A 136860-nucleotide genomic window follows, 5' to 3' on the forward strand; every position below is an offset into this window, starting at 1 on the left:
TCAGGAGCTTCCAGAGGGTTAGACCAGGACCAGACAAGGATGGCTTTGGAATGGAGAGGAGGCGTTTGCACTGGGGCCCTGGACTGGGACCCTGGGAATGGGTGCTGGGGCAGGAGCCACCTGTCAACGTCACCCACTTGGTAAACCATAGCAGCCGATGTGACCCTTCTGAGCTGCCAGTCGGTCCACTCCGCTGCTCACGAAAGGCAACCACGACTCCCAGATCCCTCCCCAGGTCAGAAGCCCCAGATCCCTACACCCTGCCTGCCATGGCCCCTCCTCCCTTGGGCTCTGTGGTCCCTTTCTATCTTTCTGTCCTAGGAATGCTACTTCTCTCCCCGACTCCCCCCGCCCCCCACTCCATCTTGCAGAGCTGCTTTCTTCCCTGGAGACCACCCAGTCAAAAGAAGGATTTCCTTTCCCCCAGCAATCTACCTATTTCTTTCTGTCTCTGGCAACCGCGTCATTGTTTTGTTTGCCATTGCTTTCCCCATTGAATTAGAGCCCAGGAGAAACTTCCCCAGCCTCAAGGGCAGGCCAGACCCACCGTGGGCCCCAGGAAACATCTGTGGGATGCAGACGAGACTGCCGCCAGGCCAGACTGGGCTGGACATCTCCAGCACTCAAAAGGTGACAGTGCCCTGCAATGTAATTCAAAATGAAAGCAGCATCAAACACGAAGATAAGCTTAGCCCTGTTTCCCAATATGCCTCTTTGCAATAACAAACACAATTTTAACAAGTTGCTCTCATTTTTTTCTGAGCCCTACATTGCTGGTGCTTGGCTCACTGTTGGGTAATCTGGAAGAGCATGACATCACCAGCCATGGTGACATCACCCTATCTGGCTTGTGTCATCATCCACCTTCACCCTGAGACATCACCTCTGATTATGTGGAGACATCACCAACCTGACCAGTGACATCCTTACATTCTGTTCCATGACGTTATTCCTGCCTGACCGATGCCAGCACTCTGCCTGCCCTGTGGCGTCACCTTCCTTGGTCCTATGCCATCGTTTAATCGTCCTGTGATGCCACCCTTCCTACCTTGGTCAGCTGACCTTTCTCCTGCCACCAGCTTGTGTTCCACGTCCACGGGCCTGTGTAAGTGCTGCAGACGGTGGGGGTCAGATTCAGAGACTATGCAGAGGCCCTAGGCCCCTGGCGGGGTCCGAGGATGGCGGAGGGGGAAGCGGAGTGGGAAGCGGAGGCATGTGTGCAGAGGCTCGCCAGCTCCTGGGAGGCGCCTCACCCGGCTCCCCTCTCGAATATTCCTTTCAGATTGCCGGCGCCGCCCCACCCTCACCCCGCCCTGCTCGGCCCGAAGGTGAGCCCCGCCCCTCCGCCCTCCCGGAGGGCCACCCGCCTGGCTCACCGCTTTGGAACTCAGGAGCGGGCACGGCGATTTTCCCGTCTCGGCCCAGCGTTGCCGGAGGCGGGCCCAGGCAGGGTGCCCCAGCGCGCCTTTGTCGCCCGCGGGGTTGGTGGGCTGGGAGCGGACGCGTGACTGACAGTTGGCAGGGACGGCGGCCGGGGGCGGTCTGCCCCGCTCGGGGTGGGGGGAGTGAGGAAGGAGCGCAGCGGCTCATTGGCTGGCCCGAGTGTGGGAAAGAATGCCGAGCGGGGTTCACACATCCCGTGGCGGCCCTGCCTTAAATAGCCGGGTGGCTGGCGACGCGCGTTCGGTCCAGGAGCCTAGGATCCTCTAGAGAAGGACTTGGGAAGCCTCGTCTTAGCTCGCGATCGGCCCCTGGCGGCGCGCTTCGCCGGTAACCGGGAGGCGCGTGGGCGCACCATGCCCGCAGACATCCCGGGGAAGTCCAGAGCCTCGCCGCTGGCGGGAGCTCCGGCCAGCGCCTACCGAACCCCAAACAAGCCCCGGAGCGCGGCCGAGCACCGAAAGGTGGGGACCTGGCCGGGCGTGGGTTGGCAGAAGTGGGAGCGGGGAGAGGGAGACTGACGGACGCGGGACTCAGCCACTGCCGGACCCGCAGTCCTCCAAGCCGGTCATGGAGAAGCGGCGGCGAGCGCGCATCAACGAGAGCCTCGCTCAGCTCAAGACTCTCATCCTGGACGCCCTCAGGAAAGATGTGAGTCGGGGGCGGGGGGTGAGATCGCGGGGCTGAGGCGCGGAGCCTGGAATCAGGGCACTCCTGGGCGGCAAGCCGCCCACACCGGCCCTGCCCCCAGAGCTCTCGCCACTCGAAGCTGGAGAAGGCAGACATCCTGGAGATGACCGTGAGGCACCTGCAGAGCCTGCGGCGCGTGCAGATGACAGGTGAGGCTCAGGCGGCAGTGGCGAGGGTTAGCGGGCGCGGGACCACCGCCACGAGCACTGACCGCCTGTCCCCTGCCACCTCCGCAGCTGCCCTCAGCGCCGACCCCGCCGTCTTGGGCAAGTACCGAGCCGGCTTTAGCGAGTGTCTGGCTGAGGTGAATCGCTTCCTGGCCGGCTGCGAGGGCGTCCCGACCGACGTGCGTTCTCGCCTGCTCGGCCATCTGGCGGCCTGCCTGGGCCAGCTCGGGCCCTCGCGCCTCTCGGTTCCACCGTCCTCCGCTCTAGAAGCCCCGGCGCCCGAGGTCCACGCAGGCCGCCCGCCGCTGCCGGCGTTCGACAGCCCCTTTCCCCTGCTGCGCCCCGAGGCTGCCTTCGCACTGCCGTTGCGGCGGGGCCGGACTGGGGCGCCCCTCGCGGGCCCCGGGGCCGGGCCGCAGCGCCAGAGCGCCCCCTGGAGACCGTGGCTACGGTGAGGCCCCAGTCCTGGACTGTAGCGGCGGCCCCTGCTGAGACTGTACCAGGAAAATATTTATTTCCAGGGACCGCGTCGAGAGTTTTGTTTTGTTGTCTCTGGTGAAGGATCCGGAGGCCCAGCGGCCGGGGTCAGCTGTTGTCTTTGCGCTGGTGGGGAGGGCTGCCCTTCCCCATGCGGCACCCCCGCGCTCCGCTCTTCTGCTCCCACCTGTGCCTGGCAGGCATGCGGCGGCGTCGCGGTTCGTCCAGGCGTTGCGTTTGCCTGTATCTGTCCTTGCTGGAGCAGCGACCCGCCTGGAAGTGGGGAGCTGGGTGTGTGTGAGAGGTCCTTCGCGGGGGCTCAGGCAGGAAGGTGACAGTCATCACTTTTCCCAGAATGTCTGCCAGTGTTTGGAAGTAGTCGCGCATCGTAACTGGGCTTTTTTTTGTTGTTGTCCCTTTTTTAAAGTAGCTTTCCCCACTCCCACTCCTGGGGACTCTGGAAGGTGGAGACATATATCTGCCCACTGTTGTCTCAGTGCTGACCTGTGGTGAGGGATGGGACTGTGCCTGAAGCTTCGGCGCTGGCCTGGTCCACCTCCTGCCATCGCGTGCTTGAGTTCAGAGTTGTCTGTGCCCACCCGTGGATTGGGCCTGCCCCAGGCCAGTGTCTGCCCAGGAGAGGGCATCTGAGTCCCAGGGGCAGGGAACTGGGGCCAGCATGACAAAGGGTACTTAGTGCTAGGGCTCCTCTCCCGCCAAAGTCCAGTCCTGCTGTGTGCCCTGTTCTGCCCTGGGAGAGGAGGTCCTCCTACGCGCAGGAAGGGACGGGGGTGTTGTCCTGCTATGCATCCGTCCTGAGCACCAGCTGTATGTTGGCCCTACAATGCAATGATACTAGGCCACGTTGGACAGTGGCCCGGGAGTCACTGTCCTATGGCCTAAGGTCTCCCTAGGATCCTGCTGGGGGCTGTGCTCCAGGTGTGATGAGGGAGTGGTCCGAGTCACACAGCTGAGACGGCAGTGTCTCATCCTGAGCCCTCCTGAGGCTGAGGCAAGATCTGTTTTCCAACCACAGCCAAGTTCATCAGGTGTTTGCTTGCCGCTTGCCTGGCCAGGGATCATCAAGGAGGAACAGGGTGAGTCACGGCCAGAGGCTGGTCTGCCCCTCTTCCAGTGGCTCCAGAAGCTCCCAGGTTTGTGTCTTGGGCAAGTTTCACCTGCTTTCCTGGACTCAGCCATGCACATCTGGCAGGGCCCTCCAAGGCTCCACCAAGCTGGTCACCCCCTGCTCTCTGCCTGCCTGGCCCATCTTCCTGAGTGTCCAGGGCCTGAACCAGTGGTCCTGGACAGTGGCAGCTATGTGGGTCATATGTTGCACCCTTGGACATACACTGACTCAGCAGTCCAGGCCCTTGGGAGGCTCAGAGAAAGAGCGAGGTCACCAGTAGAACTGTGAGGGAGTTGCTGCAAACCTGCCCCAGAGGCCCTCTCCAGCTGGAGACTTGCAGGGGGTCCGTTTCAGAAGCTGGGATCTCGGCTTATTTAGGGGAGGGAGCTGCTCAGGGGGTATCTCAGTGCAGGAGGGGAAGGCCTGGGGCTTTGAGATATGAAGGCAGGTGGGTTTGCGGGGTGGGGTGGGATGGTCTGGACAAGCCCAGAGCTGGACTCCACGCCTCCTGCTGGAGTAAGAGGGAATGCCCCTGCTGTGCGGCCAGAGAGAGAAGGGCTGCTTGGGAAGATCACCTGGAAGCTGGGTCTCCACACCACCTCCTCCAGGCAGAGGGCGGTGCCAGCTCTAGACCCGACCCCAGTCCTGGTGCTGGGCCCCCTTGGCTTCCTGTACTTCCTGTTCCTGGTACTCTATTCTCAAGAGGCTGTTGCCAAGAGGATCATTGCTCTGAGGACCCTGTCAGCCTCCCAGGGCCTTCTCAGGCTCTGAGGGAACCACTCTTTTCCTGACAGGGAGGCTCCTCCCCGTCTCTTCCTGTGTAAGCAGACCCCTGGGATTCTCTCCCCCCTTTCCCGCCTGAGGCAGCCACCCCAGGGTCTGAGAGCTCAGGAGGCCAGGGCCATGTCTGTCACTCACTCCCGGCTGGTACTTGCTTGGAATGAAGCTCAGGCCTTACAGACCTAGTTAATTAGCTTGGATGAAAGAGGAGCCAGCTGGTTTGAAGACGGTGTGGTCCTTGACAGGACTCAGGAGGTGGGAGGAGGCCCAGCCCAGGCTGAGGCTGGGCCCCTGGGGTGAGGGCAGAGGGCAGGACAGGGAGGCGCCAGAGGGGCTGTCTTGGGCCCCCTCCCTAGGCTGCTCCCCCAGCTGCGGAAGGAGCCATGCCCTCCACACTCAGCCTAGACACCTGCCCAGTCCTAGGAGAAGGGGACTCTTCCTCCCTCCCACCCTCCCCATCTTCCACCCATTTTCTGCTCCCTCCTCTTCCGCAGGGGGTACTGGGTAATTCCTCTGAACACTACCCACCCCCCACCAGCTATTTTTGTCTTGGCTTTTGTCTTGCAGACCTTTCCCCCTGAATAATAAGGAGGCACCTTCTCCTGGCCAACGTGTGGAGGGGGAGGAGTCAGGACTTCCCCCTCCTAGGGCGAGGGTGAGAAGGCCATTTCCCTTCTGGGGGCAGGCAGAGCCTCATTCATCTGTGGCCTCCTTCCAGCCCAGTTCCTGGCGGGGGACCAAGGATCAATAAATGTTTGCTGAATTCATATGCACGGTCAGGTGATCTGCCTGCCCCTGTGGGTGGCTCAGCCATTTGGAGCCCTGTGAGTCTGGGTTCCTCTGTCTTGCCTGTGGGGTCAGGGTCTGGGGACCAGACAATGACAGCAAATCATACGGGCTTGAAATCTGGAGAAAGAATTGTCCCCATGGTGACAGAAGTCAGTCTGGCCAGGCCTGTGAAACTCCAGCCACTTGGGAATTTGGGTTGGGGGAGGGGCTGAGGCTGCCTGAAGCCCTGGCTTGTGAGAGGTGAGGCCTTAGCTCCCCCAGCAGAGCTCCTGTGTTCTCCTGATTATCTCCAGGCCCCAGCAGCCTCTCCCCTCCCTGGGCCCGCCCTGGCACGCCCTGGCTTCAGGACCTGCTCCAGTTCCCTGGGGAGGAAGCTAAGCCCAAAGGGTTCTGCAGCTGTACCTGGGCGCTCTCTGCTCCGTGGCGTCCTGCGGAATGTACCCATCTTGGGATGCACCCACGGGCAAGGAAGCAGGCCCCAAGATTGACAGCCTCCCGGAAGGCTCCCAAGACCCCCCTTCTGGTGCTCAGCCTTGTGAACGCATGTATGGAGGCTGGCCCGTGACCAGTAGGGTCCTGCAGAAAATGAGGCTGCAGGGACATCCTGGTCTGGCCCTCTCTGCCGGTCACATCTGTCACTCTAGGGGAGGCCAGCTGTCCTCTGCTGTGGAGAGGCCAGCAGAGTGTGGAGCTGAGAAGCAGGTCCTCCAGCCCCGTTGAGCCTTCAGGTGAGGCCCCAGCTTGCTGCCAACATCTCGACTGCAACCTCGTGAGAGGCCCTGAGCTAGAACCACCCAGCTGAGCAGCTCCTGGACTCCTAGCCCTCAGAAACTGCATGAGATAATAAATGTTTGTTGTTTTAAACTGCTAAATCTTAGGTTAATTTGTTGTGCAGCTATAAATAAGTTTTATGTAAAAGTTAAAATAAATATTAGTAACAATAGCAATAAACAAACAATTCATGTGCCCATCACCTAGGACCACCACCATGTGACGAGGCTGTGAGAGCCATGGTGATGAGCACAGTGGGTTGGCCTAACTTCCTGGAAGCAGTTTCCCAGTGGGCCCCAGCTGGGGGTGCAGGGACAGGAGGGGCTGACCAGCCACAGCCCAGGCCTACCCCTGTGGCTCCTGGGGATGGCTGGGGCCATTTCTGTTTCGGTAACTGACAGGGCACCCTGGATCACAGCATGGGGTTGGGATTCACAGGCCCCAGACTTCAAACAAGGACAGATGTGGGAGATGCTCCTTGCTGAGACCCCCAGTGCCCACTGCCCAGGGTGGCCTGGCCTCAGCTGGCCCTGCCATCCACAGCAACTGATGGCTATTGCCTTAAAAGTGTCTCTTCCTGGTGGCCTGCCTGACCTGGACACCCACCTGGTGGCTTTAGGCTCTCCTCCTGGGCTCCCACTGCAAGCCAGGAACCCCCAGGTCTGTGTAGGGAGGCGGGGCTCAGTGAAAGGTAGGTCAGGGCTGGAAGTTTGAAGCCCTAAGCTTGGCCCTCATCAATCCCCAACCTCACCCACAGCAAGGGAGCTGCCCTCATCTGAGGACCCTCCCACTTCCTGCCTCCTCATCTTTACCCATGAGTGGGCCCCCAGCTGCACCCCTCCCCTCACCCAGGGTTCCCCCAGTACTCCTTGCCCCGTCCAGCACAGTGGGGTAGGGCTCAGCAGCCCCGGGTATGGGGAGGCAACACTGTCCTCTTCTGGCCCTCGTGTCCACCCCTCAACATATGAGCTGGCCATGGTCTGGGCTGAACAGGCACATCTAGGGGCCAGGGGCTGGCCGGGCTCCAGGTGCAGCACCCCCAGCTCCTGACCCTCCCTTCTCATGGCCTCTCAAGGCCCCAGGCCCTGTGGGACCCTGGTCTTGGGCTTTCCTTGCCAGCCTAGGGTCAGGAGTGTTCGGCAAGACCTGGCCAAGCTTCTTCCTCTCCCTGCATCAGGAGGCTGGCTCTGGATGAAATGCCAGGTGGGACAGGGCTTCATCTGGCTTCATGTGCAGGGGATTTCCTTGTCTCTGTATCCCTAGGAACTGGCTTTGTTGAATTAAGAGGTGAGGGTAACATCCCAGGACTGAGCTAACCAATCTGTCTACTTGGAGCCCCAAATCTTTGGTTGGACTTTTCCAGAGCAGAGACCAGGTCCTCTGGACGGAATGTTTCTGTCCTACCACTGACCCCCCCCACCCCTACCCTCACCCCGCTCCCAATTCATATGTTGAAACCTACACCCTAAAGTGGTGGCATTAGCAGGTGGGACCTCGGGAGGGGATGAGGCCGTGGAATGGGATTAGTGCCCTTATAGAGGGACAAGAGGGGAGAGCTTGTGCTCACTCTGTCTGCCACATGAGGACCCAGAAGGGAGCCTTTTCTCCTGGAGGAGGTCCTCAACAGGAGCCCCCAACCCTGTGCTGGCACCCAGCCTCCAGGTCCATGAGGAGTACGTTTCTATCTGTGAAATGTCCTGTCAGAGCAGCCTGGCTGACTAGGACACCTGGCCCTGATGTTTCCAAGCAGGATGGAGGCTGGAGGCTGCTAGCCACTGACATTCCAGAAATCACTAGGACAAAGGTCTGCCCTCCTGGGGACAGAACTGAAGTCTCGGGTGTCTGGGCTGACGCTCCTTGTCCATGGGGTCCTCCCTGCCGCATAGGCACACACAGCTGGGTCCCTCCAGGCCAGGGAGAGGACCACCCAGAAGGATCAGACAGCAGTCCCTGAGTGTACACAGGGTCAGACACTGTTCCAGTCTCCACTAGCCAGACTGGAAGACCCCACAGCTCACAGGGCAGAGTGCTCAGAGGGTCTCGTCCAACGGTGGGGAATGATCAGCTGTCGGTTAAGCACTGCTCTAGGCCTGCCTGACAAAGTTCATAAACAAGACCTAAAAGGATCAAAGTGCTTCCAAGTAACTCACCTGCACCAGAACAGAGCTCAAGAGTATTCACAGAAGCACAAAAACATCCAGCACCCAACACATTAGGATTCATAGCGCTTGGCATCCAGTAAAAACCAGGCATACAGAGAAGTGGGAAGACATGACCCATAATAAGGAGAAAGGTCAGTCAACTGAAAGCAACCCGGAAGTGTCACAGATGACAGAATTCATAGGCAAGGACAATGAAACAGTCTTTATAGCTGCACTTTACATGTTCAAGGAGCTTGAGGAAAGACTGAATGTGTTGGAGCTACTAAAGATACAAAAAATTCCAGAAATAGAACCGCCCATGACTATATGGTCAGTTGACTTTCAGCAAAGGTGCTAAGACAATTCAGTGGAGAGAATCTTTTCAACAAATGGTACGTGCACAATTAGATATCCATAGGCAAATAAAATAAACTAGAACCATATCTTGACCCACATACACAAAGTAACTCAAAAATGGGTTGTAGACCTAAATGCAAAACACAAAACTATAAAACTATTTTGGAGAAAACTTAGAAAATCTTTGTGACCTTTGGTTAGGCAAAGATTTCTTGGATACAACCAAAACAATCCACGAAACAAAAATGGGTAAATTGGAATTCATCAAAATTAAGAACTGCTCTTCAAAAGACATTGATAAGAAAATGAAAGGATGAGCCAGACTAGGAGAAAATAGTTTCATATCATGTGTCTGATGAACAACCTATATACAGAACACATGAAGAACTCTTAAGACTCAGCAGTAAGAAAGCAGATACCCGAATTAAGAAAATGGGCAAAAGATATGATCAGTCATTTCATGAAAGAAGATATATGGATGCATTTAAACACACGAAAAGATGCTCAACATTAGTTTTTGAGGAAATTCAAATTAAACCCACAAGGAGACACCACTAACCATCCACTAGAATGGTAAAGTCAAAAAGCCTGACCAGATCTAGTCCTGGTGAGGATGTGGAGCGACTGGAACTCTCATGTGCTCCCGGTGGGGATGAAAAGTGGTTACCACACTGGAAAACAGTTTGGCTGTTTTTTAAAAGGTTAAACACATGCCTATCATATGGCTTAGCCATTCCACCGGAAGTATTTACCCAAGAGAAATGCAAGCATAGGTCCACACAAAGACTTAAACACAAATGTTCATAGCAGCTTTATATGCAATACCCCAAATCTCCATCAACAGGTGAACCGATAAACCTCGACATATCCAACAGTGCAACACTCCTTATTAGCGATAAAAAGGACTATTGGTATACACAACAGCAGGCATGAATCTCAAAATAATTACGTTCAGGGACCCAAGCCAGACACACCGCACTTATCTGTACCCCACCGAGGAGTGTGTACTGCCTGACCCCATTTACGTGAAGTCCTGGACGGCGCCGCCTGTGACAGCCGCGCGGGGGCTGGGGCGGGGGGGAGAGAGGGAAGCGTCTCCAAGGGCGCAGACACCCTTAGGGCGGCGGGCACGTTCACTCTCGGGAGGGTTGCGATGGCTTCCCGGGTGTGCACACGTGGCAATACTTTACGCTCTAAATACGCGCAGTTTATTCTCTGGTCTCCGCCGCAGAAGCAGAAGCTCATCGCTTCCCTTCCTCATCGCCATGCTGCCCGTGTGGCTCTGAGGCCTCCCACCTTCAGAAGTCGACCAGTGGCAAACGTGGTTACCCTGCCAAGCGAAGGTCAAGGGCTCCTAGTGGGCTACAGGGCGGCAGCAGGGAGCCTGGCGTCCCCCAAAGCGCCGCCCAGACCAGGGCCGGGGCGCCGCCCGCTCTGCCGACTTCTGGTGGAGCCCGCGCGCCCTCCGGTGGCGCTCAGAGGTGCTTCAGGCCGCCTGCCCAGCGACCCCACTCTCCCGCGACTCCTCTGCCCATCCATCCATCCCCACCGCTCGCGGGTCGCGGAGCTGGGTCAGAAACGCGCCAGGTGCCCGTGCGCTCTAGAGCCCTCCCACAAGGAGGCCCATGATTAGGGTGGGAATGGAGGGACGGGCCGCCTCGGGTAACCTCAGTGACAGCTGGTCTTCCGAAGAAACCAGATCCACCAGTGCCCTCCACACAGCCTCCCCACCGACCCTGTACCCCCTTCTCCCAGGGCACCCATGGCAACTGTTGCAAAGCCCCTGTCCCAAACCATCCAAACCGCCTCTTGTGAGGAGTCCATGGGGGAGCTCCGCAGCTGCGTCCATGTAGACAGACACACATGCGGACCACCTGAGCCAACTGGGCCACATGGAAACAGAAAAGTGTGTCAGGACCCTCATCCCCCACCATCCATGAAAATCAGTACCATGTGGGTTGCAGTCCCAGTGAGAAAATTAAAATGAAGCTTTAAAGACATGCAAGGATATCGTGAAACCTTCATGACTTTGGGGCAGGCAAAGAGCTCTGTAAAAGGAGAGAACCAGTGATAAAGAGAAAAGAAATGGCTGACAACTTGGACTATGTTGGAATTTAAAACTTTTGTTCATCAGATGGCACTGTTAAGAGAGTGGAAAGGCGAGATGAACGGGGGGAGGTATTCAGAATACAAACATTCAAAAAAATTCTTACCCATAATGGGTAACAAACCCCTAAAAATCAATAAGAAAAAGGCATAGAAAAGTGGCAGAAGCACTGAAGAGACATAGATCTTCACAAAAGAAGGTGCCAGAGGCCAATAACTTCAGCATTAAGGAAACTGAATTGCAACTACAGTGCAGCGCCACTGGGTGACAGTCGAGGGTGTGGCCGTGGACACGGAGCACACAGAATGACCAACTGTGTCCTGCACTTGGGGCCAGTGACAGCCATTCTGGAAAACCTCTGGGCAGTGTCCTCCAGAGCTGGACAAAGCACCACGACTCTCCAAAACCACGAAAAGAAATGTTCCAGGTTGTTCATAGCATCACTCTTTGTAATAGCTGCAGTAGGGAAACCACTCAAATCTCCACCCACTGGAAAATGATGCAGTGGGTGCCCAGGGACACATGGACCACCCTCAGCGGAAGCTGACCAGCGAGACCCCAGCCGCTGACGCCAGAGCCTGATGGTGGGGGTGGGGGGCAGACTGTGAGACGACTAGGGGACAGCATCTGCACTGGTCTCTGCCCTGGGTCCTGGCACAGAGCTCCTAGCTCCCCAGGAATTTCCTCCTGGCGAGGGGCCTCTTCCCCCTCTTCCGCTCTGATGAGGCTCCTGGGGAGGGGCTGGTCGCCAGAAAGACCAAGTCTGATCAGACTTGGAATTTTCAGCCCCACCCCCATGCCATTGAGAGGGGAGAGGGGCTGAAAATGGGGTTAATAATTGATCCTGCCTGTGTGAGGAAGCCTCCAAGAAATCCCACTTGGTGCTCGTGTGGTGGTGCCGGTGAGGGTGTCCCTCATTGTACCCTTTCCTAATAAACTGGTAAATGTTTCCCTGAGTTCTGGGAGCTGCTCTAGCAAAGTAATTTAATTCCAGGGGCAGGGGGTCATGGGGACCTCCAGTTTGTAGCCAAGTCAGACAGAAGCCAAGTGGGTGACCTGGGGACCTGCTACTTGCGACTGGCATCTGTAGTGGGGGGCAGTCTGTGGGACTGAGCCCCCAACCTGTGGGATCTGACACCATCTCCAGACAGTGTCAGAACGGAGTTAACCTGTGGGACACCCAGCTGTCACCCAATTGCCTGCTGTGGGAATGCCCCACCCCCCACATTGGGTGATCAGGGTGCAGTTTTGTGTGAATAGTAAAGGAGGCTCACAGGAGGGACACAGGAAGGAACCTGGGTTTTCTGCCATTTATGTGAAGCTCCCTCCCTGGCCAGGCTCACCACCTGGGGTGTCCAGGGCAGCTAAGGCGGCCTCCTAACCTCGCTCCCCTTCCCCGCGAGGCCTTGGCCCTCATGGTCCCCAGCCCACCCAGTCTCGTCCCGCAGACTCCCTCAGAGGTCACCCTCCTCCCTTCTCTACGTCCTGTGCTGCTGTCAGAAGTGACCTTATTTACCTGCTAGTTTAGATGTTTGTTGTCTGACTCCCCTACTCCCTCCTTTATCCCCCAGCGGGAGGCCAGACCCCAGCCCCAAAAGTAGGATGGCTCAGAGCAGGGGCTTTGGGGCCCAACTCTGCCACTTTCTAGCTGTGTGGCTGTGCACAAGTCACTCACCCTCTCTGTGCCTTACCAAGCTCAACTGTGAAACTGGGTCCTCCTGGCATCCATCTCAGGATGGACTTGTTTTGGAAAAGTGCTCAGGGGGACTGCAAGGGGCTGTTGTTCTCAGAGGCCATGTCTCCTGCATGTTTTCTCCTGGTGACCTGGGGTGGCAGCAGCAGACCCCGTTTCCTGGAGGGACAGGCTGTATTGCCACCCCTACCTTGGGCTCCATCAGCAGGAGCCTAGGTCAGGAGAGATGCTGGCAGGAGTGACCTGACGCCTCTCAACCCTTCCCAGAGGCCCGCACCCATGTGAGTGTCCTCCCCGGAGAGCCCTCAAGGCCCCCACTTGTCTCCCAAGCCCCACTGGCAGGTTCAACAGTGCTGCCAGGGGGAGGGGCCGGACCAGGGAAGCGCAAGCCCTGACCCAGGTCAGCAGTGGCCACATCCATGACCTCTAGGGACATTCCAGAACCAGTCATTTCCCAGCTCATCACTCTGTAGCTGTCTCTGTTCCCCACAGGTGTCGGGGTAAAGCCCTAAGACCCCGAGGGGCCTGGCCTGGTCTCGGGGGCGCTGCTGGCAGGAGAGGTGATGGGAGGAGTCGGAGTCTGAGTTTTCACAGTGAGCAGGATCACTTTAAGAGAAAAGGGCAGGCTGCTGCCAAGATGGATGGCAGAGCAGCCTTCAGCTTGGGAAAGGGAGGCGCCTGCGGTCCCGACTGCTGGTCAGCATTCTCTGACTGGCACCTGACCTGCCCGGGAAGGTGTCCCTCACGTAGCTGGAAGCTCCTCAAATGCCATCTATTTGTGGCCTGGACCCTGACTCCTGGCAGGACACATGTGACCACAGGGCTGGAGTATTTTTGGCAATGGGGGTGGGGCCTGTGTGGTGAAGCCAGCACCATGCCGCTCTGGGACAGGCAGCTTGGACGCCCAGCTCCGCTACCCCAGCTGGCTGTGGGGTCCCAGGTATGGTACGGCCAGCCCCTCATTCCCACACTAAGGGTTCCCAAAGCGGACAGCACCCATAGGGAAGTCCCCTAGAACCAGAGAGGAGAACAAAGTTCAACAAGTCAGGAAGCCCCTGTGCCCTGGTCTCGAGGCTTCTCCATCTCAGGACTAGCCTGGCCAGAGCAATCTCCCACCTCCCTGGGTCCAGTGGCAGCTGACCAAAGGCCAAAGGGCATAGGGGCTGAGAGGTTAGGGGCTCTTAGCCAGGTAGGGTTGCCTTGGTTCCCTGAGACCAAGGGAAGGGGGGCTTTGCCAGCTGGGCAGGGCTGGGTCAGGGGCACAGACCCTGAGGACGGCCCTAAGGGGCCGGGGGGAGTCAGGGGGCCCATTTCTGTCCTGGGACCTGTTGCCTGGGCCTGGGAAGAGCCAGGCTCTCCCCGATGACCCTCGAGTTGGCCCCGGCCAGCACCAGCACGACCTTGGTCAGCTCAGAGGAAGCTCAGCAGCCTGTCCCAGCCAAGGCTGGTGGAAGGTCACCACCAAAGTCTGGTCACCTGCTGAACACTGTAGCCTGCCCCCCATGGCCGGGGGTATGTTGGGACAGTCCAGGGATGGCCATCCCCCAGCTGAACTGACTTCTGGGGGGTGGTTCTTGAAACGGGCTTTGCTGGACTAGGTTGGCCTTGGAACCGATGGCTCTGGAGGGAAGTTGGAGGATGTGAGGCTGCCCCAGCTGAACAGAAAGTGCACAAAGTTGGGGAAGAAAAGCTCCTCCTGGGGAAGACAGCTCAGACGTGAGGAACCCTATTTCTCAGCAGACTTCACTAATCTAAAGCCGTATTTGGTTGCAGGACTGCAGCAATATGTCATTGTGACGTTAGCATTTGCAGTCAGTTTGGGAACAGGGAAAGTGGGAGTCGCCGACGTTCTGACTCGAGGAAGCAATCAGGTTTGAGATCAGCCCAGCTTCCCTCTGGATTCCTGGTTTGTTCTGCTTTCTTTCAGGATGGAGATGGAGTGCTGGCCCCCGAGCCAGGCAGTGGGGGGACACCCCATGGGGTGAGCAGGGTGGTGGCAGCGTGTGCCGGCTGGGGCCCCGGGCCTGGGTCTGTGAAGACCCTAGTTCTGTGGCTTATGTGCCTCTGCTGACCCGAAATGGAGAACTTCCAGTACAGTGTCCAGCTGAGTGACCAGGACTGGGCTGAGTTTTCGGCCGCTGCCGAAGAGTGTGGCCTCCTGCATGCCGGCCTGGCCTCTGGGGATGAGCTCTTGTCCAGTGACACTGACCAACAGGATAGCAGTGGCAGCAGTCCCCCTGGGCCCCCGCCCCTTGTTGAGGGGCAGCTGGCTCCCAGGGGCAGTGGCTGGCCCGGCTTGGAGGAGGAGGACAAGGCAGCCACCCGGCAGCTGGTCAGCAGGTCTTGGCATGAGCCTGTCCTGGCCCTGGCGGCCGGTGAGCAGACACCCAGCACGTCCACACGGTCAGAAGCCTGGCTGCCCCTTGGCTCTGGTGCTGCCCCTCCCGTCCAGAGCTCCTCCCTCCCAGTGTCTTCCAGAGACGAGACGCAGAGGCTCATGCAGGAGCCAGCCCCCCGGGGCACTGCCCCAACTTCCACTGTTGAGCCTCCTCGGAGCTCAGAGTCCCCTGGCCTCAGTACTGTCCCCCAGAGGCCCCATGGCAGCCCTGGAGCCGCGCCACGGAGCCCCAGCCGGAAGAAGAGGCGTGCTGCAGGCGGCAAGGGCAGTGGGCCCTCGAGCTCCCCAGGCTCTACTCTCCCTCCGCTGGGTGGCCCACTGCTCACTGAGGCCAGGCCCGAGGAGGGCCTCAGCCCGGCTGGGACCAGGGGGAAGGGTCTCCCGGCTGGGATGGTAGAGCAGACAGCAGGAGCCAGGCAGATCAAGCTGAGGCCAGAGTCTGCAGGAGCCCCTGAGCAGGTGGGCAGGCAAGGTCCAGGTGTGGACCTGTCTACACCTGTCCTTGCCACTGAGCCAGGTGCAAACCTACTCAAAATGACCCCCAGAGCTGAGCCATACACTGTGTCACTGCGTGACCTCAAGGCTCCTCTAGACGTCTCAGTGGCTAAGTCAGACGTGGCTCTGTCCACACCTGCCTCCCAGCCTCAACCGGACTTGCCTCTGTCCACACCTGCCTCCCAGCCTCAACCGGACTTGCCTCTGTCCACACCTGCCTCCCAGCCTCAACCGGACTTGCCTCTGTCCACACCTGCCTCCCAGCCTCAACCGGACTTGCCTCTGTCCACACCTGCCTCCCAGCCTCAACCGGACTTGCCTCTGTCCACACCTGCCTCCCAGCCTCAACCGGACTTGCCTCTGTCCACACCTGCCTCCCAGCCTCAACCGGACTTGCCTCTGTCTACACCCGCATCCAAGCCTAGACTGGATGTGGACCTGCTTATGCCAGACCCAGAGGTCAGGCTGGAGGTGGACTCATCTTCATCTGTCTCAAAGACTATACCATGTACAGCTCTGCCTCACCTTGTTTCTGAGGCTGGGTCTGATGTGGGGGTGTCCACACCTGCTCCCATTCCCCAGGCTGGGCCTGACATGGTGGAGGCGGAAGTTGCCCCAGTGGCCCAGCTGGTTTTGAACCCTGTTCAGTCTCCAAGGGAGCACCAAGAGAAGCTTGGAGAGGAGCCCTCAGCAGGTGCCCCTGGACACCACACAGGGGAGACCCACCTAGGCCCTGTCCAAGCCCCCAAGAAGAAGAAAGTGAGATTCTCCATGGCTGGGCCCAGCCCTGAGGAACCAGGGCCAGGAGAAGCCGCGAGCCCACCCTCTCCAGCCACAGCCCCCAGGACAGCAGCTGGGGGCCGCAGGGGGTCTGGAGCCTGGGATGCTGTGGCAGTTGGGCCCCGGTCCCCCCAGCCTCGAATCCTGAAGCACCTGCCTCCCCCTGCCCCCTCTGCCTCAGGGGGACCTGGGCCCAGGAGTTGCTTCGCGGTGACCCTCCCAGAGGCCTATGAGTTCTTTCTCTGTGACACGATCCACGAGGAGGATGAAGATGCCGAGGGGGCAGCAGAGGCTTGCCCGGCCCCGGCTGATGTCCAGTGGCCAGAGGTGTGCGAGTTCTTCTTCCAGGACTGCAGAGCCCAGAGGTCAGGTCGGTGGGAGGGCCACTCCCTGGCCCCACCCCTACAAGCTGAGCCTGTGCCAGTCCCTCCACCTGGAGACCCCATGCCCATCTCCATCCCTGAGGCCTATGAACACTTCCTCGGGGAGGACAGGTCAGGGGGCGTGCTGGGGCCTGCTGCCCTTCTCCAGATGCAGGCCATGGAGGCCCCCAGGTCAGTCTCCTGGGGAGTGGGGACTGGCACCCCACCAGAGTTTAACCCAGCCACGGCAGAGCAGCTCAACCTGGCCATCAGGCAAGCAGGTGTGTGTTGCAGGGGCCCCACGGCCTGTCCAGGACCTGGGAACACACTGTCCAGGGAGTTCAGCCAAGAGGACCCTGGGCGGGGGCAGGGCAGGCCAGGACCCCGGGTCATGAGCTGGTGGGGGGCCTCTGGGATGATCTGGGAAAGAAGGACCAGCTCCTGGCCATCCCAGGACACAGTCTAGGTGGGGAAGCCCAGGCCAGGCAGGGCTTTGGCTCCTCACTGACCATCACCCCCAGACAACAGCAGCATCTGCCCTCAGCCTGTAGCAGGGCAGGAGCTGGGACGCCTCCAGCTCAGGCACGCAATACAGTCCATTTCACATTCCCTCTGGAAGACATTTTTCAAACCAGGAAGTAGTGCCCAAGTTGGCCTGACTCAACTAGGCCACACATTAACTACCCTGTGACTTGGGACAGAGGCACCATGGGGAGGATGTGACTCAGGACAGACGTGGCCAGGACAGCTGTGTCCCAGGGTGGGTGTGTCCAAGTAGGGCAGCAGGGGCTCATGACGTGCTTCTCTTTTAGAGGAACCCCGGAGTCCCCTCACCTCATTTACCTTCAGCCAGAATGACATGTGCCTGGTGTTTGTGGCCTTTGCTACCTGGGCTGTGAGAACATCAGATCTGCAGGCCCCAGATGCCTGGAAAACAGGTTTGCGGGCCCTGGGGGAGTGGGCGGTGTCCAGAAGCCAAAATGGAGGGGCAGTGGTGTCCAGTCCCACCTGCTGGGCCCACAGGGGTGCAGGGGATCTGGGGAGGCACAGGTTTCTCCCCTGACCTTTCTCCTGTGTTGTGGACCCACCCCCGCCCCACCACCCCCCTCCCATCCTTCGAGGGCCAGGCCACGCAGGTGGGAGGTGGTGGCCAGGATGGGACGGAGCCTGCACTAGGCCTTGTGCTTCCCTTGCAGTCCTGCTGGCCAACATCGGCACCATCTCTGCCATCCGATACTTCCGCCGGCAGGCGGGGCGAGAGCGCCCCAGCCCCAGCCCCAGCCCCAGCTCCTAGGACCCAGACTTGGCACAGAAGACACAGAACAAGGAAACGTGCACGGGTGCTAAGGATGAGGTGCTGCCCTCAGGCCTTGTCCTTTGACCTTTGGGTTCTGTGGCATCTAGGAAGGAGCCAGTGTCCTGGGTCCTGGCCCCCCTGGACGCCACCTGAGAGTCCGGCCAGTGGCCCAGGCCAAGGCTGTGCTCCATACCTAGGAGTGGGGAGATTTTGGAAGGCTGGGTGGGTAGGGGCCAAGCAAGGAGCTGGTTAGTAAGGTGGCCAGATTAGCAGATAAAAACACAGGGCATCCAGTGAAACTGGAATCCCAGACATGCAGTATTTGAGACGTGTTTATGCTAAGAAGTTGTTTGTGGCTTATCTGAAACCAAAGTTAACTGGTGTCCTGACCCTACATTGCTCTCCTGTTGGTGGCGGGGCACGATGGGGCGCTGGAGCTCAGAGGGCTTCAGAGCAGCGGCAAGGCCCCAGCTGGACGTCTGAGCAGGGGGTGAGGGCAGGGAGGCTACGTGGCCTCAAGGCTGGGGGTGGGCACTGTCCCAGGGACGCTCTGCCTTGTGTACAAGTGGGCTGGGCTGGCAGAGGCCTCTGAGGCCTCTTTGACCTCTGAACCCCAGGGGTCTATGGTCAAGGCCTCCTTGAGACGGTGAGCAGGTACCTACCGAGGCCCAGCAGGGTGGGGGTCCATAGGGCGAGTCTGGAGCCCCTCCTCTGGGTAGCCCTGGATGAGGTGCTGAGGCAGAAGGCAAGGGTATCAGGGGAGGGACTGGAACCTGGGATTGTCCCAGGTCTGAGAGGAGCCAGAGGTGGGACAGGAAGGTGGGAGGGGCACTGGTGGTGGTAGAGTAGTGGGGACTGCCCGGCAGGGGCTCAGTGGGCGTCCAGCCCTGAGGCAGCGTGTACAGGTCCCCAGGATGCAGGAGATGCCTGGCTGCTGAGGACAGAACATGTGGATACACAGCCCCAATAAAATCTCCTCTTTCTTTCTTGTTTAGTCTCTTGCCAGTTTCTCCAGACCAGCCCCACCCCCACTCACATGCACCCAGGCGATCCTCCTTCCTCTGCTTGTAAATGTCTCAGATCTTGCTGATCTCCGACACTTGTGCCCTCTGACCTCACATACTCTGACCCTCACTAACCTGACTTTCTCAGCCCTCTGACCTTTACACTTGTGCCATCCTCCCTCTCCCAGGAGAAGCCCCAGCCCAAGTCCCCTCCCTCCTTCCTTCCCTGGGAGGCAGGTCGAGGTTCGGCCCCGCTGGACATCCAGTCACCTTGGCCAAGGCGTCCTCAGGGTGAGACCCTCCTGGTCCCTCCAGAGCCCAGGGCCACTCAGGGTCCTGGAGACTCCCTCTACCCTGCTGGGGTCAGACCCTGACTCGGTATTAGATGCCTGTGGCTCCACAAAGAGAGACCCCGGCCCTGTGGCAGACCCTCCTCTAGGGTCGGTGCTGGCAGGTGGTCCCGAGAAGCAGCCTCCTGGGTGCCGTCAGATCCACTGGACCACCCCCTCTCCAGCCTGAGGTGCTCCTCGAGACCACTGCTGGTGGGAAGGGGACAGAGCCTTGTCCCAAATGCTGTCGTAGCTCCTGGGGGGACGACCATCTGGTGGGGAGGACAGAGATGCATGTGCCTTTTTGGAACCAACACCCGGAGTTCTCCCAGAAAGAGGCAGGGGCCTCCACTCACCTGGGGGAGGTGGCAGGGGGTCGGGTGAAACTTCCGTTGCAGGGGAGACCTGGGGACCCAAACCACAAGCCTGAGAGGTGGGCCCTGGGAAAGGGGCTTGGAGACCAGCCCAAAAACCTGCCAGGCCCCACCCCCACCTTTTCCTCATGGCCCTCCCTCTTCCCCACTGCCCTCTTCCTGCCCCTGCAACTTGGTCTCTGCCCACCCTTTCCTCCTGTTTCCATCTTTCCTGCTCCCTCAGGGTCCCGGGACAACCTGCACCATTTCCTCTACCCCACAGAATGCCTTGCCCAGGGTGGGGCTGCTACTCACAAGCTGAGGGGAGTCTGGGGGGCGGGACCCCTGGCCCCTGATGGAGCTGCGATGCCGCTGAGAGGCTCGGGACTGCAGGGCTCCCTTCTCGGAGAGCAAGTGGGGGCCAGAGACTCCCGAGCGGACGTCCAAGACAGGCACAGACACAGGGACGGAGAGGAATGGGCTTGAGGGCTCAGGTCCAAGTGAGCTCTGCATCGCACTGAGGAACTGCCGGGGAGCACTGGTGACTGAGGCCCCAGGCCGGGCCCTTCGTGTAGCTGAGGGGCCCCTGTCCCCAAAACCCCCTAAGCCTCCTGTCATGGCCTGAGCAGACCTCAGGCTTTGGGCATCCTTTCAACCTCAGGCTGTGGGCACATCAGCTTTTCCTGTCACCCAGCAGGGACTGACCTCATCTAGGCCCCGGACGTCTGTGATCTTGTGGTGGGAAGTGGCAGGCGGTGTGTAAGGATCAGCGTAGAGGGGGGAGTGTGGTTTCTCCAGAGAGTGGTCTGGGGCCTCAGGGCTTTCCCCCAGGCTCAGCTACAGGCAAAACGCAGAAGAGACAGGTTTCCTGGAGCTGGAAGTGGCCCAGCCCTCCCTTCTCTGTGCAAGAGGCCTCTGGGAGGCTCCAGGACCAAGAGAGGCCGGGGAGGTGGGGGGCAGGAGGGGATCCAGGCCTGGAGCCGGGGTCAGCGCCCTGGGCTCACCTTGGTCAGGTCCAGATGCAGCGGGACGGCAGGGCTGGGCCCCTTGCCCCGGGCCTTGCTCCTGGGTGATCGGCTGCCACTGTTCCGTCTCAGCTTTGCCCTCTGCCCGCTGGCGCTGGTGCAGCCTGAGTTGGCTTGCTCCTGTGGGGACCAAGGACCTTCCAGGATGTTCCCCGGGGCCCTCTCCCACAAAACCCTCTGAGGCTCCATGGAGCCCCGTCTAGTCTCCCCTGAGGAACTAGGGTCCTACTTGGGATGGGCCCCAACATAAAGTTACCTCATGGTCCCTTACCCTCTTTCTCTGCCCATTGCTCCCAGACACTCACCGGTGCAGGCTGGGCAGGGCAGCCTTCAGTGGACGGCACTGACCCAGGGAGGGCGTGGCTGGCATGAGTGGAGGGGGCTGCCAGGCACCCCGAGTCCCAGCTGGCCTGCCCATCGGAGGAGAGTGAGCCTCGGTCACTGCCCACAACCTGGGCAGCAGGGTAGGGTAGGGATGAGCCAGACGGCAGGCCCTCTCTCCCCACCTACCCAAGCCTAGACCCACCCTCCTGTTTTCACCACCCCCACCTGACCCCTCACCTGTGCAGGCACCCGCAGGCCTGGGGCGGTCCCACCCCTGCGGCAGACCGTCTGCAGGCAGAGCAGCCAGCGGCTGTAATCCTCGTAGCTGGCGCAGACCACACGGATGGCGTTGATGAGACGGCCTGGTGCACAGACGCCGTCAGGGGCCTGGCGGGCAGGGCCTCCTGCAAGGCCCCAGTGCACAACCAGGCACCCAGCAGGCTCTCACCCTCCCTCACGGCCTGGCCCCCACCTTCGATCAGGAAAGAGCGGATCTGCTTCCCCCTCTCCTCCAGGTTGACGTGGATGGCACTGAGCGGGAGCTCCCCCTGCGGGGCATGGAGCAGGGACTGGGCCTTAGCCAGGGAAGCAACCCCTGGGGCTCTGCCTGTGCCCACTGCACCGTCTTGCTTTCCAGACGCCAGGCAGAGAACAAGGCAAGACCAAGGCTGACATCCTGAGGGAGGCTGGGCACTCCCTGTCTGTCCTGGGGGGTATCTTCACCCCCAGTCGCCACCAACAGCTGACAGACACAGATGCTTACGGGGACTGGTCCCCTGGGTCATATACGAAGATAGGGGTGGGTGGGAAGGGACCACGAGGAAGCCCCCATATGTGTTTCTCAGTGACTGAAGGCTACAATCACCCCCGGGCTAGGAGGTACCGTGATGCACGTGACAGAAACTCCAGCCCCAAAGGACGCTCACACCATGCCCACGCACACGCATGCCCCTCAGGCACCAGAAAGACGCCTGCTCAGAGGTACAGGCCCCTTTTAGGGGCACTGGAGGCCCCCATGCCACCCACCCCAGGTGACGGGTCCGCTGGTGGCTGAGGACCCTCTAGGATGTTATGGGGTGCCAAGGCAGGGGCCCCGACTTGCTCACATCAGGCTGAGACCAGATTGACCAGGGCAGCGGGCTGGATGGGTGGGGCCGGTGCTCTCTGTCCCAACAGGCCCCGAAATACAGGTTCCTCCTGAGCCGCGGCCCCCTCCCACCCCCACGCGCAGTGCACCTCCCCGGGGCGGGTCCACAGTGGGAGAGACCCACCTTAAAGCAAAGCACATCTGCTTCCTCAGAGAAAATGGCCAGGGAGGTCGGGTACAGGACCAGGAGCCGGTCCCACTGCTCCTGTGAGGAGGTCAAACGGCAGGGTAGGGTCTCCCCCAGCGCGCGCCCCTCCCCCATCGCCTCCCATCTCTGTGCCCCCACTCACTTGTGAGGGCAGATGCTGCAGCTTGACCCTCGAGGCACAGACGGCACTGCCCACTGCCTGGTGCCCAGACGCAGCCCGCAGCTGGGTCAACCTGCGCTGCAGAGCCCAGGGGGGCTCGTCCTCCGGGGGGCCCTGGCAGAAGGAGGTGTGGGGCAGGTGGAGGAGGGTGGGGTAGGAAGGGGTAGTGGGGCTCCCAGCACTGACCTGTGGCACTGGCTGGCAGCGTGGCAGCCCTCCCACGAGAGCGATCTGCTTCTCCAGGTGGTAGAGCCAGCGGCCCAGCTCGGCCTGGCTGGGGCAGAGCACATGAAGGGGGGCAGGCAGGGGGCCTGTGGGGAGAGGCAGAGGGGGCTGGGCCAGCAGCCCACAGGAAAGGCCCCTCAAGGGTTAGGAGGGGCCCCTGAAGACCTCATGCACAGCTCTGGAGGCCCCGCACCCGCTGCTCGCCCCCAGCCCAGCAATGCATGTGTGCCTATCTGAGGAAACGCCGGGGTCCTTCAACATGCTTAGAGTCCCACCAAGGTCCTGGGGCCTGGTCAATGGCCAGGTTCACTGAGCAGCCTTAGAGCTCCCGCCCCCCAGGGGCCGGGCAGCACAGGCAGCACCACTCTGCGCACCTGTGATCTGAAAGGCATGCTCTCTGGACCCCTCCAGCGGGCAGACACTCAGCTCCATCAGTGGTAGCAGCCCCTGTCAGAGCACAGCGGGAGGGAAGGGCTAGGGGCCCCCAGCAGGACCGGGCCACCTGCCTCTCCCCAGCTCCTCCCTCCGCCCACTTCCCCTCACCTGGAAAGTGAGTCCCTCGGAACCATGGGCCTGGAAGTAGAGGTGGGAGGGGAACAGCTCCAGGTAGCAGTCGCTGATGTCCTAGGGGAGAGCAGGGCCAGGGTGTGAGGGTGGGTGGGGGCAGGCCCCAGGTTGGTTCCCAAGCATGCCCCTCCTGGCCCGGCCCCCACCTGGCTGTGCTGGAAACGCAGCTGGACCTTGGCGTAGTGCACAACCTTGCCCAGGCTCCTTATGGCTGCCCTCCGTCGCCCCGCCTTGAACACACTCAGGAACGGCTGTTCCAGGTTTTCTCTCTGGCTCTCCAAGCCCGGGATGTTCTGGGGTTGGGGCAGAACTCAGGGGAGGAGGCCTGACCTGGGGCCAGCCGCCCCAGTCCAGTCACACAACACATAGGTCAAGAACACACACACACCATCACATGTATGTACAAAACCCTGTACATGCACATGTTTCTTCATGTGAAAAGAGTGCAAAAGACACACACACCCACGCAGAGCCTCCTGCTAGTCACAGAATCACAGAATTACATTCCATGATCTAGTGGTGGAGTCAGTGAAGTTTGGACTCAACGGAGATTTGTCAGCCTCACTACTTCCTAAGCTGTGTTCCCTTATTTTGCTTTTTCAGCCTTCCGAGACTTACTAGTCAGAGGGGGATTCGGGTGTCCGGGTGAGATGACTCTCGAAACCCTTCCACACCTCCAGCATCGCTGGCAAAGGTTTAAAACTCAGTTCTACCAGAAATGGGGGCTGATGTGTAGTGTTTGCCGACTTCCCTGGTGTGAGGACTCGCGTCACTGCCCGTTTCCAGTGCACGACCAGCACTACTGCGTGGCTCCAGTCGCCTACAGTCTCCCCGGCAGTGGAGGCGGGTGAAGGTCCCGGCACTGGCCGAGGGGGCCTCTTCCCTCACGTCAGGCACATGCCGGTGTCTGGCTTCACACTTGCTGCCCCCTCTGCCTGGGCCACTCAGCCTAGCAGCTTTTTACCCCGGCCAGCACTGGGCTCAGACTCACCTTCTCTGTGAGGTCCTGTCGGCGCCCTTCTAACAGTCCAGCCTTCACTGACCCCCGCCCACTGCTCCTCCTTTGCACTTCTCCTCAGCACCAGCTACAATCTGACTCACTGTGTGTTTCATTTATTTGCTCTGTCACGGGGTGGGGGCGATTCAACAACAGGACCCGTGTCCGTCTTGCCCACCACTGTATTCCCAGGGGTCAGGGCAGGCCTGGGATGTGCTGGAGGTTCAGTGCCCGCCTGCTGAAGGGAAAGAGGGTCAGTGCTCACCACCAGCTGATCCCGGCACACAGAGAATCCTCTATAAACAGGGGCTGGATCATCAGAACAGGAGTCAGACAGGGACGGGTGCCGAACTGGGGCTGGAGGGGCCGAGGTCTGGGGCTCAGGGGGAACTGGGGAGCTGGCAGGGGCTACTGTGCCCTGGCCAAGCTGGGCCACCCTCTGGGCAAGCCTAGGAATGTGAACAGACAGACTCAGCTTCCCGGCCTCCCTGCCTCTGGGTGGGGCCTCCTGCACCCACACCCAGTTTGGGGAACCATGCTGGGGAAGACCCGTGAAAATAGGCCGTGGAGCAGGAAGGGCCACACAGCTGGGCTCAGCCTTGGGCCTGTGGCAAGGCTGGCTCACGTGTGGCTGCAGAACCCACCAAGGGGCCAGGTTCGAGGGGAGCTGGCTCCTCCCCCAGCCCCGCCTCCCGGGGTTCATCATGCCCGGTCCCCTCTGCAGCCACCAAGTCCTGGCAAGGGAGGACCAGCAGCACCACACAATGTGTCCTGGGCCTGGACAGAGGGAGTTGAGGTCTGAGATGCGGCCATGTGAGGGGCCTGGGCCAGGCCTTGACAGAAGTACCCTGGTCACTTCTCTGAGGCAACCTGGTTTCTGAAGGCAGCACTTGGCCGCAGGGACCCCTGGGACCTCAGGAAGTGGAGGAACGGGCAGGCCCCAGCTTCCCAGCCTGATGGGAACCTTTGGAAAGGTAGCCCTGGAGCCCGCAGCAGCTGCTGTGAGGACCAGGGAGTGCAGGGCAGTGCTCCTGGTACAGTCACAGACATTGTTCCTGGGGTGGGAAACCGGGCGATTATCTCCCTCACACCCCACGTATAGCAGAGCCTCCCCCAACCCTTGTCAGCTGTGCTGGGTTAAAGGCAGGATGTCTCTCCCCTGGGCTAGCCGTCTGCCCCACAGGAGCTGGGCAGGTGGGTGGGGGTGTTGTTCCACTCAGAGGTGTCCAGCATGTGCTCGGGAGCCATGTCCTTGCTGTGTGGCACAGGGGCTGCCATGGGATGAGGCAGCGATGGACACTGAGGAGCCACCCCCTTGGAGAAACTGGCGCCAAAAGTTGGTGAGAAGCTGGCTCACTGTCCACCGGAGGCCCCTTACCCTCTGAGTGACAGCGCGGCATTTCCAGCCACGTCGTCACCAGCACCACCGGTCCCCACGCAGCCGCAATACGGATACACGTGCTGGCCAGCCCCAGTGTGCCCGGACTCGCGGTCCCACACCAGGCCCCGGGCGGGGGCGGGCACCAGGGCCCACAGGCAGGGCTCTGCACGGTGGCCCCGCCCCGACTGGCCGGCACTCATCCCACTGACTCAGTCCCAGGTCTCAGTTTCAGTCTGCTCAGACTTTCGGCCGATGAGCTCCCCAGGGCGGGGCTGTCCCTACTCCCTCGCCGTGCACTGGACTGACTTCTGGGGCCAACAGGGAAGACCCCGTGCAGAGCTAACAGGACACACACACACACACACACACACAGAGTTATACACAGACCACCACTGCCACACCCCCTGAGCCGGGCACGCGGCCCCGCCCCGCCGCTCACCGTCCCAGGGATGTAGCAGAAGATCTTGTCGGTGGTGGTGTCCCCGTCGGGGCTGGCCTCGGTGCCAAACAGGCCAGCCAGCTTCCGCACACCATCCTCTCTGGGGACAAGGGAAGTGGGGGCTCACAGCCTGGTCCCTGAGGCAGGTTGAGGGAGACCCTGTGACCGAGTGGCCATGGCTGGACCCTACCCCCCTCACCTATTTCTCTTCAGCGAGGGCTTTCTGGAAAAGGAGGCCCGGAGCCTCCTAGGGGCCTGAGGGATGCAGTGGCTGTTCCCCATGGGCAGCAGTGGTGACTAGCCTGAGTAGGGCAGGTCGACAGGTCTGGGTCCCTCGGTCCCAAGTCTCCTGCCCCACCTCCCGGGGCGGGGCTCCAGGCTGGCTTGCCCTGCACCCAAGGGCTGGGGAGGGCGGAGCCTTTCTGGGAGGGATCTAGCCCCTTCCTGAGTCTGAGCCTTTCAGTTCTCTGCCCAGGGTCCTCCACATCTGCCAGCCAGCCTGGACGGTGGAGGGGGGAGAGGAAAGGCCCCGTGAAGGGCCCCCAGTCTGTACAGGAGAGGCTCAAAGGCATGGTTTGTAGCTGCATCAGGCTGAGTATCCCTACAGCTGGAGCCCTGTGAGCCCAGGGACTCCCCTTTCAGACACCCCCTCACGTGAGCACACATCCTGTTTCCACCTAAATGCCAGTCTCTGAGTCACCAGTGACTGGAAGGGGACGTATGCTTGCTCTCAGCTGCCCAAGTAGGAGTTTGCAACACGGGAAGGAGAAGTCAGGACCCTCCTGCAGCTTTTCCTGCCTCAGCCCAACCCTCACCCCCAGGTCAAGGTCAGGGTCCCTGAGGCTTAACCAGAATCCAGAAAGGAGGCCATGGCCCTCCCAGGTGTACCTGGGACCACCATGGTTAGGTCAAGGGGATGCTGTGCACAGTCTGAGGTGACACAGGCCATGGGGCCTCTCAGGATCAGGCTGACAGCACACCACACTCACAGTCGGGTGCTCGTCTGGGACACGCCGCCCTGCCCCACTGGATGGGGTGGTGCCGTCTCAAAGCCCCCTGGTGCCAACACAGTGCCTCAGCCCAGCTGCACAGCTGCCCCGGGCCCTCCCGGTCACGCCAGACAGGACACTGAAGGGCAGAGATGGACGTTCAGCCACAGGCCCACAGAGCCCAAGAAACATGTTTATTGTACAAGTGGCTCATATTGCTGTGTGGGGTCTGCGGCGGTGGCCGTGTGCCCAGCTCAGTGCAGGATGGAGAAAAGACACCACGGCCCGGGGAAGGAAGCCCAATTCGTGCCCTCCCTGGGAACGTGCCTGGCCGGGTGAGGCGGAGGTGGTCTGCAGAGCACAGGCTAGGGGGTCCGCACCTGCCCAGAAAGCTCCCCCAGTTACTGCTCTGCATCACCCCTCTGTCCTTCCAGGTCTGCAGAGTCCAAGTTGGCCCCTTACTGACGGGCACTGCCAGTGTCCACCCTGTTGCTCCCTAGTGCTCCCAGCAGGTGGGACACTTGGGAGGGTAGCTTGGTCCCAGAGAGAGAACACTTCAAGAGGAAACGTATAAACTGGTAGCTACAGCCTGCTCACCATCAATCAATAAATAAACGAGTAAATAAATAAACCGCACACACAAACACTGAGGAAGGAACAGAGACACGGGAGGCCTCGACGCAGAGCCTGGACAGCCTGCGTGGGATGTGAGGTGCCTCTCCTGGGGGCCGAGCCCCTTCCCACACGCAGGGGAGAGAGGCACTGGGCCCTGAGGGGGTAGGGGGTGCTTAAGGCACGTGGGAGGCTGTGGTCGGACCTCTGTGCAGCAGCGCCTCGGGTCAGAGGCTGGTGGACGACACAGACAGCGTGGGTGAAGAGGGCGGCGGGAAGTTGAGTAGCTCGAGCACCGCCACGCCCACGCTGCTGCGCCGCGTGAACATGCAGGACGCGGCCACCCACTTATTGGTCCTCGGGTTGTACTTCTCGATGGAGTTGAGGCTGGAACTACCGTCGTTGCCCCCCACGGCGTAAAGCCAGCCGTCCATGGCCACCAGGTCGTGCGTGCTCCTGGGGGCAGGGCAGACGGGGTGGGGTTGGGGGTGAGGCTGGGGGAGAGGGAGGGGGCGGGGCGCTGGAGGGGGAGACATGGAAGGAGGTGGGGGCACGCTGTGCAGGGGTCTGTGGGCCACATCTGTCAGTGTGGGCCATGCACATCGCTGTGGTGGTGACGCACCTTCGGATGTTCATGGGGGCCACACTCTCCCAGGCGCCCGCCTTGGGGCTGTATCTCTCCACAGAGTTGAGGCAGCTGGTGCCGTCATTGCCGCCAGCCACGTAGAGGGCCCCCTCCAGCACCGCCACGCCGGCAGAGCTGCGCCGGCTCAGCATGGAGGCTACCGGTGTCCATGAGTTCACCTGCGGGGAGGGACACGGGCTGGAGACAGACTCACCACCAGCCTCCCTCCACATCCACGTGCAGACCTCTACTCTAGGGCGGGATGTCTGTGGGACAGAGTGGACACAGGACAGAGTGTGACCAACTGGGGGGTGGGCGTGGCCAGAGAGTGATGACCTCAAGCAGCTCTAGGGAACGGGGATATGTGACTGAGGCGTTTCACACCTGGGGCTCATATTTCTCCACGGTAGCCAGGTGTGAAGAGCTGTCGTAACCGCCCACTGCATACAGGTTCCCATCTGCAAGGAGCCAACGCACCCATGGTGCACCTGCACTGTGTGCGGGGCCCCTGGGCTGGCGCTACGCGAAGCAGTCACCCACCAAGCATGGCCACGCGCACATATCGCCTCCGGGTGCTCATGGCGGCAATGGAAGTCCATGTTCCCGTCAGGGGGTCGTAGCGCTCGGCACTGCAGACACCAGGACCGCCGCTGACCTTGAGCAGTGGCAGAAAGGCTGTCCTGGCCCCAAGACCTGCCCTCCCCTGAGGAACAACTAAAATTCTGTGCTAGGCTGTTAGTGAGACCAACCCCAGAGTCCCACTGGAGCAGGAAGCGGTGCCTGCTGGGTAGGCATGAGCCATGGGCTGCCTGCATGATGTTGGACAAGGGTTCCCCCGGGCCCAGCCCCTGCCCTGCTGGGAGGGACCCAAGAGGAAAGGGGCCGCTGGGGTGGCACAGGTGAAGAGGCATAGGGGACCTTGGTGACTTGACTGAGGCAGGGTCCCTCTCGGCTCCCCTCAGGCAGGACCTCTGCAGTCCTGATGCAGCCACACCTGCTGAGCCAACCCTGAAAGTCCACCCAGCCCTGACCCCGGCTACTACCTGTTGAGGCAAGAGGCCCCATCGTAGCCACCTGCTGCATATAGGAGTCCGTGCAGGGAAGCCACACCCAGGCAGCTGCGCCTCGTGCCCATGGACACCTCAGGCTGCCAAGTGTTGGTCACAGGGTCGTAGGACTCTACGGTGGCCAGGTCTGAAGTCCCATCGTAACTAGGGGAAGGGTCCACTGCTGGTCAGGGCTGGCCCAGTGGGCCCACACCAAGCCCCTGACCCGAGACCAGCCTCCACTCTTACCCGCCCACGGCATACAGCCGGTTCCCGACTGCGGCCACACCCACCCGGGCCCGGCGTGTCGACATGGAGGCCACCACATGCCACCGGTCTGTGCGCGTGTCGTATGCTTCACAGTCCCCGTGGATGGCGAATAGGCTCCCACCACCTAGGGATGGGCGTGTGACGGGGCAGGACGAGGGCCCATGGAGGCCGTGGGCTAGGGGGCACTAGCACACCTTGAGGTCAAGGGTCTGGGGGCTCCAAGGGTAGGTGAGGACGGGGATTGGTGAGTGGGTCATACCACAGGGAACGGTGTGAGTGCAGAATGTAACCGGCACAAGGTGGGGTGGGCTTGTGCGGGGCTCCTGGGTAGAGAACGTGCGGCAGGGATAGGGGGGACGGTGAGACAGGACAGGACAGGACAGGTGGGCGTACCCACGGCAAATAGCACAGGGCCGGCACCCTCACAGCGCCGGGGCCGGGTGCGGCTGGTGCCCAGGACGCCCCTCTGCTCGGGCAACAGGTGGAACTTGAGAGCCTCGATGAGCAAGTCCTTGCAGTCCGGGTGGTGCCGCACCAGGCTCTCGGCGTCCACGTGGCCCAGCAGGAAGTCCCGGCTCAGCAGGGGCAGGCGTACACACTTCATCAGCTGGGGTGCGGACGCAACAGTCAGGCAGCAGGCTCCAGCCCTAGACCCCCTCAGACCCCCTAGATCTTCCTCGGGACACGTGCTTGCAACACCCCTGCGGTGTCTCTGGATACAGAAGAGGCCAGGCACCGCGCTCCCTCCCAAGCACCATTGGGCCCTCCAGGGCCTGGCCTCACCCGAGGGACGTGCTGCCTCCGGGCATCCACATCGTGCTTGACCCAGCTCAGGACGGCACGGTAGACATCCTCCTCTGAAGGCACGTTCAGACTGTCGCTAGAGACCAGTTCCAGCACCTGGGGGTGGGGACCCTCAGACCTGAGATCTGGGGAGGGTCTTGGGGGCCCATGGAGCCCTGAAGGTGCCTGGGAGGGAGAGTCCAACGGGGGCCCAGTGTTCCTATGAGGAGGGGCCAAACAGGGTCAGGAGCCACAGATTCAGTTCTTGGAGGCCTAGTCCCAAGGCAATCCTAGGGACATGGAACCAGGCAGTGGGGGTTGTAGACAGGCATATGATCAGGACAGGATGAAGTCAGGGAAGAAAGTGAAGGCTTGAGTGAGGTTAGAAAATGGGCATGGGGTGGGGAGGGGTGCACAGGGGATGGGTGGTGGGGCTGGAACTTATATCAGAGTCTGGGGATAAAGGTTGAAGGGCAAAGGACTAGGTCTTAAGGGCCCAGGTGATAGGGGCCAGGCGACCAGGGCTGGTTCTGGGGTCCAGAGATTGGGTCAGGGTCCAGGCTGTGCCCCAGCCGGTACGTTACCTGCTTCAGCGGCAACAGCATGAACTCCTCAGTCTTGGCCACGTCCACGAAGTGCTGCAGCACGTACCTGTGCGCCGCCTTGAGCAGGTCGCTGCATGAGTGTGTGTCGGCGAAGCCCCGGATGCCCAGACAGTTGGAAGGGTCGAGCTGACTCAGCAGGAACTTGCAGCAGGCGTCACGGACGCCATTCAGCTGCAGGAGGCTGGCGGCTGGAAGCAGAGTCTGTGCGACAAGGTGAGAGAGAGGGCCAGGGAGCAGGGATAGAGAAACGGGATGTGAGGGAGTGAAGGGATGCTGGGGGTGTGGGGAGAGCAGAGGCACAAGGTATGGTGGAGGTGTGAGACGTGAGTTGGGGGTAGCCTCACCTGCACATTGCCTTCGCCCACCACGATCTCAGCCGTGTAAGCAAACTGCACCAGCTGGTCCAAGGCCTGAGGGTCGATGTCATGCAGTGTCACGTGCGTCTGTCGGCTCTCACTCATCTCATCTGTGGGGACAGCAGGTCAGGCTGGTCCCCACCCCGGAAAAGTGCAGAGTCCCCCAGATGCCCAGACCTGGTGGGGCGGTACTTGCTTGTGAACATGGCGTGGAAGTAAGGGCTGCAGGAGGCCAGCACCACCTTGTGTGCCCGGATCTCCTTGGCGGCCACGTGCAGGACGATGTCACACAGGAGGCCCCGCTGCCGCATGCGGCTCATGGCCACGAAGGCATCGTGGTAGTGCCGCTTGGAGTTGTGGGATACAGTGTGGCCCTCGCGGCTCAGCAGCTGCATCGCACCCTCCATGGGGGCTGTGGGCCGGGGCTGCCGGGGACGGGCACGCTCTGCCTCGGGGCTGTAGACGGGCAGTGCCAGGTCAGGGTGTACTCCGCAGGGAGCTGCTCACTCACCCCTGAGACCCTGGGCAGGGCCAGGCACCCTTCCACCCAGCAGCCCATACCAGGCTTCCGTCAAGGACCAGTGAGTGCCCTTGCTGGACCTCCCCTACTGCAGGCTCCACCCGGCTCTGCTCCCTCAGGTCCAGGGAACTTCCTCGGAGTCCAACGAGACTTTGCTCCCCACCTGCTCCCCGCGTGAGGTCGGATCCCACACAGGATCCGACTGTTGAATCTGTACAGCTTCCTCTGCCACGACCCCTCCTCAGGAACCACACTCCCCTCTGCCCAGGCGCCTCAGTAAGAAACAGCCTCTCTAGGCCCCGCTCGGGACTGGGCTGTCTGTCCATCGCTAGCCACCCTTCCCGTGCTCCCCCGCTGTCCGCTGTCCTCGACACGGGCTGGCATACGTACAGCAAGTGAACGAAGTGAAACTGGTCCATACTGTCCGGTGGCTCTGAGGCGGACCGCCACACCGACAGCAGGTGTGACCTCTCTTGACTTCCCCGCCCCATCATGCAGAAAAGCCGCCCAGGTCTTTGAGCGGCGCAGCCGTAATTCAAGGGCGGCGGGAGAGGACGGAGCCTCCGGGAATAGCCACCTCGGGACGCCCTGCCCCGCGCCCGCTGTGTGCACGGACACGGAGGTGGGCTGGACCCTCCGCGGGCAGGCCGAGCCTGAGGGGCGCCAGGTCGCCCCCTCCGGGTAGCCCGCCAGGGTCGGCGCCCCGCCCCCTCCCTCCCCCCGGGCCCCGGTCAGTCACGGCCCTCAGCACCCCCGGCCCACTCACGCTGGCGGCTGCGGCGGCGGTGGCGGCGGCGGCGCCTCAGGCGCGGGCCCCGGACTGCCGTGCTCCGGACTCTGGGTCCTGCCGGCTGGGCGCTCGCTGCGCGGCTGCATGGGCTCGGCCGCCGGCCCGCCGCCGATCCGCGGAGGACGCACAGAGGAACAGAAGCCGGACGGCTGGAGGGCTGCTCGGCGGTGGCGGCCGGCTCAGAGTCCCTCTCTCCCGCCGCTAGCCCGCAGCCGCTGTTTCTCGGCGCCGCCCGTCTCGCCTCCCGCGCTCCCCTGCGGCTTCGGGGACGCTGCGTAGCGCAGGAATCCTTCCAACGTTTCTGGGCGCTTCGTCCGCCTCCTCCTCCAGGAAGTCCCCCGGGGCCCACCCGCCGTCTATCTTCAAGAAGCCTCCCGGACCTTCCACCCACGTCAACTCCTGCCAGATGTCTCCCCTCCCCTCCCCTTGGGTCCCGCATCTCCTGGAGGCCGAAAGGCCCCAAGTGATGCGGTGGGGCCTGAGCTAGCCCCGGGCCCGTCTGCCGGCCTCCCTGTGATCCCACGCAGGCCCCTTTGCCCCTCTGGCCTTGATCTGGACGCTGGCTGTGGAGCGGGAGTGGGTGGGGCGCACGCCCTGAGAGCTATGGGACCCTCTGTCTTGGGATCTGGCCGACCCGGGCCAGTAGGCGAGAAGGGGGAGGGGAGGGCATGGGTTGGCGTCCCCATTTCCTTGCTTCCCCAAGGCAACCTTCCAGCCTCTGGGCCTTTACACCTGCCCTTTGTTCCACAGACAGGGCAGAGAAAAAGTGGCTGTCCCTGTCCCTGGGCCTGCCTGGGGACTTAGGCAGAGGTGTTCGTAGATGAGTTCCCAGCTCAGGACTCGCTGGACTTAAGTATCTATCAAGCGTCCTCTTTCAGGGAGATTTGGCCAAACTGGCTTCAGGAACAGTGCTGCCAGCGCAGGTGCTATGGGACTGTCCAGTGAAATGGAAGCAGCTCTCAGCATCTGATTCTTAACAGAATGTCATTTATCTGCCCGTCTATAGCATCGCTACTTCTGTTTTCGTTTGCTTTTTCTACTAGATCATTGGGTTTTTATTATTGATTTGTAAGAGCTCTTTGTATAGGAGATCCTATTTTCCCCTCATGCATTCTTTCCGTGGTTGACGCATTGATATCCTCACAGGCACGTGTCCACAGAGCCCTGGGGCCCCCAGCCCCGCCTTCCCCCAGGCTGGTGTCGTTGTTATTGTCTTTTTTTGGAGACGGTCACAGATTTGTGAGCAGCACAGCAGAATTCCGCCCTACCCAGTCCTGCCATATTCTCGAGCTCTGCAGCCTGTCCTTCAGCGGAAGCGTGCGGGACCCGTGACTGAACCAGGCCCGTTCCAGGGGCTCGCATCCCGCGTGCCACCCTGGGAGCCCCGGCGCCTCTCGCTTAACGAGAGCTTTGAACGCGCCCTCCCGCCTGGATGCCGCCGCAGCTATGATGGAAGAACCATAAAGCCACCCGGCGGGGCGCGGCGGGGCGGGGCCAGGGGCGGGACCGGCCTGCAGGAAGTGCGCCTAGCGCACTGCCTGATGGGGCCGGAAGTGGAGCGCACGCTGCGGTCCGGCAGTCATGGCGGCGGCGCGGGGCCGCAAACGGTGAGTTGGGCGCGATCCGATCTGGCCTCCGGGCGGACGCTTGCATCCAAAGGGGCTCCCCTTGCGCCTCTCTGTGTTCCTGGGGCGGCAGGGCTAGGGCACATCGGGCTGGCTGGGAGGAGTGACCCTGACGGCATGGCCCGCAGACGCCTGGCGGAGCTGACGGTGGACGAGTTCCTGGCCTCGGGCTTTGATTCTGAATCCGAATCCGAGCCCGAAGGAGCCCCAGAAGCGGAGACGCGGGTGGCGCGCGGAGACGTGCGGAGCTTGGGTGGGCCAGGCGGGACCCCTTTTGCTAGGTAAGTGGAGCGTGTGTAAGCAGAGTCCCCATAATCGTCCTGGCCCTTTACACCCCAGGGCTGCTGACCACTCACTCCTGGGGCCTCTGGACTGAGGTTTATGGACTTCTGACCCCATCCCCAGACCCTTTGGCTTATTTATTCTTCCATCCGGTGCTTACGGAGTGCCTGCTCTGTGCCAGGTCATTCAGGTGTAGGACAAACGTTGGGGTACGGTATTCCTTTTTGGTCTAGGAGAGCTTACCTAGTGTTGGGTAAATCACAGTATGTAGTATGGTAGAACACGTAACTGCTGCAGACAGGACGGGAAAGCAGAAAGAGCCAGAGGAACAGGGAGCACAGCTGGGAGTGTCTGCTGCAGCGTTAAGTAGAGTAAGACCATTCAAGGAGGTGATGATTGAGCAAAACCTGAGGGAGCAAACTGTGTAACGGTAGGGGAAGAATGTCTCTATGTTTCTGGCAGCAGGGGTAAAGGTCCTGAGGTGAGAGTGAGCCTTCCACAGAGGTGAGCATGGCTGTGGCAGGAATGAGGGGGAGAGTAGGAAGAGGTGAATCTGAAGGAGTAATGATGGGGCGGGATCTTGTAGACTATTTAATGCTATCCTAGTGCAATGGGAAGTTATCCCAGGGCTTTGAGTAGTGAGGTAATGTCACGTGATCCATAGTGTTCTGCAAGGGTCCCCTGGGTTGGTGTGCTGAGAACAGGTTGTAAGCAGCAGGGGATGACGAGGGAACTGAGAGAGGCTGCTGATTTGAGAGGAGTCATGAGAGGTTTTGAAAGTACTGATGATGAGATCTCGTGACACATGGCATGCTGGGTGTGAGAGACAAAGAGAAGTTCATCTTTCCTCTGAAAGGTGGAGTTAGCAACAGCTGAGATAGAGCAGGGTGTGGGTAGAGCAAGGTTGGGGGAAACTGCAAGTTCTGCGTTGTCTGTGTTGGGTTTGAAACGTGCGCTTCGAAACATATGTATAGAGAGGCTGTTGGATGTGTAGTAGTCTGCATTTTGGAGGAGAGAGAGATCTGCAGAAAACTTAGTCTCTGGAAAACCCCCTGCCTTGGTTATTGGGAGCTGTTGCGAAGGGAGGGGACTAACCCTCACAGGTTCTCCGACGAGGACGGTGAGCTGATAGCGAGGAGGACAGGAAGCCTCACCCCTCAGCCTCCTTTCTTGACTCTGCCTGCCACTCAGACTTGATCACCCCCACTTCCTCAGCCAGCGTAAGGGCCGTGCGTCTGAGCACAAGGACCAGCTTTCTCGGCTGAAGGACAAAGACCCCGAGTTCTACAAGTTCTTGCAGGAAAATGACCAGAGCCTGCTGAACTTTAATGATTCAGACAGCTCTGAGGATGAAGAGGAGCGACTCCACTCTCTGCCAGACACACTGGAGGTGAGATCTTGTGCACAGTTGGGTCGGGGGCAGGGGCATATTTGTGGCCTCTACATCCTGTCCAGCCTGGCCCTCTGCATCTGGTGCAGGAAGCAAGTGAGGAGGAGGAAGATGAGGAGGAGGACGACAGGGTCCCCAGAGGACCTATGGGGAAGAGGAGGGATTCTGTCCCTGTGACCCTTGCCATGGTTGAGAGATGGAAGCAGGCAGCAAAGGTGAGAATTGGCGTGGGGTGGGCAGCTGACCCCGCCCCTCACCCTCAGGAGCCTGCCCTTACCTCATTTCAGTGACCTGGGGCTGTGCGGATGAGAGGACCCCTTCTCTGAGCCCTGGCCCTGGTGTCCCATTCAGCTCAGAAGCATCTCACAGGTTTCCCTGCGTGCTAGGAGGGTTCAGAACTGCATTCTCTCTTTCACTCAGAAACTAGGGGCTCCACCTGCTTCCTTCCACTCAGTTTTTCTCCAGGGATCCTGTCATCCACGGTGGGCATACTCTCTATGCCTTTGTTAGTTGGGGGAGCCAGGGCCCTTCTTCTGCAGGCCTTGCAGTGGTTTCTGCAGGGAAAAGAAAGGACAGAAAGGGAGAACTCCAGATACCACTTGGAGCTGGCTTTCTCAGCGCCCCCTCCATGGCCCTTCCAGGAGGATTCTGGACTCTTTTTGTTCCCTGCACACGGCTCAGTAACACTGCCCCCGTCTCTGTTCTTTGTCTGGGGATATGGGCAAGGGAGCCTTTCTCTCATGGAGCAGGTTCCTAGGTAGGGCCCCAGCTTGCTGCTCTCGCTTTCCCCAGCACAGCCTACTGCTCCCCCAGCGTTCTGGGTCCTCTTGCCCCTTTAGCAGCACCTGACTCCAAAGCTGCTCCATGAAGTTGTGCAGGCGTTCCGAGCAGCTGTGGCCACCACCCAAGGAGACCAGGAAGGTGCTGAGGGCAGCAAATTCCAGGTCACAGACAGCGCTGGTGAGCTAGGGTGAGGGGACCCCAGATGCGGGCTCTCTGTTTCATCTTCTGTCCTGTGAGTGGCATCTCTGGTCCCCTCATTGCAGTGTTCAATGCTCTGGTCACCTTCTGCATCAGAGATCTCTTTGGCTGTCTCCAGAAGCTGCTGTTTGGAAAAGCCCCAAAGGACAGCAGCAGGTAAGAGGGAAGAGGGTAGAATGGGGAGACATGGTCAGGGTCCTGCACAGGGGAAGGCAGATGCCTTGGGACCTGGTGGCCCCCTCCAGACCCACCTGGTACAGAGGGATGTTGAGGACAGAGCCAGGCTCTTTGTGGGGCTCTTGGGAGAGGCTGGGCACTCGGAGCCCCATCCCTCCTTTCTTCCTTTCTACTCTGCTCAGAATCCCTCAGGGGCCATAGAGTGTGTGCTTGTAGGCTCTCTTCCCCTACCTTCCCAGTTCAGGGTTCTCTTCGTTCCTCTCTGGACAAGTAAGTCTCATCTACTCTTCTTGCTCTCTGCTCTGTGGCTGGCGTGTGTGTTGTGTCTGGCAGGGGCCTGGTACTTGCGGGGTTTGAGAACCCTGACTGCTATGTTAGAAGTAGATTGAGCTGAGAAGGCTGTGGAAGGTCTTCAGAGGAGAGGGAGGAGCAGCAGACATTTTGTGACTTGGGGACTACATTGGGGTCAGAGGAGCTTACAGCCACATGACCTGGAAGCAGTAAGGGCCCAGAGGATCAAACTCACCCCAGACGACCTTTCAAAAGGGAAAAGAAGGCTCCAGGGTGAGGTTCTGCTGTGGCCACCTGAAGGGGAGGCTGAGAAGGCAGTGGACTTGAAGATGGGAGTACCTGGGCCTGGTGGGCATGGTCAGGGCTGGACTGACGGGTCAGGAAGGTGTGGCCACGTGGAGGTGGCTCTGTGTGAAGGGAATGGGGAAGCTGAGGGACTGGCCAATGGAGGGGACAGGCAGTGCGTATGGTGCTGGCGTTGCCTGGGAGTGGGCTCCCTTGGGGGCGGCTGCACTGGGAAGGGTGGTCACCATGAAGGACGGTGGGCTTGGGGAAGAAACAGCGCTGCTTCCTGGGTCGCAGCCCTGGGTGCTCAGCAGCTGGTGCCAGCCGATGAAGGACTTCCAGGGGCCCTTGCCCTTTGTTCTTCACACATCAGCAGATTTAATGAGCACTGCTATGTGCTGAGTTCCATGAATGTTGAGGGGTGACGCCTTTGAGAAACTTCGAGGAGCATTAGCCATTATTGCTGAAACGTAGATGTCTTTTAAGGCACTTGTGGGCCAAGGGATGCCAGGGTTAGACCCAAGACTGCAGAGTGTAGGTGCCTGAGTGGTGGAGGGAGCTGGAGGCCACAGGACCCTCTCTGGCTCTGGGGCCAACTAGGGGGACAGTCAGCCCTCTGGCTGGGTGGGGTATCCTGTAGGGGGGCTTGGGACTTGGTGGTACCCCTCCTCAGGCACAGGTGTGGGCCACCCTTCAGAGAGTCCTGGTGCATCTCCCTTGTCGGTTCACTGGAAGGGCCTCTGGCCTTTTTGTGGGAAAGATGGGTGGTCTTACCACATGTGCCCTGGAACTATGTCTTGGAAGGGACGTGGCTTGGGGCTTACCCCTGCCTCCCGGCAGCCTAGGGTCTGAGCTGTGGTGCTCACTTGGATGGGTTGGGTGTGTTCTCTCTGCAGGGTGCTGTCGCCGTCCAGCAGCCCACTGTGGGGGAAGCTCCGGCTGGACATCAAAGCTTACCTGAGCTCTGTCGTACAGGTGCAGCTCTTGGGTGGGGGGGGCAGGGCCTGCTGGGTCATGCGGGTGCCTGGCTGGGTCCACTGGTCCAGGCCTCTCTTGTGTCTGGGCCTCGCTGACCTCTTCTGCTTCCTCAGCTGGTGGCCTGTGTGGCAGAGGTGACAGTCGCAGCGGCTGTCCTCCAGCACATCAGCAGTTCCGTGCTCTACTACCTGACCTTCCCCAAGCAGTGCCGCATGCTGCTCAAGGTACACCGTCCAGAGTTGGCCCTGCTGCCAGCCAGCGTGCAGATGGCCTCCCCTCCCGGGCTGTCTCGGCAGCATCCTCAGGGCAGCACAGCCCAGTCGCATGAGGACCAGCTCCTCTGGTGGTGTGTGTGTGTGAGAGCTTTCTGACGCGCGTGTGTATACGTGTGCCTGGTAGAGGTCAGTTTTCCCCATGAGGCCTTTAGGAGGGGCAATGTGCTGTTTCCTGTTTTTGCTTCTCCCGGATTGAGCTCTAACTTGTGGGTCTCCCTGGGGCACTTTGGGGCGCTGTCTTCAAGTGTGGTGGGGCTTGGGGAGGTGGGGACAGGCACTGACGCCTAGTCTCTGCAGAGGATGGTGGTCCTGTGGAGCACGGGTGAGGAGACGCTGCGAGTGCTGGCCTTCCTGGTCCTCATCAAGGTCTGCCGGCACAAGAAAGACGCCTTCCTGAGCCCTGTCCTCAAGGTAGTGGTGCTCCTGAGGCTGTCCATCGGGGTCTGGGTTAAGTCTCATCTTAGGGCTGGGCAGGCTGCCCTGCGGTTTGTGTTCCTTGTAGGCACTATGACCCTGGACAGACCTAGGCCCTCGCCATGGTTTCCCCCCAGAAGTGGGGGGTGGGACGGGAGCCCTTGGTCCCCCTGCGGCTCCACGTGGACTGCTCCGCACAGCTCTCCCCTCAGTGGACAAGGACATGGGGCATAGAGAAGGACAGGGATCCTGCTGCCTGGCTTTAAGCTGGGGTGGCCTGCCCCACATCCCTGGAAGCTTCCTGTGTCGCCTGGCACATGGCAGGGGCTTCTCTGTCCCCTTCCCTCCTGGTCCTTGCCTATTCCCACAGTTATTCATGCTGCAGCTTGCTGCCCCTTGGGTACCTGGCCCCCCTGTGAGACCCTTCTCTGTGCCCGAGGCTGGTGGGTGCACACGTGGAGACTGAGCAGCAGTCGGGGGCCCCAGCATCAGGTGCTGTTTAGGGGAGGGGTCTGTAGCAGACATGGCTGGGCTGTTATTCATGCTGAGGCCAGCTCTGTGGGAAAGGCCCAGGTGTCTGGTGGTGGCGTGGAGCTGGGCAGCGGGGCACAGGGCCCTGGGAGCTCAGAGGTGGCTCTCACCGTGGGTGTCTCGGCAGCAAATGTACATCATGTACGTGAGGAACTGCAAGTTCACCTCCCCCAGTGCCCTGCCACTCATCAGCTTCATGCAGCGGACCTTGGCGGAGCTGCTGGCCCTGGACACTGGCATCACCTACCAGCACGCCTTCCTCTACATCCGCCAGCTTGCCGTCCACCTGCGCAACGCTATGACCATGCGCAGGAAGGTGTGCAGCGGGGCTTGTGGGGTGGGGAGCCCGAGAGCTGACCCACTGTGGGCCTGGGGACTCCTGGGAGAGGCAACTCAGCGCCTTGGTGGGGGCTGTGGGAGTGGGAGGAGGGGACCGGTGGGTGGCTGACCCAGAGGTCCACTTCACTCTGCGCAGGAGACGTACCAGTCAGTATACAACTGGCAGTTTGTGCACTGCCTCTACCTGTGGTGCCGCACGCTCAGCACCATCTGCCCAAGTGAAGCTCTCCGGCCGTTGATCTACCCCCTTTCCCAGGTTGTCATTGGCTGCATCAAGTGAGTCAGGGCCCCCGAGGGCTGAAAGAGGTCCGAAAGAGGTTGAGGCCAGGGTTACACAGGGCTGTCTGGGGACAAGGTTGCAGGAGGCTGTCCTAGAGATCACAGAAGGGTCAGAGTTTTACAAGGAGGCATCCTGGAGGGCCAGGATGGTCTGGCCAGTATTCCTGGTGGCTGGGGCCTCCAGGAAGTGGGGTCTGACTTGAAAGAACCTTAGAAGGGCTGGGAGTGAGGCTGCATGACCCTAACCCTGTGCCCAGCATGTGAGAATGTCCCAGAATCATAGTCAGCTGCGTTTCTCAGTTGCCTGTGATGTGAACGCCTCCTAGTGCCCTAGTCTGGGATGCAGACACTCGTGCATTCCCGTGACTCTGTGCAGTTTGAAGGGAGTTTGAGTTTACCTGCATGGGTGTCCGGGATGGAGCAGGTCTGGTGTGAACATTCAGCATCCGTCTCTGGGGGCAGAGACTGGAGGAGCCACCTGTGGCCAGGAGAGGGCGTTCCTGTCCTCCTGAAGGGAAGAAAGAAAGGCTTGAATCAGTGACTCTGCCACCTGCTGCCTCGCTGCCTCGTGCACTGAAATGAAATTGAGTTAATAGCCAGGCAGGGTGTCCCCCACCCCAATCACTGAGCAAGGAGGCAGGTCCTTAAAGCTGGGACTGCAGTTGAGGCCTCTTGTCCTGCCCTTTTCTGTCGGATGGGCAGGGGTGTCTGCTGACCCTCATGGGGAGGAGGCTGGAGCCCCATGGGTTGGGAGGGGTCGGGGCAGCTGGGCCAAGAGGGTGAGGCTAGTTTGTGGGTCTGTCAGGCCGGGGCCTCTTCACTCCCACCTCCCACGTTCCCAGGCTGGTCCCCACCGCCCGCTTCTACCCGCTGCGCATGCACTGTGTGCGTGCCCTGACACTGCTCTCGGAGAGCACGGGCACCTTCATCCCGGTGCTGCCCTTCATCCTCGAGGTGAGTGGGTTCAGTGGGTCGGGCAGGGACGGGGGTGCTTCCTGCTGCACGTGGCCCTGCCGCCCTCCGCAGCGCAGCTCTCCTGAGGGCACCTTCTCCAGAGCGCTCGCCTGTAGCAGGCAGTTTCGAGAGGGTGTTGCTGTGCACCGCGCCTGCCCAGGCTGGTGGTGTGTGTTGTAGGCAAGGGTGGCACCATAGATGAGGTCAGCTGCTCTTTGGGGCTGGCCCGAGGGTGTTGATTTTAGGGCACAGACTTGAGTTGATCCGGTGTTTGCCCAAGATCAGCGTGAGCCAGAGAGCTGGGCCAAAGCCCTGTCTGATTGCAAAGCTGTATTCTCTTCTCATGCCTCTGCCTGGGTGCCTCTGTGTGTATACGTGTGCACATGTGTGTCTGCGTAGCTTAGGTGAGAAAGGCTGCAGTCTGAGCGCCAGAGATCCACTGGGGGTTGGGCCCCAGTGCAGCGCACACTTGGGAACTCACAGCCTCTCTCATTAGGCCTCTGCCCCACCTCTGGACAGCTCAGAGCGGTGCTCATCACGGCTAGGGTGGGGGTCTACCCCCTCACCAGGTGGAGAGAGAGGGGAGCCCCCTGGGACAAGACATGAAATCTTCATGCTCTTAAGAATGTTTTTTGGACACATCTGTTCCCCTCAGATGACCACTGAGTTGGCCCCGGGGCCCTTGGCTTGGTGTCCCTGCTCTAGACCTCTCCCTGCTGGCCAGCTCTTGGCCTCTGTCTGTCCATGATCTCCCACAGTCATTTTTTTTTCTTCCATCTTTACTAATGTGTGTGCTTGTACCTCCTCAGCTTGCAGCTGCCCCCCATACGTTCTTCTCGCAGCCAGGGCTGCAGGCCTCTCCTCTCGGAGAAAACAAACCACACAGGCTCTGAAGGGCCCCTGCTGTCTGTCCCTGGGGCGAGAGCAGCCCTATGTGGGAATTCAGCTTCCCCCCTCAGGCTGTGCCAGAGCTTGAGAAAGGCAGTGCCTTCCCAGGGAACCATTTGTCATAGTGTCACAGCTGCAGTGAGCTGAGCTCAGCTGTGAAGCATCTTCCCCTCCCTGCTCCATGGTGTCTCCTGTTGGGGGCCTTTTTCAGTTAGGTCTCCCCAGCATCTGCCACCCACTTCCTCAGGGACGCACCCTGGATCACCCCAAGTGAAAGTGATGGGGAGGGGTCCCCTGGTGAAAGGCTTGGCACAGCTCCCACCCTGCTCCCCTTGGGTAGGACATGGGATGGGAGCTGCCCAGGCCCCTGCCTGAGAACTTCTGTCCCTTGGTGAATTCCTCCTGGGGAGTTAGCCCTGGAGCCAGGACCAGGCCTTGGGGAGTTGATCGTGGGTGAGGACACTGCAGTGACGGTGGCCCCATGTGGGAGGGACTGTTCTTCGTCTCCAGGTGCTGGTTCTCACGGCCTCCTGGCCCAGTTTAGAAGGGCAGCAGCAGTGTGTGTGTGTGTGTGTGCGTGCAGGTGCGTGCGTGTGCGCCCGCGCTCTCCTGGTCCTACATCTTTGGCCACGGCCCCCTCTAGGACAGAGAGACTCTTCTGGGGCTGGAGCTCTGGAAGGCAAGCAGACTGTTGACAGGGGCATCTGGGGCCATGGGGCTGGCACTGCATCTGGCCACTTGTCCCTGGTCTCAGGTTGGGTCTCCAGAGACCCAGAGTATGGGGTGGGCTGACAGGGTCCTTGGGGCAGGTTTTCCAGCAGGTCGACTTCAACAGGAGGCCAGGGCGCATGAGCTCCAGGCCCATCAACTTTGCTGTGATCCTGAAGCTGTCCAAGGTTAACTTGCAGGAGAAGGCGTACCGGGTGAGGCCAGTCTCTAGGATGGGTCCAAGGAGTACACTGGGTGGGTGTTGGATGGGCTCTGGGGTCAGCCCGCAGGGTGGAGGCAGATGAGTGTGGACAGGAGGAGGCTCACTGCCCTCTGGAGTTGAACCTTGTGGGTCTCCTGGGGTTGGGGGAGCAGGTGCTCCTGGGCCCCCACCCTGGGGAACCTGAGTGTGGCCCAGGGAGGCTATGGGGTCAGGTCCTCTGGGTCCCCAGACTAGGGGGCAAGCTGGCACACCAGCCTGTGAGCCGTCGCCTGCCCTGACGCTGTCCTCTCCCTCACTTCTCAGGATGGTCTGGTCGAGCAGCTGTATGACCTCACCCTGGAGTACCTGCACAGTCAGGCCCACAGCATCGCATTCCCTGAGCTGGCGCTGCCTGCTGTCCTGCAGGTGTGTGCCCGCTGCCCCACCCTGCCCCGATCCCTCAGCAGACCAGACTGTCTCCTAGGGGGCTAGCTCCCCTTACACAGCTGTGTCACAGTCACAGGGCCAGTGGCAGAGCCTGGCCAGCTTGAGGTCTCTGCTGACACTACCTGGCAGCTGGATCCCTGGAGCTGTGGTATCGGGGTCTGAGCACAGGGGGTGTGGAGCCTGTGGGGTGGGGCTGACCGATGCATCAAGCGGCCCCTCCCCAGCCGGCCACATCCCAGGGGCCAGACTAGCTGTAAGGTCTCCTGGGGGGTGTTGGGACTGAGCGGGCTGGACCTGGCCCCCCAGTTTTGGGTTGGGCTGGTCTGAGTACATGCTTCCCCAGGTGGTCCTGGGCATGGGTGAGGAGGTAGGATAGTCTCAGGGCAGCAGGAAGCTCTGGCCACCCACCTCAGCTTTTCTTCATGTAATACTTGGGGAGTGGGGTGGGGTCCTCCCTCTCAGAAGCTCCTCTCGGCCCTTTGGAGGGGTCTTAACTTTCAGCCTAGGTGTCTCCCATCTCAGGGAGGCCTGGGCCTGTTTGGCCCTGGTGGGCAGAACCAGCCCCCCAGTCGCAGGCTGCGGGTGAGTAGGGCAGGGCTGCTCAGAGGCCCAGACACAGGTGTGTGCAAGGCTCTGTTTGTGAGTCTCAGAGATCGTGGTCTGGAAGGGGGTTCAGTAAATGGTTTTGGTAAAAAGTCAAATGTAAATGTTTTAGGCTTTGCAGTCACATGGTTTCTTACAACTGTTTGACTCTCCTGAGGGCGGGCAAAAAACAGTCATAGAAACTCAGGAACGAGCGTGCTGTGTGTGAGGACAGCTTTACTTACAGACAGAGTCAGTGGGGATGTGGCCTGGAGGTCGACCCAAGCTACGCCCCGCCAGTGCTCTGCCCTCCACCTGGCCTCTGCAGCCCTCAGCCTCCACAGGCTCCCTGAGGGCTGGGCCAAGAGCTCACGCAGGCCCCTCCCCCAGCACGCTCACCAGGGCCCTAAGACACAGGAACTCGTGATCCCCTTGCCTGCCTGTGATCACCATGTGTGGGGTGCAGGGCAGCCCTGTGCCTGGAGCTAGGCTGAGCTCCCCTTTCTTCTGCAGCTGAAATCTTTCCTCCGAGAGTGCAAGGTGGCCAATTACTGCCGTCAGGTGCGCCAGCTACTGGAGAAGGTGCAGGAGAATGCAGAGCACATCCGCAGCCTCCGCCAGAGGGTCCCGTTCGGCGTGTCCGACCAGCACGCGGTGGTCAGCTGGGGGCTGGCGCCTGGGCCCTGGGGGCACCGGTCAGTGTGTATCTGGGGTTCAGGAGCTTGCTGGGGTGGGACATGACCCTGAACCTCTCCCCACAGGACGCCTGGGAGAAGCGGACCCGAGAGGAGGGGACCCCGCTCACCAAGTACTACAGCCAGTGGCGTAAGCTGAGGGATCGAGAGATCCAGCTGGAGATCAGCGGCAAAGAGCGGGTAGGGGGGCAGGGGCGGGGGCATGGGCACAGCTTGAGGGACGTCAGCGTGGGTGTAGGGGCTGTCCCGGCCACCCCCAGGTGCAGCCTGTCCGGGTGCTCTGGCTGCTCTGACAGGGTAGGTGGTGAGCTGAACTGGGCAGAGTCTGAATCCTCTCATGGCTCCTAGGAGGAGAGGCTGCTCCCTTGCCTCAGGCCTGATGGGCTGGGGATTTTGGGGGAGCGAATGCTGAACTGACCTTGTCACCCAGGCCAGCCTGTGGACACCAAGAGGTCCAGCAGAGAGGGGCTAGGATCTGGGCCTAGCCATTGGGTATGGGATGGTGTGACTTAAGGAGACAGCTTTGTGCCAGGTGGCACTACCGTCTGCATCCCTGCATCTCTGTCCTGGTATCAGTATGGGTTTACCATCTGTCTTGAGAGTGAAGGCTGAAAATCTGGGAACAGGAAGGTGGGGGCCTGCAGCTTTGGTGGCATTTAGTGGCCTCCCGGTGGGGCAGCCGTCAGGGAACCCCACCCCGTGATACTAAGCAGGAATCCCAGGAGTTGGCTAGCAAAAGCAGCCAGGCAGGGTCCTTGCGAGGGGGTGGGCTGGAGGCCTGAAGGGGGTGCTGAAGGTGGGGAAGCAGGACCGCGGGTCTGGGTAAAGCCTGTCTGTGGGAATGTGAGTCGGGGTTCTTGCTGTGTGACGTGGCCAGGCCGTGGCTCTGGGGGTCGGGTGGAGTGGGCCCACCCTCAACTGCTGCTCTGGGCTCCTGTCCTCCCAGCTAGAAGACCTGAACTTCCCAGAGGTAAAGCGGCGCAAGGTGGGGGACAGGAAGGATGAGGACAGGGCAGAATTCAAGGACCTCTTTGACCTGGACAGTGATGAGGACGACGATGCCCAGGACTTCCCAGAGAGAGGTCGGGGGTCCACGTCTCTGCTCTTGCTGGGGCGGGGGTTGGGGGAGGAGGAGCAGGTGGGCCTGGCAGGATTCCCACCTGGTGGAGCCAGAAGTGCCCCAGCTCTCATGTTGCTGAGTGCTTGCCACCACTCCCTCGCCTCTTCTCCCACCACTTGGATAGCTTTGAGGTGGGAGCCCTCCTGGAATTGGAACACATGCCTCTAGGCCTCGTCCCCCTCCCCAGCTCCCTCCACCCTGCCCCACAACCCCATCACTTTTCAGGGTTAGTTCTGAATCTTCTCCACTTGCACAAAGGGGGCCTGAGGGAAGGCTGGATGCAGGACTGTGCACCTAGCCCACCCTCCCACCTTAGCTGCCTGCTCTGTGCATTTTCCGGTGGGCCTACTACCATGGGCTCTTGTCCTTGGTCTTCAGGGACATCTGGGTCCCCGAGAGCTTGGCAGAGGGAGGAGGAGGAGGAAGGCAGCAGCAGCAGCAGCAGCAACAGCAGCAGCAGGGAGGAAGGCATCAAGTCAGAAGGTAAGTGGTTCCAGAGAGTGAGGGGTCCTGTGGTCTTTGAACCCATCTGTCTGGAGCCCAAGGCTGTCATGGGATTTGGTGGGTGTGCAGGGCTGTCGGCTGGAAGCTGGGCCCACGCCCCTCCCTAGGGATGTCGGGCCAGCTGCTCCACTCCCGCTTGCTCTGGCAGCCAGCAGCAGTAGCACTGATAAATTAATTAGTGCTGTGATTAATTAGTGATGAGTAACCTCCAAGTCTGGCTTCTTCCTGATAAAGTAGAATTTATGTAGCCGTGCTTTCTCTCTGCAGATGGAAGCCCAGACACAGAGGCGGGGCTAGGTCCCCAGGAGCTGTGGTGGCTGGCCCAGGGACCAGAGGACGAGCTGCAGGATCTACAGCTCTCCGAGGATGACTGAGGGGTTGCAGGGGCTGCTGCAGTCTTCACACCTCATCACTCAGGCATGCTGCCTCCTGGCTGGTGCGGAGCCTGGAGGCCCTGAGGTCAGCACCCGTGCGGGGCGAAAGGGCAGTAGATGCTGGACAAGGCTTTATTTTTACAACATAAAACACCAGAAAGTACCAAGTGCTGTTCCAGTCCCTGGAGTGGCGGCCATGGGGATGTAAACCAGCACCAGGGAACCTGCCTACCGCTGCACCCATGGTGGCAGGTGAGACACACCTACCCCATGAGGGAAGCTTATCTGGAGCACGGCTCTGCCTTAAGTCAGGATGCCAAGCAGTCGTGGCTCCCCCCGGAGCCAGCGGGCATGGCGTGATGTCTTTGGTTTGTCTGCAGCTGCCCAGGATGCAGAGCCCCCACCCCCTGGCCCGGGTTCAAGTGCCCAAGCTGTCTGCACTCAGGTCGATAGTCATCCCCAGAGAGTCCTTGGAAACTTATTCCTTTCCTCTTTAAGTTATGTGTTTTCAATTGTGTTTTTTGCATCCACAACCAAAAGGAGAATAAGCTGTTGAAGGGCAGGGGCGGGGAAATCTGCATCAGAGCAGCTGGCACTGAAGGACTAGAGGTTTGACACCAGCTCAACACAGAGGCTGGGAGGGGTCTGCAGGCCCTGGGAGTAGAGCCATGGTTCCGTTCTCTTGCTTGGGTGAGGCTCGGCCAGCAGGGGGGTGTGCCCCCCCAAACGGGGAAGGGGCCATTGTTGGGGACAGGGGCTGCTCCCCCGAGGTGAGCTCCCGCTCGGAAGCCCGCAGCGTTGGTGGCTGCAGTGGCAGAGCCACAGGGAAGCTGGCCATGTAGAAGACGCGGCCCAGACGCTTGGCCACCTGTGGAGAGACGGGCCTGGGTAGAGGCCTGCAGACGGCTGATCTGCAGCCACACACGGAGCTGTGGTGCTGCCCTTCCACTGTCTGGAGACCACTGGCCCCAGTAGGTGCTCACCTGGGCCCGGATCTTGAGAGCAGGCCCCAGCTTCAGCCCCATGGTGGTCAGGAGATGTTCCTCTGTCAGCAGGGGCAGGGTCTCCCCGTCAATCCCCTGTTCTCTGAAAACCTGGGAGGGGGTGCGGTGTCAGGGCCTGAGCGCAAGGGCTGAGTGTCCTGGAGTGGCTCAAGGCTCTCCAAAGGGAGCAGAGCAGAGAAGCCGTTGGTGCAGCTTGCGGGAACAATTGTCAAATAGAACATCTCCTTTGTGTTGGGTACACACCTGAGTTGGAGGCAGAAGCACTGCCATGGCAGAGGAGATGGAGGAGCATGCAGTAGGATCCCCCCCCCCACGGTGTCTTTGAGGAGGGGAGTTGTGGGGTGGCAAGCACCGCTGGGGAGGGGAGAACTCAGAACCATCTTGGGCAGGTGTCCCCCTCTCACCGGTGCATATTCTCCACAGCCAGACAGGCCTCCCACAAAGCTGCAGACATCCTCCACTGTCCACTTGCTGACATCCTCGGGGGCTGTGGCCTCTTCCCCATCCATGAAGAGGCCCCCCATGGCGCCTGGGTTGGGGAGGAGGGTGTTACTAGGCCTCTGGCCAGCTCTTTCCTCTGTTCCCGCCCCTGTCTGCTGACCTCTGTTTGCCCTTATTGTTAGGAGATGTTGGATTGATGAGAGAGATTTTTTTCCCCCCCGCGGTGGCCCTCCCTAAGACCCTGGGTGTGTGTGGGGGGCTAGCTCTCCTTCCACCCCATGGAGGGATCTAAAGCCTGGAGAAGGGTGCCCACCTGTGTGGAAGTAGGGGCTGACAGCGTAGGGTAAGCCCAGGGGCAGTGGAGGGGGCAGCATGGACCCTGAGAGAAGCCCCTTCCCCTCAGAGCTGGCCCCTCCGGCTGGGGCTTGGCCTGGGGTGGGGCCCTGGCCTCCAGCAGCCGCCATCTCGGGGTCCTCGCCGTCTGAGTCCTTGGGGGGCTCATCTTCAGAGCCGTCTTGTGCCCAGAGTCCAGACCCCGTGGTTTCCTTGGACTCACTGGGCCGGGCTGAGGCAGGGCTGGGGCCCCCCTTCCGAGAGGCTCGGTGGGTAGGCTCCCGGGGCGGGGTGGGGGGGCCAGGGCCCGGGGGCCCCTGGGGAGGCAGGGCCAGCAGCGGCGCGGAGCTGTGTCTCAGCACCAGCATGGCCCCACGCCGCTGCAGCTCCTCAGCACCATCCGGCTGGCGCAGGGCGGCTTCTGGCGCCAGCAGCTGCGGCCGGTGCGCGCTCTCCAGCTCCTTCTGGCGCAGCAGTTCTGCTGACATCTCCAGCCTGGCCGTGAGGAGCAGACCAGAGAGGGTCAGCTGGCTTGGCAGTGCCTCCTCCCTCCCCTACCCCAACCCCGGTCCCGACTGCAACACTTACCGGGCCAGGTTTTGCTTCCGCAGGAGCTCCTGCTGCCGGGCGAGTATCTCCGCCTGAGCAGGAGGCAGGAAACCGTATCCTGGTGGGAAGGGGACAGACCACGAGGCCAGGTGGCTGAGCCGTCCATGGCAACCCAAGCCCGCCCTGGTCTGTCCTTGGCTTCAACAGGCACAGGGACCGGGCCAACGGGTGCACCGAGGGCCACAGGGTCTATCAGTCGAACCCAGATGGCCCCGCACCAGTGGCCCCCCAGGAGACAGTCGCACACGCCTACTCACCTGGGGTCTGGCACAGGGCCGAGGACACCCCCAAAAAGGGGGGCCTGAGGTGGGGGCCCAGGGCGATATGGGGGGCATTCTGGGGTGACAGCAAAGGGGGTGGCTGCGACAGCTCCCTGTAGACGACAGGGCGGTGAGCGGCGCGCGTCCCCTCCTCGTAACTCTCGCTCCCACCCCCGCGGTACCCGCTCCCGCCGCCTCTGCTAATTGCCGGCCCCTCGGGCGGTCGATGTGCGCTCGCCGCTTCTCCGGCCGCCCCCGCCCCCGCTGGCGGCGCCAATTAATCTCGGCGGCGGCGCGGAGGCGCTGGCCCGGCGGGCGGCGGCGACTGCGGCGGTAATTACCGCTCGGCTCCCCCTTCCGCGGACCCAGCCCCCGCCCGCACCCCCGCGCAGACCCGACGCAGCGCAATTAGCCGCGGTCCGGGAGGCGGCGGCGGCGGCGGCGGCGGCTGCAAACAGCACGCAGGCGCGGGACGGGACGGGGAGGGTTGCGAGTTGGCCTCCCAGCGGGAGAGGCGGGGAGCAGCGGCTTCCCGCCCCCCACCCTACTCCTGGGGTCTCCAGGCCCCCACAAGCCCAGAAGGCGGGAACTCTGGTGTCTGAATCGGTGCTTTTGGGGGGCTCTCCCCGCTCCCAGCTTTCCTCCGACTTCGAGGTTTAGAGATCTCGAGCTGCTCCCCCTCATCTGCCTCAAGCCCCACCCACCCACCTACTGAGGGAGCATAGCCCTCAGGGGCACCTGGATTCAGCGGGTTCCAGTTGGAGATGAGAGTGGCCCTCAATACCCCGTCCAGAGGGGTGGTCACCCCCACACATTCTACCCCAGGGATGTTTACGAATCTAGGCCTCAGCAGTGTCTAACACGATCAGCACTCGGCGGCCTGCAGCTGGGCTGCGGAAGGCTGTGTACACCGGTGACCACAAGGTGGGGGGTGGGGTGCAGGCTGTGGACATGACCCGCAGAAACCAGGTGATAGACCTGTCAACCGTAGCTATGTACCCCAGAAACAACACAGGGAAAGCAGAGGACTCTGAAATGCAGGCACCCCAATACCTCTCTGAGAAGGACGGGGTGCCAGCCGGGGCGGTGCCCTCTCGGTGCTGAGTCAGGCCCTGCTTCCGACGCTGCCCTGCTGTGGTTGAGGGCAGGTGGACTTCCAGGCCACTGGGGCTCCTCACAGCTGCTGCTGCCACCTCCTGCCGGACCCTCAGGAGATCTGGGGATGGGTGGGGTGGGGGTCAACAGCAGTGACCCAGGGACCAGCCCCCCAGGCTCTTAAGCTCCCCCCAACCCTGTTGAGCATAGGACACTGGCCAGGGACACGGAGACGGGGAGCACATTCTCCCATGGACCTTGCTGGTTGGTCACTCGGACAAAGAGATGAGCAGAAGGCCATTGGGCAGGGCAGACACAAGTCATTACAGTGCAACGCGTGCTAGAGGCACCCACCAGTCCTGGGGAGTGGGGGCAGGTGAACGTTTGTAAGGGATATGAGGATGTTAGGCACCAAAAAGTGGTTGGGCTGGAGGGAAAGGCCCGAGTCAGGGGAATCTGGTGCTGCTCGAATGTTGACATTGACGAGTTCAGATTGCGGAGAGCAAGGCTGCAGGGGCCTTGAGGGGAGGGGTTTTGCAAAGGCTCAAAAGTGAGCGCAGTGGGACCAGAGTCCAGGAGTGGCAGTCAAGTCTCCAAACCTCTCCTAGGTAACCCCCGGGCACACTGTGCGGTCTACACACTCTGCTGCCTCCCCCCTCCCCCGCCTCCTCTCCGGCGCAGGACCCGGCCTCAGAGTACCCGCCTCCCGCAGCTCCCCGACTGTGCAGGCTCCGCTGCCACCGCCTGTTTATAAATTAATTACCCGAAAAGCGGAGGTGGGTCCTGCCCCGGGCCGGGTGCCAGCCCGCAGAGCCCAGCCGGCGCGGCCGCCCGCATCGATCCCGGCAGGGCCCCGCGCCCCCACCCGCCCGCGGCCTCCGTTATTTACCGTCGGCCTCCGCCGGGGGCGGCGGGCAGGGGCCTGATTGACAGCCCGGCTCCGCGCTGCTCCCCGCGGCCGGCGCCCCTCCCCCGCGCAGGCCAGCGAAGCCGGCCCCAGGCAGGGCAGGCAAAGCAATTAAAAAGGAAGATTTTTAAATTATTAACATTTGGTGAATTATTCAGGCTCTCGGTGCCTGACTGCCCTGGGGGACAGTGCGTGTATAAGGAGAGGAAATCCGGCCTCGTTTCCCAGCATCCCCTCACCCGCCTCCTGCCAGAAAAGGCAAGTCCCCCGCTCCCTCCCCCACCCCCTGGGCTGGAGTCTGCAAGGTCAAGGTGCAGCTGGACAGGGTGCCAGAATGTGCCCTTGAGATGGTAGGGAGACTTCCAAGTGTCTGTGGGAGAAGGGATGGATAGATGGATGGAAGCTGTCTGGGAGCTGGGTGGGATAGGGACGGTGTCTCCAGCTGGGGCTTCTCCTGAGCACCAGTGAAATCCTGGTGACCAAATTCCAACTGTTGCCCATCCTGCTTCTGGACGGACGTTCACAGTGGATATTCTGGGGCTGACTGCTCCCCTCCTCTTGGCCTCTCCAATTCCCCCAATCTCCCTCCTAGAGGACGTGCCTGCACTCGCTCAGCCACTGGTGCCCTGACTGCGTCTGGAGTAGGAAGGACCACAGAGTACAGACCATGCTGTCCAGACCGGGGATCCACAAAAACCTGCATGTGCTGGAGGCAGGGAAATGGGCCTGGTGAAACCCCCACCTATGCTTGGGCTCCCCAGAGATTCAGCTTCCTTATCTGTGAAATCTCAGTACTCACGAGAGGCCCTGCTGGGAGAGTCTGTGGAAGATGGTGGGGATGGGGGGGGTGCACAGGGGATCTGTTGGTGCATCCCCCCAGCCCCCTGATCTACCCAAACAAGTAGCTGCATCTGGGAGAAGGAGGCAGGCCTCACTGCCCACCTACAAGGGCTTTGAGGCTTTAGGGTCTGAAAGACCCGCATCCGATCCCAGCCTTGGTATCAGCTGCCAAAGACCCTGGGGCCTCTTTTCAGGGTAAGCGGAGACCTCCAGCGACAGGGAGAGCCCAGGACACGTGGGTGGACACTCACGCTGTAGGGAGAAGGCACATACCATGGCCGGGGAGTCCCAGGTGGTAGAGACGCTGGGGGTCCTCAAAGGTGCTGGCTTCACTCAGGGCAGACACCAGTCGGCGGTAATGATCCTCGGGGGCCATGCTGGGCCCTAGTTCCGGCAGCAACAGAGTCTCTGCTTTGGGCAAGCACAGGTGGGGTGCTTCCCCTTCAGATACTGCCAAGGGGGGAGAGGCAGGGCCTCCCCTCTTAGAACCTGCTGCTGGGCTGACCCTGCCCTGCAGAGGGTCCAGGTTGTTCCCCTCCCTCTCCACTGCCTCCCCACCACCCCCGGGGGGTTGGGCTCCCACCTTGTGGGGACTTGCTTCGGGCCTTCTTCTCCAAGGGGCAGTCACTGCTGACGTGGGGGGAGTGGCCCAGCCTCTTGCCCAGCAGGTCACCTGGGGGAGGGCGGAGTGAGCCCCAATCTGTGTCTCGAGGCCCACCCCAATACTGGCCTCAGGCCCAGCCTGGCTCCAGCTCAGCCCAGAACCACATCCGTCATTGCTCTGGGTGCCCATGAATCCTGGCTTGCCCAGCCCAGGGTCCCAGAACTGCAGCTCTAGAACAGCATGAGGGATTGGGACAGGGCGAGGGCATGGGACAGTCTGGACCCTGGGCTCTGGGCTGTGTGCAAGTAGATGTGGTAGGAGATTCAGTGTGACAGCCTCAGGGAGTAACTGAGGACCCCACAGGCCCCCCATCCAGCCAGGCCAGTCTCCTGTCCAGATTAAGGAGCCCTCCTCAGCATCTGGATTTGACTGGAAACCACCTTCTTCTCCCATGACAGGGGTGAGGACCAACAGTGCAGGTCCCATGCCAGGGTCCCCCACCCTCTTCCTAGAGGCTGCAGGCCCCTCGCCACATCCACTCCCCCTGGGCCCCTCCCCACAGGCTACACCCCTCATTGCCCCCAGAAGGGCCCTGTCACACGCTTGCCCTCCTGCCCAGCTGGGCTGAGTTCCCAAAGGCACCCCAAGCAGCTTCACCTGCTGTGTACAGCCCCACACGCAGCCCAGGCCCCACTCCAACCCTCTCCTGAAGTCCTCTCTCAGGTCCCACCTCCAAACCATACTCATCCATCTCCCCGAGCCAGCCTCTCTCCAACTCAGCCCCTGGCACCTTGATGCCAAGTTCCCTCCTCAGCCCAGGGCCTGGGAGGTCTCCGCTGAATAGCTCAGCAATTGTGCTGGTCTCCTGGACCCACCACAGTGCTAGCCTCCAGTCCAGACCCCGTGCTCCTGGCCCCTTCTCCATCCTCACCAGTCTGTCTGGGTGGGTAGGATGAGAGGGTCACCCCCTCTGTGACCCAGGCCCGCCATGACACCTCGGCAAGGGGAGCTCCCAAGAAGCCCTGCTGTCAGCTCCAGAGCCTAATTCCTTTTTCTTATTCCCTTAATCTGTCATTTTTATCAGGCAGGGAAGTGCGGCAGCAGCGGAGTGCCGATCAATCTCCACTTTACAGCTGACAGAATGGTGCTAATAACTTATTGATCTTGGCCATCTCCTGCAACTGGCCTAAGCCCAGAAGTCTAGCCCCAGGCCCTGCCCTGAGAGGGACAAGGACGAGGTCCTCGGTCCTCACTGCCCAGACGAAGGGTCCTGCCTCAGTGAGCTGGCAGGATGGGTCAAAGACAACCCCCAACAGCTTTGGGCCAGCAGGGCTGCAGCACCCAGCTGTGCCTGGGAGGCGGGTCTGGGCTGGGTCCACACCTGCTGCCGCACCCTGCCCGGCACACACCCCTCCAGGACTTCGCAAACAACACAAGGCTCTCACTTCCCTGCGATCTGTTTGTCATTTTCCACAGTGGGAATTCCTCCTTTCTTTTGGGGGCTGGGGGCTCCTCTCTGCCCGAGAGAGGGGCTCTGGGGATGGAAGGGGGACCCATGGTAAGACGCAGGCCCGTGACTGTGGTGAGACCCTGCCATGGGGGCCTGGGGGCTCACCATTCCCTGATGAAGTCCACATCTACTCACAGACACGCCTGGGGCAGCCAGAAGCAGACACACACGGTCTCAAGATGCCTGGCAGGGACCCCTTCCTGAGCCTGTCACAGTCCTCCCTGACCCTTCCTGCCCGGAATGAAAGCAGGTTGACATGTGTTCCTGGGGAAGAGGAGGTGACGACAGGTGACTGTCTCCACCCAAGGGCTGACAGGAACAAGTGGGAGACAATGACAGTCCCAAGGAGAGGGCAGGACCTTGACAAAACCTGGACACAGCACACACACGTGACACTTCGCCAGGCCATGCTTGACACCTGAGGTGCTCATGTGCACGTCCCACACCTCAGCATGAAGACAGCCAGGACACCCTGACCCGGCTGTGTCCCACGGGTGTAAATGGACGCCCGGGCCTCTGGCTGAGACCAAGGCACACAGGCCTGCTTCCGCACATCCACACTCATGCCAGGAACTATGTGGAGGTCTCCGTGTGTGCAGGCAGCAGGGAGGGCCTGCCGGCTTAGAATATCTCAATCATCACAGGGCTCCGGAGGCTCACCCGATCGATGGGACAATTAGATTTTATCAGCCGCCTGCTCAGTGCCTCCAACATGGCTCCAGAAGCAGCTCCCCTGCCAAAGGTCTTCCCAGGCACAGGCACACCTGGAGGCCCTGATGGGGGTCCCAGGGTAGTGGACCATCCTCTGCCCAGCCTTCCTGAGAGCAGCAGCCGCTGCTAGAAACCTCCCTGCCATGGTCCATAGGGCAGCAAGGGACCCCTGCCAGCTGCTCTCACCCCTGCCCTGTCGGCTGTGCCCTACTCTCTGCAGCAGTGCCTCATGGGTCCCCAAGCTGCCCCTCCCTCTGGGCTCCTGCTGCCTCCAGGAACCGCCCTCTGCAGGGACACAGCTCCTGGGCAAGCATCCTCCCGCAGAGGTCCAGGCTCTAGCCCTGCTTTCTCAGGGGTGGACACCTTCCCTCCTCGGGCCCTGTGCTGCATGGGGCTGGTGGGTACTCCTGTGCATGCAGAGTGCGTCCCTGCCCTCAAGTCAGCCATTCCCAGGTGCGCATCTCTGAGCCTCTGGGAAGACCACACTCCCTGACCGCCCTGCCTCCATTTGCCCCTGGGAGGAGGCTGCAGCAGTGGCCTCGGCCACTCCAAGCCCACCCCAGCAGCAGCCATGGTGGAGCCACCGCCTCCGCCTCCTGTCTGCCCGGCTGGCTGGGATTAACACAATTACCATCACATGGAGCCCCCGGGGGACAGCCGGCCTCGCCACCTCCCGCCTCCTCTGTTGGCCTCCCTGGCTGCCTGCCAAAGCTGCTGGGGGTGGCGGCATCAGAGCCGCTGAGCAGAGACACGGGGAGAACTGTGGGGCGGGCTGTCCTCAGGCTGGGCTGCCGTGGCCCTGGCAGCCCTGTCCTCACCTCCCAGCACACCCCTGGCTCCTCACCTGCGGATCCTAGGCCAATCTCCACGCTGCCTCTCTGGAATTCACAGCGGCTCTGGTGCTCGGGCATAACGAGGTGGCGGCTTCGATGCACGCTGGATATGAGGGTGGGAAGGTCGCTGTCCTGGCTGCAGCGAGGCAAGACGGGAAAGGTGAGACCCTGTGGGCTCCTGACTGAGCCTGAGTGTGAGCATGCATGGCCTAGGGGACAGGCCTACGTGTGACAATGCCTCGTGTACACCTCTGCGGTGGCTCATGACATCATTTGTGTGAGCTTGTCCATAGCAGGTCCTAAGCAAAGCATCTCCTAGTGGCTGTGCTGTCTCACCGTGCTATATCCAGGCCCCACCTGGAACCACCAGGACCTGCCACGTATCTGCTGGACATGAAGGCCTTGCATTCAGACCCCATTGCCGTTCCCAGGGAGGGTCTGTGTGGAGCACAGGGCCTGCCCAGTCCTGCCACACTCTCTCTGGAGCGACCAGCATCTGTGTCCCTGCTTCCTGCCTTGGGGGACTGCCTTGGAGGGCAGCCAGGCCCCGGCCAGGGTGGGGTGCCTGCTCCTGGGGCACAGGCTGCTAGTGAGAACATGTGGGCCTGGCACTTACTACTGTGCCCACACCATTTCAACTAAGACTCGCAACCACCCACAGATTCTTGATTTCTTCAAATAAGGAAACCAAGGTTGAGACCAAAGTCTGCAGCCAGTGAGGTGTGTGCACGTCAAGGGACACATATGGCTACACGCACACTCTCATGGGGCCTGCAGACACACACAGACACTGACGCGTACTGTGGCCGCCTGTGTGCTCATGCCAAGACACTCTGCTCTCCCCTGCGCTCCCCACCAGGAACCTTGGAACGAACATGAATTTAACTCTCTGTTCCCTCGTTTCTCTTCCTGCTAAATCAGCTCAATTCCTGTATCTCGGAACTCCAGAGGAAAGAGGGATTGAGAAATCCCAGTGTGACTGTGTGAGTGGTCCCCCTCCCCATTTGCTTTGGGGGTTCTGAGAGCATCTCTCTTAGCACAGAGGAGGGCCACTGGCCACCTTGCAGATGCAGCCTGGAGTGGCAGGCAGTCAGGACAGGACAGATGAGGAGCAGGGAGGGACCCCAGCCCACCCTGTGGCAACCCAGCACTCCCTCCCCAGCACCCTCGCAACCTGGCCCACCTGTAACGGAGCAGCTTCCTGGTTGGGCTGCTGCAAGGGGGGCCTCCACGGAGTGACCTGGGAACCGACCCTAAACCTCATTAAATAGCCCCTAACCCCCCCCCCCAGCCCGGGTGGCTGGAGCAGGCTAATCCAGAGCTGGCCCTTAAGCAGATCAGTTTCAGCACCAAAGCCTCCAGGGCTGGGCTCTAGAGCGTCTAGGAGACACTGATGCAGGCTCTTCCCCCACCCACCCCTTTCCTCTGGAGGAGAGAAGCCCACCCCCCACGCAATAAGAGGGCAGGTTGGAATGGGAATAAGTACTTTATGGGATTAATCGGCAGCAGTTCTCACCCCCTCTTCCACCCTCATCAGTGCAGGGGGTGCACAAGAGAGAAGTGCTGTCCTCAGCACCAGGGAGGGGGCGAGTGGGTACCTAGTGGCAGGGCTGCCGCCGCCAGAGAGTTCTCCCTTGGAAGGACCCCTTCTGTTGTCCCCAGGACTCCTGCAGGAGGTGGATCAACTCCCCAGAGACTGAGGGGTGGGAACAGGCCCCATCGGTTTGTTCCCCATGAGCCCTCAGCCAAGTGCTCACACAGGGACTGGGTCTGCTCCCCTTACCCCCAGCATGGCCAATAGCTCTTTCACTCACTGGTCATTCAGGCACACGGGTGGCACTGCAGCCCCATGGAGGTGATGCCTAGTGGGAATCAGGACACAACCCGCCCAGCAAACCGCTGCTCTCTGCCTTGGGGGTTTGCCCCCCAGGCCCCAAGACAGCCTGGCCTGGCCCCAGAAAACCTGTGTGGTCACTTGGTCATTCACTGAACACCCAACAGAAAACGTGTAAACCCTCAGACCCCAACTCCCCTCTAGTGGCCCAAGGGGCCCCTCTAGTGACCAGTATACTGTCCAGCCCTTGTCCATCTCCTGGCCAGCTCAGGGGCCTCAGGACAGCAGGGATCACATCTCCCGCCTGTTGCCTGGGATGCGTGGGCGCCTAAAGGGGAATGCCAAGCAGGCAGAGGGACAGGGACAAAGGGACAGAGGAATAGAACTGATGGACAGACAGACAGGGGAAGACTGTTGGAGAAGTTAGATGATCAGACAGATGGAGATGGACAAACAGACACAGGCACTACTGGACAGATGGGTGAAGACAGACAGAAATGATGGAAACAGCAGACAGACAGATGGACAGAGCCTGAAGGACAGAAAGCAGACTAGAGACAGAAGGACAGATGGACAGGGCCAAAAGGAGCCAGAAAGAGAGAAAGACAGAGTTGGGATAGGGGCAGTGTTAGGCAGCTGGGCTGTGTGCCTGCCCAGCCCTCCCTGGCCAGACACCGGAGTCCTGCATCAGCAGGGAGGGGCAGATGGGCTATAAGTCCTCGCGGCTGCACATCCTGCCACTCTTCACGCTAGTAAATCCAGAAAATCATCCCAGCTGCTTTCAGCACTCGTGCCGGGCCAAAGGAGCCCCCAACACTTGGGGCCGGCCTCTTACTAGGGGGTACCCTGCGTCTGGCCACCTGGGCCCTTCTCCCACCCTCCACGACGGGGTGGGATGAGCAGGGGCCTGCAGGCAGGGATGTCGTTCCTGGAGCGAAGGAGCAGCCTGGGATTTCCCTACAGGCTTCACTGACAAATTTATCCTGTAGCTTCCCAAGTAAAAGGCTCATAAAATGTCATCAATGTTCATGACGGTTCATAAAAATGATCAGTTGAGCAGGCAACTTCAAAATGAGGTGGAAATAAGTTTAAAGACATTTTCATTGTAATTCGGCTCCAGGACCCAGACATTGTCAGGAACATAAATAATAATACGTCTGGCACAGAGCCAGGCTGGGAGTGGGGCCCCTCAGGGCCGGACGCCCACTGCCTGCTTGGCTGGGCCCTTCCTGTATGTTCCCTGGAAGCCCTGGGGTAAGACTTGACCCCACAGACCAGAAACCACAGCCTGGGCTCCGCTCACAGACCAACCACCTCTGCCCTTCTAGAACCAGGGACTTAGGGCTCCACAATACCCCACCGCCTCATCAGGTCCCCTCATTTTATCTCCTTATTATATCGTGAATTGGCAGCCCCCTCAGCTCTGCTGGAACCACGCCAGAATCATCGTGGGCCGAAGCAAACCCCCAATCTGCTGGGCAGGGCCTCCAGAAGGACCTCGGCAAAATATACACCGGTCACTCTCCTGCTCAGGAATTTTTGGTAGCTCCTCATTACCTGAAGAACAATGCCCAACAGGCCCAGCATCTAAGGCCCTTTAGCATCTAATTGGGCCAGACCTGCCAGCTTCCCCGCCTCACCCCCCACATCTCCTTCCCTCATTCCTCCATGTCTTTGCAGACATCCTCTTTCCCTAGTGAACTCCCATGAATCCTTTAAGAGCCCACTCACACATCACCATTCTCACATCCTGCCTGGTGGGTCTCTGGGAGGGGGCGGTCATGGCCTTATCTTTGGGCAGATGGGCTCAAATGTGGGAGGGGGAGTGCACTCTGGCTCCAGGGTTGGGCTGCCCAGAACCCGCACCTGTGCTGCTGCCAGGGCCTGGGCACAAGTCAACAGACAGACCACAGACTAAGGAGAGGAAGAAGGGAGGCTGGGCAAACTTAGACCCAAGGGATGTGGAGCAACAAGGCTCCACCTTGCCCATGTATAGCGTGTAGGGGGAAGCCTGGCCCGAGCCCCGCCCTACCTGCAGGACGTCTCTCGGAAGGAGATGTTCACGTCCCAGTGGGTGTGGACTCTGCAAGGAGAGAGGCAGAGGGTCAGTGTGGCCTCCAGGACTCAGGCACATGGACAGCAGGGCGTGTGTGGGGCATGCCCCTTGTCTGCCCTAGAGCCCGGCCCCAAGGGAACTGGGCTGGCTCAGACCTGCCTCCAGCACCATCTGGTACCAGCTCAACAGGCCGGATGCCACCAGGACAGGCCCATGGGGCAGGAGCCAGCTCCTGGCCTCAGCAGACAAAGGAATCAGAAGGGACAGAACGGAGGCCCCAGATCTCTGCTTCTCATTGCAGTGGACCCAGAGGAGCCCCAGTGTTGTGCTGGGCGTTGGGGCTGTGGCTTCCTCTGCATGCAACACTCATGTAACTGAACCCAAACTCCTAGTTGCTGGAGCTGCTCTGCCAGACAGGCTGGAATCAGGTCATGGACTGCCGCCCCATGGTCACCACTAGCACCAGTGGTTGGCTCTCAGCCCAGTTGGGTACAGGCCCCTGGGCCCCAGCTGCTGCCAACCTGCTTCTCAAGAGTGACCATCACACAGCAGAGGCAGGAGGAACACCAGGATGAGAAGTCAAGGCAGGAAGCAGCTCTGCCCTGTGCCCACACCCTCTCCCGCAGCCCCTGAAAAGACCCTTGGGTGGAGGGAGGGCAGGGGTGGTGCCCACGCGGTGCTTCACCTTACACATGTGGGTGTGGCAGCGTTATTTCAGGGTGGGAGAAATTGAAGCATGCTCAAAGACTAAGTCAGAAGAGAAAAGGCCTAGAAATTCTGGGGAAGCCTAACACATGCTGGACAGACAACAGATGGATAGAAGGATGGACAGACGAAGAGGTGAGTGGACAGAAGGAGGTGCCTCTGCCAGGAGGGGAGAATGTGGGAGGTCAGGAAGGGTGGCCCCAAGCCTGGGAGGGACAGTAAGGAGCCAAAGGAGCAGCCACCTCCCGTGAGAGTGAGTGGGAGTGATGAGGGGGCTGCTCCCATGAAGGTCCTCCTGGCTCACTGCTCCCAGTCTGGCTGCAGTGGCACCAGACCCTCCTCCTGGAGACTTCTCCCTTCCTCGCAGCCAGCAGCTCCATTCGTCCCACAGAGAACCATGTCGACCCCTCCCTGGCCCACTCTGGTCATGACAAGCCCACCACTGGTGATGCCCGCCCCTCAACAATGCCACCTGAGTCCTGGCCTGGCACTAGGTCCCCACGTGGGGGCAAAGTGGGTTCTTAGCAATCCTGTGGCAGGTCCCTGGTGGGTCCAGGCTTTGTTTCAGCTGTGGCAGCTGTCAGCATCCATGGAGACACAACCAGTTAAATTGGGGCCCTGTTCACAGGGCAAAGGCCCCCCACCCCCAGGCCTGACCCTGCTTGCAGCTGCCTGGAGACTGCAGCCTTAGCGCCCCACCCCTGTTGAGCCCGTGGACTCTTCCACCTCCATCCTCGTACAAGTACCTTCTCTTCATGATACGGACACGTGGGTCGTCCTCCTGCTTCAAGCCCAGCCGCTGCCCACAGGCCAGGCCACTCCTGTTGCTGTCGCCATCACTGGCGGAGAAGCTGGGGGTCAACTCCTTCTTTAGGCCCCGGGTGGGGGGCAGGGCAACTGTCCTCTTGTCTGCCAGCCGCCCCCGGTTCTGGTGAGGGAGAAGGGAGAGGAAGGTCATGCCAAATTGGGTCCCTCAGTCTCCTGGGTGGTGTGCACCCCAGTCCTGACCCCCAGGCAGGACCATTAAAGATCAAACAGGCACAGTCACTGGCCAAAGCTCCCCGACATCTCCACCTCCAGTTGAGGAGCCTCCAGCCATCAGGAAAGTCACAGCTGGCCAGAGGCCAGGACAAGAGGAGGGGCCCTCCACAGACCGCTTTCCACTCCACCCTGGCTAGGGCTGAGATGTAGGGGTGTGGGCGCTGCCCTGTTCAAACTCTATACTCATCACAGGCCCCCTCCACCAGCACTCAGCCTGAGTGTGGACACCTACTGGAGGCAGACCCCTGCTTTCTCAGCATCAGGGGACCCCGAGGGGACACATGCACCCACAAGATACAGCAGTGTGCCTTGTCACCCGTTCAGCGTGCAGTTACCTCTGCATGCATGTCTGCCTGGCAATCCTTCTCGATTGTGTGAACCCCTCCACCAATAGCAAGTCCTCTTTCTATTGCTAATGCCTAGCAGAGCCCAGCTCAGGGGGTTTGAAGCCTGAGGCCTGGAGCTGACCCCTTGCAAATTGCAGGCCTCTGGTTCACAGGTCACCTGGCAAGGAGCCCTGACCAGCTCAGAACCTTTGTCCCACGGGCCCTGGTGGGCCTGCCCCCTCGATCAGGAACCGAGAGTTTCGGAGTTTTGCACACGGTCCACTTCCCTCCTACCCTGGGCGCGCAGAGTGAGTGTGGAACACGTGTGATGGGGCAGGGCTTGCAGGCACGGAGCTTTCGAGTGGAGGATGTGCCCTGTCTGTGCACAGGCACGCAGGCTGCTCCACGGAAGAGCTCATGTGCACTCAGAGCCCGTGCACACCCTGGTGGCACACGCTCAGCACTCGTGCACACAGGCAAGCTCCCTGCACACCATGGCACCTGCTGGTGTCTTCAGGTCCCACTGCCCCAGGGAAAAAGAAAAGTAATTATCTTCCGGTGGGCAGGAGGCTTTCCTTATTTAATAACAGGTTACTGGTTCAGGGAAGTGGCAGGGACTTTGGAAATTATCTCATTCTCTCCCATCTTTTCAGTCACTGGGGCCTCCTTGGCCCCTCCCTCTTGTTGCCAAAACAACGTGTCCCCACCACATTCAGGAGCTTGCGGAGGAAGGTGTCAGGGGTGGTCCTGCCCCTCCCTGAACAGTGTCACCCTGGATCTGAAGGGCAGCTGTGTGCAGCCTCCACAGTCCTGTCTTCTAGGGTGAAGGTTCTCTTCAGACCCAGACCATCATCACCTCCAAATACAACAGCCCACCTCAGCCCCAGATTTGGGTGGTGCCCCTGACAGGATCTGGGAGCCACAGTCCCTGCCCTCTCAGGCTCCAAGAGCCGGTTACCCCCATCCCTGCCGTCATGAATCCACCCAGAACACCCTCCATTGTCTTCTCTGCAACTCACACTCAAGTGTGTCATACTGGGCAGGACTGGGCAATGGCTGGGTGGAGTGGGGCAGTGGAGTCTGAGGGTAGGCTCTGTGCTTCTGAGACCCTGGTCTTGGCTCCGTGCTACATCAGCAACAGCAGAGCTTGGGTGAGGCTACAGGTGTGACTGCCTGTCTGGTGCTCATGCCTCTTCATGCCAGACAGTGGGCTCTGGTGGGTAGGGTTTTCAACAGCCCTGGCCTGTCTGGAGGCAGCTGGAAAGCCCCCCAGCTCTGCCCTTCCCTCGCCCTCTGTAACCCAAGTACCAGGATGTCCTCTGCTGTCTTTCTGCTTTAACTACACTATTGTCTTAAGAAAAGTAACTGCATTTCCCTCTGCTTCTCATCTGTGGGACAGGGAGGAGAAGAGAGAAATGAAAGCAGGAGGACTGTCACTTGGGATGAGGCCAGACTGGCTAAGCTGGCCTGGGATCACTCCCGTTCGACAGGGGATGAGGAAGAGGGACCAGCATGGGAAGCCCTGACCCCAGCCAAGGACAGGAAACACACACACCTCCCTTGCACACTGGAGACCTCAGCTGCTCACCCCTGCTCGGCATACAGATTTGAGACCTGGGTGCTAAGCCCTCACTAGGCCAAGCACTGGCCTCTCAATCAGTGATGGCGGGTGCATGGAGGCCAGCTGTATGACCCCGGCACCATGTGCACACCCACATTCTGCCCTTGGAGTATCATCTGTGACCACAAAGTGTGCACATACCTGTGGACCTGGCCATTGGGGTAGGGGAAGACAGTCCCTGTGTGGAAAAGGTGGAGGCTGGAGAGACAAGGGGGTCCACAGAACTCCTTCCTAAGGCAGAGGTGCAGATATAGCCCTGGGAGGAAACAGGCTCCAGAGAGGAAGGCCCAGGTGTGAGTCATCCCTCAAGGAGGGCAGGCATCTAGGATCCCCAGAAAGATAGGCAGCCCTGGGCTGTGGCTCCATCCCTGGTGCCCATCCAAGCAATGTCCTAGGGGACACTGATGCTGTGCTCAGGCCGCCTGCCCCCGCCCCCCCCCCACCGTGGGAGAACTTCAGACGGGGACAGGTGGGAGAGGCAGGTATCCTCCCACCAGAACAGAAACCCCAGACCAGCCTGGAGGGTGCCCTGTCTGGCACTAGCTACTTGAGAGAGAGCAGAAGTGGAGAGGGAGCTTGGTCTCTGGGCTCGGGCAGGGACACTGGCAGCGGGCAAGAGGGGGGATGCCTGTGCACACACTATGTCTGAAAGGCTCCGCAGGCCGGCGTGCCTGTGAGCGCCATGAGCTTGTGTCAGTGTGTGGGGTGGGCACACGGTGAGGCTCAGCTGTAGCCCCTTCCCCTGCCCACCTTGTGTGTCTTTACAGGTATGCGGCTTCCCAGCATGCCCACCCCCAGGGCCATCCCCTCCCCCACCCCACCACCAGTCCAAAGTAAACAAGCTGAAGGATCCCCCCTCCCCCCCAGGCCTTCCTGGCAGAGGGGGCTGCTGAGTGGTGCCAGGAATAGCGGCACAACCACAACCACCACCAGGAGCCACGGCCCTAACTGGCTTTCCCCCAGGGGCTCAGACTGGTCCCTTTCAAGATGCAATTTCCTTTTCAGATCAATTCTCCAACCCATTGCTGCCTGGAGGGCCTGTGATGGAGAAATCAGGGCTTCAGGGGCAGGCATAGCACCCCAATCTCTCCTGCTCCCCTAGGCTCAGTCAGGTCAGTAGATGGGTCATCTAGGGTAGATGGTCTACAGTGGACTGAAGGCCTTACACCAACTTCCAATTTCAGTTCTCTTGACAGCCAAGGCCCACACTGCACCTCTCTGCCCCCAATTGGGTTCTATCCCCAGGTATTCCTGGACACTCAGGGCCTTGCCCGGCAGGGCTCCAACCCTGGGCACCCCAGAGGTGCACAGCACTCACATCCAAGCCTTTGACCACCCCAGAATGTACATCCAGGCCAACCAACACTCACATTCCAGAACAAGGGTTAACCTAGGTCCAGCCCCTCTCCCAGGCTGGGCCAGATAACATGGTGCCACCCTGAGACCTGTGGCAGGGCAAAGTCCCTAGGCCCTAATCAGACGGCACTGTCCAGGGAGGAGACCTTCACAGCCTGGGCTGTCCCCAGGACTCCAGGAGAAGTAGCTCCCAGACTCCCAAGGAGAGGCTCCAGAATAGGCAGGACTGGACCCTGCATCAAGGGGGTAGGGGGCTCTGGTTATCAGGACTCCCACCCAAAGCAGTGTCTCCTATTTGCCCTTTTGGAGGCACCCTCCTGCACACTGGCAGGGTCGAGGTAGGACCGATCCTAGAAAACACAGGCACAACAAGCTCCTCAGGGGGAGAAAGAAGACCCCGAAGCCCCAGCTTTTCTCCCACATCTCACCACCGGGGAGGATATTCGACAGCCCGGACAGTCGCAGATCGGAGGGTGCACCTGCAGGATCCCCTTGGACATAAGCGTCTTCAGACTTTTCCCTGCGAGGAGAGCCGAGGCAGGACCAGTGAGGGAGCCGGGCGGGCACAGGTAGGGCCGGGCACGCGGGCACGCTTCCAGGGCCCTGTCAGGGGCAAGGCCGGGTTTCCTCCTGCCACGAGTGTGAACACCCACCTCTGTCCAACTTCCCGACCCACCACCGGGCCTTGCCGCCCTCCAGGCTCGCGGATGCCTCTGGGATCTGCAGAGCTCAGAAACTCAAGATCCGGGCGAGCGTCCTCCCGTGACGAAGGGCGGCCTCCTCCCTGACCCCTGAGCTCTTCCTCCCGCGCTCCATCTTCTCCAAGCCCGTCCGCGGGAACCGGGAGCTGGACCGAGGAAGGTCCGGCCCAGGAGCAGATGAGCGGAGCCGTCAGAACCTGAGACTGCTCCTCACCTCGCAGCAGGAAGAAGGCGGCCACTTCTGAGCCACCGCTGAACCACCGCTGAGCCCCGAAGTCGACAAGTGCGACTGGGTCCCTAACTTTCTAACTACCCCCAACCCCAGGCCTGGCGCTCACCGCGCCCCCAGCATGCCCGCTCAGGCGCCCGCACGTCGCTTCCTTGGAGCCAGACTCCTGCGGGAGCCCAAGCTGCTGCTCCCAGCCCAGCCGCTGCTCGGCTCCGTGCGCGCCCCCGCCCTGACGCGCGCCCCGGCGGCCCCCACCTGCCTGCTCCACCCCTGCACCTTGCTGTTCGCTCCACCAGCGCGCGTCCGCCCCCCGGCCGCACGTGTGCCCCTCTACTCCCGCCAGAACCGGTGGCTCCTGCACCCGGGAGGGGAGTATCCCGCCCAGTCGGCCTCCTGCCTGCTCTCCCGAGTTCCCGTAAACTTCTACTGAGCCTCAAGTCCCAGGAATCCCGCAAAGATATTCCGGGCGGAAGGAGCTGCCGACTCGTGCGCAGCCGGGAGCCCACGGCACCGCGGCAAGCTCTGAGTGGACGGCGGAGGCCGAGGGCGCTCTGCCCGGGCCCACCAAGGCGACCGTGCTTCGGGGGTGGGGTGTCCCTGCGGCAGCCCCGGAGTCGCAGCGCCCTCTCTGGGCGGAGATGGAGTCTCCCAGGTGGCAGAGCGAGGGGGGTCCGGACCCACGGGTCCTTGGGGAGCGGAGGGGAGGGACCGTGGCGGCCAGCGCCCCACGGCGGCCGCACCTTTGTGGCGGATGCTGCGCTTCCAGTCCTTGGCCGTCTCGCGGCCGCTGACGAACTGGAACTCGTTGGGTGTGAGCCACTCGCCGCGGTGGCGGATGGACGGCCCCTTGCTGCCCTGGCAGAGTTTGCGCACGTAGAGCAGCGCTCGGTTGGCGCCACACTCTACCTCGATGCACGGCTCGCCGTTGTCCAGCAGCGGCTGGAAATCCGGGGCCGCGGCCGCAGTGGCCGAGAAGCGCTCGAGGGCCAGAGGGTCCCGGGGCAGGTGGAGGTGCGGGGCGGCCTCGTGCAGGCTCAGGTAACCGCGCGGGGGGCGGAGTGGCGGGGCCAACAGCGCCTCGTAGCCCGCGGTCGCGGCGGGTAGCGAAGCGGCCGGGGGCAGGGCGGACGCGGCGGGAAGTGGCGCCAGGTAGCCAGGCAGCGGCGGCAGTGGCAGCGCGGCCAGGGTCGGGTGGAAGGTGGCCAGAGCAAGGGCGAGGTCTTCGCGGCCCGGGAGTTCCTTCTTGACCGCCGGCATGGCGGGCCAGTGAGTGGTCCTGCAGCCTGGCTTTCCGCCGCCGGCGCAACTTGTTCCGGCCTGGGCTGGAGTTGGGTCTTGAGGGCGGGGGCCCGAGAGGCGCCTGGCCGCGCACCCGCCTTCCCCGCTACTGCGCCCCAGCTGGGCCACCTCGGATCACTGCCCAGCAGGCTGGCAGGGCCTCGGCTGCCTGAGACATGGTGCGGCCGGAGCTGCTATCGATCCCCTATCGACCTGCCGAGCGCCGCAGCTCCAGGGCCCTGGGGCTCCTTGGGGCGCCGGGCCACCTGCGCCCGCGCCCCCCTCCGGCGTCCCCGCGCCCGGCTCGCTGGTGAGCCCGCTGGGTCGAGCTGGGCAGTGAGGAGTCGAGGAGTCTCAGGCCCTGCGCCCCGCCCCGCCCCGCCCGAGGGTCTCAGACCCCCGCCCCGCCCCGCTGCCCCAGCCGCGCACCCGCGTACTCTAGCGCGCGCCCGGCCGGCGGGGACTTGGGAGACTCGCGCCGCCGCCGCCGCCGCCACAACTTGGCCCATTTAAACGGCCCCGGCGCGGCGGGCGGGCGGGCGGCACGGGCTCCAGCAGGGGATGCGTGACGGTCGACTGGGCTCACGCGGGGCGCCGCGGGGCCGAAGGGGGCGACGCGACCCGGCTGCACCCCTGCCCTATTCCCGAGTGGGTGAGAATAGGAGGAAAGGAGACGGGGGTGGGGTGGGTATCGGGGGCGGATGCCAGCGAGACTCAGCTGACGGTTCTGTTGCTGAGGGAGTCACTGTTTGGGCGCCCCAGCTGGAGGCCCGGACTCCACGTGGGGTGGGGGCGGGCTCCTGGCTAAGGAGTTGATCTGGGATGGAATCGAACAGCTTGCCTGGCGGGTGTGTGTGAGCCAGCAGCTCTGGGTAGGTGGTGGGTATCAGTGGGGAGGGCGTGGGTGGTCTCCTCTGCGTCTACAGGGTGTGAGGCTGTGGGTTTGTGGTGGCTGGCCTCAGCAAATGTATTGGTGAGGGTTCCTGGTCTGTGACTAACAACATAACAATTCCATCGATTATTGCCAACTTACCATGCACTTCATACACCTTAATTCACTTGATCACCCCAATATGAGTTTTCCCTTATTATCCCCATTTTATAGACAAAGAAGGTGAGAAACAAAGAGGTCAAGGAAACTGTTCTGATGTCACACAGCTGTTTCAAATTCAGGCAATCTGACTCCAGGACAGACAGTATCTGAGCCACGATGTGGGACAAGAAAGTGGGCTAGACCCAATCTCGGTGAGGGTGGGGGGTGTGGGGGGAGGAGGGGCAGCTGCATGTGGGATTGTGCACTTGAGCATATTTCTGTTCCCTACCATGTGCAGGTCTGGAGAAGAGGGACCTCTGCATCCACGTACACCTCTCTGACTTAGGGGAGCAGGTCAACTTAGGCTTAGGCCTGGAATGAGGGTGGCCTGTCCCCTGGTGATCAACCCATACCTCCTTGCACGTTGGCATGTCAGCTTGCAGTGGGATAATTAGGAAGAGAAACGAGAAACTTGGTAGCATTGATAATAGCTGGTAAGAGCCTTACCTGTCTCTAGTGTGTCATTTTGGACCAGATAGAAAGTAGCCTCAGATCCCAACCCAGTTCCCAGACCTCTGCCCCTGCCCTTCTGAGGTGCCCCTGGCAGGGCACTCATGTGGGCATCTTCCTGGCCAGGCTCTAGGGGCTGAGTAGGATGACAGGGCTGTTTGCACCTTCTGCAAGGGAGGGGCTGGGAGAGAGGGCACACTCTACCCCACCCACCTCCTACCACACGCCAGCACCAGCTGGGAATGTTGCTGATCGTTGGGGAACACTCTCCTTCCCTTTGCTGCCTACCTCGTCTTCAGCTAAGGTACCTGCCAGCTCCAAGACCAACCTGGGGAGCGAAGTCCGGGCTCAGACCAGGAATGTGTCTGCAAACCTCTGCCCCTCTATTCCTTGTACATCGGTCTGTGGGGGTTTAAGGGGCCAAGTGAGAATGTGGGTGTGAATGTCAGTAGCTCCCCCTTTACTTTACCACCCTCGGCCCCGTTGCTCTCTCTTTAGCCTGGACACCTGTGCATATCTGACCGCAGGAGTGGTAGCTCGGGAGTTGCCCCCTACACCCACCCTTTGTGGCCCATGTCTTGCTTTCAGGTGTGATGCTTCCATGTCTAATGGATGCAGGAGACTGTCCCTGCCTGAGAGCCAGGGCCCACGGCAGAGCCATCCTGTCAATCGGTTGTCATGGCCGGGTGTGGAGAGGCTGTCAGGGCTCAGTCAGAAGCCAGGTGGGATGGGCCCGTGTGCCCGCTGTCTGGCCACAGCCCTCCCCTGCTGCAACTCCACCCATCTCTTCTAATGTTTGCCTGCATCTGTCCACTGAGCCTCAGACCTCCTAACCCCTGACCTTCATACTGTGGTCTGGGGAGGGAAGACTTGTGGAGCATATCTCGAGCTCTGAGAAGATACCAGGCAGCTGTCAGGCCAGGCCTCTCCTCTGTTCGGAGCTTGAGGAGGAGGGCCTCCCAACTCATCTGCAGGACCACCCCTTACTCACCTCTGGCCTCTTCCATCACACACCGGCCCACAGTAGTTAAAGAGTGGCATGGGAGGTCCCAACTCTGGCTTTCAGGGGAGGTGTCCAGCTGACAAGGTGTGGTGTTTGACCTAGCTCACCCAGCCTAACCTCCATGCCACCACCTGGTTCCACCCATCTCTGGGGGACCAGGGACCCCTCCTGAAAAGACCCTGACTGTGTCCAAAGCTCCCTGCAGGATCCCCTCTCCTCCAAGGCCACTCCCTGATTCCAAGGAGACTCTCTTCCAAGGGCTGCCTGGGGCCTTGGCTGATCAGGACAGTTCACCTCGACCCCACTTGTTTCCCCCGTTCTTTGGAAATACGGGGCTACGGGGCTCAGAGTCACTTTACCGCGGGGACCAGGCATCCTCACCTGGACATCATATCTCTCCCGCTTACTCCAGCTTGTCCGCTTGTGTCCTGGTCTGGCACCTGGGCCCACACATTCCTCTGCACGTCTCACACTGGAGCCAGAGGCCAGAGAGACAGAATTTTGGCGCTAGAATCACCTGCCTCGCCTTCAGGTCTGGCCGCACTCCCGGAGAACGCAGGTGGGGTCGGCGGCCATAGCCCCTCCTCTGTTCTGCAGAGGTCCCGCCCCCGCCTGCCTGCTGAGCCTCGGCGGCTCCATCGCTGCTCGAGGTACCCCTCGCTCGGGGCCCTGCGCCGCTGCTGCCGCCAGGGAGGGAAAGGGGATCATAAATAACCCGCGGGGCGGCGCGGGCCTGCGGTACAGACGGTGACCCGAGACGTCCCCGGGGAGCGCGGGGGCGGCCCGCAGACCCTGCTGCCCCCAACCCAGGCTCGGCCAGCCTTGACCACCCCCTCTGGCGCTGCCTGGCGCTGTTCACTGTTGGCGCCCCTGCCAGAGCCCTCCCTCCCATCATGGAGTGTCTGCCTGCCCCCTCTCCAGACCGCCCCCTTAGAGCCCCCTTTTCACCCATTCCTTCATCAATCAATCATTTATTGAGCACCAGATGTGGTGAAACCCCAGGAAGAGAGACCCAGAGGTGAGGCTGGGAGAAGAGAATGCTGCAGAGGAAAACAGTGTGTCTCTGAGAGGACAGGTGCAGAGCCACGCCTGCCCCCTCACCCTCCGTTTTCCTGTGCTCACCCAGGTGACTGAGGGGGTGGGAGAGCAGGCCCAGACCTGCCCAGACACAGGAAGGTATGCAAGGACTGATAACAGGGGCCCCACCACAGGTGGGCACAGCTGACACTGAGCTGTGAGGAGGAAGCACAGACATCCATGTTCCCACACAGGCACCCACAGTGACCAACAGATGCATGCATTCTCAAAAGCACACCACAGACAATAGCCCACACGTACTCACACCCATACGCATGCACAGCAGCTCCCGAAGTTGCTCACACAGGACAGGTGCACGCACAGATGCTGACATTCTCGCCACTAACATGCAGAGTATGTGCTAACTTACACAACAGCCAAGACGGAAGATACCACCAAGACCTGTGGGCAAAACACACACAGACACACAGGCCTGCAGCGTGAGTGCCAGATGGATACAGTTGTCATGCCCAAGACAGCTTGTCTGGTGCGAGGGTCTGGTTTGCAGCACTGTTCCACCAGGAAGGGTTAACCTGGGAGGTCAGAGGTTAGTGGCAAATCAGCTGGGGCTCCTTCAGACACCTCTGCAAGTGTGGTCAGAGCGGAATATGTCTGTTCCTGTCTCCAGGTCAGACACAGGGGGCAGGGGGGGCTGTCCTGCTGGGACACATGCCTTGCCTTTGGCCAGCCATGAGCTGAGTGCAGCTCATGCCATCTCTCTCTCTTAGGAAAGAAGAAGGTGTTTCTGAGGTTAGTCTGTCCACTGACTTTAACTTATGCCATTTAAAGAAGCAAAGAATTAGGGCCTGGGTACTCAGACTTGGGGCACCCACAGAGCACACACTATCAGTCACATGTACCGTGATATCCACCTGCCACGGGACACATGCTGGCATATTCACACCTTTCTGATGCGAGCCCAGTGACATGCATGTGCCCGACACACCACGGGGTGCACCATACGCTGGTGCCGTCACAGAGGACGCTGCTGTCTGTCGATACGGGTGGGATCATTGGCCACCGCTGGCTCCGCAGGCCTGGTCCCTTCTCAAGAGGCATGGAAACAGCTGCTTGCTGGCATCACTGGGGGCAGGGAGCGGGCCCTCCTCAGGGCAGCCTGCTTGGTGCAGGGCCCCACCTGGGGCCTGGGCTGTGCTGGGGTAGGCTGATGTGGGCAGGAGAGAAAGCAGACCCTGCCGTGGCCTGAGACTTGTGTTCTCCTGGCCGGCCACTGGGTGACACAGCCCTCTCTGCCCTTATTGGGACCTTGGTTTTCCCATCTGAAAATGAGAGAGCAGCTCAAAATATGTGGGATCCTCTTTGGCTTGGAGCAGAGCAGTCAGGGCGAAGTGTGGCTGCAAGCGCCCTGGCCAGCACAATGAGACAGGCATGCATGCCTCACCTGCTTCCTCTATAAACATGCCCAGAGTGCAGGAGCTGGGGGCTCCTCCGAGAGTAGGGCCACGCTGAGGGAAGAAATAGAATCCTCCAGGGCTCCTTGAGACACCAGGCTGTGCTGTCCTCAGCCACAGGGCACTCATCAGGTCCCCTGGGGCTATAGGAGTGAGTATTAGGGAGCTCTCTGGGCTCTCTGCCAGGCTGCTAGGTGGAAGTTGAAGAAGAGGGGACATCCAGGCAGGGACCCTCGAGGCAGAGAGAAGCTGGCATTGAGGTGCCAGTTGCGGGAGGGCTGAGGAGGGGTGGTGGAAGTCACTGCCCTCAGGCCCAGATCTGAGAGGCTCCCAGGTTGCACAAGGAGTCCAGACTGGCCCAGAAGTGACTGTTTATATGTCAGCCTTCCTGCTGAATATGAGCTCCCTGCAAGCAGGACCTTGGGCTGTTCTCTGATGCACCCACGTGTCAGTGTTTGAGGACTGTACATGGGGCCATCCCAGTGTGGCCCACCGTCAGGCCAGCTTGGTCTCCCCAGCAGGGGGCAGCTCCACCCCTGCTCACCTCTTCTCCCAGCACCTGCCCTCTGGGCTTCTGCCCAGGCAGGACTTTGAATACCCTCCCATCCGCAGAAGCATTTCAAGAAGTTGGCCACAGACATCCTCTTCACCAGAGATTTCGGTGCCTGCTGGTGACGTGGGGGTGGCACAGGGGCCCCGTGGTGGGTCCCATGCAACCGGAGCAGCCAGGCTTGCACCTGCTCCTGTGTGAAGGAGCAGACACAGACCCGTGGAAAGGTCTCAGAGATACTGCACCCCAAGTGCAGGCTGTGACTGCTTGAGACCTCCTGAGCCCTGTCCCATGTTCCTCCCATGAAGGGCCATCTGTGTGGCACATGGAGAGGTCACAGGCATTTTGTTCTCTGGGGCCTTATAGGGCAGAACTCAGCACAGGGGAAGCAGACTGAAATCTCCAAATAAAGAAAAACAGCCAGTTACTAGAAACGGCCTCCACTCTGTCCTAGGTAATGAGCTCCTTGTTTAGAACCAGCCCTGGAGAGCCTGACAGAGACGGTGGGGGTGCAGCAGCCCAGGTGCAGGTCCCAGCGCACAGGTAGAGCCCATTACATGGACACTTACCTTTGCCCCAGTGTGGCCTGGGTTTCCGTAGCACGTGACAGGGAATGGCAACTTGCTCATGGGCACACAACACAGTGGGAACATGCACATGGGTGCAAGACATGGGTCACAGAATGACCCCCGCGCCTCTGCACACACCCCACTTACCCCCTCTAGTTGCTGTCTAGGGTGTCTCGAAGCCAATAAGTGAGACCAGGGGTATTGAGGAGCCTCACGTAAACCCCAGTTGCTCTGGGTTCCTGTCCATTTTTCTTTATTTAATGAAACTTGCACCTCAGCAGAATTCATGGGGTTCCACTTTACAGTTAGCTGTATATTTTAGGATCTCTTCCACCTGTGCCCCAGCAGGATTGCAGCTCTGCATCTGCCTGCACCAGGAGGAGGTCGGATGGTCTGAGTTTCCCTCATGCACCATCCCACTGTCAGGGCACCTGGAGGTCCAACAATCACCGTGTCAGCATTGATTTGTCTGTCAGGGATTTTCAGAAGTAGAGAGCTGAGGTGGACAATGAGTTTACTGTTTCCCTTCACATCTCTGGCCCAGGCTGGCTGTCTGAGGTCATAGACTTAGCCTGACCCCATCCAAGGCCAAGTTCTGGGTGCCCATTGCTAACGGGCCCATTTCTCCAGGGCAGGTTGAGTCAGTGGCATCCTTTGGGCTGCTCTCTCTGAGCGTGGCCTGCTGAGCCTTCCATGAGGCTTCTCGTCTTCTGTGCTGATGTCTGGGGTGGGGGCGCAATGGGCGACCCTAGGATGCACAAGCCCCTGGGGTTATGCATGGTTCCCCAGGTTTGGCCCCAGAAGTGGGTGGGGCAATGGGCCCAGCCTGGTACTAGCTGAGCAGAGCCCATGTGCAGGGGCCAAACTAGACCTACCATGGCCAGGGGAGGGCAGCAACTCCAGGTCTCTGTCTGAGGACAGGACCTGACGCTTTTCCCAGGGCTTTTTAACGAAGTCCCAGGTTGGCCCTGGGGGCTTCCCACCTGCAGACTGGGGAACTGGGCAGACTGCTTGGAGGCCACTGAGAAGTGGGAGGAGAAAGACAGTGGGCAGGACTAGGGGTAGTCTGAGGCATTTCCACCTCTGCATAGAGGAGTGAGGCATCTCCAAATGTGAGGGCCTTACTCCCTGCCAGGTCGGAGGGGCCTGACCTCTGACGCTCCTGTGTGCAAGCAGGTGTTCTTGACGAGACGTGAGAGTTTGCCCCATGTCAGCAGTGGGGTAACTTTGTGTCTGAAGTCCAGTGGGTACACATGGGCCGCTGAGACCCTGAGGCCTCAGAGCTGTGACAGGTGATTCTAAACTGGGAAAGGGCTAAGCTAGGACTTGGGCTGGGTCAGCCCATCTTCCAGGGGGAACGTGGCCTTCAGCACACTTGTCAGCTTCTGGTTGATGCTCGTGTTCTGTTTCATGGTTCTGTCCCACTCTGGCCTCAACATGTTGGGATTTTTCTTAGTGCTTTCACTTGGTGACTTGTGTGTTTGATGAGCCCCACTTGTGGGCATGTGCCCTGAGACCCTCTTCTCAGATTAGCATCCCGTTCACTCACTTCTCAGTCCTTCCTTCAGGACCCTCTACCTCGCCCACCCCTCAGACATAGGCCGGCTGTGTGGGTGAGTGGATGAAGGATGGACAGGTCAAGGGGTGAGTGGTGGCTTCCACCCCAGGCACTCTTCTCTTCCTTATGAACTTCTGTGGTTTCCTTTGCCATTTATGACCCACAAATCTAGCTTCAGTCCAGACACTAAAGAGTCTAAAATTAGCTGTATGTGTCCACTTCATGGTCTCTGGAACTCCTTTCCCACTACTGTGTTAGCACTGCTCGGCTTCTCGTCACCCAGAGACTACCCTGACCCTAACCCAGAGACTACCCTAACCCTAACCAAGCAGCAAGCCTCATCTGTGATTCTTCCTAGATCCACTCCCTCCGGGTGACCTGCCCGGCCCCTCTCACTTGTCATTACTTCTGTGACACCCCCAGACTCTGCCTCTGCTTGCCCGGCGCCTGGCCGTCTTGCTCTCTGGGCTGCCCGGGGAGCAGCCCAGGGTGCCTGCCGTCTAGGCCCTGCCTCTGCTCCAGGGCCCGGGTTTCAGTCTCTGTCCTCCCTCAGTGTCTGAGCACAGCTGAGTGGTTGCCTATGCCCAGGAGCCCCCCTCCCTGTATCATTGTTCTGCAGCCAGCCAGGGCCCCATTACGACTTGTGCACAATCTTTTGTCTTTTTGTCTCCCCTCCATTAAAGGCTAATATAGTCCATACTAGATTCAGTGTTTTCTTTTTTAACATTTTTTATTGAGTTATAGTCATTTTACAATGTTGTGTCAATAGATTCAGTGTTTAATATTCATTATTATTATATTCTTTTCCCCTTTTGTCTTTAAAGGAAGTGAAAATGTGAGTATTTTTGTGGTCCTTAAAATCCCAGGGGTCCAGGAGCTGCGCCTGCTGTGCCTGGTGGTGACATCGGCCGTGCTGCCACCTGCTCATCTTCAAGACTCACAGCAGCACCCCCCACCCCGGAAGCCTCCCAGGACCACCTTCCTCTCCTGTTAGGGCCCTGCTGTACGCCCCAAACACCAACATATACTCTAGTCCCACAGGTTTCCTTTTATGCTGCCATGGTCCTGGGCAGGTGAAGGCTCTGAGGTGCTCCAGCTGGACTGAATTCAGAGTGTTTGAGGAACAGGGTGCTGGTGGCTCAGGAGGGCCAGGTGGAGCCCCCTCGGGGGTGCTGATTTGGGTGCCTTCACTGAGAGGTGATGCGGGCAGGCTGGTCCAGAAGCTGGACTGGAAGTTTGGGGAGCAGGGGAAGGGAATGTTGACAGAGACTGAGTTTTTGAAGAAAGACCTGGCCTCCAGAGAGGGGCAAGCAAGGGCAGCAGACACCATCCCCCAGTGCTGGGTGGGCAGCAGGAACGCAGACCCAGCGTGGCCCTAGTAGCTGCCAAGGCCTCCCCATGTCAGTCTCTGGGGACCCTGGTGGGGATGTGTCTGCATCTGCAAGCAGAGCTGGGCCAGGCCACCACACCTCTGGGGCAGGGGCCTGAGCTCCCTCCCGCAGTGCTGCCTCCTCCAGTGCCTCGGCCGCCAGCGTTCCCAGGCAGGTCCAGCTGCCTCTGTAACCCCTGGTCCCACTCTGGCTCTGGCCAGGCTCCCAGAGGTCCACCACGGAGGGAGTGGCACACCCAGACATGCCTGGGTACACATGGTGTCTTCATCGTGACCTTCCAGTGCCCAGCCTGGGGGCCCAGCAATGGCTGTTCACTCTGGTGCCATGGGAGTGGGAGTCCAGGGGGTGCCCAGGTACCTGAGGCCTGCTCATGACAACTGGAGAGCCCTCTGAACAGCACGGGAGGATTCCAGAGCAGAGACCTCCCTCCCCTACCCCACCCCCACTGCCTGCAGCACTGAGGCCAAGACTAATAAAACACCCACCTCACAGGAGACAGCTTTATCTTGTTGATCGGAAGTCTGCCAGCCCAATTTATGATGGAACATAAGCTCTCCAAATCTGAATTTATGCGCTGTAGTATAACGGAGGTCAATGAGATTAGAAGTGGGCTCATGAGAGGACCACAGGCAGCTCCCTCCTCAGTGCTGCCACAGAAAACCTCGCCGCCCCTGGGCCCAGCAGCAGGACAAGAAAAGGGAGGGCAGGGGAGAGACCAGCCCTGTGAGCCTGCCATGAGAAGGGGAAGAGGACAGGAGGTATGCAGGAGAGGCAGATGGAGTGGGGCACAGGGCCGGCCTGGACCATCATGGCGATGGGGTGAGTGCCTGCAGACAAGGAGGAGGACAGGGAGGGAGCAGAGGGTTTTCCTCAGGGACGAGGGAGCTTTCTCCCACCTCTACGTCCCTGTAGAACAGGCAGGAGATGGCCCTGAGGTCGGCTGAAGTTCAGAGTTCTGACCCTGGCCCGGGATCCACTGTCTGACAAGGTTGTGGAGGCGCACTTCCACTCAGGTCTTGCAGCTCAGGCCCATCTCCCCGCCCCCCTCCAACCCTTTCTGTCTTCAGTACCTCCTTGGCGTCCTGGGTGAGGGTGAGGGTGAGGGTGAGGGTGAGGGAGGGGTGCGCTCTGTCCAGGTGGGGGCCTGGGCACTGGCCAGCTTGAGGCTGGCTTTCTGAGCTCAGGCTAGACCCTGACTTCAGAATTTATACAAATAAACGAAATGAAAAGTGCTGGCAACCCCGATCTGATTACAGAGTCATTCATTCTCTGGTCGTTAATAATTTGTGCAATAAAGGATTGCGGCCACTTGAGTGAGGAGGAGGCGGTGGCCCAGCCTTCCCTCGGCGCCGGGGCTGCGAGAGCTGGAAACATAAATTATTAGTTTCTTATCGCTCAGCCTGCCATCGCTCATGCTGCCAGGGGCCTGGCAGGAGCCGGCAGCCGTCTTGCCGCCTGCCTGGGCCTGGCTCCCAGCTGCTGCTTGTTGTGGAGACTCTGGTGGGGGAGCCCTCATCATCCTTTCTCTAGCCCCTCAGTGGCGGGATCCCCGGAGACTCGGTGCCAAGGCTGACTCTGAGCAGGAGGAGCTGTGGGGCTTTAGCTCTCGTGCTCTGAGCCTCAGACCTGCTCTCTCTGCAAGCGAAGCCCGAGCACTGGAGCGTGGTGAAGCAGCCCCCCATGCCCGGCCCATGGCATTTGCTCAGTAAGGGCAGTGGTCATCGTCATCGACACAGCAGGGGCCCACACACCACCTCCTGCCCAACCCCTGGCCAGGCGGAAGGAAAAGTCAGCGTCTGGGTTTGGGTCACCTCTTCCAGGTGTTTCTGTGCCTTCCTGGGTGGAGCTCAGAGCAAGCACCTGTATCTGAGTGTGCATCCTTGCAGGCATGGCATTCACTCCCTGGCCCACTGTGACTTCCTGTGTCCAGCACCAGACTCCTGGTCAGGCAGGTATGCATCGAGCAGTCTAGACATGGGGTTAGTGCTGACTGAGGTGTCCAGTGTCTGAGCCAAAACAGAGAGGGGTTGGGTCGGGGTGGCGGGGGGCGCATGTGCTGTGCCCCTGGGCTGGGCATCTGCGCCCCCAGATGGAGCTGTTGAGGTGTGCAGAGGTGGGGCTGAACGCAGAGGCCCCAGACCCCAGAGTGCTCCAGCCCAAGTGGTGATTAAGGCAATTACAGTAATTACAGAATGATAGAAATGAGCACCCTTGGTCTGGGTTCCCACCCCCAAGCTGGGAAGGCTGAGGCTGAGGCTGAGGCAAGGGCAGGAAGCTGGGCTGTTGGTCTCCGGACTCCAGATGTCCTGGACGGAGGAAGTGGCAGGACAGGGCCTGGGTGCTGACATTATCTCCTGCCAGCTGACGTTGCTGGACCCAAGCTCTGATGTGCCTCCCTGTCTTGGCTTGCTTCCTAGGGGACTGGAGCTACCCTAAGCCTACCTTGAACCTGCCAGGTTGGCAAGACCTGGTGGTCAGGGGTGTGCGGCATGGTGTCTGAGGCTTCATGCCCAGGATGCTGTGCCCACCACTTGCTGGCAGCGTGGCCATGGGAGGACCTTGCACCTCTCTGAGCCCCAGTCTGTAAAAAGGGTATAAAAATTAAACACAAGTATGTGTTTTGAGCACCTATTGTGTGCCAGGCACCCCAGGTCTGTGTGGGATGGGATGTGTGTGCTGAGCAGCTCCGCAGGGTCTGGCCCTGAGCCCACACCCACCGTGCAGAGATCTTACTCTGTTCGTGTCCAGGCTTTCCTCCTTCTTCCCATGACTGACTCCTTCTTAGCAGCCTCCATTTTTGCTCCAGATGCATTCATTCTGTCCTCTGGCTTCTCTGACACCTGGGTACAGTTGTAGCAAACGCTTTCGTGTCCTGGTGCGCTCATCCTTTCATCCAATCATTTCTGGGTGAGCATCAACTGATTGGTTTTCCTTTTCATTTTGGGTCATGTTCTCCTGTCTCTGTGCAGGCCTGGTGGTTTTTGATTGGGTGACCAGAACTGTGGGTTTTACTGGGAGATGTATATTTTCATAAACATCCTTGCACTTTGCTCTGGACGTCAGAAGTCACCTGGCAGCAGTGTGGTCCCTTTAGTTCTTACGTTTAAGCTTTGCTGGGAGAACCAGAGCAGCCTTTAGTCTTGAGCCAATTTTGTCCCACTTTACTGTGGCAAGACTCACTTGGTAGTCTGCCCCAGTTTAAGATCTTCTGGCCTGGCTGTTGGAACGAGCACTGTCACAGGCCTGTGTGCGCTCGGGACCGGACTTCCCCGATCCTCTCGGTGGTTCTCTCCCGGCCTCCAGCACGCTCCTCACACCACACGCTGATCCCTGCTCTGCAGACTCTGTGGCTCTCTCCTCTCTGGTGCTCCGTCCTGCAAACTCTTGCTGCCTGGGCTTCCTGGGACTCCCAGCTCCGTGTCTGCCCTCTGGGGACCCCTGAATCCGCCTGGGTCCTCTGCTGGTGCTGCAGCTGGAAGCTCTGGAGGCAGTGTCTGGTGGTCACAGGGCTCACCACCATTGTTCCTGCCTCCCGGGGCTCCCCATCCTTCAACATCTGATGTGTCTCAACGGCCACTGTTTCCTGTATTTTATCTGGTGTTTGAGTTATTTCTGGAAGGAGGGTAAGTCTGGCTGCACTGTCTTGCAGAGCGCCTGTCCGATGAGTTCACAAGGTGCTCCATACCATAAAGGTGCCATAAAGGAGGCTCTTGGCAGGTGTTTTCTGAGTGTGCCTGGACTCCATGGTCCATACAACCTGAGGCATAGCAGACTCTTGGCCCCATCACTTGCCAATCCACTGCAGCCTGGTAAAGGTTGGGACATCCTGAACCCCATCCCAGGGAAGAGGCATCAGAGGGGGCTCCACGGTCATAGACTGGCCTCTGTTGGCCACTTCTACCTCCAGGCCCTCAGGCCAATCCCTGCCGCCCAGGGCAGCTGGTGGCTTTCCTAGTGGGGCAAGGAGGACATGGAGAGAGTGGGTCCCAGCACGTTAACTGTGAAGGGCACCCCATGCCTGGAGCAGCAAGAGCTGGAAGTGGAGACTGAGTCCACTCTTGGGAAAGCCCAGTGGGCCCTGGACCAGGGTTCCATCCCTCAGTGGGGAAGTCTTCGTCACCAGGGCCCCAGTGACAGGATGATGTCACCGGGAGAGGAAATTTTATCTTGAAAAACGCCTGCCTTTGCCTAGCTACATCGACACGCACTCTGTAGGCTGAATGAGCAGCATGCTTGATCATAAACACACAATCAGTGCCACACATGAGACATAGGTAGGGCTGGCAGCATCTGCTTTGGCTTGGAGTAGACACTGTCCAAAACAGAGGTGGGTTCAGATCTTGGTCTGTCACTGCCCAGGGGCTCCAAGGACAGAGTGGTGCTGACGTGGAGAGCTCAGGGAGAATTCTCTAGGGCTGTCCCTCTTACCAAAGGAGCAGTCTGGGGTATGATACCCAAAGGAAGCAGACGTTTGACCTCCAGGCAGACTGGGGCCTGGGCTCCCAGCTCTGCAGATGGATGGGCGGGTGGTGTCAGAAACGGGGTGTTCCAGAGCAGGGTGGAGGGCAAGTGAGGGTGTCATTCACGTGAGTCTTGGTCTTGACCTGGACAGCCTTCCTAGGCTCCTGCTGCTACTCCGCTGGCCTTTCCTGTGCTGCCTGGAGCCTTCGACCTGTCATTTCCCAACTCATTAACTCCATGGCTCCGTTGCCAGCAGGGTAAGCACAGAGTTATCATTTCTTCCTGATTTGGTCAACTAGCACTGAGTCTGCCTCTGTGCCAGGCACCGTGTTGCATATCCAGGGACAAAGGTGAGCGGTTCACTTCCTACCTGGTGTGGGAGTCAGAGAAGGAAGCTCCAATCCTCCTCCTTGAGCAGGCAGACCCACCAGTCAAAGCCTTCCCCCGCCCCACACTAGGTCCAGCCCAGGAGATGCTGGACCACTCACATTCCAGAACAGCACTTTGACACCAGTTCCCTCAGCCTAATCCGACACATCTTTTGATGCTGATTTCAAACACCACTTCCTCCATGAAGCTTCCTGGATCTCCCGTCAGATGAGTACATTGTCCCTTGAGCTTGTGAGCACACATCCCTGCAAGTGTCTTCTGAGTGTGCTTGGACCCAGGCCCTGGCTTGCATAGGAATTCAATATTCCTACCTGAACTGTGAGCCTCAGAGGGGTCTCATCTCTGTTCTGGGGTGAGCTGGCACTCAGAAGGCCTTGGAAATGTGTGTCACAATGACTCAGCCTTTCACAAGCATAATCTTAGATGCCTTTAGAGCAACCTATGAGGTAGATGCTCTTTTTGCCTCCTTTTACAGGTGACAGCTGGCAGGTGGCAGAGCAGCTTTGAGGCCCCATCCTCTGGACCTCTGGGCTTTAGTCAAACAGGCCCACGGCTGCTCTGGGCCAAGGCCTGCTCTTGAGCGTATCACTTTGATTATTAATTAACTCCTTAGTCGTCTAAAAGCAGAAGAAAGCGGAGGTCCAGAGGAGCCATTGGCGGCCATCTTGCTGTCTGGGGCTGGTGCTGAGAGTTGTCTGACCTCTGGATACCTAGAGGTCTGGAGGCTCCCGTTTGGAGGACCAGGGACTCATCGGACACCTGAAAGCTGCTGGAGGTGCCGTGCCCGGTCATTATGCCTGTAAGCCCATGAGCTCTCTGCTTGTCTCTGTCGGTACCAGGCTTGGCTCCTGTCTGCCCTAGCACCCCGCTTTGTGGCTCACCCCACTTTTCTGATTTCTCCAGCAGCTTCCCCTGGGATGCAGTCTCTCTGCTCTGTGGCCTGGTTCAGCACCCACCTGGCCACCATGCCCAGACTCCGAATCCCCACTTGTCTCCCTCCAAGGCTCAGCCCCCAGCCCACCTCAACACTCTGCAGGGCTGACAGGCTGGGTTAATGCACACACACGCAGAATCACATACACATGTCTTTTTACCAAAAAGAATGCATTTCAGGACACAAATTCACTAACTTGGTCCTCTCCAGGCTGTGTGTTAACACAGAGACACAGTTTACCTGGGTTTCCCTCATCCAGGCCCAGAAACTCTGAATGGGCATCCCCACCCCCACCCAGTGTGGTCGCCTCTGGGCTGATTTCATTTATCACTGGCTGAGGATGAGTAATTTTATCGTGAAACACAGTTCAGGGTGATAGATGAGGGAACGGGGCAGGTGATCGCCTCACTGCCTCCCTCCCCTTGGAGAGGGAGGCTGGAAGGAGATTCCTGCCCTTTATAAAGGGAGGGCATCCTAGGAGGGGGATGAGGTGGGAGGAGCCACAGAGAGGGGTGGTGGGCAAGGCCAGGGTGGGAGTCGGGTGGATGAGGCAGAGGACACAGACCAGGCCTGGCCCCACGCAGGAACCCAAGCAGGAAGCAGACGTGTACTCCCAAAATTCTGCTCAGGGCCGAGGTCTAGAGGGGTCCCACATGAAGAGGGGCAGGGGTACTGCTCCAATGTTCAGACTAGAAGGAAAGTGGAGAACTTTTCTCTGAAGATAGCCACAGTCCTTTCCAGGGTGAATTGATACCTGTTTCAGCAGCGCTCGTCTTATCAGCAAGAGCAGAATCTATGCTTTTCAAAATGACAACCGAGACTTAATCAACAATTGGAGGCCACAGTTTTAGATTTTCTGGAGCCTCCTCCAGGTGCTCCAGTTAGGACTCCAGTCTAAACAGCTGCCAATGGGCGTGGGTTGGGGTACTGGCCTGCCTATCCACTACCAAGGCCCCCGACCACACTGGGGTGGCCAAGGGCTGGGCAGGAGGTTGCTGTCAGGCACACGGTGCCCAGGGAGCAAGTTCACTCCAGTCTGTTAAGGGAGCAGGTGAGAGCTTCTAAACCCAGCCCTCCCTCAGGTAAGGTCAGCCAAAACCATCAGCTGAAGTGCGGCTCCCTCCCCCAGCTCCATGGGACAGGCAGGTTGCCTCAGGGCTGGATATCAGGACGGACAGATTCAGCCCTGCAGCGGGGCAGAGGCGCTGCCTGGCTGGTGGGCACGGTCCCTAACGCACGACATGCATGGGAGGCGCTGGCAGCAACGCTGTCACTGCGGTTGACAAGCCCCGAGAGAAACATTCCCCGCTGCCCCCTAGTCGGGGGTGGGGGCAGAGGACTGCGGGCGGGCGGTGGGGGTGAGGGGCGGGCGCGGGAGCAGAGGTGTCCCCAGGCAGCCGGCGGCGAGTCCCCGGAGGCCGCCGCCGGCGGCGTAGCGGAGGCGCCAGGCTCGTCCGTCCGGGAAGTCTGGGCGGCAGTCGGCCCGCAGCTGCCCCCGGGTCCTGAGCCCGAGCCAATCGCGGCGACGCGCCGGCGGCTCCCTCCACCCGCCCCCACCCGCCACGCCAACCGCGCGGCTTAACCCTTCCGTCCCCGGCCTTCTTGCCTGGCGCGCAGGTGCCAGGCGACTCAGCTGGACGCTGGCGCCCAGCCAGGGCGATCTGGCGTTGAGTTTGGACCGCAGAGCCTGGGTGTCCTCGGTTCTGCTTACAGGGCCCAGGCAGAGAACCCGGTGGGCAGCCCCAGGAGCTGCAGGTACCGACTTGCGGCTGGGTCCTCCCTGGTCACTGAGGAAACCACCCCTCCTTACCTCAGTCCCACACTCCATCCACGCTGCCCCGCCTCGGCCCCACACCCACCCACCCACCAGATTCTCTGCAAGCACATATCTCTGCCCTTCTGCCCTTCGTCTCAACATCACGGGGATGACAATAATGACATACCAAAAACAATGACCATTTCTCTGTATTATTAGTGTGCCAGGCACTGTGCTGTTCGTGCAAGTCCTGAAGCTAACAATCTCTGTGCTGCCCCAGGGTACAGATGAGGACTGGAGGCCCAGAGAGGCGAAGGACTTGGCCACATGCCCCAAGAAGGACTGAGCAGGGTCCTGCCTCCTGCTTCAGGACTAGTACTCCCTCCATCCCCACCTGTACCTTCCCTCCTCCGCCCACGCTGTATCTTCAGATTCTTCTTCCTTCGTAGCTGGTTCCCTCCAGCCCCGCAGCCTCACGCCAGCATTGCAACACACAAACCTTTCCTTTCAGCCACACCTTGTCTCTTCTCTGCTTCAGCCAACCTTCTGAAGAATGTCTGCGGGGACTAGCTGTCTCCCTTGCTCTGTAACCTTCACACTCCAGCTCCTGTCCTTGCAGGCCAGGAAACTGCTTTGTCTGGTGTTGCCAGGACTCCACCCCACCCCTCCCTGCAGCCCAGGTTGTAAGCCACACTCGCTTCCAGTGCCCCGCTCTCTCTTGCACTCCCGTCTGCATCCCTTTTTGTCCTACACCTGCTGCCAGGCAGCTGTGACAGCCTCCTGTCCTGCTGAGCAGCCTTTATTGGGCATCCGCTGTGTGCAGAGCTCTGCTTGGTGCTGGGCAGGCCCTGCTGCCTGGGGCTTGTATCCCACTTGGAGGTGGGCCGGAGGATGAACAACTAGACTAATTAACAAATAAGAAAACACTAGACAGTCATATGCGGAGGATTAAGAAAGAGTGGTTGTAACAGGGTAAGTGCGTCCATGGTGGTTTTTGACTGGATGTCTTCTTGAATGTTGACCATGAGCTAAGACTTGGCCAGAGAGAGGCCCCTGCAGGTGGAAAGAAGACCCCTGGGAAACCCTAGGGCAAGACTGAGCTTGGTGGGCAGTGCGTGCAGGGATTCCGGGTGCTCTCCTCCCTGGGGAGGGTCTGCACTCCCATTGCTGGTCAGGATGGAGGGTGTGTTTGAGAGTTCTTTAACATCCAAGGAAGAGAGCTGAACCGGGGGCTTCTTGGTTTCCCAAGTGGGCTGTGCCAGAGGTGACGTGGCCCACGGATAGGCAGACCACGGGACTCCAGGGGCTCAGGGTGAAGGTCAGCAGGTAATGATCCCTAGTGGTGGGGGTGGGGTGAGAGGCAGTGTCAGCTCCACTCACTCACTAAGCCCAGAGAAGCCCAGGGTTTCGATTGTTTTAATCAGGTAAGACCCCCACCCCCAAGCCTTGCCTCTCTCGTCCTTGGCCCTCCAAGGGCTGAGGAAATGCACAGGGAACCAAGGCCCTTCTGCCACTGCAGAGGCTAGCTCAAATACTCACACGGGACTGGGCATTCTAATCACCGAAATGAGACTTTTAAAAATGACTTTAAGGAACAAAAGACTTCAATTACTGGAGAATGACAGAAAAATCTCGAGATTTACCTTTGATTTCACATAAGGCGGGGAAGACGGGACGCCACCAAGCAGGGCTGCCTGGAGTTGTTCTGTGGCCCAGCTCCTTCACATGGTGGCCCATGTAACCCGTGCTCCCCAAGACTTCAGGCTGGGTGTCCAGGCACAGAGAACTGTAGAGTGAGCATTTTAATGGGGAGATGGCTGCAGACTCAGGAGGCACTGAGCCTTCTGTCTGTAGCTAAGAGGAGAGATCTGAGGGCAGATGCTGCCTGCAGTTTGTAACAGAGATGCCAGCTGACACCCAGGAGTCCTCTCTCTCTCCTGCAGTATAGGGTGCTGCAGGGCATACAGGTTGATCCTACTATCTTCCCGGCCTCTGTGCATTTTAGGTGAGGAATGGCTGGGGTGAGGAGGGAGTGGTGGCTGAGTTTCTGGCACCTTCCTAAGGGTCTCTCCTTGGGTCTCAGTCTTAATCCTGGAGCAGGGGTGGACCTATCCCAGGTGGAAGGACCTGGCTCTCTCAAGTCATGCAGAGAGCCGCCCAGGGATCCCCGCACAACTTTGTCTAGCAAGAAAGGACCTCAGTGACAGTAAGGTGAGTCTCAGATTCTGGGTCATGTGCCCCTGGACGTCTGTACACCCTGATAAATACAAGGCAACAGTCAGTACTCCCTCCTGCCTTCCCGCCCCTCCAGGGAGACTGAAAAATGAGGGGTCCAGGACAGCTCTGAGAACTCTCCTCCACATTCAAGGAGTGAGGAGAGGTTGCTGAGAGAGTGTGAGGGGGCAGGAGTGGCCTTAGTGAGGGGGGGAGCTGTGAGTCCTGAGGAAGGCCATGGAGAAGCCAAGAAGGTAGCACTGGAGTGCTCCTTGGAGTTGTCTCGTGGGCTGGTGAGGCTGGGATGTGGTCAGAGGCACAGAGTGAACAGGCATGTGTGTGAGCTGCTCTTCTAGAGGTCTGACCAGGAGTGTCAGAGAGAGGACTAAAGTGGAGGGGAAAGTTAGAATCATGGAAAGCTGATTCCTCTTTCTTCAATTTGGGGAAGACTCAGTGTGTTAAAGGCTGAGGGTCTGCTTTAGAGGCAGGGGTTGAAGACCCAGGAGGAGTCTCCCAAGGGAGAAAAGCCAGCTTTAGACAGGAGGAGGAATCCAGCCTCAGGCTGATGGCAGGAGTGCCTGATAGGTGGGCTTCTTCTAGGCCAGGTCAAGGCTGGTGAAGGAGAAGAAACAACAGGCCCAAAGGCTGCTGCTGGGGCACTAAAACTAGAGTGTGGATCTCGGGATTTGGGTAGTCGTGGATCTCATCGCAGGTGGATAAAGTGCAGGAGACGAGAGATATGAACCTGGCGGAGGGCGGAGGGCCTGGGTGAGGGCAGGTGATGTGGAGGAAGGTGCCATCAGGGACATGGAGGAGGGCCTGTGGGTGGGAGGTGGGAACCATATGCCAGGCCCTAGAGCAGCAGCCCAGAGGACGGCTGGGCTCCCACTACTCCAGGCACACGAGGCTGGCTTGGTTTGCTTATTTATTTTATTGAGAAGAAATTCATATAATGTAAAATTAGCCATGTTAAAGGGAACAATTTGGTGGCATTTGGTGCATTCATAGTACTGTGCAACCAATATTGTTTAGTTGCAAAGCATCTTCATCCCCCCAAAAAGAAAACTGCACCCATTAAGCAGTCATTCCCCGTTACCCTCTCCTCCAATCCCTGGCAACCACTAATCTGCTTTCTGTCTCATGGATTTGCCTTTTCTAGACATTTCATAAATGGGCTTGCACAATACGTGACCTTTCGTGACTGGCTTCTTTCACATAGCAGAATGTTTTCAAGGTTCATCCACATTGTAGCCTGTGTCAGTGGTTCATTCCTTTTATGGCTGAATAATATTCCATTGTGTGGATATACCACAATTTTTCTATCCATTCATCAGTTGATGGGCATTTGGATTGTTTCCCCTTTCTGGCTGCTGTGACTCATGTTGCTACGAACCATCGGTGAGCCAGGTTTTGTTAGAACATACGTTTTCAGTTTTCTTGGGCATGTACCAAGGAGTGGAACTGCTGGACCACATGGCAATTCTATGTTTAACTCTCAGGTGACTAGACTGTTTTCCTCAGTGGTTGCACCACTTCACAGTCCCGTCAGCAGCGTATGAGGGTTCCAACTTCTCACATCCTCACAAGCACTTGCTTTTTTTCCTTTTAAAAAAATTATAGCCATTCTAGTGGCTGTGAAGTGGTGGCTGGCTTGTTTATGTTATGTATTTGTGTTCTCAGTTGAACAGTGGCCTCAGAAGGCAGCAATGTACCTGTTGGGTGGGGGAGTGAGAGGGTCAAGCTGCCTGGTCCTGCGGTGGGAACGGCATCATTGCTTCTGATGGTCCCAGCGACCCTTCCAGGAGGCACTGTTACCTCACAAAATAGCCTCGAAGAGACTCGGTAACTTGGTCAGGGACATGTAGCTTCTTACTGGGGCAAGAATTTGCTGAATCCAAAGCCTCCTTCTCCCCTATTTATACCTTGCTGTTCTTACAAAGCTGGGTCTATGGACCTAGGCTGGTTCGCAGATGACCTCAAATGGCCACAAACTTGCACACTGTTGCGACAGAGTCCCACATATTGTTGGCCACAAGTGGGGTCTTGAGGCAGATGTCAGACCTATAGGCAGGGACCTCCCAGAACATGAACCTCTTTAACGTGAATCTGGGGTCCAGAACAAGACCAAAACTTTAGGAATCTGGCCATTTCTTTTACGTTTGGCCTTTCCATCAAAGCTTCCCCTTTCTCACCCTGATTTCCACACATCTGTTCTTTGAAACTCCCTTCCACGGGGCTGCCCCGAGTACCGGGAAGGTTCAGCGGCGTTTCTGAGCGGGCAGCGCCCCCTGGTGGTGGCGCTGAGAGCCTGCTCGCAGGACCCGCAGCTCCGACTGGGGAAACCCAGCATCCGCGGTGCTGCGTGTGCCATGGGAGCGGGCGGCGTATGGGGACCCGCGCCGTCAGCAGCAGTGTGCGGGAGCCCACGGCATCCAGGGACAGGACAAGAGTGCAAGGAGAGTGGGAGGCAGCAGCACCTCAGTTATCCAGGTACTGGAGGAAGGAAGGCCCAGGTGCAGCCAACGATATGGGCCCAGCACGTCAAACCCCAGGAGTCCTGTTTCTTGAGGCTCTCCTGAGGGGGTAAGCATAAGGAAGGGGCTTGAAGTGGGTACATTTCTTTGACACAAGAAGAGTGATAGGAAGGGTAGCAAGTGGCCCTGGAGCTTCATCAAACTCCTGGGAGGGAACGGGGGCAGGGGTTTCGTCTGTTATTTACGACGAACAGCGCCAGGTCAAACAGATGCTCGATAAATATTTGCGGCCCCTCCACCAGCCGGGTGGAGACTCTCGGCGCACAGGTGGATGCACCCGCGGAGTCTGTCTCTTAGACTACAGGTCCCAGAATACCTTGCGCCTCCCGCGTCGTCCGTGCCCTTTCTGACTGGCACCGAGCCTTCTGGGAAGTGTAGTCCATGACGCGCAGTCTCCTTTGCAGAGCGGTCGGGAACTTGAGCGGCTCTCTACTTTGGGGGCCCTTTCGCTGGGTGGGCCAAGAGTTTCTCCCGTGTTCCCATTATCTTTGTGTCTTCAGATGTGGGAGCGTTTACCGTGTCGGTCACCTGTCTCCTCTGGACGTAAATTCTTTTAGGCATGGCCCGCGTTTTACCCACCCTTCCGTCAACACTGCCTCACACAGGCTCGCGCGCTGGGTTTCATTCATTGATTCGGCAGTATTTGACCACCTGCTGTGTAAGGGGTAACGCTCTGAGCGCTGGGACGCACCAGCCCTCGTGGAACCGACACACGCTGGGGAGTCAGACACCAAATGTGCAAATAGCTGGGTGTGTCCCAGTAGGACGAGTGCCTTGGGGGAAAATGAACCAGGGAGGGTCGAAAGAGGAATTCGGCTGGGTTATTTCAGAGGGTGCTCCGAGAGTCCCTGGTGAGCGGCTGGCCCAGGACCAGAGACCCAGATGTGAGCGTGAGCCCGTGCACATCTGGAAAGACTGCTGAGGACGGCGGGGGGTGGGGGGTTTAACGGCACGGAGGGCGCGAGTGAGGGGTGGGGTGGGGTGCGAAGCAGATCAGTCAGTGGAGAGTCGGGGGTCTGGTCTTGCAGGGCCTTGGCTTTTCCCTGGCTGAGATAGGAAGCCATTGGAAATTTAGGAGGAGAAGAGTGACAATACTGGGTGTATTTTTAACTGGATCACTCCGCTACTCCAGAGAGGCAGGGGCTGAAGAGGGGAGACCCCTTAAGAGGCTGCTAGCTGTGTGGCCTTGGGCAGGCCAGTTGACACCTTCATGACTCAGTCTTCTCACATACAAATGGAGTGTAATAACAGTACCTACCTCATAGGGTTGATATTGTCAACTCTAAAAACAAGGCCTGGCTGCAGTCAGCACTCAGAGCAGCCGTTATCCTGGGGTCATAGGTGCCTTGCTCCTGCCTCTCACCCCTTCCCCATGGGTTTCCCCGAAGCACAGGCACATAAGACCAGCTGCTGAAGGAGAGAAACCCGCAGGCCCCAGACATGCCTCTTCTGATCAGGTCATGGCCCAGGGCTTAGGCCAGGGCTCAGATCTGGCTTCCTGGTTCCACCTCCTCTGGCCGAGAACAGACAGGCCTTAGAGTCAACTCCAAGTCTACAGAGGCGGCTTAGAGCCAATGCAGGAGCAGGGAAGACAGAAACACCTTCTACAGCTCTTCTGTCTGTCTGTTCAGGCTGCTGTAACTGAACACCACAGATGAGGTGGCTTATAAACAACAGAAATTTAGTTCTCACAGTTCGGGAGAGCCCTGACCCCATAGTGGACGACTCCACATCTGATCCCTGGCTCCCTTCCGTCTGAGCCCTGAGCCCACAGTGGACATCCCCACATCTGAGCCCTGACCCCACAGTGGACGTCCCCATGTCTGAGCCCTGAACTCACAGTGGACATCCCTCCCACATGGTTCCTGCAGCCCCGTGGCAGCCCCCAGCCCAGCCCCCAGGTTTATTCCCCTCCCCCTTCTCTTGTCTCTGATCAACTTGCCTGTGGGTCCCAGAGGTGTTGGTCCAAACTCTCGAATAGCTCACCTGGGTCTGCCCCATCCCTCCCTCTTGACTTTGGACATGACCTTTGTCCCTTCAATCCTTGGTTCCTGCCAGGAATCAGGGGTGTCACAGTGACCTTTAGCTCATTACACCTTCATTATAATACAGTGTGAAAATCACCCCCCTTGCACCGTGACAGTTCCGAGACGGACCATAAAAAGCCAGAAAGTGGGCAGTGGCCCAATTCCTGGGAGATCCCCACCCATCCCCAAAATAGCAAGACTATTCCTCCCACTTGTTAGCCTGGGAAATTACTTAACCCATAAAAACTTATGAACCCCATGCCCTGGGGTAGCTCTCACTTTCTGAGTGGTCCACTTTCTGCCTGTGCCTGACTCTCTAAATAAGCTTGCTTTCCCTTTACTAAGGCTTGCTCTTGAATTCTTTCCTGTGCGAAGCCAAGAACCATCACTAAGTGGTCTGTCCTGGGGACCCCTGCAAGTCCCAGGACGTGACACTTCCTACGCCAGCAACGGTAGGGACTGGGGATGAGAGTGGTCACTCCAGCATCACTCAGCTCCTCCTCTCAGTGACCAGGAGAGGGAAGGCTAGAGGAGCCCGAGACCCAGCATAAGTGAATGTCACCCCACCCTGCCACAGGGACCCTCACAGCCCCGCCCTGCTTACTCAGGCCCACCATCTGCACCTCCCAATATCCATGTCCCACCGACCCACATTCCTGGTGTCAATGTCCACGTACACAATCTGCTTCCCACCTCCCTCCATCTGTCCTTCTCCCTGACAACAGCCTAGACCCTGCATGTACTGAGAAGGAGGAGACTGAGGAGGAGTCTGGCCTGTCCTGCCTGCCTCCTAGGGGCCACTGGGCCTTGAGGTCTGGATGCTTCCAGATGTGGGATGAACCTGCCACTGCTCATTGGAGCCTCCCCCTCTGAGATCCAGGAAATAGGAGGACCCACTAAAATGAGCCCATCCCCAGGATCTGCTGCAAGTCCACTTGGATTTGCCCTCCTGACCCTAAACTAACACCTGCAGGAAACAGAGCCTGTGATTCCCCTAAAGGTCATTCTGCAAAGTTTCCACCAGACCCCTTTCTACCCTGTTCTGAGCAAAGTGCTAGTCAATCCACACTGCCGTCCCCTCATGAGCAGACCGGGGAGCTGAGGCTCCGAGGAGCCAAGTGACCGCCCAGAAGCACAGAATTGGAGCCACGGAGTGGAGTCTGTGCCTGCCACCTGCCCACGGTGGCCCCCAGCAGGTTCCATGTCCCTCTTCTGACGGACCAGCTCACAGAGACTCCTCTTAGGAGGATTCACTTTGCAAAACCTTCTCTTCAGCAGGACTCATGTTACAAAACCTTCCTTTTACAAGATTCATCTTATAATCCTGTTTTTAGGGTCACCCAGGAGGCTTGTCATCCTGAAGTGGGTTCAGCCTTGTTCAGGAGGGTGGCTTTCTGGGGTCACACTCACCACCTGCTCATGCACTCTCAGTTCAGGCCCAGAAAGGCCCCCTTGAGCCCCAAGCCCCATGGCTTTGCCCCGCTCCCCTCCTGCCTGGTCCCTCCCACCCGTGTCCCCTGCAGGGCCACCAGGAGCTCACACCTGCCTGAGGCAGGCTGTCTGCTCTGCCCTGGGGAGGCCTCTGCTGTGTCAGGTAGAAGAAACAGGAGGTACCTGTGGGGCCACCCTCACACAGCACAGGAAACAGCCCCATCTATTGACCTGGTCAGTCTGGATGGGCCTGGGTGGGGCTCAGAGACCTAGAACATCTGGTTCTCATCTCATCCCAGCACTGCCCATGGGTGAGTCGCTAAACAACTTTGTGCTTGCAGCGAAGTGAGGACATGTGTTCTCAGGCCCCTCCCGGGATATGGTGCTTGCCTGGCCAGGAATCCAGCAGCCCACGGTGTTCACGTGGGTGGGCACTGGGAAGCCCCAGGTGTCTGAGCTCAGCAACCAGGGAAGGTGGGGCTGTCTCCTAGGGTGTGGAGAGTGGCAGGATCGCAGTCCTGTGAGGGGCCTGTTAGCCACAAGGTGAGAGGGGGACGCGGGGATTCAGTGGTTGGACAGATGAGTCTGGCATGGGAGAGGGGTCCAGAGAGAGCCTGGGTGGGGGCAGGTGGGCTACAGCAGACTCCATGCAGGGGACTGCAGTCCTGATGGAGGCAACTCAGAGCCAGAGAGAAGTGGCCGACAGGTGGTCAACTTCATTCTGTTCTTTTGTAAAGCCACTGTGTCAGAGTTTGAAAAACCACCAGGAGACCCCTGAGCCTAGTGCTGCCCTGGCTTCATCCAAGGGGCTCAGGTGGAAAACAGAACCACTGCAGGCCCTGCCCATGTCCCAACAGAGAATGAATTCCAGCAGGGTTAGGTTTAGGAGGTAAGGGTTAGGGTAAAGTTTAAGGTCAGTCCTCTGGGGACCAAAGCGTTTCCGTCCATAGCACTGGCTGCCATGTGCAGTGACAGGGCCAGCAGCTGGGGGGCGGTGTGGTATCCACAGTGCTCCAGGGCTCTTACCTAAGACACGGAGGGAAGGACCCTGGTCCCAGGGCACCGCTGGAAGACACAGGGTCCCGCCCTCCCCAGCAGGACCCACCAGGAGGCCGTCCCAGGGTCCAAGGTGCCGAGGTGTCGAGGTTCCCACAGCCAACAGACGGGTGGAGGCTGAGGCCTCAGAGGCCCTGACTGGTGAGGGGCCTGGTGAAGAGCTGGAAATTCTGACAGCATGAACGGTGTGTGTTCTGCTGCTCTGGACACCACAAATTACCACTCTCAGTGAGAGAAATTCATAGACACCCACTCCGGCAGGTACAATATACGGGAGGCAGTCTGCCTAGAAGCACCTGCCCTGCACTTGCTCTGGAGAAAATCGTGGGGCTGGATGTCCCCCTGACATCAGGACACAACGCCTCTGCTTAGTTTTCTACTCAGCAGTTTGTCCCTCTCAATTTTTATTTCAGCATTTCCCATTTAAAATTTGGAGTGCCCCAATTCTTGCTTCCAAACCATAGTGGCCCTGTCCCTGGGTCCTCTGATGAGGGAGATAATCTGGCCTGCACAGCTGCAGAAGGATTCGCTTTCTCCCCTGAGCCCCCAGGTGGGAAACCCTGGAGAACAGTTACGGAGGAAAGTCCAGGCAGGACCATCTGTCCAGTGAGCCCTCGGGCTGCAGAGCTAGATTTTTCACACCCAAGAGGGAAGTGACCCACCTCCTGAACGCATTTTGTGAAATGCTGCCCACTGTTACCAACAGGACCGAGACACACGTCATGTCAAGACAAGAAGGCAGGATGTGGGCGTGAGCCCTCTGGCGCCTCAGGTGTGAGAAGGCACCTCCCAGGTGCACACTCAGCCCTGAACTTTGCTGACCTTCTGCCTTGGATAGACTCATACTCTCTGGACAGTGACAGTGACCAGTCTGATGAGGAGTCTGCAGAAAAGCATCTCGGGGACCAGTGGTCCAGATGCCCAGCCATGGACACCTGCTGACATTTATCAAGTGCTTACAGAGCGCCCAGGGAGAAGGAAGGAGAAGCTGTTTCCTTCTATTTCCAGTGCAAATCAAAGATGGACAAGTCCATTAGAAACAACCACAGGAGTTTTCAGAAAAGATGTTTTCCTGATATAATGAAAGACATCTCAAAGAGAAGTTACCTCATCTCTTTGGGGGGGTGGGGGGGTTTGTATAGCTCATCTTTTCTTATCACAAATAATTTACAATATAATCCCAGTATAAGCTGATTTTTAGCAGACTTAACTGAAGTCCTTATTGCTCCACTAAATATAGTCCAGAGCAGCAATCGGCTCAGCATTCATTTTGTATGGGAAGAAAAAGGGGTTCCTCCTGGTGCCCTAGCCACCTGAAAGGGGGTGACACAGACGATAGGGAGCTTTTAAATTTAGGCTATTGTGCACAAGAAAATCTGGGATGACGTCAAGTGCAGTCAGGCACTAGAAGGGGTTGTTAAAATCAGGAACTTTGCTGTTAAAATTGTTAAGCTTAATGCTGCAGAGCTACGAAGAGTCTTCAGTAGACATTTGTGATGTTAACATTTTTATCTCATCAAGCAATTGAAATAGAGGTCATTTTGTTGCCAAAAAAATGTGTTACAGCTCAGTATTATGGCTCAGTTGTGACAGCAATCTGGATCCAGGCGAGAGACCAAGCAGCACTCAGAGAGTTGGAGAACTCAGGTTTATTACGCGAGTGGGCCCAGAGGAGTTAACACTCCAAGCTCTGCACCCCGTGTGTAGGTTTACACAGACTATTATAGGCTGCCAGTTTACACTTTGCAACATCGTATGCAAATAAGGTATAACAAAAGTTGACTAATTAGGAATAAGCTTTGTAGAAATGGACCAATCAGGAGGGAGAGAAATAACCAATTAGGAGTGAGCTCAGGGAACCAATAGAATTTTAGGGGTAAGTAAGCCGGTTCAGAGGCAAAAAGTGAAATAGAGCCTCTGGGCCAGAGAACCGGATGGTGCTGGCAGGAGAGTAGTGGCCCTGCCTGGGGTCCTGCTGGTCTTTTTATGGGGCTTCCCACCTCAATTTCAGGGGACATTTGTTTTTTATCGTAGAAAACTGAGTTGAAAGTAAGCACTTGCGAAATCTATTCTGAGATACACACGTTTTCTGAGCTGTGCTGTGAGCATGTTACTGAGTCCAGATTCATTCAGCTCGCTGCACGACAGGCCAATAAATCGAGAGACGAGGTGTTGGGGCAAGGAATAGCGACTTTATTAGGAAAGCCGGCAGACCGAGAGGATGGCAGACTAATGTCTTGGAGAACCATCCTACTCCAGTCAGAATACAGGCTCCTTTTATACAGGAAAACAGGGGGCAGAGTGTGGTTGGTTGTTGCAAACTTCCTGCTGCAGGCATTCTTTGTTCTTGCAGCCGTCCATGTGGGTCAGGCCATGGTGCCCCTGTAAACCTCCAACAAAACAAAGGTTATTCTCTATTTTGCAACTTGTTATCTTTACGTAAGGGCAGAAGTGCTAACATCCTTAAAGTTCAGGGTCACGAGAATAGGCTCTTCTGTATATTTCAGGCTAAAGGTCACCTTGTTTTATAAAAGGTGCAGAGCTAGCAAGACTAAGCCTAGAAAATAGGGCACAGGGGTTAAAACTAAAGGAACAGCTCCAATACAGAGTCAGATCTGTTCTCCTCTGTTGCAAGCAGAGTCTAGGCAGTTCAGTGCGGTGTCTGCCCAGAGCAGGCAGGACACTCCTGGCTCCGACGGCTGGCGGCCTCCTGGCACCCTGGAAACCAAGGTTAGGGTTAGAGTTGCTGCCTTCAAGGCAGAAATTTGTGTACTGAGCATTTAGTTCTACCTTTTGGTCCAAGAACTCAACGTCCTTTCAAATGAGCGAAAGCCTACGCGTGAGTGGTGTGTTACGGTTGCGTGCGAAGCTGCAAATGGTTTAACCTAAGCTAGCAAAGTTGGTTACTTCATTAACACCAGGCTCTGAACTGATCAGACTTTCGGAATTTAAAGTTCCAGAAGTGCACGTCGTTGGTGTTTCATCAGCCCAAACTATTATACAACATTGATCTGACTCTCAAGACTGAGTACACGTTGTAGGCGGCTTCTGTATCTGAATGCTTGTGTTCGCTGGAAAGGTAACAATTACAGTAGATAAAAACAGTTGTATGTTGTAATTTTACTTTCTCCTCTTTTTCTCTTAAAACTGTCAAAAGCTCAAAGTTTTTGCTTACCTAGTTAACAGAAAAGAAGCAATGTTTTTATTTTATTTTGGCTACTTGTTACATAATTGAAATAGTTACAAAGGGATGGGATCATAACAGCAAATATTTTAAATTTTAGTTTATCATTTTTATATAAATGCCAGTGAATTATTTCCTGAGTACAATGTTTAAAAGCAACTTCCGGTGTTTGTGGAAAAGCATTTTTAAAAACATTTTTCGAGGTGAATTTGAGTTGCAAAGGAGGGGAATGCCTGTGATAACAAGTGGACAGCGACTTGAGAACACGTTGTCAGGACCGCAGCCCTGAGCCTCTCCGGCCTCCACCCACCCTAGTTCCGTGGGGGAGGCGGAGGGTCTCAGCCCCCAGCCCATGCTGGGGTACGTGCCCCTCCACCCACGACTCATTTTAGAAACTTTCCTGCCTTCCCCTCTAGCTCACACTTCTGCGTCTCCTTATTTTTTGTTGGATCTCGTGTGTAAACTGTACTAGTAAGTAGTCTCTCCACCCAGAACAAACTCTGAGTGGCGCTGCTAACCCAGGAGCCCTCTGACCACTTGTCTTGTAAACCTGGCAGGGGGAGCCCTGCCCTCTCGAGGCCTGGGGTCTCCTGAACTCCAGGTCCTGCAGCCCTTCCCTGAGGAACTGGCCTCTCACCGAGGCGGCATCCAGTGCCCTTTGTAATTTCTCTGGAGTTTTTCTGGGGGTTTCCTTAATGCTAGGAAGGTTCTCAATGCTGCTCACTCCCAGCCTTAGAATTCTTTCCTCCGCAGCCCTGCTTCCTCATCAGTGTCCTTCCACGAGGCTGCAGGACTGGGCGCCACAGGAGGTGTGACCCACGGGGAGCTGAGCCCACAGCATCCATGCCGCCCTCCAGCCTCAGCTACTTCCTTCATTGCTCTCAGCTCTGTTTAGGGTCATTTACATTAAAAAAATGGGCAAGTTACTTAGTAAGACAGTGGTGCATAATTAACGTGCCCACTGTCCACTCCAACCTGCTTGGTTTGCTCCATGCATGAAGGAGGGAGCGTTCTGGGGACGGCCCCTGAAAGGGACATGAAGCTGCCCCTCTGGTACATCTGTGGGTGAGCAGAGGTGACCCAGGAGGGACTGTTGTCCCAAGGTTCCCATCAGTTCATTCTCCAAGTGCTACCCGAGTTGTCCACAAATTAAAGACTGGCAATTAGAGGAAGCTTCTGGGAGCTGTTCAACAAAGCGTGGGAAGTGGGCATCTGTGGCCTCTCTCTGAGCAACACCGCCTCCAACATCCATCCAAAGTTCCTTCCAAAGCCCTGCTACTGTGGCCCAGGTGGCAGGAAACCACAGGACAGACCTATAAACCCTGCGGCGTGCCCTATTGGGGGTGCGGTTGAACATGTGTGAAACCCTCACAGGTGAAGTAGAAGAAGGTGGTGGGATGGTCTGTGGTGAGGGACCCTGGGGTCTGGAAGGTGTCACAACCATGAGGCCACATGGGGAGGAGCAGGGGGGCACCATAGCGCAGATGGCGCAGATGGCGCAGGGGCTCGGGGAGTGACAGAGATGGAGAGCCTTGTGTGTCTTGGCCCTGGAGCTGGAGGTCAAACCCAAAGCTCAATCACTTCCGGGTTGAGCAGGGAGAAGGTGGCTCCAGCCCCAGACATTTCTGTGGCCACCACCACGATTAGCTCCGAAGTTGGCTGTATCATCAGGACTTCAGCACAAAACATCCCTCAGATACAGGGGACCTCCCCCAAAGCAGGGCACAGGACAAAGCTCTTTCACTCCTTCCCCTCTGTCTGCAGGACATGAGGGGATGCCTCCGCTGGGCTCGCCATCCTTTCCGTGGAATCTGGACTTGGAACCTTTCTTATCTGACCTTTAAATTTACTCAGCTTTCAAAATGGTACTAAACAGAAGGAGAAGAAAGAGACAACCACAGACTAGGAGAAAATCTTTGCAAAACACGCACCTGGTAAAGGGATGGAATCCAAAATACACAAGAAACTGAACACTAAAAGGCGAGTGCTCTCAGTTCAACACGGAGAGAACAGCCTGACTGAAAGTGGGCAAAAGGTCTGAGCAGACACCTCAGCACAGAAGATATTTATATGGTAACTGAGTGCAGGAAAAGCCGCTCCACACCCAGGTCGTCAGGGAAATGCGAATCAGGACAACAAGGAGGGCCAAAACCCAGAACACGGACAACACCGGATTCTGGTGAGGATGTGAGCAGCAGGAGCCCTCATCGCTGCTGGTGGGAGTGCAGGAGGGCCTGGCCGCTTTGGAGACAGCTTGATGGTTTTCCACAAAACTAAACGTGCTCCTGCCACGTGGCCCAGCAGCGGTGCTCCTTAGTAGCTACCCAAAGGAGCCGAAAACTCATGTCCACACAAAAGCTGCACATGGAAGTTTACAGCAGCCTCGTTCATAACTGTCAGAACTTGGAAGCAACCAAGACGCCCTTCAGTAGGTGGTGGATAAATTAACTGTGGTGCATCCAGTGGAACGTTACTCAGTGCCAGAAAAAGTGAGCCATCCAGCCATGAAAAGACCTGGGGAGCCTTAACTGCATGACACTAAGTGGCAGAAGCCGATCTGAAAAGGCTACACACTGTATGACTCCAGCTCCATGACATTCTGGAAAAGGCAGAACGACGGAGACAGTAGATGATCAGGGGTGGCCCGGGGTTGGGGGATGGGTGAGGAGGGGAGCTCAGAGGATTTCAGGGCAGCGAAACCACTCTGTGAGACACTGTCACGCTGGACACATGTCATCCTACATTTGTCCAAACCCACAGGACATACAACCCCAGGACTGAACCCTGAGGCTTCGGCTACAAAAAACATCCAGCACAAAGATATTAGTAATCAGGGAAGTTGGGGAGGGGTCGGGAGTATGTGGGAACTCTGTTTTCACTCAGTTTTTCTATAAATCTAAAGCTGAATTTAAAAAAATCTATTAGTTTAAATTAAGGCAAATAAGGCCAACTCCCAGCAAGACTCTGGGCTGCCTGAGGGCTGAGGAGGCTGAGGGGTCTCGGAGCCCCTCCCCGCTGGGTGGCACGTGGTTCAGTGAACGGGGAGATTGTGGGTCAGCAGAGACCACAGGGCCACCTGCTGTAGCTGAAGTGCATGTGAACCGGGGTGAGGGGGAGCTGGGGAACGTGTCTGGTGGATGGGGACGTGGCTCGGCCCCGCCCTGTGCTGCACGGTGAGCCTCAGGCCCTGTGGGCGAAGGTGCACCTCCCTCAGCCTGGGCTCCTCTTGGCTTTGAGGGTCTTGGGGACATGGAGCTGGGTTAATCCCAGCCTCTGGTTACAAGTACGTGATGTCCTGGGCCCACACCAGCCCTCTTAACTTCATCCAACTATGTCATCCAAGTTCGTTCGTTTAAAACTGATGAGCCCGTGCCTCAAGCCCCGCAGCAAGACTGGAAGAGTCCGTGTGAGAAAAACGGCACCCTCGTCCTCACAGCCCTTTCGCAGGCAGGACACCCTGAGTCCTGACGCTGGGAGTCTTACTTACTAATTCACCCTCATCTGTTTTCCAGAGAAACGCGCCTGCAGGGAGGTCGGGGGGAACTGAGCTTAGATAAGTGAGTGAGGTGCAGACCTTGGGAAGGATGAGTCCCCTGAGGTGGGTGACGAGACCCACCCCACACCCGTCCAGGAAACGGCCAGCTGTCTACTGAGATCCGACGTCTTCAAAATCGGCAGGACTGTGACGTGGGCTCCATGGATTCTGGCCTCGTTAGTGATGTTTTTACAAAGGTCAACGCGGGAGTCCCACCAAAGGTCAGGATCCGCCTTCCTCCTTGGCGGCTGTGTGGAAAAGCCTGGGCGTCGACTCTAACCACACGTCCTGCTCACTCTCAGAGGGTTCGATCAGCCCAGACTGTCCGCCAGCAACAGAGCAACCCAAGTCAGGGGTCCCCAGTGACTGCATCAGGGAGGGATGGTCCCAGAGCCTCAGGCTGCTCCTGCCTTCCCTCCAGGGTAAGAGGGGGGCCGGGGAGCTTCACTGCGGATTCTCACCAGATGCCCCCGAGAGGAGAGGAACCTTCATTTAGCCAGCACAGACCCAGGGCAGTGTCTGGTCACTGGGAGGAAGCAGGCGGCATTGCCCAGAGGAGGACACACTGGCCTCGGGAGGCCCAGGGACTTAGTGGGGCAGCGGACGTGAGGGCAGAGGAGCGAAAGGCCATGTCACCTCCCATGGTTTTATTTTCTCTGCACCCCTGAGTGCTGTGTGGTAGCAACACTATACTCAGAGATTTGAACAGAGTGGAAGAGGCGTACTCGGGAAGCACATGGCCCTGATTTGAAGGTGGAGGACTCTGGGGGTGCTAGGGATGAGATGGAGGGACAGACGGGCGGGTGGGTAGACACAGACAGACTCAGAGGCGGAGTTACAGACACAGCTGGCAGACACATACATGTACGCACACACTCATGCACAGATACATGTGACATTTACACAACTTCCTTTCAACAGGTACATCTATCTTCCTTAGTTTAAGGGAAAGAAACCCTGAGTTTTACTCTCGTCTTCCCTCTCTACTTTCTGCCCTGCCTCCTCCATATAAAGGGAAAGATTGCATTGTCAGCATCCCTGTGGACAGAGCCATGCTGCCTGCCTCCTTCATTCCTCCCTCCTCTTTCCTGGTGCTAAACTTAACGTCTGATTTCAGCAGTATTACAGAAAAACTGGACGGAGGCCACATCCTGACTTTACCCCCAAGTGGACGCTCACAAACCCGTAACCAAAAGATCAAACCATCACAATTTCCCAGAAATGCTGACTTTGGTCTTAAACAAGCATGGTCTTTCTGCAGCTCCATGGCCCCAGGCTGCACACATGTGACAGTGTGTGAGGAACACGTGTGCATTTCTAATGACTAGCCATGACAGAGAGCCACGGGTCCCTCATTTGAATTTATAACCAGAGCCGGGACTGCTAAGAGCACACTGTTTTTTTTTTTTTTCCCTATAATTGATGTATAGTCAGTTTACAATGTGGTGTCAATTTCTGGGGTACAGCATAGTCTTTCAGTCATACATACACATGCATATATTCGTTTCCATACTTTTTCATTATAGGTTACCACAAGGTATTGAATGCAGTTCCCTGTGCTGTACAGAAGAAACTTGTTGGTTATCTATTTTATATATATTAGTTAGTATCTGCAACTCTCGCACACGTCTTAATCACCTTCCAAGTGGCAGTCTCTCTGTCTGCAGACAGGTGGTTTCTCACGCAACAGAACATTCCCATCAGGAGACATTCACATCTGACTTTCCTGACAGAGGTCCTGGGCATGTGACCTTGGACCCTGGGCTCTGGTTCGGACCGCGTTCTTATCCCGACTCAGGAGTAGCTGTTCTTGGGGCCCCACCTGGGGGTGTGTGTTGGGGGCTCACATGGCATTAATTCACAGGTTTAAAGTTAATTCACACAAAACATGGATGCAAGTGTGTCCAGAGGATCTGTGTCCTGACCTACAGGTAAGTGTTTGGTGTTTTGACCATAATCTTGAGACCACTGTCCTGTAGAAGCTTATGCCCAACTCATCTCAAAGGCGCAGGTTTGAGCACCTTCTGCCACCCCGTAGCCATGGAAACAACCTCAGCACCAGTCCGAGACCCCTCCTGGAGTATGAATGACTGCCTTACGCTAAAACTGTGGGTTTTGCTTATTTTGAGCCACAAGATGTTACAATGTCCAACTGAGATATGTAGGTGGTAAACCATGAAACATTTAAGTCACTACTTCACAAACTTCACACACCGAGTACTGTTAGCTCACCTCTAAAAATCCCTATAAATAGGAGACATTTTAAAAATTGGTAAATAAAACTCCACATGGAAATAAAAAACAAGACATGATTATTATTTTTTTATAAAAATGTTATCCCATAAGACTACAGTTGACAGTAAAATTCTGTGCCCTGAAACATACACACACACACACACACACACACACAAGTATGTGCAGGGGAACATGGTCATTACAAGTATCACCTGTACTTTTCCTACTAAAAGTTCTTCTCTTACGTCAGCATTAACGCCTCCACCACTCCAATCTTCATTTCAAATCAGCAACAAAAATGTTGCTCTTTCTCCAATGTATAAAAAACAGAGGATGCCTTTTACCCCAGTTTTAGTTTATTACAATCCTTTTAGGCCCTGGGAAGTGGAGGAGAGTGGAGCCTCAGGGTTCCCCAGGGCAGCGGATGGCAGGGGGCTGTGTCCCGAGGTGATGCCCAGTGCGGGGCTGCAGGGACTCAGGTCCCCAAGATCTGGGTCAGCAACAGGTCTGGGCTCTCAAGATACAAATCAAGACCCCCCAGAATGGTAGGAACCAGACTATGTGTAACAATGAACTTGGGTAGATGTGTATGCTTGGGGTTGCATGGAAGACTGAAAGAGAATCTCTGAGTGTGGGGGCTCAGGAATTATAACTAACGAGCTACTCAGATTAGTATTCACTTCATTAATACCCATACTCTGCCCAGAGGTGATCCCTTGTAATATTTTAGAATATACTTTCTTTTCTAACTTATTTCATAATTATATTGTTTACTCGACACCTCCAAGTGAATAAATATACATCTTTGTCAGCATTTCTAAAAAAAAAAATACAAATCAAGCTTTCCATTAAATGCGTGTTTTCCTGATTTTCTTTGAAGAAATTAACACGAAACTCCCTCGGAGGGAAATAACACCGGCTCTTCTGTTTGGTGGGGAGAAGAGTGTGGAGCCAGTTAATCTATTTTGCATTGTTCTTTGTTTTACCAGATCTTACTTTAATCTAAAATCAATTCATATAATGTTGGAACATGTAGCGTTCAATAAAAGAGCGATTAGACAAATAGTGTTTTAAGTACAGATGTGCTCAACCCTCTGCCACAGTGCTATTTAGAGGAACAGCCCCTGGATTGGCCATTCCAGAAGGATGTGCTGCTTCCTAAATACAAGTTTATCTTCACGTCATACTTTATACTAAGTCTCTAGTGATAAAAAGTTTCAACTAAATAATTTAGTGATATTGTGTTGCAGACTTCTTTTCCTCCAGATGAGTTTCAGGGAGGCAAATTTCTCTGCCAAAATTGAGATCTACTTTTTTGTTGTTAAAATAATATATTTAAGTAAATTTAAAAAAATCAAACAACCTCAATGGCTTATACTGCAGAACATGACGCCCTGGCAGACACCACTCAACCCACGTCCCTGGGCAGGTGCTCCGACACCTCTGCTCAGAGGCCCCCCTGCAGAATGAGCGGGTTAATGCAGGTAAAGGCTCAGTGGTTTTCTGGCCCCGGTGAGTCTTCACTGAGTATGAGCACCCCCACCCCAGTCCTCCGCAGAGCATTTAACTACTCTCACTGACTCGCCAGGACCCACCTCCACTTTTCCAGGTTGGGTCTTTTTACATGTTCTTAACAGCTTTATTGAGATATAATTTATAAACCATACAATCTGCCCATTTAATTCAATGGGTTTTAGTACACTGGCCCCACAGGTCAATTTTAGAACATTTTCACCACCTCAAGAAGAAACCCCAAGGTCTTTAGCTGTGACCTCCTGTCCCCCCTTCCCCTCAGCCCCAGGCAAGCAATAACCAGATTTCCAGCTCTTCAGATTCCCTGACTTGGTGTGAGTGGATCACATGCACGTGGCCTTCTGCGCCCGCTTCTCTCACCAAGTGTTGGGGTGTCAGAGTTCGTCCACCCGGAAGCTTCTTCAGTGCCTGGTCCCTTCTTGAGGTTGAGCAATGTTCCACTGTGGGGGCAGACATCACCTGCACCCTCTCACCCGCTGATAATGAGAAGGAAAAGACAGGCTGGGCTAACAAAATAACTCGTAAATCGTGATAAGTGTCGGTTTAATGATCTCAGTTCTGCTGGGCTAACTTGTAAATCTGAAGTTTAGTAAGTGTCGGTTTACTGGGCTAATAAGCTAACTTGCAAATCCAAGCTCAACAAGTGTCAGTAACATGATCTGCTCCTAATAGATAAGCTCCATTGTACTGATTCCCTACTTTTGCTGTTCACGCCTTATTGGCTAATAGCCCCATGCTTGTAATTAACCCTATAAAACCTCATGCACACATCTTGGAGGTGCTCAGAGCTTCGGAGCAAAAGCCCCTCTGAGCCCGCCGGTGTAATAAATCTGAGTACTCCAACCCTCCGAGTGGTGCTTGTTTCTTGGTTGGCCTGTCGTTTCCTTAACAATGGCCATTTGGGTTGTTTCTGCCTCCTGGCTCTTGTGGATTTGCTGCTATGAACACTGGACACCAGCCCTTGTGCAGACACAGCTTCCTTTGTATTGGGTGTGGGCCTAGGACTGGAAATCCTCGGTCCTCGGTGACTCTCTGTTTAACCCTCTGAGGAACTGACAGGCGTTTGGCAAAGTGGCTGCTGCTGCTGGTCTTCCTGTGCCATCACATCAGCATCACAACATCATCATGAGGGTCAGTGAGCACCGAGTGGGCCAGGCATTCTCTGAGCTATGAATAGCCCCAAACCCAACCAACTCCGATTAAAACAGACGAATGTCTGCCCGCAATACCCAGAAGTCTGCAGATAGTGTATCTGGCCTCCCAGGCATCCCGAGGGCCAGGACTTCATCCCTCAGAGTATGGTCATTGTGATGAAAAGATGGCTGCCAGGGTACCAGACATCATAACCACCTCTAAAGAAGAAGGAGAATGCATGTGGCCAGGTAGCAAAATCCACTCTTCTCCTGTTCCTCTCTCCTGGCACTTCCTGGAGAGAGATGCAGCTTTCCCAGGACCCAGGAGTCTGTTTCCTGGTGGGATTCACTTTAGATAAAGGGGAGGAGGACAGGCCACAGGGGTCCCAGGGACATTAGTGGCTGGAGACCTCTTTCCATTTCTCTAGCAGGACTAACAGGTGAGAAGGGGTGGGGCGGGGTCCCTGAGGGAAGTCAGATGAAGCTGCCCCTATAAATACATGGAGAGGGGACCCACTGGAACCTTCTCTGGCCAGGTTTGAGGAGAGACTGGTGCTCACAGCCCAGGGCTGAAACCAACACAGGAGACCCCCAACTAGGCCCCAGGATGTTAGGGAGACGTCTCCATCCCTCTTCATAAATCAGAAAAGGCCAGCTCTGAAATCCCTAAACTCCATGAAGCTCAGTGACTCTCAGCTGTGACCATTTTCCTGGGTCGTCTCAATTTCTTAGCAGAAATCTTTGTCCTCCTTGGGATTTGGGAGCATTTACACTTGGCTCTCACCTTGTCATTAGCGCTCATGGACGTGCTGAATTCGTGGAAACTTCCAGAAGGCTCACCCATGCGTCTAAGGAGTATTCTGCTGTGTCTGACATCTCTCAGCCACACCTGGGCTTGTAGACCACCTCTCGATAATTCATCTCACAGCTTAGTAAATATTTATGGACTCTGATTTCAAAAGAAATCCTAACACGAATACTGGAAAAACCAAGTGTTTCCAATTCAGTGTTTCAAAATCTTGGTTTATATTTTTCTGCAAAGATTTCTGTCTTTCAATAAAATCTTACTTTCTGCTATCATTTTAAAAACAAGAAAATTAACCTTTAAAGATTCTTTATGTTTTGAATACATGAAGCTTTATAGCCAAAATAAGTAAACTTTCAATTTCATGTTCACAGAAGCTGTTTGGAGTAGGAGCACTTCTGCCCACGTCTCTGGTTGAGAAGTCTCAGTGGGACTAATGGGGTGTGAGTGGGTTTGCCGCACGCTGCCCTGGCGGTGTAGCCTTGTGCAGCCTGGTCTGAGGCAGGGCTCACAGGCTGCGCTTGGATCCCCTTAATGAGGGAGAACTTACAAATTCTCCAGAAAGTAACCAGCCTGCAAGGTTCCCAGAGTCTCATTGCAGTGGCTACAACTTGTTAGCATTGAAGAATTACTTCCCAACCACTCTTCAGATAAAAACTAAATAAGATAAACAATTTTGTTTTACTTTTAAAAATTAAATTAAAGAATTGTTAAAGATGCTTTATTCATTTTACAGACTAGAATATTAAAGTTTGAAGCACTTTATGAAAACCAGTCATTTGCCACCTGTTTTAAAAAAACAGATTTAATTTTATTTTAAGCCTCAGGATCATTTAAATTTTATCCACAGCTTATTCAAATAAGTAGCATTTAATTATACAGAAACAATTATACAAGTACATTTCTAATCTAAAAAGTGCTAAAAAGGCCATATGGTAACATGGGTACGTAATTCCTATATCCTTGGAAGCAAGAAATTCTAGTTTCAGGTGATTTTTCACCGTAAAAAAGTAGTCTACACTTATGGAATTAAACAAAATTGTCACTTGATATTTGAAGATGAACATTTCACGTAAATTAATCTAATAATAGCAATGCATCGCATTTACAAAACCTCTGTGATAATGGTAGCTTGTTCATTTTAAAATCCTGGGCCATGGTTTCTAAGTTCACTGTTTGCTCTAAGGCTCTGATATAAAGTGGCTTTTTTTCCTCAGGGGCAGCTGAGGCCAAGCTTGGGCCCCAAGCTCCCACCCACCTGCTCCCAGCCTGCTGGCGGGGAACCGCTGGGAAGTCCTGCTCCGTCCACTCGTCCTCAGAGGGAAGACCTGGGGTCCTGTGTAGATAGGTCAGCACGGAGCAGACTGCTGGGGAATCTTGGTTGGATTTTCACAATAAGCTAAGTGGTTAGTCTGAGATTCATAGCTTCAGATACATTTGTTTTTAATATTTTGCTCTTGGAATACAAAAAGTGAAGTGTGGTTTTCTATATAAGCAAAGTGACTTAAGAACAAATGGTCGACAAAAGGCTCTGAAATACGGGGTATGTTTTCTGTTTGTTCCTCACCCTCCAAATCCCTCTGGGGTGGAAGGGAGTGAATTGACTCTGGTCCAGTTCCCCTGACAGCAACTCCCGCTCCAGGATGGTCTGGACTTGGGCCTCCTCCAGCCTCCCCATCATGCTCACAGGCAGGTGGCTGCATGGCCACGCCCTCCAGGGCCCACAGCCACATCAGGAGCCCCCCTCTTCAGATCATGTGCCCCCAGGCAGCTGATCACGTGCCTCCCAGCTGCTGCTCACATGTGTCCCAGCCACTGATCACTTGCAACCTATCCCCTGATCATGTGCCCACCCCCGGCTGATCATATGTCCTTAGGCCCTTAATTATGTGTCCACACCCCCAAGCCCCTGATCACCTGCGGTCTGGGGGCACACTCAGTGCAATGTTGAGGCTCCCACCATGACTGTGATTTCCCTCTGCTTCCTCCATGCCTCTGCTCTGAGCATTCAGGGGCCCTGTTCCTACATGCATGCCTTTGGATTTATCTCCTTCAGGAGCTGACCACTGGCTTCGTGTAACAGCTCTCCTTCCTCCAGCAGATGCTCCCTGGGGGAGGGAGGAGGACTTGTGCTGCACACCTGCGAGCCCTGGGCTGTGAGGACAAGCCCAGAGCAGCTGTGTCACCTGGCCCGCTGAGGTGCTCAGTGTCAGGGAACTCAGGAGCCAGCAGCCTAGTGGGGGTGCTGGGGACCCTTGGGGACTCAGGAAATGTTCCTTCCAGCAGACAGCCCAGCCAGAGTGGGGAAATACTGGGGGATTATGGGTGGGAGAGAGTCATCATCTTGTTTCTGGTTTGTGAAGTCCAAGTTGGGGCGGGATGTGAGATGCACCGTGGGGGCAGGAGCTTTGTCAGGGTCTGATGGAGGGAGCTGGGCACAAGACTGGGTTGGACCACAGTCAAGCCTGTGGCTGTAGAGTGGCATTAGTGTGGGGACTGGCCATACACTCCGGAGGAGGAGCTGACAGTCGCTGGGGCACAAGGAAAGTGGGGGACTGGGAAACCCCAGGTGTCTGGGCTCAGCAGCCATTGAAGGTAAAGCTGCCTCCTGGGTTGTGGGGAGCCACAGGGTCACAGTCCTGTGAGGAACCTGTCAGCCCCAAGGTGAGATGGGGACACAGTGGTTGGGCAGATGCATCTGGCTTGGGAGAGGGGTCCAGGACAGAAGAGGAAAAGGCCAGGTGGGGGCATCACCTTAAATATGATCTTTAGCGAAAAACAAAAGCAAGGCCTTGTGGAGAGAGGGAGTCATTTATGGCAGGTTATCATGAAATCTCAGTAAAAGAGGGTGTGTTTGTTTATTCAAGATTGAAGTCAGGCCTTCTCCACTGATAGAGTTACTTGAGGTTTAATCACGCTTCTGTTTCTGGTACCAAGAGGGACACATCCTTACAAGTGTAGATTTCCCTAATAAATGTAAATGTCACTCACAAAGGGGAACCTCTACTCAATTTTCTATGATTAAAAAACAAATTAGTCAGACCAGACTAATCCTTATGCCAAAGAGGGTGGCTTAGTCTGCTCCTCCCGACATGGACATACCCCAGTTTGCTTGTGCTTCATCTGCTGAAGGACATCCTGATGTCAAGGTGTTAGGCATTATGAGCAGAGCTGCTGTGTGTAGCTGCATCCCAGTTTGTGTGTGGACGTAGTTCTTCAAAGCAGTAGCCTAAACAGTGGAAGCAGGACTGTGGATCCCAAGGCGAGACTTGCTTAGCTTTGGGAAAACCTGCCAACCTGTCTTACAAAGTGGCTGTGCATGCGTTCCGGCAGCAGCGAGGGAGAGCCCTGTTGTTTCTCCCCACCAGCAATGGGGTTGTCATAGTTTTGGAGTTTAGCAGTTCTAACAGGTGTGCCATGAAACCTTGTGATTTTAATTTGTAATTCCCTGATGTTGGGCATATTTTTGTGTGCTTATTTACTCTCTGTATGTCTTCCTGGGCTGGTGTCTGTTCAAACTGTTGACTGAAATGAATGTGCAGCCTACAAGTTGAGAGTTATGTTTTATCTGGTGGGAGGACTGGAGCCGGGATGACAGCCTCTCAGATGGCTCTGAGGGGCTGCTCTGAAGAGGTAGGGGAGGAGCCAGGATATACAGGAGCTTTACAACAGAGACCAGGTAGTTGGAACAATAAAAGATTACTTGTTATCTAAAGAAAAACAGGCATCTCAAGTTGAAGAATTTAGTGCTTCTCTATGTATGGGAGGGAGAAAACATTTGGGCTCAATGAATTCATTCCTTTGACAAGCACCTAGCCACCCACGGTCAGTCTTCTGTCCTTTCTTGTTCTGAGTCCCCTCAGAGTGCACCATTGTGAGTGGCTGCAGAGGCTGGGCTGCAGGCTGGTCTTCACTGGGGGGTGGTGGCTGCAGCTGATTACTTGATGGCTTCAGCATGCTTTGCTTACTGATATAGTTTGCAGTATTCTTCATTCACAAAATCTTTACCCTTTTTTATGGGGTTATTTTAGAATTCTTTGTATATTATGAATCCAAATCACTCATCAAATGCATGTTTTCTAAGTGTCTTTCTCACATTTGTGGCTTATCTTTTGGCTTTCTGAATAGGGTCTTTCAGAGTAGAAATCTTTTATAAAGTCCATAATATTACTTTCTTGTGGATTGGCTTTTTGTGTTGTGTGTTAACACTCAAAGGTCATAATTTACGTGACCAAACCCAAGGAAGGTCATGTCGATTTTCTTTTGTTTCTCATACTTTTGGATTTTAAATGTGTATAAATAAATGAGTGAATTTGTTGTAAGTGTTAAAGTTTGTGTCTCCATTCACTTCATTCCATACAGCTTCCAATTAATTGTTTCTTAACTATTTGGAGAATTTATGGATATTTGGCTCTATTTCAGTTTGAATTCCCAGTTTAAAGGATTCAACAGAACTACCCTCCTGGGGCGGGCCCTCCACTGGCAGCAGCTGGGTCCTCGCTTTCCCATTGGCTGGCCAGGCCCGGAGCCCTCCTCCCCCACCTGCAGTAGGAATGCATATTGCATATTCTGCCTGCAGTCAGGTCTCCTCTGGACCTGCCAGGGTTTGGGGACAACAGGGGTTATGTCCATGCTGACAGGAGCCCAATCTCTTCAGGACCCAACAGGAGATGCTGCACCGAAGGAAAGATGAGGAGAAAGGAAAAGTGGGGAGAAGCTTCCTGTGAGGGGCTGACTGTTGAGGGGAGTCCCTCCTCAGAGGCCCCGGGAGAGGAAGGGGTGGGTGTGGGAAGCTGGGGGTTTCAGTCAGGTTTTGCATGTAGGGCAGACAGTGTGCCGTGTCCTTCTTCGGCATGTGGCGTCCTGTTTTCCCAGCACCATTCACTGAGGGCACTGTCCTTTCCCCGGTGTATGTTCCTGGCTTCTTTCTTGTGGATTAACTGACCTCATACCCCTAGTTTTATTTGTGGGCTCTCTATCTGTTCCTCTGGTCGGTGTCCTGGTTTTCTGGCTAACTCCACACTTTTTTGGTGACTGTAGTTTCCTTCTGCAGTGTGAAGTCAGGGAAGGAGATGCCTCCAGCCTGTTCTCCTTTTGTAGAATCTCTTTGGCTGTTCAGGGGCCTTTGCGTTTCCACACATGTGTTAGGAATGTTTGTTCTGTTTCTGTGAAAAATGCCACTGAGGTTTATTTTATTGAAGCATAGTCAATTTACAATGATCAGTTACTTTCTGGTGTAGGGCACAGTGATTTGACCAGGGTTGCTTTGAATTTGAACATTACTTTGGGTAGAATGGACATTTTAACAATATTAATTCTTTCTGTCCGTGAGCAGAGGATATCTTTCCATTTATTTATGTCTGTTCAGTTTCTTTCCTCAGTGTCTTAGAATTTTCAATGTGCAGGTCTTTCACATCCTTGGTTAAATTTATTCCTAGTTACTATTTTTTTGGATGCATTGTAAATGGGATTTTTCAAAAACGTCTTTTTCTGACTTTGCATTATTAATGTATAGAAAGACAACTGATTTTTGTGTATTGATTTTGTACCTTGTAGCTTTACTGCAATGATTCATTAGTTCTGAGAGTATTTTGATGGTTTGATGTGGAAAACTAGAAATCAGAAATCGCCCTGTTTGGACTCCATCCAGGTCATCCACAGCACCTAAGACACAGTGGCTCCTAATCTTCCTACAGTGCCTCTAAATTATGTGTGGACTCCTGCAAGGGCAACGAGCATCAGCACTTTGGGTGAACTGGATCTGGTTAAGTGTGGGCCTCTGTAAGGAAATCTGATGTCTTCTCTGCTTTTTTGGCATGGTGTTGACATGGTTGTTTTCAAAAGTAATTTAGTTTCTAGTAAATTCAAATGTTTAAAAAAACTTCAAATAGCAGTACAAAGTACTCACATTTGCCACCTCACATAAAATACTCCAGTGGGTTTTACTAAAACTGGGCTACTCCCCCAGGGAACCAGCACATAAACCCCTAATGAGGGAATTTTACAGTTTCATCTTGTAATCCCATCCATAGGCCCCCTTCAGCCTTCACCATTGCCCCAACTTATGGAAATGTCTTTTTCCATTCTGATCCCATTTTATTTTTCTGAAACCATTATGATTATTTCTCTCATTTTCCAAATTCTTAATGGATTTAAAGCACACAAGATGAGTACGATCTCGGCAGCCTCTTCTGACTTCCTTCACTCAGAATGTTTTCAGTGTTCATCGAAGTTGTGACATGTATCATTAGGCGCTTCAACATCTTTTCCCCACTGTGATTAAAAATGCATAATATAACATTTACTATTTAAACCATTTTAAATATGCAATTATACGGCATGAACTATATTCACATTGTTGTACACATATCCTCACCATCCATTTCCAGAACTTCCTCATTTTCCTCAAGTGAAACTCTATCCATTAAACACTAACTCCCCTCAGCCCCTGTCAGTGACATTGTTTCTGTCTCTGAGTCAGACTTCCGTGGATGCCTTGTGTAAGTGGAATCATATACCACTTGACTTCTGTGTCTGGCTTATTTCACTTAGCATAGTGACTTCAAGATTTATTCACGTTGCAGCATGTGCCATAATCCCTTAGTTGTTAAGGCTGTGCCTGTCCCATTGTGTGTGCACCACATTTGGTTTACCCATTCATCTGTTGATGAAAACTCGGGATACTTCCATCTTTGGCTATTGCGAGTAAAACTAGTATGACCATGGGTGTACCCATATTTGTTCCTGCCCCTGCTTTGAAGTATTTTGAACATATATCCTCAAGTGGAGTTGATGGGTCCCACGTTAACCCCATGTGTAAGATTTTGAGGAACTGCCATGTTGTTCTCCACAGTGGCTGCACCATTGTACTTTATTCATTTATCTGGCAGAATCCTATGGCCGTTTATGGACATACCTCATCTGTTTATCTATTCAGCCTGTGATGAATATTTCAGTTGTTCTACATTTTTGGCCATTGTGAATATTACTGCTATGTATATTCATGTACATTTTTTTGAACACCTGTCTTTATTGTTTTGGTGTATACATCTAGGAGTGGGGTTGTTGGACCATAAATTGTATTTTAATCTTTTTGAGGAAATGACAAAGTGCTGTACATACAATCTTTACCATTTTCCAATTCCACAAGTAATGTTTAAGGGTTTCAGTTTCTCTACAGTTTTGCCAATATTTGTTATTGTTATTTTTATTTTTGATTGTGGGCATTCTAGTGTGTTTGAAAGGGTATAGCATTGGGGTACTAATTTACATTTCCATCATGACTAATGATATTTTCCTGTGCTTGTTGACTATTTGTCTTGTCTGGAGAAGGGTCTATTCAAGTTCTTTTACTGTATTAAAAATTGGCTTATTTGTCTTTTTGTTTATGAGTTATAAATTTCTTCATATAATCTTGATAAAGATTCTTTTCAGGAATAGAATGTGCAAGTATTTTCTTTGATTTTGTGGGCTGCTGTCTTTTTACTTTCTGGATAGCATCTTTGATGCACAAAGGTTTTTAATTTTGAGGAAATGTAATTTATCCTTTTTCTTTCATTGCTTGTGTTTTGGTGTCAGAGCTAAGAAAATTGTTAAATCCAAGGTCATGATGATTTATCCCTCCCCTTTTTTTGATAGTTTATACAGCTGTCTCTCTCTATCTGTGAGGTGTTGGTCCTAGGACACCCTGTGGATATTGAAATCTGTGGGTGCTCAAGCCCTTTATATAAAGTAGTGTAGTATTTGCAAACAATCTAAGCACATCTTCCTGTATACTTTAAATCACTTCTAGATCACTTATAATATTTAATACAATGTAAATAATATGTAAATAGTTCTGAAAATTGTAACGTGAAATAGTTGCTGGCATGCAGCAAATTCAAGTTTTTCTGTATGGTACTTTCTCAAAAAAAATTTTTTTTTCCATTTTGAAGCTGGTTGATTCTGTGGATGTGCAACCTGCAGATAGAGAGGGCTAACTGTAGTTTTATTTCTTTTTAAATTTAATCTTTTTATCTATCTTGAGCTAAAATTTTGTGTCTGGTGTGCAGTAAGGACCAAATTTCATTTCTCTGCACTTGAGTAGCCAAATGCCAGGCATCATTTGTGGAAAACACCACTTTCCCCCCAATTTAATATTACTCACTCTTGTCGAAAATCATTTGATCCTAGATGGATGGGTTTATTTCTGATCATTCATTTCCATGGGTTTATAAGTATATATTTATGCCAGTATCACATCGTTTTATTTACTGTTGCTTTGTACTAAGATTTGAGATTGGGAAATGTAAGCCTTCAACTTTGATTTTCTTTTTCAAGGTTGTTTTGGCTGTTTGAAGTCCCTTGTAATTTCATATGCATGTTAGGATAGGCTTGTGTATTTCTTCCCAAAGGCCTTGGGACTTTTCACAGGAATCACATTGAATCTGTAGGTTGCATTATGTACTGTTGCCATCTTAACAAGATTAAGTCTTTCTCTCACCATGGGACATCTCCATATTTACTAAGCATTTCTTTCAGTAATGCTTTATAGTTCTTAGTGTATGAGTCTGGCATCCTCATTAAAGTTGTTACAGATTGTTTTATTAATGCTGACATTATTTAAAAGGGAATTGTCTTAAAAACCTTTTCTGATTATATATTGCTGGTGTATACAAATAAAATTTATTTTTGTAGATTGATGCTTTGTTCTGTACTTTTGCTGAATTAGTTTCCTAGCTGAAATAATTTTTAGTCAATGGTTTAGGAGGTCCTATATATAGGATGATGTGTCTTTGAATATAGATGATTTTACTATTATCCTTTCACATGTGGATGTATTTTCCTTCTTTCCTCATTGCTCTGATAGTGATTCCAGTACAGTATTGAGTAACAGTGGGAAAAGCCAGCATCATGGTCTTATTCTCAATTTCAGGAGTAAAGCTTTTAGTTCTTCAACATTGAGCATGATGTTTGTTGTGGGTTTTGCATAATGCTTTTTATCACATTGAACAAATTTCCTTTTACTTTTTTGAGTGTTTATGAACATGAAACAGAACTGCATTTTGTTTGAAGTTTTTTCTGTATCAATTGATAAAACCATGTGTTTTTATGTTACGTAGTTACTGTGGTATATTTCATTGCTTGGTTTTAATATGTTGAACAACCTGGAGTTCTAGTGTAGAGACATTTGTTTGTAGTGCATAATCCTTTTAATGTGCCTTTGGTTTCATATTGCTATTATTTTGTGGAGGATTCTTACATGTATATTTAGAAGGGATACTGGTCTGTAGTTTTCTTTCTTTTCTTTTTTTAACCTGTATTTGTGTGATTTGATTAGATTGGGGTTGGTGTCATTGGCTTAGAGGGTTAGGGCTATGATTTATGGTTATGGTTTATTGTTAATAGTTTTGGTTATGCTTCCCAGTTTTTGGTATCTGGTTATGGTCATGGATTCTGGTCCTGGTTTATAGTTTTCAGATTCTGGTTTCAGGTCTCAGGTTTGGGCAAGAGCTTGGGGTTAAGGTCTAGTGGCTAGAGTCAGGGCTCAGGGCTATGTTTGGGCTTGGAATAGGGTTTGAGGATTGGGATTGGAGCTCCTGCAGAGTGTACAGGGGTTTCAGTTAGGGTTTAGGGTTAGAAGTAGGGGCTTAAGAGTTCAAGGTATGGATTCAGGTTTGGAGGTTTGGTGTTCAGGTTTGTGTTTGGTTACAGGTTCAGTTATTAGTTTTTTTTTATTATTTTTTTCTTGTTAGGGTTAAGGGGTATGGGTTAAAGTTAGGGTTAGGATACTGGTTTGAGGTAAGGTATGGGTTAGGGTAGGGTATGGGTATGAGTCAGGGCTAGAATAAGGCTAGTGTTTAGTGTGGGTTGGGGCCAGTGTCAGGGTTTAAGGTTATTGTAAGTGTTGTAGAGTCAGGGTTAGAGGGTTAAGGTGAGGGTAAAGGTCAGTGTTTAAAATTTAGGGGTCAGGGCCAAGGGTCTTGGGGCCTAGGATTAGGGTAGTTAGGGTACATGGTTATAGGTTAGGTGATTAGGGGATAGCTGAGGGTCAGGTTTAGGGTGTTAGGGTTAGAGGTAGGTTTAAGCATCACTGATCCACTTCCTCCTCTTTCCTCTCCATCCCTCTGAGGTCTCCAGGATGGATAGGATTAACCCAGGGCCACACACGAGTCAGAGAGTTGACTGTAACACAGTTTTTCTGCCCCACAGTCCTAGGCTCTGAGAGAAGAGTGAAATGTTTGTTCTTGTCACTGACTGTTTCAAATACAATTCAACCTCAGTCAACGCTTGTGGGGTCTCAGAAGTCACACAGTGTTTTCCTCTGCCCTCTTACCTGGGCAGGGCATTGCTGTCCCCACTCTGGCTGGGCAGCCCCAGGTTCCAGCATAGTGTTGGCACCCAGGACACTCAGTGGACATGTGTGGATGTACACAGGACTGGGTGGAGGGAGGCTGCCAGCCTCCAGGTGCTCTCTTCATGAGGTCTGGTGGTCCCCTCCTGGAACTGGCTGGATCTCTTGTCCCATCTGAATGGGCATCAAGGGGTATTCAAGTCAGGCAGGACAGCCATTGACTTCTGACCATCTGGGCAGTATTCTTGGTCCTCCAGCTCAGGCCATCTTGGACCCTGTCAAGCCCCTGTTGCCAATAATTAAGCTGACTATGCTGCTGGGCAATTCAACAGCTCCCTGGGCAGCACAGATATAGAGCCCCTTGGGATGTTTCAATTCTCTATATTCATGGGGTTGACAAAAGGGCCTCCTGCCTTGAAACCTCTTAGCTTGCTAAGAGGGATAATCAACCAGGCGGCGCCCTGACCTGGGGTCCTTGGCGGCGCCACACCCCATCGCCTTTCCCTGGTGTGCTTTTGGAGCCTCCTCTCCTCCCCTCAGCAGAAATACTGGTCCTGAGGCTCGCAAATGCTCCCGCCACACCAAGCCTCACTATTGAGCCACAGGGTCAGCCTTGCACAACCCTCTTTTGCCACTGGAGAAGCCCGCAGAAGAGAGGAGTGGGGAGTCCAGCTTGTCAGCGTAACAGACCGGAAATATGGACTGCGACTAAAGCACCTGGAGAGGCCCGGGACCATAGCACCCAGAATCCCTTGCATGGCCTGCTACTACAGTACCCAGAAGTCTCAGCGTGCCCCGTCCTGGGGCTACAGTACCCAGAACCCTTGGCGTTTCCACTCTTCTGGGGACTACAGTACCCAGAATCCTTGGCATGTCTCCCACTTGGGCACTACAGTACCCAGAATCCTCAGCACTTCCGCTCATCCGGGACTACAGTACCCAGCTTCCTTGGCAGGCCCCTACCCTGGTACTACAGCACCCAGAATCCTCTGCGCGGCCCTGGAGTGCAATGCCAGGGACCACACTACCAATCTGGTTCACTGGCAGCGGAGGTTTTCTTTTTTTCCAAGCCTGCAGTTTGTTACCTGGTTGGTGGCCACTCTGGTGCCACCCTTTCCTGCTCTTGTTTTTATCTCGCGTAGCTGGGCAGCCAGGATCTGTGAGAGCGGACCTGCAGTGACCTGGGCAAGTGGTGCACCATGGACCTGTCCCCAGTTTTCGCAGGGTGGACTGAGGCTGGGGGACTCCCCCAGTTGCCAGCTAGACTGCATCTCTGCGTGCACCTGTGGGGCCCTGAGTTCTTTCCCCTGGCATCGGGGTTCTCACGTCAGTGATGGTCACCTGGCATCAGAGGCATTGGCACCTAAAGCCCAGGTTTCTGCCCAGCCCAATCTTTGAACCTCTGTGACTTCCCTGCCAGCCCCAGGGCTTGAGAGCCCTTGCACCAGGTGGGAAGGCCTTTCCAGCCTGGTACCCTCTTGCTTCTCCCTCTTGTTTGTTACAGAATTGGTTGTCTGGGTCCTAGTGGGGGCCGAGACCTGCTTTGGCCAGGGAGGTTCTTTTTCCAGTCAGGTTCATGCAGCCAATAATGAGACAGATGCTGAGACTGGAAGAGCACAAGCTTTATTCAATGGCCAAAGACTGGCAAAGTGGTAACCTAGCTCACAAATCAGCTTCCCAACCCAATTCGGTTGGAGACACTAAATACATAGAAGGGTCAAAGTGAAGGGGAAGGGTGGGGATTGGGGGGATCTGGTCAGGGTTGGGTGGGTGGAGATTGGAAAGAGTGGGAGGAATATTCATGACTTAACAGGGATGTGGTTGGACCGCACACTGATACAACTCCTTTTCAATCCTTGTATGGGAGTTTTGAATTGTTGTCATGGCAATTGTCAACTGTCATGGTGCTGTTGGGTGTGTCATTTAGCATGCTAATATATTACAGTGACCCTGTAATAAGGCTCAAGGTTGACTGGAAATCAAATCCTCTGCAGTCTTGGGCCTAGTTGGCTCTAATCAGTTTTTGTGTTTTTCTCTGTGCAGCTTTCTCCTGAAACTTGAGAGTCATTGGGTTCCATTCAAGGGAGGGGCAGGGGAATGAACCCCTGGGGCAACAGAGTCTGATATTTCAACATTTTAATGTATCTTTTCTGTTGTATAAAAAATTCTGAAGTTGTGTAATTGTGAAAAAATTCAGAATTGCTTGTATTTTTAAATGAAAGTTATCCAGAGGGTTAGAAAAAGGGCATCCAACAACTCCTGAAGAAGACCTGTTCTCATAATCTGGTCCATTTGCTCCCTTGATCTCCAGGTTAAGATAAAGTTCTTCTAGGAAGAGTACAAATGCATGGAATCATTTTCAAGTCACTTCATTTTTTTTTTTTTTTGCAGCTTGTTCCTTAATTTCATATGAATTCTGGTATCTTTAAAGTAGCAATTGGTGGCAACTGCCACTCTCTGGAAGTTGCCAGTTGCTAGCTCCCATGTAAGCAGATTCGAGATAGACATGGCCTGTTGATACATGACTTCCCCATGTTCTTGCAAAACATCATCTATTGTAACACAGCCATTCACTGTCTCTGCAAACTGTTCAGTGTCAGTTTCCAAACCTATGAAATGGTTTGTAAGATGATTCAAAAAGTCCTGAACATATTCATATAGTGTGGGATAATCCTCACAGCTGTCCTTATAGGATTCTGTATAATTAGAGGAACAAATTGGAGGGTAAAGTTCGGGGTGTTCATAGACAGCTTTGACGTGAATAAGGAGCCACAACTAACCGGGACTTAGCCAGTGCTGACCCCGAGTTCTGCAGTGGGGTGCCAACCTGTGAGTTCATCTTGTTCCCAGGAGGGCTCCCTTACAGGGTGGTTCTTGGAGAGAAGTGCCTATAGTCCGTTTCTAAATTTTAGCCTTTTATGTTATCTGGAGAGACAGGGAATTCCCCAAATCATCAAGTCCTGGCCCCTTTTTGTTTAATAGTCCTTCTTTCAGCTCTCTCCTTTTTGCCATTTAGTTTAAACAGCAAGGAAGAAGCAGCTGGGAGACACTCAGTACTTTCTGGAAATCTTAGCTAGTTCACCCCATGCTTGGGCTCATTTTGAAATTTCCACATTACTGTAGGAACAGTGTTACTAAACTTTCTGATATTACATAACAAAGACTCTCTTTTCTCTATTTTGTAGTCAGTTTTTTTTTATACTATCCTTTAAGTCCTCACCAACAGCCTCCTCTAAATATGGACTTCTATTAATAGTATGTTCACGCCACGTCAAGCTTTCACTAACACTTCTGAAATCCTTTTCACTTTCTCCCACTGCCTGGTATCAAAGCCACTCCCACATTTTAGGTTTTTATTATAACAACCCACTGCTATAGGTACCAAAATTTGTATGAATTATGTAATGCTTCTTAACATATTACCGTGCATTTATCAACTTAGCAAACACTTATGTTCTCCCACAGTTTCTGTGGGTTCAGTATCCAGGAAGGGTTAGCTGGGTGGTTCTGACTCATGACCTCTTATGAGGTTGCAGCCAGGTCATCATCATTATCATCTGGTGCTGGAAAATCTGCCTCTAAGGTGAGTGTTACTCCTTTGCCTGCTACATTATTGCTGGTGGAGGGCAGCTCCTCCTTGTGGGAGTGCAAACTTGGGTTAACAAACTTTGGTATTGTAATGACTGCTTTTACCAAATCATATTCTCACCTTTATGTATTCTCATCTTTATGTAAACACATAAGAAATGTATAATAAAAACCAGTGCTTTCTATATTTATCTTTATACTGCTACTTCCAAGCAAAATGTCCAAAAGCACAAAAGACTAAGCTCTCAGTACCAGTCACCACCTTATCTATGGAACTTAGGTTAGTTGCCTTGAAGCCGCTTTGCTAGCAGGAATCTGTTACAAACTGCCTCCTTGCCATAAAAAGCAGAGACAAGCTTCGCTTGCTTTGCTTAGTTCGAGGTCATAGATTCAGGGCTGCTTGTGCTTGTGGAAAACCATACCTCATCCCTTGCCCTAACCGGCAGGACATGCTTTGCTTATCAGGTGCAGGTGGATAGCGCAGGCTGCTGTTGCTCACAGAAGACTGTGACTTAGGCCTTATCTGGGAATAGCTGGGCTGCTTCACATGCTTAGATGATTTCTGATCATTGTATGGAGACTCTGTGGTGGTGTGGGTTTTCATTATCAATTGTTTTGAACACCTTAACCTTGCTCATGATTGTTTGAGGTTTGAAATAACTGTTTGTACTATCAATATTGTAACCTTCCGTCTAAGTATACGTTAAGATTATAATGTTTCTGTTTTTCATGAACTGAAACTACTGACCTGTATCCCTGAATGTACACCATGCCCCTTACTCATTTCTATGATGTATTTTACCTTGTTTCTTTGCTTGACTATTCTCGATAAATACAAGAGCTTTGGAGGAGCTTGGGGAGTCAGTCTCTGGCTCCCTCTCACTCTCTTGACCTGATAGTCTTGAGTGATCTCATTCTTCCATGGTGGGACTTTTGCTGGACAAAATCCACAACAAACAAAACCCACATCTGGTGACCCCGACGTGATCACCACTTGCAGGGATGCAAGCCCATACCCCCTGGTTCCCTGCATGTGTTTGCTTGAGTGTGCTCACAGTGTGTGGCTCCAGGCATCCCCTAGAGTCTGTGAACCAAGAGAGACAGAAAGGAGGAATACCCTGTGCCTTAGGCCTGTTCTCCAAAGTTCAAAACATCACACGCTTTTTAATTTTTATTTAATTTTTATTTTTAACACCTTTACCATGGTATGACTCCTGTGCAGTAAACTACACACATTTCAAATGTACAATCTGATGAATTTTGATAGATGTATACACCCGTGAAGCCACCACCACAATCAAGATAGCTAAGATTTCCATCACTCCCCAAGAAGTGCAAATTTTGAGCTCCTGATTTATCCCTTGCCACTCCATTTATCCCCTGGTAACCATAAGTTTGTTCTCTATGTCTGTTTTTGTTTTGTCATTAAGTTCATTTGTGCCCCCCCCCCCCTTTTAAAGGTTCCACATATAAGCGAAATCATATAGCATTTTTCTTTCTATTTCTGGCTACTTCACAGGATTTTTTTAAAAACATTTTTTATTGAGTTATAATCATTTTACAATGTTGTGTCAAACTGCAGTGCAGAGCACAGGATTTTTTGTTTATTAAATGCAAAACTCCAAATTCAGCCCACACACAAAGGCAGAGGAATTAGGCTCTCCCTCTTGAAGAAATGGTCAAGGAATTTGTGGGCCTATTTCAACCATCACAGCACGACCATTTTATATCTCTTCCCTCAAGGATCACAGTCCTTTCTACCTGATGTGCAGTTTCTGAAAACGTTTGCTTCATATATTTGATCATCTTTCTAGTTGCTTATGGTAATGGGCTAGTCTCACGCTAGTTATATCAGAGATCTCAACGCACTGATTTGGGCCTTACATGCAGATTTTCTTCTCTCTGGCTTCAATTTCCTCACCTTTAAAGTGGAAATTTTTGACTTAAAAGAAGAGGCAGCAACAGAAAGCTATCACTTTGCTCTCCGCTTCCATTCCCAAAGCATTCAATTGTTTCCTTATTTACCTTTGAGTCACCTTAGATTTGGGAAGAGAATGTTAAGTAGAAACAATAGCCTACTCCATCATATAAATTATCTGCCCCTTTATTGTACAAATTATCCAACATTTGACTCTGGCTGCCTATTGCCCAACACAGGCCCAGGCATTACAGGCACCAATAAGTGTGAATGACCCCTGGGCACATGTCCAGAGGGAACTTTAATTGGAAAGATACATGCACCCCAATGTTCTTAACAGCACTATTTACAATAGCCAAGACATGGAAACAACCTAAATGTCCATCAACAGATGGCTGTTAAAGAAGTTGTGGTATATTTATACAATGGGATACTACTCAGCCACAAACAAAATACAATAATGCCATTTGCAGCAACAGGGATGGAGTTGGAGATTATCATTTTACATGAAGTGGGCCAGAAAGAGAAAGAAAAATTCCACATGATATCACTTATATATGGAATATTTTTTAAAAAGACAAGTGAACTTATTTACAAAACAGAAACAGACACAGACATAGAAGACAAACTTACAGAAATGAAGTGGGGGAAAGGGGGTGGAAAGGGATAAATTGGGAGTTCGAGACTTGCAGATAGTAACTACTATATATAAAAAAACAAGGTTCTACTGTAGAGCACAGGGAGCTATATTCAATATCCTGCAGTCACCTATCACGGGAAAGAATATGAAAAGGAATATATGTATGTATATGTATGGTTGAACTATTATGCTGTGCCACAAGAGTGACACAACATTGTAAATGGACTATATTTCAATTTAAGAAAAGTGTGAATGACTCAGTACTGCCGTCTTTTCCTATCTTGTGCTAGCTCTGGAATGTGAGCACAAGGGACAGGGCAATACAGAAGTTAAGACAGGGGCCGGGATGCTGGCTGAGGAAGATGTAGCTCTGGAAAGGCGCGGGCAGCTCACTTCTTATTGTTAATGAAAGCTGATTATGGTCCAGATGGCGATACTTCTCCACTTGTGTGCGCTGTGGAACCATGTCGGGGAAGTGTTGGAAAGGAGCCCCAGGCCCCATTCGATACTCTCATGTTTGTAGGTGTCTAATGAAAAAAAGCACAACCTAGAAGCTGGGAATTATGTTTTAGTTGGGGATGTGGCTGAGGACTATAGCCTGGAAGGAGCTCCTCATGGAGCTCTGAGGAACTGTTCCAAAGAGGTAAGGCAGGAGCCAGGTTATATAAGAGTTTTTGCTGAAAATAAAAAGTCTTCAAGCATTAAAAGACTATTGCTAATAATGAAAAACATACATCTCAGGTTAAGGATTTTAGTGTTTTTCTGCGCACGGGAAGATTCAAGAATCTGGGCTCACTGAAATTATTCCTTTGATATGCTCCTTAACTGTCTAGGGTCAGTATCCTGCTTTTGTTTTGTTTTGTTTTTAATTCTAAGTTTCCCTCAGGGCGCACCTTTGGGAGGCGGCTGCTGCAGTGGCTGATGGCTCGATGGCAGCATAATCTGTTGACTACACGGACCTGTACCCATGTTATTACGTCTGCACACATAATCTGTGTCTGTGCATGGATGAGTGATCTTTGCCTCTTCTTCTGGGTCCTAAAACATCCCATCGAAGGCATTTATAGTAGGTTGGCTCTTGGTCTCTCTCCTGGGAATAGAAGCCACTCTGATGAGGTAACTGATAGCTGTAGTCATTCCTCAGAAGTTTCTGCTTTTATTCAGATAAGGAGAGCTCCAAGCAGGCGTTCTTCCTGCATCTAAATCTCAGGTATCTTCAGCTTAAAGTGTCTTTATACCAACTATGGGATTCTGCCTGGCTTTCCATACCTACAAATTTGTTCTCCTTTTTCAGGATTCCTTTATCTAGTCTGAGCCCCTTGCCTTTTCCACATGAATTTTAGATTGGTTGTCAATTCCTGCAAAACACCACCTGGGATTTTGGGAGGAAGAGCTGACAGTCACCAAGGCACAAGGAAAGTGGGGGACTGGGAAGACCCAGGTGTCTTGGCTCAGCAAACAGGGAAGGTGGGGCTGCCTCCTGGGGTGTGGGGAGTGGCAGGACAACAGTCCTGTGTGGAGCCTGTCAGCCTCAAGGTGAGAGGAGGATGCAGTGGTTAGACAGATGCATCTGGCCTGGGAGTGAGGTCCAGGGAGGAAGAGGAGAGGCTGGGTGGGGGCTGGTGGGTTACAGCAGACATACTATCCCCAAAGTGAGAGGGAGACACAGTGTTTGCACAGATGCATCTGGCCTGGGAGAGGGGTCCAGGGAAGAAGGGGAGAGCCCAGGTTGGGGCAGGTGGGTTACAGCAGACTCCATGCAGGGGACTGTGATCCTGATGGAAGCAGCTCAGAGCCAGAGAGGAGTGGCTGTCAGGTGCTCAGCTTCACTCTCCTGTTCCTTTATAAAGCCACTGTGTGAGACTGAAACACTGCCAGGGTATCCCTGAGTCCAATTCTGTCCTGGCTTCATCCAAGTGGCACAGGTGGAAAATAGAACCACTGCAGGCCCTGCCCTTGTCCCCACAGGGAATGAATCCCATCAGGGCACCGGGCTCACAGACTTCAGGAGACCCCTGCCCTCAGGACTGGTCTTCTTCCTTGCTTTGGCCTGCTGGTCAGAGATCCAGGCACCCCATCCTGGCTCCACCCTCCAGGGCCTGGATTCTGGGACAGCTTGGGGTGGTGCAAGACCCTCATGCTCCTTTATCTGCCTCAGGATGAGAATGTCTTAAAAGCTGCATTAGCCGATTTCAAAGGCCTGAGTGTTTCCAGCAGGTATGGGGGAAAGAAGGTGTGTGTGGTTCCTACATCTGCAGGACCTTCCCAGGGTAAAGAGCTGTGCCTTCCCCCTCCCAGTCCACTCCCCACACCATCTGTCCAGGAAGCTCAGATTCAGGAGTATGGGGGCCAAGGCTCTCCCCTTGCTCATCTGTGACTTCCCAGTCCCACAGCGAGGAGCCTGGCTCCCACCACCTGCCCTTTATCAACTCATCTCTCTTTTCCAGGTTACATTCACAGTGACTTCAGAATTGTTAGTCATTACACCCCGGAAAGAACTTTATAATACAAAGCCCACAGGTTAACAATGGTCCATTCTGCCTTTGCAGGACGATTCTGTGTATTTCCAAAGTTAACTTAGGTCAGCACCTCTTGCCCCACCACCGACTGAGTTTTTACACCTATTTCTAATACAGTTAGATTCTGTCACATTGTGTGTTCCATCCTGCGATGCTGCTACACCCTAAACAGCTAAATTTGAGTAGATTATGATTGATCTTTGGGCTGTACAAAGGTGTGGGCTTAGACATACTTACAGTGAAACCAACCTAAAGTTTCACATGGGATACTTCAGCCCCCCAACCCCACCCTATGATCTGCTTATGTATATAATTGTGCCTTTTCCATGATTGTCATAAATAGGGTCATACTGTGTGCAGCCTCCTCAGACTGGATTCTTTCACTTAGTAACATACAAGTAAGATTTACCCATGTCTTTCTGTGGGTTGATGGTTTAATTTCTATTGCTGAGTAGTATTCCACTGCGTGTGTGGGAGGAAAACCAGTTTTCCCTCTCCCCTTCTAGGTTCTTGGTTAACACCGCCCCCCCATAAGACAGATTACAGGGAGAAAAAGAAGCAAGTTTAATAACATGTATACATCCTGTATACAGGGGAGATACCCAGGACAATTGAGTCCCTCCCTGAAAAGGCCAAAATCATCACCTTAAATATCACCTTCAGCTGGAAACAAAAGCAAGGCCTCGGGGAGGGAGGAAGTCATTTACAGCAGATTATCATGAAAGCTCAATAAACAAGGATGTAAGCTTTAAAGTTTGTGTCTCCATTCACTTCATTCCATATGGCTTCCAATTGATTGTTTCTTAAGTATTTGGAGAAGTTACGGATATTTGGCTCCATTTCAGTTTGAATTTCCAATTTAAAGGATTGAGCAGAGCCGCTGTCGGGGCGGGGCCACCACTGGCTGTGAGGGCGGCTGGGCCGGCACTTTCCCATTGGCTGGCTGGGCCTGGAGCCCGCCTCCCCCAGCTGCGGCGGAAACTCACCTGCGTTCTGCCTGAAGATTTGGCGTCCTGCGCAGCTGACTGTGGATCTGCCGGGGCTTCGGGACAACAGGGGGTTATGTCCACGCTGACTGGAGCCCAGTCTCCTCAGGACCCACAAGGAGGTGCTGCACTGAGGGAAGGTGAGGAGGAAGGAAAAGTGAGGGAAAGTAAGGAGAAGCTTCCCGTGAGGGGCTGACGGCTGAGGGGAAGCCCTCCTCAGAGGCCCTGGGAGAGGAAGGGCTGGATCTGTGAAGCTGTGGGTTTTAGTCAGGTTTTGTGTGTGGTGCAGAGAGAGTGCCGTGTCCTTCTCTGGTGTGTGGTGTCCAGTTTCCACAGCACCGTTCATTGATTCCACAGCACCTTTTCCTGGTGCAGGTTCCTGGCTCCTTTCTTGTGAGTTGACTGACCACATCCCCATAGGTTTGTTTGCAGACTTTCTCTGGCCCATGTCCCTGTTGTTGTGCCAATTCCACAATTCTTTGGTAACTGTGCTTTTGTAATGCGGTGTGAAGTCAGGGAAGGAGATGCCACCAACATGTTTCCCTTTTATAGAATCTCCTTGGCTGTTCAGGGTCCTTTGTGTTTCCACATGAATGTTAGGAATGTTTGTTCTGTTTTTGTGAAAAATACCACTGAAGTTTATTTTGTTTTATTGAAGTATAGTCAATTCACGATGTTCTGTTATTTTCTGGTGTAGGGCATAATGATTTGACGAGGCTTGCTTTGAATTTGAACACTGCTTTGGGTAGAATGGACATTTTAACCATATTAATTCTTTCTGTCCGTGAGCACAGGGTATCCTTCCATTTATTTGCGTCTGTTCAGTTTCTTCCCTCAGTGTCTTAGAACTTTCAGTGTGCAGGTCTTTCACATCCTTGATTCAATTTATTGCTAGGTAGTTTTTGGGATGCAATTGTAAATGGGATTTTAAAAAATGTCTCTTTCTGATGTTTCATTATTAATGTATAGAAAGGCAACTGATTTTTGTGTATTGATTTTGTACCTTGTAGCTTTACTGAGATGATTTATTAGTTCTAACAGGTTTTTGATGGTCTGATGTGGAGAACTAGAAATCAGAATTCGCCCTGTTTGGACTCCATCCAGGTCATCCACAGCACCTAAGACACAGTGGCTCCTAATCTTCCCACAGTGCCTTTAAGTTACATGTGGACTCCTGCAAGGGCGATGAGCATCAGCACTTTGGGTGAACTGGATCACGTTAAGGGTGGGCTTCTATAGGGAAATCTGATGTCTTCTCTGCTTTTTTGGTGTGGTATTGACATGGTTGTTTTCAAAAGTAATATAGTTTTTAATAAAATTTCTTATAAAGTTTTCTTATAAATTTCTTTATAAAATACTTTAAATAGCATTATTTATAGTACTCACATTTGCCACTTCACATAAAATACTCCAGTGGGTTTTACCTAAAACTGGGATACTTTCCCAGGGAACCAGCACATAAACCCCAAAAGAAGAGATTTTATGGTTCACCTTGTAGTCCCATCTACAGGCCGCCTTCAGCCTTCCCCATTGCCCCAACTTATGGAAATCCTTTTTTCCATTCTGTGCCAGTTTTCTTTTTCTGAAACTGTTGCTGAGAGTTTCCCTCTTTTTCAAAATCTTAATGGATTTAAGGTGCACAAGATGAATACGATCTGGGTGGCATCTTCTGTGTGTCTCCTTTCACTTAGAATGTTTTCAATCTTTATCCAATTTGAGTCATTAGTGATTCATTCACATTTTTCATTGTCATTAAAAATACTGAACATAACATTTACCATTTAAACCATTTAACTATGCAGTTCTATGGTATTAACTAGATTCACATTGTTGTACTGATGCCTCACCATCCATCTACAGAACTTACTCATTTTCCCCAAGTGAAGCCCTGTGTCCTGTGAACACTGACTCCCCTCAGCCCCTGGCAGTGACTCTTTCTGTCTCTGCATCTGACTTCTCTGGATGCCTTGTACAAGGGGAATCCTGTAATATTTGTCCTTCTGTGTCTGGCTTATTTCACTTAGCATATTGACTTTAAGATTTATCCATGTTGCAGTGCACGTCATAATTTCCTTAGTTTTTGAGACTGTGTAGTATCCCATTGTGTATACACTACATTTAGTTTATCCATTCATCTGTTGATGGAGAGGTGAGTTATTTCCACTTTTGCTGTTGTGATTAGTGCTGCTATGGATATGGGTGTACCCATTTCTATTCCAGTTCCTGCTTTCAAATATTTTGAACATATATCCTGAAGTGGAATTGATGGATCACACATCAATCCCATGTGTAAGTTTTTGAGGAACTCCTGTGTGGTTCTCCACCATGGCTGCACCATTTTAGTCCTTTATATGGCAGAATAATAGGGCAGTTTATGGATACACCCTATTTGTTTATCTATTTAGCCTTTGATGGACATTTCAATTGTTCTACCTTTGGGGCCTTTGTGAGTAGTGCTGCTATGAATGTTTGTGTACCTTTTTTTTGTTTGAACACCTATTTTTAATGTTTCAGGGTCTATATCTAGGAGTGGAGTTGTTGAATCATAAGGTAACTATGTTTTTATCTTTTTGAGGAAACGACAAACTGGAAACATGGGCTGTACCATTTTCCAATTTTTCAAGTAATGTTTAAAAGTTTCAATTTCTCTACATTTTTGCCTTTTTTTCCCCCTTGATCATAGGGCTTCTAGTGTGCTTGAAAGGGTATGACATTATGGTATTAATTTACATTTCCATCATGACTGATTTTAAACATTTTTTTCATGTGCTTGTTGACTATTTGCCTTGTCTGGAGAAGGGTCTATTTAAAAATATTTAATTTTATTTATTTGTTGGTTTTTCTTCTTTTCCACTTTTATTAGGTAGATTATTACTGTTTGACTGCACATATGCATTATATTGCATATAAATACATATATACAATATACTGTATTTTTTTTTTTTTAGTTTACATATAGAGAAGGGTGTATTTAAGTCCTTTTATTATGTTAAAAATTGGGTTTGTTTTGTCTTTTTATGAGTTGTAAAAGTTCTTGATATATTCTTGATAAATTTTTTTTCAAGTATATAATATACAAATATTTTCTTCGATTTTGTGTGCTGTCTTTTCAGTTTCTGGATAGCATCTTTGATGTACAAAAGTGTTTAATTTTTACCACTCTTTAAATTTAAGCTTTTTGTGTATCTTGAGTTAATTTTGCATGAGGTATGAAGCAAGGATCCAATTTCATTTCTCTTGGAAATGAAAAAAATTTCACTGGATAGACAATTGCCGGGCACCATTTGTTGAAAACGCAATTTTCCCCGATATTAAATGTTGTCCACTGTGGTAAAAAATCAGTCAGTGTGTGTGTCTTTTCACATTAGTGTTGCTCTGGATACACGCCCAGCAGTGGGATCTCAGACTTTTCTTGCTTCTGACCTAATCAGGAGGAGGTCACTATGTGGAACCTACACTTCAGGAGAGAGGGGCTTTAGCTCCCCCTCCTTGATGGATGTCATGGATTATTAGGAACACTCCTGCATAGGAGTTTTGTATTCAATCTCATTTATTAAAAACAAAACAAAACAAAACAAAACTGTGTCATCATTTAACTTCACCACTGTGGACACCTGGATAGTTACTTAAATCTTTTGGTTATAATCCAGCACTACAGGTTTGGTTGCTCAGTTCATTCCTGCTTTGGCTATTGAGAACTCTTTCATTGGCTCCTGTTTCCTTTGAGGTCATTCCATATTTTGGAGCTTTTTCTCCCCTGGTACTTCCTTACTTTCTGATACAAGATTCAAGATGATCCTGGCTCATATATTGACTGTCTCAGTCCTAGTATAAGCCATTTCTTCAAAGAGTCCTGATTCCTTTTTAGAGAATGATATTAAGAATTTACGTATGGAAGGAAAATGCTCTCATCTGACAATGCAAGGAAATGTGTGCATGTGTTCCCACCTTAGTGTATTGTTGTTGCTCAGGGACCATCCATCTGCCACAACCACGTAGTGTTTTAAATTTAAGTTTCTTAGAAATGGCCAAAGCAAGAGGGACACTCTGACCCCCGCTCTATCTCCCCAAAAGCAGGAAATAAGCCTGTCATGTGAAAGGTTCAGAGGAGCATATAAACATAACTTGTAACTTTTTAAGTTTACAACCCCAAGCCCAAACTCTGTTCAGATTCTTCATTGAGTACCCAAAAGCTACATTTCTGTGGGCTGTCAATTCCTAATAAATTTATAGTTTTCTAGATGTATAAAACCTGCCTGTTTTCACTACCTCTTACTTCCCATTTCTATGAGACTTGTGTGTGTAGGAATTAAAATTTCTTTTTCTCCTGTGGCTCTGTCTTGGGTTAGCTTTATTAGTAGTCCAGCCACAAGAAGTCAAGAAAGAGAGAGAGTGAAATTTCCCCCTTCCCAATAGTATACACTCCTAATTACAAAGATTTCTATGTGGAACTGTCTGTATTCATATGAAGCAGAAGACGGGTTTATACTGATGCCTCCAACTTGATCCATTATCATATGGACAGTGTACACCCCCTCGCTTATCTGTAACTCCCAGTCAGACAGTAGAATCCTGGTTCCCACCAGCTTCCACCCATTCAGTTCATTTCTCATTCTGCTCCAGATGAGTGGTTTCAGCGTTCTTAGCTCCTACCTGTGTGGGATGGATCTTACAGAGCCCACTGTTTACGTGCAGTACATTTTCCCTGTAGTCTGCACGTTCTATTCATTCCTGCAGTCACTGAGGCTGGTCTCTTCTGCTCCACCAGCAGCAGTGAGTGTTTTCACACATTTCTAATACAGACCCTGTGTTACATCCTGTACTCCATCCTGTGACACTACCGCTTACTGCTTCACTTAACTGACTTGTTGGGTCATAAAAACCTATGGGTTTAGACAAGTGCATAATGGCAAATGTCCACCACGAAGTATCGTATGGAACATTTCAACCCCCCCATGAGCTGTTTACCATCTCTTAGTTTCCCTTTCTCTGAATTTCACAAAAATTGGGTCACATAGTGCATAGGTAGCCTCTCCAGACTGATTCTTTCTCTTTTTGAAGGAAAATCACATGGAGTTGGCATTGACAAGAGAGCTCTGTCAAATGGAGCCAGGAGCCCATTCAGAACTTGTGACCTATCTTATCACATCTCAGCCTGAATCAAATCCTGAGTTTAGACCTGACGAAGCCACCCAGGACATCTGCCAGAAACTTACCTGTCTGCCAGAAACCTACCTACTTATTGTACTCTTGGCCTCAAATAATGCAGGGCATACTGATCACTTGAGTTTCTAAGCCATTATGAATAGACATCCTGTGCATTACTTGATGTTCGTTTTTGTTTGAACAGTTTTTCAAAGCAGTTGTTTAAATTCAAGAGATGATTTTTTTTTGGATTCTAAGTTGAGACTGTTTGGCTTTGGAAGAAACTGCCAAACTGTCTTCCAAAGTTGGCCGCACCTGTCTTCCACCAGGACCCTGAATGTATTTTTGTATGATTGTTTTCTACCTGTATACCTTCTTTAACCAGATGTTTGTTTCTATGTTTACCCTTTTTAATGGGGTTGTTTGTTCTAGATTTTATTGGTATAACTTGAGTACAAATCCTTCGTTAGATGCGCATTTTGCAAATACTTTCTCCTAGTGTGTGGTCTCTCTTTTGCCTTTATGAATAAGACCTTTCACAGAGTAGACGTCTATAGTTCTATAAAGTCCATGTCATTAATTTTGTGTTGATGTGTAGATAGGCATTTGTTGTTGCGAGTTAAAACTCATCACCAGACCCAAGGCCTTACAGATTTTCTCCCTTTTCCTTTTAAGATTTGTATAGTTTTGTCATTTAAATTTGTCTATATGCAATCTTGAGTGAATTTTGCTATCAGTTGTAAAGTTTGTGTCTATGTTCTCTTCATTCGATACGTTTTTTAATTAATTGCTCCTTAACCAGTTTTTGAGACAGCATAGTGAGCTACTTGGCTGTGTTTCGGTTTGGATTTCCAAACTCCACTATGTAGAGCAGAACTGCATTCAGGATGAGGTCTCTGGGCTTGGTGAGCTCAGCATCCCCTGAACTTTTTTTATGGTTCACAGCGGGGCGCCAAATCCACCTCTGACCCACAGGGCGCAGGTGCATTCTGCCCATGGACTTGGCCCCTTGCACAGGTGGCAGGGGCTTGGTCTCTTCAGTACTGTCAGGGCTTCATCTTCTAGACAGTGGGGCTGTGTCCATGCTGACATGGGCTGAGTTTTCTTGGGCATTGCTGTGAAAAGGCACAATAAGAGGAAAAAAAGGCCAAGTGGGGAGAAGCTTCCTGTGTGCAGCTGACTGTTCGGGGGAGATCTGTCTTCAGTGGAACCTCAGAAAGAGGTTAATGTGGAAAACTGGGGTTTTAGTTAGTTTTGTGTGCAGTGGAGATGGTGACCAGTGATGTTCTTTGGTGCATGGTGTCCCATTTTCCTGGCAATGTTTATGGAGGGGAGTGTCCCTCCCTCTTTGTATATCCTTGGCCCCATTTTCATGAATTAACTGGCCACAGTCATGCGGGTTTATCTCTGGGCTCTTTATGCTGTTACGCTCATCTGTGTGTCTGTGCTGGTTCCTCACTGTTGTGGTCACTACAGCTCCATGATACAGTTTGATGCTAGGGAGGGAGATGCCTCCAGTTGTGTCCTTCTTTCTCAGAACTTCCCTGGCTGTTCAGGGTCCTTAGGTGTTCTATATTAATAGCAGGGTTGTTATTTCCATTTCAAAGAAACATATCATTGAACATTGTATTGATGTTGCAGAGAATTTGTTGATAGTTTTGGGTAGAATCAATAATTTAATACTAGTAATTCTTCCAGTCCATGAGTACAGAGTGTTTTTCTGTTTATTTGTGTCTTTAACTTCTTACTCAATGGTTTATAGTTTTTTGAGCACATGTCTTTCACATCCTTGGTTAAATTTGTTCCTAGTTATTTTCTTCTTTTTGATACAATTATAAATGTGATTGTTTCCCTAAATTTTCCTTCTGATGGGTTACTATTAGTGTATAGAAATGCAACTGATTTTTGTACATTGATTTCAAATTGAACTTTACTGAATTTATTTATTTCAACAACTGTTTGTTAAGTGTTGTGGAAAATTGTAGCATTAAAATCTCACTGTTTCTCCTGCATCCCAGGCTGTGCACAGGATCTAAGACTCGGTGGCTCCTGGTGTACTCATCCCACAGTGCCTGTTAATAACAAGTGGACTCCTACAAGGGCGATGAGCATCACACCTCTGGCTGACCTCGGTCTGGGTGAGTCTTGGCTTCTATAGCAAGGTGTGATGTCTGTCTTATCAACTTCTCTGCCGCGGTATTGATATGGTTGTTTTGAAAAGTGGTGGACTTTCCAGTAATGTCTATGATGGTAAACACTACTCACAGTTGTCCCTTTATACAAAATACTGTAGGGCGTTTTACCCCAAACAGGGGCAGTCTCCCGAGGAGCCGTCATATAACCACCAATGAAGAAGCCGTGTGGCTTCCGCATTACTGTGTGACCCGCCGGCCCCCTTCAGCTGTCACCACCTGGTCCAGCTGCTTGTTCTCTGTTTCTGGGTTTGCTACTGAGACTCTCACTGTGACAACCTTGATGGATGTAAAGCACACGCGATGACCATGTGATCTGGGAGAACTTTTCTTTACGTCTCTTTCCACTAGGGATCTTTTCAGTGTTTGTTAATGGTGTAAGTTGTATCAGTTCTACATTCCCACATGATTTTCACTGTGATTAAAAATACATATGACACTTTTAATTGAAATCATTTCAAGTACACATTTCTGTGGTATTAACTACCTTCACATAATTGTACAAACGAGTTCAAGAACTTGTGTGCCTGCTTTCAGCATGGGAGATGCCCAGGAAATTGAGTAGTTCCCTGAGACGGCCCAAGACATCACCTGAAATACCATCTTCCTCTAACACCAAAGGAAGGTTATGTTCATCATATAGGTTTAAATCTTAACCTTCTCTATTGATTTTTTTTTTTTGAGATTTAGTCTTTCTTTTATTCCTGGTACAGAAAGGGAGATTACTTTTCAAATGGAGATTTCCCTTATAAATGTAAATTTGCCTCACAAAAGGCAGTCTTGACTTGGATTTCATAGAGTCTCATGTGTCTTATTTTTTTTTAAGAAATCTGCCCATTGTAATCTTCATGCCAAAGAGATATATTTTATGGTGTCATTTGCCCTCTTTCACATGGGTGTACCCTAACTTGCTTATGTATTCATGCACGGAAGGACATCCTCATATTTTAAAGATTTTAGTCATTATGAGTAGAGTTGCTGTGCATAATTGCATGCTAGTTTTTGTTTGGACACTTTATCAAAGCAATTGTCTAAATACTAGAGGTGCAGTGTTGGATTCTCAGGCAAGCATTGACTAGCTTTGGAAAAAACTGCCCAACTGTCTTTCAAAGTGGCCACACACGCATTCCAGCTGCAGTGAGGGAGAGTTCCTGTTTTTCTTCATCTTCCATCAACCACAAGTAATGTCACTTTTTGGAGTTTAGGGGTTCTAATGAGTGTGCAGTGTTACATCATCGTTGTTTTAACTTGCAATTTCCTACTGGTGTATGATTTTTGAGAACATTTTTATAAGCTTATCTACTATCTGTGTGTTTTCTTTGGAGAGGTGTTTGTTAAGATCTTTACCTATTTTTATTGGGGTTGTTTGTTGTAAAGTTCTTGGGGTAATTTGAATCCAAATGCTTAATCAGTTATGTGTTTTGTAAATTTATGTTTCTCAGTATGTGTCTTGTCTTTTCTGAATAAAGTTATAAACAGAGTTTAAATTTTTAATTTTTAAAGTTCCATGATATAAATTTTACTTCTGTGGATAGACTTGGGGATTTTTGTAAAAGTTCATCACCTAGATAAGGTTATGTCGATTTCCTTACATGTTTTCTTTTAGAATAATTCCAGATGTGCATTTTATAGTTGTCTATGGACACTGTAGAGTACATTTTGGTGTGACTGGTAAAACCTGAGTGGTTGTGGCCTGCAGTTCCCAGCTGGTGAGTGGATGGCACTGTTCTCTGACCCTCAAGGTGCACGTGTCTCACTGAGGGGTTTGGCTCCTGTGGGAACTTGGCTCCTTGCGGGGCTGGTGGAGGCTGGGCCTCCTCAGGACCCACCATGGCTTCAGCTTCAGGACAACACTCGATCAACCAAGTCCACCCAGACAGGAGCCAGACGTCTTCAAGAATCACCAGGAGGCATCACGGTGGGAGTAAAAGGTGAGGAAAAAGTAGGGGGAGGACTCTTGTGTGTGATTGCAACTAAGGAGGTCCGATTTCAGAGGATCCAGCAGGGGCTTGATGTGGAAAAATTTCAGATTTACTTGATTTTGTGTCTAGTGTTGACAGTGTCTAGTGTCATTTTGGGGGGTAAGGTGTCGTATGTTCTTGGCACCTTTATGGAGGGGACTGTCCTTGTCCCACTTTGTGTTCTGGGCTCCTTTGCCGTTAACTAACTGACAACATAAAGGCGGGTTTATTCCTGTGCTCCCTGTTCTGTTCCTCTGGTCCATGTGCCTGTTTTTGTGCCATTGTCTTACTGTATCTCTGCTGGGGACTGTGGCTTCCTAACGTCGTGTGAAGCCAGGGAGGGAGACGCCTCCAACTGTGTTCTTCCTCCTCAAGGTTTCTCAGGCTATTCCAGGTTCTTTTTTATTCCATGTAAATGGTAGGATTTCTTGTTTTTTGTTTCTGGGAAAAAAATGTCACTTGGTAGAGTTTGGTAGAGTTTGCAGTTGATGTGTGCACTGCTTAGGCTTCGTGAGTGTTACAGTGATGTTCTTCCAGTGCACTAGCACAGCTTTTATTTTGTGTGCGTCCTCTTCAATTTCCTTATCAGTGTTTTCTAACTTTCCATGTGCAGGCCTTTCACATCCTTGGTTCATTTTATTCCTAGGTTTTATTTTTGGTACAATTGTTAAATGGAATTGCTTTATTAATTTCTCTTTCTGAAACTTCTTTATTAGTGTATAGAAAGTCAGTCGATTTTTGTATATTGATATTGTATCGTGTAACTTTACTAAAATTATTACTTTTTTACAGTTTTTTTTTTGGTATGTTGATGTGGAAAAGTAGAATTCAAAATTACCACTTTTTTTTTTATCACATCCAAGTCCTTTACAACAACCAAGACACAGTGGCTTATGATATTATCTTACGGTGTCTCTTAATAATATGTAGATTCCTGCAAGGGCGATTAGCTTAACCATTTTGGATCAACTGGAACTGGAGAAGGCTTGGGCTCTATAGTGAAGTTTGATGTTTTCTCTGCTTTCCTGTTATGATTTTGACATGGTTGATTTTAAAAAAATTGTTTACTTTCCAATAATTTTAAGCATACAGAATACATGCAGTAGCAGTACAGTGTACTCTTCATCTGTAAGCTCAGGTTTGTCACTCATCACTGATGTAGCACGTATGCCACTTCTCATGACAATCTCTAGTGTGTTTTTGCCTTGAGTAGAGACACTCTCTCTGTGTCACCACATAACATCCAAATGAGGATTCATTATGGTTCTCACTTCATAATGCAGTCCACAGGCTCAGTTCCTCTGCCAGCACCTGCTCCAGCTGTATGGCAATGGGTTTTCCCAATCTGATCCAGTGGTGTTTTTTTTTTTTTTTCCTGGAACTGTTTTCGAGACCTTCCCTTATTTCCCCAACTTTGATCGAATTAAAGGGCACATGATGAGTGTGATCCGGGTGGCCTTTTCTGTATGGCCTCTTTTTCTTAGGATGTTTTCGTTGTTCATCCATGTTGTAACAAATATCAGTAGTTCATGTTTTTCATTGTGAGTAAATCTATTACATATGACATTTACCATTTAAACTGCTTTAAGTATATAGTGTCATTACATTCATGTCACACAGTTGCTGGATATCAGCTATGTTTACATTGTTATAGAAATGTCCTCAGCACTCATCTCCACTACTTCTTCAGTTTCCACAAGTGAGACTGTATCCACTAGACACCAGCTCCTAACCCCCTGGCAAGTACACTGTATGTCTTGTTATTGAATTAGACTTATACAGGTACCTCATCTTAGAATCATAGACTGTGTGTCCTTTCTTGGTTTGATTTGGCTTGTTTCCCTTGAATGACTTCAAGGTTCATCCACATTGTAGCATGTGTCAGAATTACCTTCATTTCAAAGGCCGAATCCTGTTTAAAGGTGTAAAGTAATTACAATTATTTTACTTTGATTTAAAGATAAGTATAGTTGGGCATCTACCCCCAAACTAACACATGGACACTACTTTGAGCCTTTGCTGACCTGTAATAAGTGCCATCACTTGTTGAGCTATGTGTACATC

At 54.8% G+C, this 136860-nt stretch overlaps 6 protein-coding genes and 1 long non-coding RNA gene across 25 annotated transcripts; 4 read left to right on the forward strand and 3 right to left on the reverse strand.

Moving 5' to 3' along the window:
- The first annotated feature begins 1360 nt into the window (after positions 1–1360).
- Positions 1361–5403, forward strand: HES4 (hes family bHLH transcription factor 4). Its single transcript, XM_072975708.1, is given in 6 exon segments — positions 1361–1925; positions 1927–2091; positions 2192–2279; positions 2367–2748; positions 3811–3871; positions 5251–5403. Coding segments are annotated over 6 exon segments (843 nt in total). The 5' UTR covers positions 1361–1796; the 3' UTR covers positions 5269–5403.
- Positions 5404–9163: 3760 nt separating this feature from the next.
- PERM1 (PPARGC1 and ESRR induced regulator, muscle 1) lies at positions 9164–17976 on the forward strand. 2 transcript variants are annotated; one of them, XM_072975711.1, is made up of 3 exons: positions 9164–16857; positions 17389–17514; positions 17773–17976. In XM_072975711.1, exons 1-3 carry the CDS (start codon positions 14619–14621, stop codon positions 17868–17870), a joined length of 2463 nt encoding a protein of 820 aa, XP_072831812.1. In that variant the 5' UTR covers positions 9164–14618; the 3' UTR covers positions 17871–17976. The 2 variants fall into 2 exon arrangements, with proteins under 2 accessions (XP_072831812.1, XP_072831811.1); XM_072975710.1 differs by having other exon boundaries at positions 9165–16857; positions 17389–17976.
- A 220-nt stretch (positions 17977–18196) lies between these two features.
- PLEKHN1 (pleckstrin homology domain containing N1) lies at positions 18197–26322 on the reverse strand. Of its 5 annotated transcripts, none has more exons than XM_072975712.1 (15): positions 25973–26046; positions 24418–25872; positions 23302–23448; positions 23132–23212; positions 22963–23035; positions 22346–22674; positions 22180–22260; positions 21381–21456; positions 21146–21270; positions 20890–21036; positions 20564–20704; positions 20265–20396; positions 19875–20084; positions 19563–19611; positions 18208–19478 (listed from the first exon to the last, which is right to left on the reverse strand). In XM_072975712.1, the coding sequence occupies exons 2-15, from the start codon at positions 24856–24858 to the stop codon at positions 19363–19365; spliced, it is 2148 nt and encodes a 715-aa protein (XP_072831813.1). In that variant the 5' UTR covers positions 24859–25872; positions 25973–26046; the 3' UTR covers positions 18208–19362. The 5 variants fall into 5 exon arrangements, with proteins under 5 accessions (XP_072831817.1, XP_072831814.1, XP_072831813.1 ...); XM_072975714.1 differs by lacking the exon at positions 25973–26046 and having other exon boundaries at positions 18211–19478; positions 22346–22477; positions 22550–22674; positions 24418–25966; XM_031673574.2 differs by lacking the exon at positions 24418–25872 and adding an exon at positions 26172–26322 and having other exon boundaries at positions 18221–19478; positions 25973–26072.
- A 798-nt stretch (positions 26323–27120) lies between these two features.
- Positions 27121–33014, reverse strand: KLHL17 (kelch like family member 17). 6 transcript variants are annotated; one of them, XM_072975725.1, is made up of 12 exons: positions 32169–33005; positions 31455–31714; positions 31247–31368; positions 30882–31103; positions 30298–30483; positions 29908–30121; positions 29494–29638; positions 29242–29409; positions 28739–28827; positions 28583–28656; positions 28196–28464; positions 27121–28029 (listed from the first exon to the last, which is right to left on the reverse strand). In XM_072975725.1, exons 1-12 carry the CDS (start codon positions 32270–32272, stop codon positions 27801–27803), a joined length of 2082 nt encoding a protein of 693 aa, XP_072831826.1. In that variant the 5' UTR covers positions 32273–33005; the 3' UTR covers positions 27121–27800. The 6 variants fall into 6 exon arrangements, 5 of the variants coding, with proteins under 5 accessions (XP_072831826.1, XP_072831825.1, XP_072831830.1 ...); XM_072975724.1 differs by having other exon boundaries at positions 32545–33004; XM_072975729.1 differs by having other exon boundaries at positions 31820–33004.
- A 1022-nt stretch (positions 33015–34036) lies between these two features.
- On the forward strand, positions 34037–47052 carry NOC2L (NOC2 like nucleolar associated transcriptional repressor). 3 transcript variants are annotated; one of them, XM_015238098.3, is made up of 19 exons: positions 34038–34175; positions 34322–34474; positions 35691–35865; positions 35955–36080; positions 36705–36825; positions 36912–37002; positions 38496–38574; positions 38691–38801; positions 39150–39263; positions 39925–40113; positions 40273–40412; positions 41258–41369; positions 43067–43180; positions 43492–43593; positions 44710–44853; positions 44958–45071; positions 45838–45973; positions 46390–46494; positions 46783–47052. In XM_015238098.3, exons 1-19 carry the CDS (start codon positions 34150–34152, stop codon positions 46887–46889), a joined length of 2259 nt encoding a protein of 752 aa, XP_015093584.2. In that variant the 5' UTR covers positions 34038–34149; the 3' UTR covers positions 46890–47052. The 3 variants fall into 3 exon arrangements, with proteins under 3 accessions (XP_072831824.1, XP_015093584.2, XP_015093588.2); XM_015238102.3 differs by having other exon boundaries at positions 36708–36825; XM_072975723.1 differs by lacking the exon at positions 44710–44853 and having other exon boundaries at positions 34037–34175.
- Positions 47053–47359: 307 nt separating this feature from the next.
- On the reverse strand, positions 47360–67550 carry SAMD11 (sterile alpha motif domain containing 11). Of its 6 annotated transcripts, none has more exons than XM_072975719.1 (14): positions 66646–67550; positions 65404–65495; positions 61378–61559; positions 59903–59953; positions 56048–56172; positions 52962–53051; positions 52652–52786; positions 50590–50752; positions 49534–49649; positions 49256–49334; positions 48648–49162; positions 48298–48422; positions 47873–47983; positions 47360–47757 (listed from the first exon to the last, which is right to left on the reverse strand). In XM_072975719.1, the coding sequence occupies exons 1-14, from the start codon at positions 67160–67162 to the stop codon at positions 47512–47514; spliced, it is 2547 nt and encodes an 848-aa protein (XP_072831820.1). In that variant the 5' UTR covers positions 67163–67550; the 3' UTR covers positions 47360–47511. The 6 variants fall into 6 exon arrangements, with proteins under 6 accessions (XP_072831820.1, XP_072831819.1, XP_072831818.1 ...); XM_072975718.1 differs by having other exon boundaries at positions 52652–52789; XM_072975717.1 differs by having other exon boundaries at positions 52652–52828.
- Positions 66985–77531, forward strand: LOC140700833 (uncharacterized). Of its 2 annotated transcripts, XR_012079568.1 has the most exons (5): positions 66985–67054; positions 68289–68428; positions 68515–68710; positions 69315–70379; positions 75720–77531. It is a non-coding gene; the product is annotated as an uncharacterized lncRNA (long non-coding RNA). The 2 variants fall into 2 exon arrangements; XR_012079567.1 differs by lacking the exon at positions 75720–77531 and having other exon boundaries at positions 69315–75592.
- Positions 77532–136860: the final 59329 nt, after the last annotated feature.

The sequence above is a fragment of the Vicugna pacos genome, chromosome 13 (genome assembly GCF_048564905.1).
Source record: "Vicugna pacos chromosome 13, VicPac4, whole genome shotgun sequence".
Classification (NCBI taxonomy): domain Eukaryota; kingdom Metazoa; phylum Chordata; class Mammalia; order Artiodactyla; family Camelidae; genus Vicugna; species Vicugna pacos.

Bases quoted from the DNA above. Each gene is read 5' to 3' on its own strand.
- PLEKHN1 (XM_072975712.1), bottom strand. From the start codon at position 24,858: ATGATGAACCCCGGGAGGCGGGGCTGGGGGAGGAGCCAGCTCCCCTCG. The intron at 20,085-20,264 runs GTCAGTCCCTGC...GCTCCCCGGCAG, and splicing joins ACGTCCGGGGCCTAGATGAG to TTCCTCAGTGCGATGCAGAG. The intron at 19,612-19,874 runs GTGAGTAGCAGC...TTGGGTCCCCAG, and splicing joins CCCCAGACTCCCCTCAGCTT to GTCTCCCCTGCAACGGAAGT.
- SAMD11 (XM_072975717.1), bottom strand. From the start codon at position 67,162: ATGCCGGCGGTCAAGAAGGAACTCCCGGGCCGCGAAGACCTCGCCCTT. The intron at 56,173-59,902 runs GTAGGGCGGGGC...GCCTCGCTGCAG, and splicing joins TTCCGAGAGACGTCCTGCAG to CCAGGACAGCGACCTTCCCA. The intron at 52,829-52,961 runs GTGGGAGCCCAA...CCCCCTTGGCAG, and splicing joins CCGAAGCAAGTCCCCACAAG to TATCTGAAGGGGAAGCACCC.
- KLHL17 (XM_072975724.1), bottom strand. From the start codon at position 32,654: ATGCAGCCGCGCAGCGAGCGCCCAGCCGGCAGGACCCAGAGTCCGGAG. The intron at 31,715-32,544 runs GTGAGTGGGCCG...GCCCGTCTACAG, and splicing joins CCGCCGCCGCAGCCGCCAGC to CCCCGAGGCAGAGCGTGCCC. The intron at 30,122-30,297 runs GTGAGGCCAGGC...TCCGCACCCCAG, and splicing joins GGAGGCAGCACGTCCCTCGG to CTGATGAAGTGTGTACGCCT.
- NOC2L (XM_015238098.3), top strand. From the start codon at position 34,150: ATGGCGGCGGCGCGGGGCCGCAAACG. The intron at 38,802-39,149 runs GTACACCGTCCA...TAGTCTCTGCAG, and splicing joins AGTGCCGCATGCTGCTCAAG to AGGATGGTGGTCCTGTGGAG. The intron at 40,413-41,257 runs GTGAGTCAGGGC...CCACGTTCCCAG, and splicing joins GTTGTCATTGGCTGCATCAA to GCTGGTCCCCACCGCCCGCT.
- PERM1 (XM_072975710.1), top strand. From the start codon at position 14,619: ATGGAGAACTTCCAGTACAGTGTCCAGCTGAGTGACCAGGACTGGGCT. The intron at 16,858-17,388 runs GTGTGTGTTGCA...CTTCTCTTTTAG, and splicing joins CCTGGCCATCAGGCAAGCAG to AGGAACCCCGGAGTCCCCTC.